Raw genomic sequence first — 119,707 nt, 5'->3', positions numbered from 1 at the left:
AAATCATCATGATTAACAAAATTGTCCAACATCATGTGAAAACAAGAAAAGAAAAAACAATAAATAAAGAAGGGCTTATACGTCTCAATTTGTATTAAGATAAGATATCCATTTTTCCCAATACATTTCACATTTCTTTTGGGCATGTCTTAGAGCAAAAGTCAAATGTTCCATAAGATACATTTCTCTAACTATTTCTATCCATTCAGCAATTGTTGGTGAATCTTTACTTAGCCATTTCTTAGTTATTGCTTTCTTGCTACCTGCTAAAAGTATTTGTAACAAATATCTATCTACTTTTCTCAGCTCTGTAGGTAGATTTCCTAAATATATAACACTGAAATTAAACTCGAGCTCTGAGCCGACTATTGACTTTATTGCCCTTACCACCTCTATCCAATACAAAGAAATAATAGGGCATTCCCAAAAGATATGAAAGTGACCAGCAGACGTATTACCACACATTCTCCAACACTGACCATGTTCAGAGTTGTTACTCTGTGACTTTTTTATATTTGGGGTTGTAAAGAATCTTAAAGTATTTTTCCAGGTGAATTCCCTCCACAGACCTGAGCTGGAAGTGGTAGATTGTGTCCAACATATATTCAACCAGTCATCTTCGCTTATCTTTATGTTAGCTTCTTTCTCCCACCTCCTTTTTACATACATTGTTGAAAGTCCCCTGTCTAACTGTAGGCATGAATATAACCTGGAAATCAGTTTTCTGTTAGTATTACCCTTATATGCATCAACGAATACTCTAATCAGGTCCTTTCCCTTCTCTCCAGTAGTTTTTATGTGTTTATCAAAGTGGTGTCTCAGTTGAAGGTATCTGAAAAAATCTTCCTTCCCTAAATTGTAAATATCTATGAGTTTTCAAACCGTCAGTGGAGGATATTATACAGTATGAAGTGATACCTGAATTGGTCCAATGTTTGAATCTACCGTCCAGTCCAGCTGGTGCAAATTCTGTATCATATTTAATCCAGCGTAATATTCGTGCATTTCTTTCAAATTCCTTATTTTTAAGTAGTTTGTGCCAGATTTTAAGAGGGACTGCTATCCAGTTATTTTAATTTTTCAGAAGTTTTTTCAGGAGAGTTTTTTCACCCAGTATAGACTGGAGAGGTATGCTTATTTGATTTTTCTCTAGGTCCTTCCATTTTGCATCACACAAGGGGTCACACCAACAGACCAGAGAACGTAACTGCGCTGCTCAATAATAATCTTCCAAGCATGGTAGAGCCATACCACCTTTGTCCTTGGGGAGTTGTAATGTTTGAAATTTAATTCTTGGTTTTTGTTTTCCCCAAATAAAAGATGAGATAGTTCTATTCCAATCATTGAATTGCTTGAGGGGCACTTCAACGGGCAATGATTGAAAAAGAAAAAGCAGCCTGGGTAGTATATTCAACTTTATAGCGTCTATTCTGTTGTACATATTCATTGGTAATAATGACCAACGGTTTAAATCTGCTCTAATATCAGCTGTTATAGGAATGTAATTGTGGTCATAAATGGCCGAGACCTCTTTCGGTATTTGTACCCCTAAATATTTAATTGAATTACTTTTCCATTTAAATTGACAGATTTTATAAATATTTTCTTGTGGTTCGTAATTGAAAGTAAGTGTTTGAGTTTTATATAGAACCAAATTCTATAAGAAGAGATAGTAATTTAGGCAAACTTCTTTAGACTGGTTGAGTATCTGAGCGAGGCAACTCCTTACGCTGGCCTTCTAGACAGAGTTTCAAAGAAAAATAAATACCTCAGACTGGCCAATAAAAAGAAAAGATAAAAATGGGCAAAAGAACACAGATACTGAACAGAGGAAGATTGGAAAAAAGTGTTATGGGCAGAAAAATCTAAGTTTAAGGTGTTCACAGGGCTGGAGTGTGCCAACACAGTTAGCGGCACTTGTGTGTTTGTGTGTGTAAGAGAGATGGAGCGATCATTTGAGGTATGAACGGGGCTCAGAGTGCAACACCGGCCTGCTGATTTGCAATACTGAGGCCCACTCTGTGGTGGGCCTCATTATTGACAACTAGAATGCCAAAGTTCTGCAAGGCTGTAACTGCTTCAAATGCAGGATTCTGTGATAAAATCAACGTTTGAAGGACACAATTATAATTTAAATTAAAAACATTATTTCTAAGCTTGTCAATGGATATTTTCAATTTGTTTTTGTTATATTTCCTATTCTAACTATTTCTAAGTAACCCAAAACTTTTGAACAGTAGTGTACATGCTCTTCCAGACAAGCCTATCTTTTATACTTGCACATAGATGAATCACAAATTTGCAATTTTAATGTTTGTCTTGGGAGCGTTTTGTATTGATTGAAGAGAGCAGAGCTAAAGTGGATGTTAACTATGCTTATATGAAACATTAAAATCATATAGACTACAAAGCATTATAGATAATATTTTGTTACAAGACTTGCCAACTTTCAAAATGATTACTATCTGTTTTACACATTAAACTATCAAACAAATGCACAGACTTCAATTATGAAAATGTCTTGCAAGGTGGAGGTGGGGGATTTCAGCTAATTATTTACATTGGTATATCTGGACTCTTAGATAGGGCCTTGACTGTGGCCTAAGTTGCGATTGGTGAAAGTGTCTTATTTTGTGCTTGTGAGAAGCATAGGCTTATGTCACCAAACGAATTGAACGTCATGGGAGAATGATGATCCACAAAAGAGAGCAAATCATTATCAGAACTAAAAACACAGCATGCAACGGTTATTTTCTAGATGTAATCTCATTTTATGCCATAACTGATCTACGTGGAATTTATATATCAAGGCTAATTGTGTAATTATTTAAACAAGATTTTCAATGAAGCCTATACCCTAGATTTGAATTGTCCTCAATTGTACTCAGCAATAATTAAATGATTGCTTTGTTGCATTGTTTTGTAAGCTGTTCTAGGTAATATAATTGAACTGTCCCTAAACAAGATCAATAAGGTAGCTTTTTGAACTACATTCTTATGAATTCATATTGGATGAAAACATTTATATTTGTATGTGTTGTATGATTGCTAGTAAACCTATTGCAGATCTAGCAACTGATTAACCAAACACCTACTGTGGGGAGAACAAGTATTTGATACACTGCCGGTTTTGCTGGTTTTCCTACTTACAAAGCATGTAGAACCTGTCATTTTTATCATAGGTACTTCAACTGTGAGTGACGGAATCTAAAACAAAAATCCAGAAAATCACATTGTATGATTTAAAAAAAAAAAATTAGCATTTTATTGCATGACATAAGTATTTGATCATCTACCAACCAGTAAGAATTCTGGCTCTCACAGACCTGTTAGTCTTTCTTTAAGAAGCCCTCCTGTTCTCCACTCATTACCTGTATAAAAGACACCTGTCCACACACTTAATCAAACAGACTCCAACCTCTCCACAATGGCCAAGACCAGAGAGCTGTGTAAGGACATCAGGGATAAAATTGTAGACAAGGCTGGGATGGGCTACAGGACAATAGGCAAGCAGCTTGGTGAGAATGCAACAACTGTTGGTGCAATAATTAGAAAATGGAAGAAGTTCAAGATGACGGTCAATCTCCCTCGGTCTGGGGCTCCATGCAAGATCTCACCTTGTGGGGCATCAATGATCATTAGGAAGGTGAGGGATCAGCCCAGAACTACACGGCAGGACCTGGTTAATGACCTGAAGAGAGCTGGGACCACAGTCTCAAAGTAAACCATTAGTAACAGACTACGCCGTCATGGATTAAAATCCTGCAGTGCACGCAAGGTCCCCCTGCTCAAGCCAGCACATGTCCAGGCCCGTCTGAAATTTGCCAATGACCATCTGGATGATCCAGAGGAGGAATGGGAGAAGGTCATGTGGTCTGATGAGACAAAAATAGAGCTTTTTGGTCTAAACTCCACTCGCCGTGTTTGGAGGAAGAAGAAGGATGAGTACAACCCCAAGAACACCATCCCAACTGTGAAGCATGGAGGTGGAAATATCATACTTTGGGGATGCTTTTCTGCAAAGGGGACAGGACGACTGTACTGTATTGAGGGGAGGATGGATGGGGCCTTGTATCGCGAGATCTTGGCCAACAAACTCCGTCCCTCAGTAAGAGCATTGAAGATGGGTCATGGCTGGGTCTTCCAGCATGACAACGACCCGAAACACACAGCCAGGGCAACAAAGCAGTGGCTCCGTAAGAAGCATCTCAAGGTCCTGGAGTGGCCTAGCCAGACCTGAACCCAATAGAAAACCTTTGGAGGGAGCTGAAAGTCTGTATTGCCCAGTGACAGCTCCGAATCCTGAAGGATCTGGAGAAGGTCTGTATGGAGGAGTGGGCCAAAATCCCTGCTGCAGTGTGTGCAAACCTGGTCAAGAACTACAGGAAACATGATCTCTGTAATTGCAAACAAATGTTTCTGTACCAAATGTTAAGTTCTGCTTTTCTGGTTTATCAAATACTTATGTCATGCAATAAAATGCTAATTCATAAAAATCATACAATGGGATTTTCTGGATTTTAGTTTTAGATTCCGTCACTCACAGTTGAAGAGTACCTATGAAAATAAATTACAGACTTCTACATGCTTTGTAAGTGGGAAAACCTGCAAAATCTGCAGTGTATCAAATACTTGTTCTCCCCACTGTATGTCACTACTTGTCCAGAGGCTGTAATAGGGAGTTGACTCGTAGACTATACTGACCTCTGGTATAGTAAGTGCTTAGATAAGCTGATAAGCGTGCATAGGGGAAGTACCAAAACAACTTGATAGAGGAATCACATTCAAGCGGATGGGGGCATTTTCCTTGTATGAAAGGAAGGGGAAAGTATTACCTGCAAAATTGAATATGTTAAACAGGAATAAATTGCGCCATGCTCCCATTTGCTAAAAGAAAAATTGCAACCCTCCTGTGCCTGGATATCAACAAGTTCCATTTACAAACATGTGTTTATTGGCTGTGCTTCTGTATTAGCACAACAACATGTGATAATTGATTCAGCTCTTTCTTTCTCTGTGGCTTGAGCAGTCTTTGTGCCCGTCTAATTGGGATGATGCAGTAAGAAGAAAGATGAATACATGGAAATATTCACAGTAGATAAACTTTTTAAAAAATATATAATTTAAGTGAATCAATGAAAAACGAGAACTCCTGTATAAAGGTCAATAATCTCGGTTTCTTTTGTAAAGGTGAACATTTGTGTATGTGAAATCTACCATGAAAATCATTACATTTACAAACAAATTCAGAGTCGTATTTGCTTTCAAAGTAAACACGAAATATTTACTACATTTTAGAATAATCTTATGTAATGCATTATAGGAGGAATTAAAATACTCCCAGAGCGCAGTAGTTTGGTTAAATTCATAGAATAAGTGAATAACTGACTCTGGTTATTTCACACAAAAGGTGCAATCCTTGATGAAATCCAAAAATGTGCATACATACACACACACACACATATATATATATATATATATATATATATATATATATATATATATATATAATATTGGGATATATGTTGTGTACTAGTTTTAATTGGACTTCATGTGTTTTATTTGAAACACAATTTCGATTAGCATTATTGTAATTTTTTTATTAACGTTTTTATTTAAAATACCTTAATGTTAGAATGACGTTACTGCGGTTGTAATTTTCTTCCGGGTTGGGCCGTCTAGAGGGTGGGTGCGATCAGTGGTGAGATGCTGCCTCTGGCTGCTTCGCCACCGACAGCCGCACGGTCGACTGCCGCACAGAGTGCTCTCTGAATCCGAGCCGACCGCTGCCTACTCAGAAAAGCTCTCATCATAACCTATTCTGCAAATTTTTCCGCTGTATCGAGTAGCTACTAACCAACATTAAACCACGATGTCTTCAATGAACGCAGTTTCTAGCGAGCTTTTGTAAGACCATTGCGTTATCCACTATCAGCTATCGACCGTGGAAATGTACCCCTCTGCTTGGATTAATTTTTTAGGTACAACTGTGATCTCTACTTGATCTCACATCGACTGGACTGGAGCCGAGGACCACTCCACTGGCTGCTAACCAGTTAGAACTAGCCCAAATGTAAAGGTTTCGATCTAGTTTGTAGATATGCGTTAGTAATTATGTTATTATAATACAGTACTTTATTTACTGTATTTGCTTTGGCATCGACTTAGTTTTAGATTGTGTATCATTTAAACAAGGCTGCGTGGAGGCTACAAGCCAGGGAGATTTTAGTCATCAAAGCACATCTGACTGGCACGGGAGCAGCGGGAGGGTTCGGTTCGTTTTAGTTGATACGGAATGCGATCCACTAAATAACCAAGCCTGCTACACAGGAGAAAACACACATTCATGAAATTTCATCCAAAAGGTACGCATTTAAATGCTATTGTAGTAACTACTATCCGACATGTATTTCTCTGAATGTTCCTATAAATGTGTTCTTTATGCTAACCTAGTTGGTAACGGTAGCAAGCTAAACCATTACCAGTTGGCTAACTAGCTAACGTCGTTAGTCCGCAAGCAAGGCGGTTGTCGATGATTGACGCGGCCAACGTTGTTAGCTAGCTAACTAGCTACTGCCCAGGTAACGGTAACTAACGGTCACATGGGCCACAGACGCCGTTGACAGATAACCAACTGCTGGAGACAGGCCACGGGTGCTGTTAGTGGTGCATTGGACACCTTCTACGACAGCAAATATAACGGTCAATGACAAGCTACTAAGGTGCAGTTTCAAAATGCATGTTTTACTGTTTCTATATTGTTGGTAAAATTGTTTACTGGATGTATGCATTTGGAACGGTCAAACTATTCATGAACCTCATTTAGGTCTTGGCCTAGACACTAACACGTCATTTTATAGTCGTACTGTCATTTCTTGACTATTACGTTACAGTAGTTGTTTTGGGTGTGTTTTACAGTTTTTCTTAGTCACAATAGCTACATCTTTGGGAGCTGTGGTTAGATGTACCAATAGCATCAACAACAGTGGTCAAATGCTTACATTTCTAGAATGTCTGGCAGTAATTACTATTGCATAACATAGTGAATGGCTTAATTAGTAGACGATCTGGTACAATATCTGGAAGGATCTTAGCAACTGTCTTGTTTTTATGATTATTCAAACATTGTTTACATCTGAGGTCCTTAAAATGAATTTGGTTTACTTTTGGTTTTCATGTTATTCTCTAGAACATGTTGACCTTTTGTTACATGGCTTTGCTTTTGTGTGAGGGTTTATGTCTTCTCTGTTGCATTCACCTTTCCATATTTCTTTTGGGGATTGTGTTTCTGCTTTGTGATGGAAAGACCAACCTATGAATTTAATAGCTTACATGGAAATTAAATTGTGGTGCTCAGGAATGAATTCGGTCCTGCACACTATTCTGCATACCTTCCATATTTTTTTGATCATGAACATTTTGAATTACATTCAAATTAAATGTATTTAACATTCTCAGTTGATATGATGAACTTGTGAATTTAATTGTTTTGTGAAATATATTCTGCCTCTTTAGAATACTGTAGAATGCTGTATTGGTAATCTGCAACATTATTCCAAGAAAGCACTCCAGTAAATAATACTGCCCTGTAATTAAGTTGTTACGTTATTGCAGTGGTTTGCATAGCAGAAATGCAATAAGAAGAATGTCCCATTCCAAACAAATCCAATGTAACACAATATAATCTATGTTTAACTTAGTTAAACATATTGTAATTACAACGTTACAACACTGGTGTAAGAGCACCTTAATTAAACTGTACTGTATTTGTTTACCACCAGCTGTATAGTCTGAGTCAATTAGTAGTCAGTTGGAGTGAATACCGGTCAGTCCAGAAGTAGGCCTGTTGCCATGCATTCCTCTCCCAGCTTCAGCTTTTTCTCTGCAACAGGCCTGATGATTATTACATTTCACGTAGCCTAATTCAACCTTTAATACAGCTATGTGGATGTGGAGCCAGGACCAGAGCATATGGGTATACTATATAACAAGATCAATGCCAGCTAACTCAATATTCTGAAATAACTTTTTTTAAGGATGAGCGTAAAGATGAGGTTTCTCAACGAACCAGACAATCAATACTTATTTCTGGTTCTAGATATTAGTTAGATGGCTAACTTATCATGCTTTGTAGTTTGTGTGAGTTTGTGATGGAGCGAGTGTGTAAGAGGAGCTAGCCAGTAAGCATGTACTCTTAGTGCTGTAATTATACATCTGAGACAGATGGAAATACCATTTCTGCATGTTACTCTCTCTGGCTGCAGATGAAGATGTAGGATTTTCATGAAGGGGAATTAAATAAGTCTGTCATGTTTCTCTAGGGGCAGGAGGAGATGGTCATCCATTATTTATCCTCTTTGCATGTGGATGAAACCAGGGCTCAATACTTTCTTTTCATCATTGTGCAATTTCAATTTCAATTTTATCTGTCTAAAATACTTTTACCTGGTAACTAACAGGGCGCTCTCCATCGAAGTGCTGTTGCTGGTCATTGTAGAATTGTTTCGTTGCCAACATGAGCTGTTTGGGGTTGCTTTATTTTCTCTTTGTGTAGCTGGAAGGACTTACGGACCCAGACGTCCCACGTCACTGCTCATTTAGGTCCAGTACACATTGAGCGAGACATCCCCTTTAGACCTAAATAGCTGCAAGGAATATCTGTGGGAAAAGTGTCCCGCGTTATCTCGGACGGTGACGTGTGACAAGTGATATTTTCGCCCATGTACACCATACCATTTTTTAAAACCTCGGACGCATATCTGGGAAGAAGTCTTGTTCTACTGTAAATAGAACTATCACAAGATAAACAACGCTGTTACAATCTAGTCTGTAACGTACATTTCACAAATAAGCCCGTCAGAATGTTGGATGAACTTAAACACTTACTGAAACTCTTCCTGTTCTCGTCTGATCTTTTTCCATAAGTATGAGAATAGTCGCCACTGCCTCCGCACCAGAAAATGGGGATCCTAATGACATACTAAATATGGTTCTGCTCTTTCCATTTCTAGTCTTTATTTTGTGAAAACAATGATGGTGAAAAGAAACTGTTTCCACAGATTGGAATGGAACTCTCTTTGTCAGTTGTGTTCATGTAATTGTAATTTTTCTTTGCTTTACATCAGAAGTTTGAAAATACAATCTAGAAATACAAGCTGAGGGAGCAATATACAGACCTACCGGTGAAATACTTAATTGTGTATGCTGGCTTTTAGAGCTGGGCTCTACAGGTCACAGATTTTAATATCATATCATACACTAAAAAGAAAAGGTTCTTAGAGGGTCGTTTAGGGGTTCTGCACATTCAAACTGAGTGGAAACCCTTGAAAGTTGAAGAGCTTTTAGTCAACAGTAGCGGATACACTTTTTATTTTAAAAGTGTAGGTACCTAAATATTATGCTGTGTTACCTGGAATTTTAAAATTAATATAGGGGCACCAGTGCTGCTAGAAACATTCAGGATTCTACATCTAGAGCAGAAAGAAATTGGCATTGTGCACATTTAACATAGGTGTGCGCATGCTCCATGTAAAAAAGCAGGGACCATTCTATATTTTCAGAATGATTATTGATGCAATGATAATCAATGCATTTTCCTACAAGAAAAGTTACAATCCGTGTCATATTTTCAGCAAGCCAGGTGACTCTAGTTGTTGAATCTTTATACCTCGCCTCCGTCAAGATATCGAAACAGATATTTTCATATGAAACCACTTTTGCAGTTTGTGAACAGTGTTTTTCCGCGAGTGTCACTTTTATTCGTAGGCTACTTCTCTGCTGTGCTATATATTTTGGTGTGGTTGTTTACTTGTTGAAATGATTCTGTTTGGGTAGATGTGCCAAATATATTTTCAGATTCAGCTTTATTATGTAAACAGGGAACCTTGGTAGGAGTTGTTTCCAAAAGCCATTCTTACTAAAGGTTTGGCCTACTTGAAAACAGCCAGACCACCCATAGAACAGCTAAGTATGTAGTTGGTTTTTGTCTTTCCATGTCACTTTATGCACTGAAGATCTATGCTCAACATTTAATCAGTAGGTGTCTATCTGTCTCACTTGGAACGCTGATAACGTCATGGTAATGTCTTTGCAAATGGTAGGCCACAAACAAGTGAAGTATGAACATTTTCATATGAACACCAAGATGACTGAATTGAAATAGACTGCAATTCAAATGTTAAAGGTAAGATTTGACTGGCGAAAGCTGTGTGCTTAACAAATGTTAATTTGTGAAATGAAATACCCAAGCTTCATATTCTTGCGAGCGGGCTTCAGGTGCACAATCTTCTGGGCAGAAGTTGCAAGGACTCACATGTAAGGTGAATTTCAATTCCGATTGAGAAACAGCGGCAGATCTGTTGCATCAGCCTCATAGCTTTTTAACATGTTGCGACATACTGCAGTTGTATTAATTTTTGATCTGTTGTCCCAGAACTCGGCCCTGGACGAGACCCACGCTTTGTGGTTCTGGGTTTCACAACAGGAGAATGCACATTTACTGCTGCTATCTGGAAAGAAGCTAGCTGGCTTTATCGTGTTTGCATGGGCCTCCTGCTACCCAGAAAAGGTGTGCCCAGAAGACATGGATGGCTAAAACAGAACCAGCAATACAGAAGACATGGATGGCTGAAACAGAACCAGCCATCCAGAAGACATGGATGAACAGTGAAACACAACATGTAATTGCCTACAGCAGCTGAGGCAGCTAGGCTTGGGCTGACTGAAGCTGAACCACAGAGAAGGAGAAGACTGTTGTCAACATATTGACAGTTAAACACACGCCCTGGCCCAAAACACGTGAGTGTTTAAATGTGTGACATCCAAAGCCCCCCCCCCCCCCCCCACCAGCCAAGCCCTGTTTTGAGGAATTACTGTCCAGCATTTACAGGAAATGAATCATGTTCCTCAGTTCAAGGCTGTGGAGTCGGCATGATGTGTTTCCTACCCGGGTGCATGTTCTGGCTCTGACCAGATGTGTTCCCCTATTTGGTATGTGTGCGTGTGTGATTCTGAGTCTGAGTGTAGAGTTTGGAGTTGCTCTGGTGGAACAATAGCTCTATTCTGTGGTGTGTCTCTGGAGGAAGGGAAGGCAGGCAGCATTGTGGCTGTCACTGAGCTGTGCCAGTGAGGCAGGCTCAGACTAAGACTGGGTGACTGGACTTGGTGTTGGGTAGGATTGGGTTTCCCCAGCCACCTGGAGCCCCCAACACAGGAATGCCATTGTTCCCTTTGGTTTGTAGCTGGAGCACTGAACCCTGCATAGTGGGGTTGGGGATGAGTCTTGGATGTCCCAGACCTTGATGAAACATTGGTATATTGCGTGGTCAGATGTTTATTCATAAAAAAATTTAAACGCAGATGCCTTTCAATAGGAAATGCTGGTGAAATGGTTTTTGATATCTTAAATCTTTCAACATTTCTAAATAGGCCTAATGCGAATGTTTTGTTTAAAAGTTAGGCTAATTTGAAAGCAAAAGTAGGACGCAATTTATCCCCATATGGCAACATACTTTAAAAGGTGGGACCTACTTTTGGTCAACATCTTGACAAAAGTTAATCTACTCAAACATGCCTGGGTGTGAGATCACTTTTTGCTAATTGTTTTCGGAGGAGCTTGGCAATTTTGAACAGGGTACTCATGATTGAAGAGTGGCTTCAATCATGTGGAGTAACGAGTAAGATTTTGCTGAAGTTACTGCTTTTATCTGCCATTTGAAAACTAGTTTGAAAATGTGAACGTGAATATATGGTGTATTTGTCTGAATGATGCCCTGTTGTTGACAACATGATGAACCGTGCAGGATGGTGTTGGTTCTTGAGAAGCCTGCTCCTCCCTCACCTCTTCGGTCCGTTGTCGTGATAAGCCGTAACTGGTGCAGTCTTTCTTTAGTTAATAGATCCATGGTCAGTTTTGGTAAGCTGATTCTAGATCTGTGACCACAGAAGATGGAATACTGTTGTATACTTAAGTATTGATGGATTCATGCAACTGACATGATGTGAGATTGTGTCACGTGATGACATCGTTACTGACTAGTAATATGATCTCACGACCTCTTTCACACAACCAGTAAGTGGTTATATCTCTGAAGAGAACTGCTGCCAGCCAAAAACAGTCTCTATCCTTCAATCTGTTCTGTTTCTTCTGCCTGTGGTGTCAGGAGATCAGGTGTCACATTAAACATGAATTATTAAAGATTATTAAGAGACCGATGTGGTGAACTCTTGGCTGATGCTCATCAGAACTCTGTTTGTGTGTAGACAATGAATACACACACGACCACTTGCCAACCCTATGCATGCATGTTGTTCACACACCTACAGCCCTAGAGCCTATTTTCATCTTCAAAGCACAGTTTTTAGGAGGGGTTATCCAAACTGCAAGTGTATTCGGGCTGAGATCAGCAAATTATGGTTTTCTTTTTGATCAGTCAGCTTTTAGTTTAAACACTTTTTCAAACCTTTTTGAATACTTCAAGGAATTCTGAAGTGATTTCAATTGATGAATTTATGAAACATGCTTGTATTTCTTTATTAATCTAGAAAAGGCACTATTTATTGGGAGTGAGTCTGAACAATCTACTGTAGGCTTCCATGGACTCACTCTTCTAATGTAATTTTGATTACATATGTTCCCTGAATGTGCTCCCTGAACAAGACTGCTTAGATATGAATTTATACCAGGTGTTTGAGGCACTGATAATATACTGAGTACAATAGAGAGGGGGAATGAGTTGGACAGAGGGATGGATATTAAAGGAAGAAGGACTGAGACTGAAGCGTGGATAATGAAAGAGAGGAGTGAGACAGAAAGATGGAAACAAAGTAGAGGAGTGAGACAGAAGGAAGCATAACGACGGAGAAGAGTGAGAGAAAGATTGAGTAAAACAGAGAAAGAGGAGTACACCACGATACCGTGCCTGCCTGTCTGTGTGTCCTATACGAAAGAGAGACTTGCATCGAAATGACTCAGATTTGCCTTCTCCACACACAAACACACAGGCAGGCACCAACTGTTGGACACTAGGGCAATGCTCAACAACCCATATGTTTTGGCTGGCTTGTGTGTCCCTTGTGTGTGGTTGAAAATTGGCTAAAGCTAGCTAACACCATGTGGGAGGGTGTGATGCAACCTGGGAAAGTCTCTGTGTGTGTGTGTGGGGTTGTTTGACCGTGTCAGTGTATTTATTGCAGAATGTCACCCACGCAGTGGTGTCACTGACAGCCGGCCCCGCCTTGACCCCACCCATGGGGATCCAAATTGTTTATTGAACCTAGAGCCTGCCCTGCCTATGCAATTATAGTCTTCTATAGTCAAGCTCAAATGATGTTGTTAGTTATATTTTCCATCAGTGAAGGCTCTCACATCCTAAAAACGGTAAAAACATGGGTACAAAGATATGTGTAAAATCTTGTGACATTTATGGTTCTTTCATGAATAGAATGGAACATTATGTTTATTGTAGTGACTGGGGACATGTAGACTAGTGGTTAATATTGACTGCCAGACATGTTGCTGGTGTCAGGCAGAGGTTGTCTTTACCAGTCAGGCAGAGGTTGTCTTTACCAGTCAGACAGAGGTTGTCTGTACCAGTCAGGCAGAAGTTGTCTGTACCAGTCAGACAGAGGTTGTCTGTACCAGTCAGAAAGAGGTTGTCTTTACCAGTCAGAAAGAGGTTGTCTTTACCAGTCAGACAGAGGTTGTATGTACCAGTCAGACAGAGGTTGTCTGTACCAGTCAGAAAGAGGTTGTCTTTACCAGTCAGACAGAGGTTGTCTGTACCAATCAGACAGAGGTTGTATGTACCAGTCAGACAGAGGTTGTATGTACCAGTCAGACAGAGGTTGTCTGTACCAGTCAGAAAGAGGTTGTCTTTACCAGTCAGACAGAGGTTGTATGTACCAGTCAGACAGAGGTTGTCTGTACCAATCAGACAGAGGTTGTATGTACCAGTCAGAGAGACCAGTCAGATGCACTGTATTTTGGTATGTTTCTCTCAGGTTTCCTAAACCCCCCCTTTCAAAATGACTCATTATATTCTTACAGTATTTCTGTAGTTTTGGTATTCTAGTGCAGAGCTCTACGCTGACATTTTCTACAAGGAGCTCATGTGCTTGTAATCTGAATATCTGGGCACACTGAAATACATTTAGGAGCACAATTCAGTGTTTGGGGTAGAGGTTTGTCTTTAGCGCTGACAATTAACCAAAAACAATTGCAGCATTAAGGTGACGTTTATGGTTTGCACAGAAGCACCTTAGTTCCTGTCAGCTGATAATCAATCCAGCGAATAACACAGTGTACGAAACATGCTAAAATGTATTGGCCTGAGATCTTGTTAAGTTTTAATTATGGCTAAACAGGTTTGGGCTAATTTGTTTTTGATATTTTGCAGTGGAACAGGTGAACTTTTGCAGTGATATTTTGCAGTGGAACAGATGAACACCGCACAATGAGAGCAGATACAATTTTAAGCATTTTTAGCTGCATATGTGTTTTAGTTTGACATTCAGATCACCTCAACCCAGAGGACCGTAACCCTACACTCTCCCTCCTAATAAACGGAGCAGATAGACCCTCGGTGTCCTCCACAGTGACAGAGTAAAACTGCCAAGCAACATGTCTGTAGAGGATGGACATACGTCCATGCCTAGCTTCAGCATTGCCACAGTATATGCTGCGGATGAGTGTCCTTCTCTCCTTCAGCATTGCCACAGTATATGCTGCGGATGAGTGTCCTTCTCTCCTTCAGCATTGCCACAGTATATGCTGCGGATGAGTGTCCTTCTCTCCTTCAGCATCAGTTTCAGAATGAGGTACGACCCCAACAGGAAAGGCCTTGTTTCCATGGTGACCCCACCCCCATAGAGGAAATGGAATGTGTCCAAATTCTGCTGACTCATGGAAAAATACACACACACACACACACACACACACACACACACACACACACACACAGATGGCTCTCCACTCTGGGTAGGATGGGTCTCTGGACCTCCAAGTAGTGCCATCTCTGCCTTGCAGTACAGCTGCAACATGTGTCTGTGGCCAGGTGTTCAAACCCTGGTCGTGACATGCTACTGGTAAAATGTTGACATCTCAATGTTGCTAGATTTAAACCCCAAGCCGGCACGGTAAAACATTCTGCCCCTGTGGAAGAGAGTCAAGCCTTTGTTTTAATTGCTGTCGTTCTTTTACCGAAAATGCCAATACTTACCATTCATACTTACCCAGTCATACTTACCTTGTGGAATATTAACATAAATGATTCATCTTGTGTCTGTGGGTGTCTGTGTGTCTGTGTGTGTGTATATGGGTGTGTGTGTGTGTGTGTGTGTGTGTGTGTGTGTGTGTGTGTGTGTGTGTGTGTGTGTGGTGGGTGGGCTGGGGGCTCCAGTCTGAGCAGTCTGCTGTTCAAGTGGTGAAAGCCTGGAGCAGACTGGATTTAGATAAATGAGAGCAGCGCAGTACACTCTCTCTACAGTTCACACTGAGACAGTAGCTTACTATTGGACTGACCTATTGTGGTCATTCTTGTTCACAATGACTAACATCTTTCCTCAAAAGTTGTTTCAGACCGCTGTTTTTTTTGAAGAATGGAGAGAAAGTGGGGGAGCAGAGATTGAGAGAGAGGGACCTTTCTTTCTCCGTCTTATCTGTGTTTCTTAATGCTTTCAGACGTTAGAATGTTTATATAATCCCCTTTCCAACAGGGTTTATTTTTACATCTCCCTTGTCAAACTTCACTTTTGATATATTCATCGATTTTGCTGGGAAAGAGTAAGGGACCCGGTTGTTATGTTAACGTGAAAATCTGCGTTTTCATAAATATTCTGTTTATTCCATTTAATTTAGGTCTTCCATCCACTGGTTTTATGTCTTCATATTTTAAAGGGAATGTTATCAGATTGCAATACTTGTAAATAATGACCTTGTAGCCTGTTAAGTTTCCTGTTATCGTGAATAAAATGTTGGTTAATTTTATTTTAATATATTTTATGCAGATTCTAAGAAACATCATAAAGCAAATCAAAAATGTTGTTAAAGTTATTGAGACCAGTGGTTCTCTACCTTTTACCTCCAAGGCCCCCCTGCATCCAAGAACACTCAGGACCCCCTTTACATGAGAGATGAAAACCTCTGTTTTGTTTTCATTAAAGTAGGCTATTACAAAATGTAATGTTTTCATTGTTTATAAAAAAAAAATTAAGTCACTATAAGCCTACATTTCTTAATTAACAAAAAACTAAATAAAATGAAAATGTTAAATGAATCCAGACAGTGCCAAAGCTGCTCAGTGTGAGGTCTGCTGCTGGCTTCTGGAAATAATGTGGTCAATGTGTGGAGATCTTTGACAAAGCAACATGTCAACCTCAAGGGTTAGTCTGGCCCTGCATTTAGTTTTCAGGGCTGTCTATTCAGTCAACGTATCTATTCTTTTCTTCGAGACCTTTTGAAAATGTTAGTAGTCAACCCTGTGCAGAGAAATTAAATGATCAGCCACTGCAGAGTACATATTACTGAATTGCAAATCACACATAAAAAAATGGCGTTCTGATTGGTATTTTGCTTTAAACTCAAGATAAATTATTAGTTGGTATTGGTTTATGCACAAAAATAAACTGAAATGCTTGCTTAAGTATTCAACCGATGAGCTGTGGAAGCTCTCATTTGACACATATTAAAGACATTTCTCTTTTTAGGCCACATTTTCATCACTATTGGCCTCCACCTGTGAACTATTGATGTTGCTGTCACGTTATCTGGCAAAAACAAGCCTCTCGAAGAGTCCTTGGTCAGGCTGTGAATTGGAAAAAAAGATGAAGACCAAAGAGGATTTTACAGAAGTTAGAGATAAAGCAATACAAACACTGCGTATGGAGGCGGCAGCATCACGCTGAGGGGTGCCAAAGGAAAGAATACCTGCTTCAGTCCACGTAAAAACGTCAGCAGGACAATGAATCCCAAACACAAGGCCCAAGCAAGTGGCTCAAGAGCAAAAAGGTGAATTTCCTACAAAGTCCTGAATTCAATCTCATGGTTTTATTTAAAGATTGCAGAGACACACATTTCATCCAAATAAACTTAACAACCTGGAGCAAATCTGACAAATCTTCTAGGCCCCCCTGTGGAGAACTAAAAATGTTTACAAACAAAGCAGTTTGGATATTTTTGGGTGGCGAGTGGCAAGTTGAAACACACAGGAAAGATGACTTAACATTTAGATAGCCCTGGCAAATTTGACCTGAAGATATGCGTTGATCTTTAGTTTGTTTTACCTTCATTATTATCTAGTTACTGAGAGATTCGGGAGGTGGGACCTGTAGACCGTCACTGACACACACAAGCGGTGTGGTTGAAGGTACTGAACAACAAGTACTTGTACAATATATCGCAAGGCACACTACGTGTCCAGTCTAGTCAAGAATGCAGACCACCCCTACCGGCCTTGTTTCAAAAATCAACCACCGGCCCCGTAAAGTGACCACAAACATCGGCAAAAATGGTTGCCAAGAGGTCCTAAATCACGGCCTTCATAGGCGGTTGACAATGATGTGTTGGAATTGTCATCATTTTCACTTTTCTGTATGGATTTTGACTCCATAATAAGGTGTGATTGAGCTTGATTTTACACTTAAATTACTGAGAGAAATCGAACCTTTAACACTATTCAGCTTTGGTCCAGGAGGGCTGAAACACTTCTGATTTTTACTTTTACCTATTTTTTATCTGCACTGACCTAATGTGACAGGTCTGAATCAGTCCCTAGACAGTAGGAAAATCAGAAGAAATGTGGCCCTCCAGGACAGGAAATGTACAAAAAAAATCCTAATGAGGAATATATAGTCTGAAAAAAATAAATCCAAATCATTTACGCCTGGATACCTTTCCAGAATAAAGAAACGTTTGCAGATAGTTTGTGGGATCATAATATTTGTGTTTTATATAAACGTTATCCCTCTCTCTGTTTCTCTTTGTTTCTCTCTTTCATCTGAGAGTGGGTCTACCCAAGGTCCTTTTGATAAGCGCACATACCCTCTCAGCCAGCCACTGACCTAGAGAACAGCAGACCCATTGTGTGTGTGTGTGTGTGTGTGTGTGTGTGTGTGAGCCGATCAGCAGCCGGCTCAGATGTGGGTCAGCAGCCAAAGAACATTATGACTTTTTTGGAAGTCTCTCAGCTCTCCTTCCCACACTACTAGTGTGAAAAGAAGTTTAGAACAGACCATCAAACGTACACAACCAAATACCAATACCACACCTCTGCAATTCCAATTACAGGTCTATGTGTGTGGTTGGAGCTTTGGCTGAATGTGGCTCTGTAAAGAGGCACTAAATGAAATACTGGCACAATTAGCTGAGGGTTTATAAGGCCTCTGTGTGTGTCTGTGTCTCGCAGATGATCGTCAGTACAGCAGCTGACCGACAGTTGGGTGGTTAATTCTTCAATATGACGTCATTGACGTTTGTGTGTGTGTATTTGTGTGTGTGTGTGTGTGTGTGTGTGTGTGTGTGTGTGTGTGTGTGTGTTGTAAGGCCGTTCTACAGGGCTGATCGTGTTGATATATCGACCTGCCCCATGGTCTTCTGGGTATTTACTGAAAGAGGACATGTGTGTGGTCGTGTGACTAAAACCACACTAAGCACCATATCTTTGGGAAAAGGAAGCCTGTGTGTATTCATCATTTCCCTTCCTGCTGGTCTGGCTGATGAGGAACAGGGATAGGGAATTGGTTACCCAGCTGGGATCTTTCAATGTTGGGAGACTTCATGCTCATGTTAGGAACTTGCAGAAAACCTTTCAACTTGATCCTTTTAACGTTAGTACCAAAAAGATGGGAAGAGAGTTGGAGCAGAGCAAAAGAGGCGGAGAAGTGGACAGGAGGTGGGGAAAAAGAATGGTGATGGGACAATGAATCAAAGGGAATAAATGAGAGGCGTAAAGCGGGAGACGTTTTTAAACCTAGGATGTGATTTTGCTTACAGGATATAGCCTAGCTAGAGGAGGACAGAAATGGCCTGAGAGTTGTTCTGTAGGTGAACTGGTGTAGATGAAGGCACTCTGTGTCATGGTGGTTTCCTATTCTGTGCTCACCACTCTCTGTAAACAGGAAACAGCTCTCTGTCTTTCCATCTCTCTCTCGCTCTCTGTCCCTCTCTCTTCCTCTCTGTCCCTCTCTCTTCCTCTCTGTCCTCGTCATCTCTCATGATGTCTCTCTCTCCCCAGGCTGTGTGGAAAACTGCCATTACTGTCGTGTTAAATTACTGTTCTAGAAGTTGGAAACCTCCTTTTACCCACTGCACATGGTTTATTCCTGTCGTTTATTCTGGGAATTGGTTGTCCTGTTGTCCCGATGTTCCTGTTTTCCCTATTTTTCTTCTCAGGGGACTCCCACTCCCAGGAATGTGTCAGTAGTGCAGTAATGATTGAACATCTCTCTGGAGTTAGGCCTATCTCTTGTTGTGGTTGTGTTCTGTGGCGTTACCTTAACATCTATGTTTGTGTTGGGAATTGCCATTCTTTTCTAGGCATACGGGTCAATGATGTGGCATTTCAATTCTGGTGCCCAAAGCACAGTAATAAGGGACAAAACATCACTGTGAAAAGACAACTGCACTGGCACATGAGCTCAAACTCCCACAACAGACTTCATAACACTCACAGACACAATAGATATAGTGGCATGGTCTAACTCGTTGGTGACTGTCAGACAGCTGTTGCTACAACAGTTACACAGCAAACTCTCTTCACATTACAAATCTCTTTTTTTCTCTACCATCCATTCGTCTGTCTTTCTCTGTCTCTCTTTCTCTCCCTCTGTTTCTCATTCTCTCTGTCTCAATTCAATTTCAATTTAAGGGCTTTATTGGAATCGGAAGTATTTGCCAGAAAATATTTATAATAATAAAAGCTATAATAAAATACAGACATTAAAAACAGGATGAAATAATGTATAACCAGGCCGATACCCATAGCCAGTATTCATATACCACATCCTCTTGGTACTGATGTTTTGTCATTTCTGTACATGTGTACCCTGGCATTTATTTAATAAAATGTTGCTTCTGACAATGCTTTTTATTTCAGCAAATGTGAATTCCATAATAAAGTCATCTTTCTATATATTTTAGCAATGAAAGTCTCCAAAATAAGTCTGATTTTGAATAGAAAATGTATAAATGATATGGTGAATGCACATTCCCTTTCTGTAATTCTACTTCATAAAATACCTTGATAGAAATGTAGTTAATAAGGTTGGTAAGGTATTTAACTCTCAAAGCTGCTTTTGCAAATGCCATTGTTGGTCTTTGTATCACGAGTAATTTGCTAAGGAGTAATTTGTTTAAATTATCTGTTTCTGAAGATTGAGTGCACTAACTTAGTTTGCAGAATTAAAAGCACTTAAATCTTCTAAGCATGGCATCCAGTTAGCCTAACAAGTAACGTGGTGTGTTTCTGCTTAACACGTGACTAAACTGGTTGACACCTGACTAACCTGGTTGACACCTGACTAACCTGGCTGACACCTGACTAACCAGGCTGACAACTGACTAACCTGGCTGACACCTGTCTAACCTGGCTGACACCTGTCTAACCTGGCTGACACCTGACTAACCTGGCTGACACCTGTCTAACCTGGCTGACACCTGACTAACCTGGATGACATCAGTCTAACCTGACTGACACCTGACTAACCTGGCTGACATCTGTCTAACCTGACTGACACCTGTCAAACCTGGCTGACACCTGACTAACCTGGCTGACATCTGTCTAACCTGGCTGACACCTGACTAACCTGGCTAACACCTGTCTAACCTGGCTGACATCTGTCTAACCTGGCTGACACCTGTCTAACCTGGCTGACATCTGTCTAACCTGACTGACACCTGACTAACCTGGCTGACATCTGTCTAACCTGACTGACACCTGACTCAAAATCCTCCTGATTTTCGAGTCTGGAAAGGGTGTTAAGTTGTCAGCAAGTGGCGGTGATAATGAAGGGGGTGTGGCTTCTTTGTCTTCCGCTGGTTGGATAGCTCCATTTTAAATAATAATGCTTGATTTTTTACTGTAGCATTGCCCCAAGATACCAAAACGTATGTGATAACTTCAACAACATGTTTGTTTGCTTACAGCAGACTGCTGGGATGATGCAGAGTGTACAGATAGCATAGCGATATTAGAAGACAACATGACTGACAATACCTCTCTTTGAATTTTAAGAATAGCAAGCAGTTCACAACATGTAGAAAGCCTCTTCATTGCTTAAGCAGGAGAGGAAGCTGTTGCATCTCGTGTGGGTGTAGCTTGTGGGGCGTGGTTTTCACCAAATAGCTTGTAAATTAGGACCAATCAGAATGCTCATACATTTCCTATTCTATTGTGTCACACTGAAACATTGAAAACCAGCACGCATGTGAACTGAAACAACGGAGGGAGAAAAGACACTGGCTTCAACTACATGCTCTCTATCCATTCCGGTCTGGCAGATGTTAGTGCTATGTGCTCTCTCCCCTCCATGCACACTCAGAACTCAGTACTGGAATGCCAAAACGCTGTCAAACAGGAGATTTAAAAGTAGCTTGAGGATTCTACAATGTTGATTCATAATTCAACATTTTATCATGTTGATTAAGCTTTTGTTGCTTGTTGGGGTTCAGCTCAAAAAATAGAAAAACATTTGTTACAATTCAGATTAGGACATGCACAAAGCTCTCTTAAAAAGTATAACCTTGTTCTTTTTCAGCTGAATCAGATTTATTTGAGGCGTTCAACACACCATAGCTAGCTATTTATTCTGAGTTATTTCTTTAAATGTGTTCATTCTGGTTCACATGAAAACATATAGCATCTGCGTCTGTATGATCTGAGGAGAATAAGTAGCTCTAAAGTGGTCATACATTTTGCAGGTGGTTAGGAAGTGCCGCTTTGTTTCCACCTCATTTTGTGGGTGCTGTGTGCATAGCCTGTTGCTAGCCAGGTCTGCCTATGGCAGCCTCTCGGTATGTTCACAGGTATGGTTCTTCTTCATTTTGTGTCTGATACAGTAGTCAGCTATTCTGCCACTGTGTACCTTTTGTTTAGAGTGTGGTAGCATTCTAATTTGCTTCGTTTTTCCGTAGATCTTTTCCATTGTGTAAAAACGTTTTCTTTTTGTTTTCTCGTAATTTGGTTTCATCTGACTGTGTTGCTCTCCTGGGGCACTGGGGTCTGTTTGGGTTTGTGAACAGAGGTCCAAAATCAGCGGGCTTAGGAGGCTCCTCTCCATGTTCATTTCTAGATTCTCGTCTCTCTCACCCTCTGTTTCTGTTTGTCTCTTACTCATTTTTGTGCCTCCAACCTCTTAGTGTGGTTGCCCCGGTGGTTCTATGGGAAATGTTCATGAGGTTTCTGGTCACTCTCTCTGGGTTGTGGCTGTGGAGAAAGTGTGTGAGAGGGAGGCCAGGAGGGTTCGACAGAACTTCCTAACTGATTCTGAAACTAGGGCCTATAGAAATTGAAATCAGGACTACTACCATATTTGGAGCTAATTATTTTCTGTGTTACGATGCCACAACAGGACTCATCTGTATGCTCCTACTCTCCTGAATTCCTAACACTTCTAATACTCCTACACTTCCAGCACGCCCCCATGTCTCTCGCCCTTGTCAGATTTACGACCGGAATTACGTTTATACAGTCATAATGGAAGAAGGGCAGCGTGGGAAAGGAGGAGTGAATGGAGGGGAGAGAAGAATGGTGGAGGACAAGGAGTGGAGGGTGTGAGCGTTGACTGGATTCTGTGGTGCTTCTAGGGCTGGGCGGAGAAAACGGGAGGGGAGGGAAAGAAGAGAGCAGAGGAATAGGGGAGGGGTTCTAGAGAGTAAAGTCATAGTGAATGTGGGTTTGTGGTTTTGAGAAGGACAGGAGGGGCCTGTTAATCACCATGACAACTATGAAGTGCAGATGGGAGTTGCACTGTGCACACTGGAAACAGAAAAGCAGGATACACCCACAAATACACAACAGCAATTGTTCAGATTTGCTCCACATTGTTCAGGTTGGTTGGACAACACTTGTGCAATGCAGTTTTCAAATAGTCCCACAGATTCTCAAATTCTCAAAACATGTTTTTAGTTGAGTGGTTTACATTTTTGCTTTTTCCTTGTGCTTGGGATTATTTCCTCCTAACCTTCAGTTCTAGAGGACTGAAGCAGGTTCTTTTGCAGTATTTCCATCACATTTTGACTAGATGCCTGCCAGTCCCTGCTGAGAAGCATCCCCACAGCATGATGCTGCCACCATCATACATAGCTGTAAGGATGTTTTTTCTGGGCAATGTTAGGTTTGCGCCACACACAACACTTAGTTTTGGCAGAAAAGCTCACATTTTTATTTCTTCTGACCGCAAAACCGCAGCTGGGTCACTCTTGTGCTTTCTGGCAAACTCAATACAAACTCTGTAACAGCTACTTCAACTCAGTATCAGCTCCTTCCATACCACTCTCCATTACGAGTCAGTGTACCTAGGTGGTGTGATAATTGATCCAACTGAACTGGAATTCCCAAAATGTTGTTATCTTGTAAAATATTATTTGGTCTTCAGTTTCAAAGCCTGACAAAGGATCCGTCTGCAGTGGGGTTTATATGCATAAAATGTGACACCAACTTTAAAAGTTCCCAGGTGGAAACCAATGATAAGGTCCTTTTTAGAAATAAAACATTGTAAAGATCTACAGTTCAGTGTACTATTTGTAATTCAGTAACATTAGTTAATTGGTTAAGGGTCTGATTTCGTTTGCCGTGCACTGTAAGTAATCTAAATAAAATGATATCGGATGACATTTATGAGTAAATTGCATACTATGTTTTTTTTGTTCATCCAAGACATATGTTGTTTTGAGCTCATGCATATGGTTCACATTTGATGCATTTGTGTGACATGAACATGTATGTTTTTCCGGTATGTTGATGCTGTATGCCTCTGCGCGTGCTTGTTATTGCACATATGAGACAGAACCTAGTACAGTATTTCTGAAAGCCATGAGTCTGTTTGTGAGGGAGAATGTGTACTATATTATGGAATGTGGAAGCTGACCAGTCTGTTGTTTATGAAATAGGTTTTTGGAAACCCTCCCAATATGTCTGCCAGTTTTGGAAAGTAGCCCAGTGACAGCTTCAGAGAAAACCCCCTGCTATCTGCTGCAATGTTATTAACACCTTTTCAATCTGAGACATACAAACACGCGCACACACACACACACACACACACACTGGATAAGAGAGTGCAAGCTGGCAGGCATTGCACAGCGAGCCACCAGCTTGAGAATGTGGGGAGACAGAAATGAGAGGATCAGAGAGATGTCAGCTTATCCTTGGTCTGATGTATGCAGGTTAGTGACAGATGATTACAATGCAGTGTAGTAGTATAGATGCTCTCCCTCGCTTGTCCTTCTCTAATCTTCACATGGATTACACACTAGACACACACACATTGAGCCCTTTTCCATCAGATTCTAAAGGAAAGCTGTACAATTTTACTGCAGTGCAAACCTAATACGTCACACATATGAACACACACACACACACACACAGGCAGGATAAAGCCCCTCTACCCCAGACTGACGTCTTGGCTGTTCTGTATGTAGGACAAGGACCATCTCGCTTTCTCTCTCTCTCTCTCTCTCTCTCTCTCTCTCTCTCTCTCTCTCTCTCTCTCTCTGTCTCTCTCTCTCTCTGGTGGGTTGATTTCTCTCAAAAATAGCAGAATAATCCCCTAAAATGAGCAGCTCCAAGAATCCGCCCCTCTCGTCCCTCCATCTCTACTGCCCATTTCCCTCTGTCTGACTTCTAATCTCTTAGTCTATCGGCATATTATTAGTCCACTTAAACTTGGCCGGATGAATGACAGGTCTGATGCTGACTGATATAATCCTACTCACCCTCCCACCTGCCGGTTATTCAGTGGGATATTATGGCCATGATGCGTCCATGGGAGGAACGGGTGAAGGAAGTATGTTTTAGCCTGTTGGGTGACACAGCTTCTCTCATGTCTTTCCGCCCCCCTTTGTGGCCTGCTCTCTCGCTCCAGATGACGTCACACCTGCGTGGGGGGGATGTGATCAGAACCCTGGGTTGGGTGGGTCGGGTCAGTTTTGGAGTGATAGGTTCGGGATCGTAAAACCGCTACGGGGAACTATTGAGACAGAGAATAGGACTAATGACAGCGCAGAGAGGACTGAGAGACAGATCAATGCACTGTGGCCTCTTAAGCCTTTCTGAACTCTTAAATAGCAGCACCTTTTGAAAATATTACAATTTTTAGTAAGTCGGAGCGCTCTCTGAATACCTGCCCTTGCATTTTATTTTGGCTGGTTGGATATTCAAAAATAATATGGGACATTTTAGAAAATGTAGTATGCTTTAAATGCCAGGCTGTCATGCTCATTTCAGTTTATAATGTAGTATAATTGGAAGCATGCTGTTTTCTCAGTGTCTTTGACAACATTATTGGCTGATAATCAGATAAGGGGATGTGCTGTACCAAAACAAAGTGGAACTGGAAGGAAACAACTTAGATGAGACCTTTTCTGTTAGGTTGAGCCTAGTATGTATATACATTTGTGTATATATTTTTACTAAACAGTAAGTTCTATAGTATAGATTTATTTGTGCATAGTATGCAGTTCTAGTAAGTAGTGGGAAAGTAACCTTTCGGACATGGCTAATGTCTTAGTTTTTTTCCCACTTTAAAGAACTATTCCCATGTTGTTGCCATGGTGTTACCACTCTGGGGATGGTTCTTAACCAGGGCTATGACCTTAACAAAACTGTTTGTGGGAATGCATTATTATTATTTATATTTTTCACTTAAATAGAGTGAAACGATGCATGCACATCTAGATTTTGATGACACAAAATAAACGATTGCAAAAACATTTGGCACTAAGTAGCTATATTTTCAGAGAAACTAGACTATTTGGCTAGCAGCCACCAAAAGTTAATTACCATACCATGTATTTCTTGCAAAGATCATTTGCATTGAAATAGAGTAAGTTTTGTAACTTACATGTGAGTATCCGAAGGATTTACCACGGTGTGTTTCTTTGTCTCTAGGGAGCATGTCTGAGTGACAAGGGAAGGAGAAATTGGGATCTCTGAAGGTCCTCCCTTGCTGGTGGAGCCACTGTACATCTGGACCGGAGACCCTCTAAAACAGCTGAACAGGTAGCTGTGTGACTGTGTGCTCGCATTTGTGTTTTACTTTTTTTACTATTGCCGACATCACAAGTCGGCAAACTCTTCGCCGTTTGCCGGTGACTCCACTATATGACAGAGAGAACAATAAATACCGATAGAGGACTGCTGGCGGAAACAGCTCCGAGGAATGGAGCAGTTATTCCACCAAAGTGTGTGTGTGCCTGTGTGTGTTTCATCGACGTGTTTCACTTATGTGCTTAAATTGGATTTGCCGCTTGATGGGGTTCATGAATGGTAACGTGTAACCTAAACCCTGTGTGTGTGTGTGTGTGTGTGTAACACACCTCAGAGACATCGTCACCACACCTGAATTAGAAGTTGTTAAAAAAAACAATTATCCAGGCGAGTTGTGGGTTATAAGGCTACCCCTCTCTCTGTGTGTGTTGTGTAAGCAGCCCTTCTCAGGTTGGAAGAAACACCCCGACAGCACAGCCATGCTAACAGTAATGCATATTGATTTCAGTCCCAAAATGCCTGAGTGACTAGAGATAGAAATGTTTCATTCCACTTTGTGTTGGTGCCAACACAACGTTGCTTTGCATTGGTAATCAATTTTACTTGGCTTTTTATTGCCACTGTGGGAAGTTCCAGTCTTCGTAGACATGGGGAGATAGTATAAATGAGAGAGAAAATTGCCTTATGGTACATAATCACTTACATAATGTTTCAATTACCATTGTCATGTAAAGGCAAGCCAAGAGGGGGTTGTGGGCCTGAAACAAGAGTTACGTGCTTGCAGCAACTTGACCAGCCCTTTATCAGTGTGCAGATGTCTTTTAATTCATAACGCAGCCAGTATCACTTATATTTAGTTACAGCAAGACAAATAATAACAGTAGGATACTTGCCATTGTTTTGCTCTTCCTCTGCCTCAGTCACCTTAGACTCTCATTCAGACATTGTGTTGTGTGCTGAGAAACTCCTAAACACAGGTGAATCTGAAACTACTGGACGAAAGCTTGAACCACCAGTTTAGAATACAAAATACTCTATTGTCTTCCCTTCATTTCAGAGATACAGTGTAGTCCACAAGTATTCAGACAGTACATTGGATTTGAAATAAACAATGAGGTTAAAGTGAAAAACATTCTATTTCTGGAGTCATTGTCCGACTGCAAGATGAAGTGCCATCCAAAGGGTTTTGAAGTTATTGGTTAGATCTGAGCAAACAAGATGTTTCTGTACACTTCAGAATTCCACTGCCAGCCAAACATACCCAAGCTTCACAGATGACATAGCCTCACTCTTACAACAGTCTGGTTCAGGTTAATCTGTCCATACATCACTCTTACCTCACTCTGGTTCAGGTTAATCTGTCCATATATCTCTCTTACCTCACTCTGGTTCAGGTTAATCTGTCCATATATCACTCTTACCTCACTCTGGTTCAGGTAAATCTGTCCATATATATCACTCTTACCTCACTCTGGTTCAGGTTAATCTGTCCATATATCACTCTTACCTCACTCTGGTTCAGGTTAATCTGTCCATATATCACTCTTACCTCACTCTGGTTCAGGTTAATCTGTCCATATTTCACTCTTACCTCACTCTGGTTCAGGTTAATCTGTCCATATGTCACTCTTACCTCACTCTGGTTCAGGTTAATCTGTCCATATTTCACTCTTACCTCACTCTGGTTCAGGTTAATCTGTCCATATGTCACTCTTACCTCACTCTGGTTCAGGTTAATCTGTCCATATATCACTTTTACCTCACTCTGGTTCAGGTTAATCTGTCCATATGTCACTCTTACCTCACTCTGGTTCAGGTTAATCTGTCCATAAGATATAAACAGACCATTTTGTTCCTGCGACATACCAGTGGGTTGTATTTTGTCATAAAATCTCAGAGGCTATGCCCTCAGAGGTGATGTGTTCTCTTTATTGTGCTCTTAGACACATCCATGCCTACATCCTGGAAAATGTTCTTGATCTGATCAACAGTTGAAAAGGGGTTTTTCATCACAGTTAAAAGTATTCTTTGGTTATCCCCTACAGTTGTCTTGCGTGGTGCATACTTGTTTCTTCACAATGTACCAAACAATTGTCTTTCACACATCTATTTTTTGCAGAGAAGAGAGAATTTCTCTTACTGAGTGACAGACTGACTACCCCTTGTTATAGTCACCTATATTGATAGTTATTGTATCAATGTCATTCACGAATGTAAGAAAACAAATTGTTTTTGTGCCATGAAATAAACTAGCTTTGTCAGTGTAAAGTTCTTATTCAGATTCACTAGAAATTGCTCAATTCTTATGACTATTCCAAGTAGTTAGTTAGATACTAGTAAGCCTATTACTGGCTAATTAGCTGTTAAAACGACCAGTGGCAAAAGCCATATATTTCATAAATGCTATTTGTGGTGGAGGTAAATTTAATAAGAAATGTTAGTCAGTTTAAAACAATGCTTAATGGTATCTAGCGAAATATTCAAATTTTGCGTGATGTTAATGTGTGACAAAATCTAATAACCGACACTTGGCAAACGTATAGCACTGTGGTGTAGTGGTTAAAGACACAGTCACTCATGTGGTAGACCTGGGCTCGAATCCAGTAAGGGCAATGACATTTATGCTTTTAATTGCAGGCCGGCTGAACTAGGCTTGCCTGGTTTATTTTCTGGTTTGGCTAGGTTTCTGATTGATTTATTCAGATTTTTCTGAATAAATCAATGATGGCCTCCTTTACTGGTTTGGCACTTCTTGTGCTGTGGAAAGACAAAGGCAATAGACTCCAAAAGCAAATGCCACACATGTAATCACCTCTAGACCTTTTGTTAGCTCTGTTTTGCCTGAACAAACAGTGCAACTCCACACCAATTCATTTTGGTACTTTTGGAAATGTATGTACCCATTACTGTAAGTCGCTCTGGATAAGTGCGTCTGCTAAAATTACAAAAATGTAAATCTTAAACATTTCCTTTAAAATGGGGGCACTGTGTGTAAACGGTTTACAGTTTATGAATGTAAATACCCTGACATTTAAGCTGACAGTCTGTATTTGAACCTGTTTGTCACTGTTTAATTTCAAATCCAGTGTGTTGATGTACAGAGCCAAAACGTAAAACATGTGTCACTGTCCAAATACTTCTGCTGTTTCTCTTTTCCATGACGTTCAGCAATGTTAAATCTAATGCTATTGGTCTTCAGTTAACAGTTTCATCATTTTCTTTTTTTTCAAAAGATTTCTTGATTCTCTGTAAGGTGGCTTTGATGCCCTAATGTTTCTGACAAACACAGCCTTAATTGTTTCAGACATGTTAATCAGCTACACTCAGTGATATGCTTGTTTGATTCCTGTAGCTGGATGTACAGTACTGTTTGTTTTTGTGAATTACGATTCTTTAGTACTGTTTCATGTGCGTTGTTGCTTTAATAAGTTGAATTCGATCCAGTCGCATTCGAATTTACTTTTCTCAATGCCCATTGGAAACACCCCATGCCCATATGGTCAGAGTTACAGCCCACCAAAGTGATATCTCTTTAGCGTTTAAATGTTAGCTGGTGGGGTCAGGCAGCTGTGCGGTCCTACCTCTCCCTCCCTGTGCCTGTCTGTTTCCCTCTCTCCTCTCCATGTATGAAGTCTCCCATGACGGACTGACCTGACACTGAACTGTAGTCACGTCCTAGAAAGAGCCTACAAGTGTGCGCATGTTCTCTCAACCTTGAGTCACACAAGCACACTATCTTATGGTTAAACGTGCATTGGTGATGAAGTATATAAATACATTTTACCGACATGAATAAGATTAGTTTTATTCTGTAACATACCATTATATTAAACAACTCAAATATCTTAACCTATTAGACTACATCTGATGATAAACACCTGGCTCTGTTGACATAGCAGTGCAGGTCTCATTCATTTGTTAATCAGATTATCATGTCTCACAATCTATATCTATTTCACCTCTGTTTTGTTTATAATGTCCTGAGGATTTGAGAAGAAAGATGGGGAAATTGAGCCTATCTATTTAGTAGGTAGCCTTTTAGATCGTGACACAATGCAATAGTGTTAGCCTACTTGATAGAGCTAATATGTCTTTGCCATTGGGAGATAAAATGTATTTCGTTTTTTGTTTTCATGACAGAAAAGTTCGAAGCAACTTGATAGAGACAGAGGAATCATTGCCAGGTGTCAAGTGGGGTTCGGTGTCGGGGGCTTAGATTCTGTTTAGGAGTCCGAACAATAATCATGTTTTGACAAATGGGTTCACTGACAACATAATGAAAAACAAAGGTCCAAACTTGATGTGTCACAATCTATTCAAAGATTATTTGAAGTACTTACCCTATAAATAGAATATTTCCAGTGTAGATGTAGTGTGGGGGTGACCTAACAACAGAATGGTGTGGGCGTATACCAGCCAAAAATAAGAATGTGTGTAGACAGCTGATTGGCCAGCTCATCCTCCTCAGGTTTTAAAAGTGTTTTTTTTCTCCAATTTATGCTTAGCCACATACTGTATAAAAGGATTGGATTAGTCAACAACATTATTTAACTATGATAATGCACAACCAGAACGGTATCTTTAGGGAGTTCTGATGTTATGACAACGCAAAGCACACTCATACTTTAGTAGACACACACACACACACACACACGCATACTGTAAAAACACACATACTGTACACACAAACATAAACACTGGCAGAGCATCCCATTGGGGACATTCCTCATAGCAACTCAATAAATGGTTGAACACTGAAAGTCTCCTCCAAGACTCAGAGGATCATTATTCTCTGGCTGTAACCGACGGATTGCCAAGTAGTTGTGCAATCCCCCTCGAAAGGAGGATTAAACCAGCAGAGAGGGGAGAGGGCTTTCTTCTGTGAAGGCAAGTAGTGATGGCAACGGCTGTTGAAAGGAGAAAACGTCATGGAGAGAGGGGGAAGGGATGGAAAGAGAAAAGAGACAAGAGATGGATGTTAATAGATGTGAGGAGGACATGAAGAGGGAAAGGAGAGATGAAGGGGCCAGAGAATTACAGTAGAGAAAGAGGGAGGGCTTTAAGAGAGAGAGGGAGGTGGGTTCAGCAGAGAGGAAGCGAGATAGGCTCATCTGTGTAGTGTCAGATGGAAAGTCTGTTTCTGACTGTTAAACAGAGACGGCAAGAACCACTAAACCTGTCATATTATATAGACATTGACTTGCGCGCGCACACACACATTACTGCTGGGCTTCCAAAATCACAAGTTTCATAGAACCTATACACACACTCAATTTCAATCATTTAATTTGATAAACAAATATCTCAATGTCCCAGTATGTTTTGATGTTTGGGGGCAAAAAGGCTGCGCAGAACATGTGAAACAGAGCAGTATTTGGACAACAGCCTTGCCTTTGGGAGGCCTGCAGTCTGGAGTGACAGGCCCGTGGCTGAGACCTACCTAGACCCAACCATATCCAAGCTTTCTACACAGGGCCTGTACTCAGTGTATGCAAGCCATTAACGGAGCAGATCAGTTCCTAAATTAGCAACTCCCTCTGGCCTGCCCAGTACGACAATATCTGGCTTATTAGGCATGCAAGAAAAAAACATAGAGTCAAACCTTGGCGCTTCTAAAAACATGCTGTATATGAATGTGTGCTGTTGTTTAGAACACAGCAGTAGATAAGTCCACAAGGCCGTCATGCCTGGTTGTATACCAGTCCTTCTATGACTGGCAGCCATTATAAATGTGCCAAAACATGGTTATTTCCTCTAAAACACACAAACAGACAGAGACACACATTGAGTGAGCCTAGAGCTTACGTTAGCAGAGAAGAGATCCTGGGGTGTCTCTGCCATGCCTGATTAGAAATGCATTCAGTGGAGCAGGCAAGCTAAAGGACAGTGTCCCTGCCACATGCCCCCGGAGTGTGTGTGTGTGTGTACATATATTTCTATCCCCCTCAGAGCGTTGCTGTCTCTTCCTCTTAATTCCAGTGACCATGCACGCCACACAGAAACCTAACAATCACGTGACTACCTCACCACAACTGTAGAACAACCATGTGTGGAGAAAGAGCTTGTAGATAAGAGTTTATGCATCCATCTGGATGAAGTGATTAGGTCATTGAAGGTCAGATGAGGTCAGTGTAAACTGATATTGTCCCAGTACCAACTTTGGATAGAGGGTGATCGGAAATAACAACATTTGAGAGAAGATGAACAAGAATGGAGAGTTTGTTTGGAAAATACCCAGTTCAATTGGCTACGAGTCAGAAATACACTGTCCTAAAAAGGAAACATGTAATCATCACAGTATATCACCAAGTCAAGTTAAACCTCAGGGATATCAATCTGTCCAATCTGTCAATTTCATCTGTTTTCGTAAAAATGAAAGTGAGAGGCACTGGAGAGGCAACAGCAAGACAACCCCCAAAAGTGATTAGTTTTGCACGTTGTGGCCACAGACAATTGCTCTCTCCTTATCCTTCCTGAACGATTATTCTGTAGTTTAGCATTTTGCTCGTGTCCTTGTCACTACTGGTAGCATGAGGCTGTACCTGCAGCCCATTCAGGTAGCACAGGTAGTCCATCTCCTCCAGGATGACACATCCATACGTGCCGTCGCAAGAAGGTTTGCTGTGTCTCGCAGTACAGTCTCAAGAGCATGGAGGAGATACCAGGAGACGGGCCGTTACACGAGGGGAGCTGGACAGGCCCGTAGAAGGGCATCAACCCAGCAGCAGGACCTGCCAGAGCCCTACAAACTGACCTCCAGCGGGCTACTGGTGTGCATGTAGTGTGGTGTGACCAAACTGTCAGAAACAGATTCCATGAGGGTGGTATGAGGGCCAGACGTCCTCTAGTGGGGCCTGTACTCACAGCCAAGTACCGTGCATGTCGATTGGCATTCACCAGAGAACACCAGAATTGGCAGGTTCACCATTGGCGCCCTGTTCTCAGAGATGAGAGCAGGTTCACACTGAGCATGTGACAGACGTGAAAGAGTCTGGAGACGCCGTGGTGAATGTTGTGCTGCTTGCAACATCATCCAGCATGATCGGTTTGGCGGTGAGTCAGTGATGGTCTGAGGAGGCATATCCTTGGAGGGGCACACAGAGCTCCACGTGCTAACCAACGGTACCCTGACTGCTGTTATGTACCGGGATGAAATCCTCAGACCCATCGTCAGATCTTAAGCTGGTGCAGTGGGCCCTGGGTTCCTCCTGGTGCAAGACAATGCCTGGCCTCATGTGGCCAGTGTGTGTAGGCAGTTCCTGGATGACGAAGGCATTGATGCCATTGACTGGCCCTCACCTTCCCCAGACCTGAATCCAATTGAGAACCTCTGGGACGTTATGTATCGGTGCATCCAATGCCACCAAGTAACGCCACAGAGCCAGACTTTCCAGGAGCTCACAGATGCCCAAGGACACCATCCGCCAATCGTTTGGTGATGTTGGTTTCCATTCACTGTTGTTACCTCATTTTGTTCTCAACAAATTACACAATGTACAGTAAAGATTTTGGTGTTTATTTCCTTAATCAAGACCCAATGTGTGATTTAAGTGTTCCCTTAATTTTCTGAGCAGTGTATATAGCAAGATAAGGCTGTATATTTCTAGAGAAAGAAAGAGGTGGGCCTGTTGAATGTTACCTCTCTCTCAGCCCACGCTTTGTCACCCGGCTGCGGAGAGTAACACGTGTGTGTCTGTACACGCTGCGCCATGTAACACACACCTGTGAACAACACTCACACTCTTTGTATTTTACACACATCCTCTTACAAACACACACACACACACACACACACACATGCTCCACGCTACCAGTCTTCCCACTGGAGATGGAAGGGGAGACAAGCGTATCAACCTTTAATGAAATAAAATATTTAAAGGTAAGCCCGGGAGCTCTTAGGAGGAAAATAACTTGGGTAACTTTAGACTCTGACACTGAGACACGCTGGCCTCATCTGTTTAGTCACTGTTAACTCTGTGGAGGGGAGGCCACATTGGCATGTCTGACCGAAGAATGTCTTTACATTCCTCCTGATGAAACCAGAGAGGGCGATAGGAAGAGAGAGAAAAGAGGGAGACAGAGGGAGAGGCAGTGAGTGACCAGAAACAGAGAAGATAGAAAGAAAGGCCCACTGACAGAGAGGGGCTGTGGGAGAGTAGAGAGATGGGGTGCAGATGAATTTTAATGTAGTTGTATCTGACTGATTCTGGCTGCCAATGAAAAGCAATTACTTTCTCAGACGCGGGCGTGCGTTTGCTTGTCTGATGCTTATTAAATGCACAAAGCAATGAGGTTGGTCGATCTGTGAGAGTCACTGTGCTCTTCTGTTTGCAGCAGGAAGAGGTGTTGTGTGTCTGCTACAAATTTAGACATCACTGTGCTATCCCTGACTCAAACACAAACGAGAGACGACTGCATATATCCTGGGCTGTTTCTCAAAGTGTCGAGGTGACCTTTAGAAAAAGAGCTGAGAATAAAAAGAGATACAAAAAAAAGAGGCAGTAATGGAGGGTATTAGGACAGAAAGAGTCATTGGTAGAGAGGCAGCGAAAGGCTGGGAATGAGGGCGGAACGGAGAGAGACGCCGAGAGACGAAGACTGAGAGATTAGTTTCTGGGTATGGTTTTGGCAGCGGAGGAAAGAACGACGAGACAGGGGACACAGAGTTGGTTCTGTTCATTCTACGGTGTGTGGTTGCTGTGTGTGCGTAAAAGGAACGACCAGATGGTGGTTATGGAAGGTGGTCTTCACTCCTTCCTGCCGTGTGTCTAATGACCCCCCTCCTCTCTGGGCCCTGTGTAGAATGCGGAGGTTTGCCTACTGTAAGGTGGTTCTGGCCACCTCCTTGGTGTGGGTGATGTTGGACATGTTCATCCTGCTCTACTTCAGTGAGTGTAACAAGTGTGACGACAAGCGGGAGAGGGGCCTGCCCGGTAGAGACGGTGAGCACCAGCACGCACGCACACACATTCCCACGTACACTAAACCACAGAGTAACACGCACGCACTTCCCACTCACGCGCACGTCTGTGTTGTCTGCCTGTGATGTGTAGATACGGTGGCCAGGCCCAGGGACGGCCCGGGAGAAGGAGGTAAACCTGTGGTGATTTCTAAGGAGAACCAGGAGAAGATGAAGGAGATGTTTAAGATCAACCAGTTCAACCTGATGGCCTCAGAGATGATCGCTCTCAACCGAACCCTGCCCGACGTTCGCCTGGAGGGGTGAGGATGGATTACATGTGGTCAGGAGATAATCACTGATCACCTATTAATATAACCATCAATAGGGACTTATCGCCTGATCGTTGCCATGTAAGTTGTAGAAGGATGTTGCTCCTGTTATGCAGCAGGCACCACGTTGGCTCACTCCATATGTTTCATTGGACATACATATACACACACACACACACAGAGCTTACAGACAGACCGTGCACATTGCTGTGTAAAATGTGTTTCTCTCTCTGAGCTTTATTTGATTGCTGAGTGTGTTTTCTCCCAGGCTGGTCTCCGTCTACCTGCTTTTCCAATTAGCAGAAAAGACTTAGTCAATATCTGCAGTGGCTGGGCTGGAGGGCAGGACACACCTAGTCACAGACAAAACATTCAATCACAGCCATAGCCTGATGCTTTTATTGAACTCAATTAGTATTGGAAGGTGGGTTGGGTGGGTTTAGCCTGCTGGCTGGGTCTGACTGACACCAGCCTTACTCAGGCTGTTTCCAGAACCACACCTTCTGGCTGGATCTGCTGTTAGTGTGTGTGTTTAAACCGAACCAGGCTGTATTCCATGCTGATATCCCCCACAAAGCATTACCTCGTACATAGGCTGTACCTCATTACACTGCAGTATTTATTTGTCTACACTGCCTTTATTTTATGTTTAGGTTTAGTTTTTTTCTTAATTCTTTGGTATTTCTTCTTGGTTTTCTAGCATAGATCATGTCTGGAAATTCATGGTAGCACACGGTCGGGGTTATGTAATTCTGTGTGTGTGTGTGTGTGTGTGTGTGTGTGTGTGTGTGTGTTGGGAGGGACGGGAACATTCTCCAAAGACAGGTCACTGTTTTTAATGTGAAACATCTGATTCACCCTCCTTCAGAGCCCAATGCAGACTAAGTTGACTAAAGTTAATAAAACAGGGACTTAAGTTGGGACATTTCTACTTCAGTCCATGTTCAGTTAACAGTATCACTTTATTTGGATGGTAAAGATTACCATCTGTAGATAATTTACAGTTACTAACTCATGAAGGCTTGCTAAAGTTAAGGTTAGGGTTCGGTTTAAGTGTTAGGGAAAGGGTTAGGGACAGGGTGAGGTTTATGGTTAGGGTTAGTGTTTGTATCTAGTTTATTAAAATGTTGTTGATAGTCTGTAGCACATTTACAGATTGAGTACCCAAATAAAGGGTTACCGAGTTGACTTTTCTCCAGACAGAACAGTGCCTTTAGAGCAACCTGTGTGTGAGGTAATAGGTTCCATAGTCCGAACAGCTGGAGGAGGGAAGGTGTTCTGGCTGTTCTCTCTTTCACTGTGAGGGGAGGGAGGAGGGAGGAGCAGGAGATTTTGAAAGAGGGAGATTGAAGAAGGGAGATCAGGACGTATTGATGGGCGGAAGAAATATGGAGTTTAAGGAGTTTCTGGTGAAATAAGGAGTTGAATGTTCTCGGGAATTGTGAAACCTAAGTCATGTGGAATCAAAAGTATGCAGAAATTCATGAAAAGGATATGAATGATAAAATGATTCTCTTTTGATCTGTCCGTACTTCTGGGTTGGTGCTCATTGTTCCTGGGCCACAGCATTTTGTACTGCACTTCATCATGAAAGGCTTCTCCATCTCTGCCTCTGCATGTCAATTCATTTCAATTTCAATTCAATTCAATCCTTTCATGCTTTATTGGCGTGAATGGATGGTGGCCACTGTTGCCTAAGCAAACCTGTGTAAGTAGCAATAGTGATACAGTACATAAATAAATAAAATGAACCTATAAAAGCACAAAAAAAAGAAATAAATAATACAGTATACCAAATAAAAGACAGTTTTACATAGAATAAACATAAATAAATACCAAAAAATATTCAAACATTCTGAAAAACAATCATCTACATTCTGGGTGCTAAGAGAATGCACCATTGTCTCTTCAGCAGATAGTTAAAACTATTAATAACTTTCAGGAAATATATATCTCGATTTGACCTTTACTTAGAGCAGTGAAGTAACAAGTGCTGTTCATTTTCAACTTCTCTTGAATCACACTGTTTACAAAATCTTCTCTAACCACCAATGTTTTTTATGCTGTTCTGTCTCTATAGCCAGGCTATGGTCACTGAGTCCTGTCTCTATAGCCAGGCTATGGTCACTGAGTCCTGTCTCTATAGCCAGGCTATGGTCACTGAGTCCTGTCTCTATAGCCAGGCTATGGTCACTGAGTCCTGTCTCTATAGCCAGGCTATGGTCACTGAGTCCTATCTCTATAGCCAGGCTATGGTCACTGAGTCCTGTCTCTATAGCCAGGCTATGGTCACTGAGTCCTGTCTCTATAGCCAGGCTATGGTCACTGAGTCCTGTCTCTATAGCCAGGCTATGGTCACTGAGTCATGTCTCTATAGCCAGGCTATGGTCACTGAGTCCTGTCTCTATAGCCAGGCTATGGTCACTGAGTCATGTCTCTATAGCCAGGCTATGGTCACTGAGTCCTGTCTCTATAGCCAGGCTATGGTCACTGAGTCCTGTCTCTATAGCCAGGCTATGGTCACTGAGTCATGTCTCTATAGCCAGGCTATGGTCACTGAGTCCTGTCTCTATAGCCAGGCTATGGTCACTGAGTCATGTCTCTATAGCCAGGCTATGGTCACTGAGTCCTGTCTCTATAGCCAGGCTATGGTCACTGAGTCCTGTCTCTATAGCCAGGCTATGGTCACTGAGTCCTGTCTCTATAGCCAGGCTATGGTCACTGAGTCCTGTCTCTATAGCCAGGCTATGGTCACTGAGTCATGTCTCTATAGCCAGGCTATGGTCACTGAGTCCTGTCTCTATAGCCAGGCTATGGTCACTGAGTCCTGTCTCTATAGCCAGGCTATGGTCACTGAGTCCTGTCTCTATAGCCAGGCTATGGTCACTGAGTCCTGTCTCTATAGCCAGGCTATGGTCACTGAGTCCTGTCTCTATAGCCAGGCTATGGTCACTGAGTCCTGTCTCTATAGCCAGGCTATGGTCACTGAGTCCTGTCTCTATAGCCAGGCTATGGTCACTGAGTCCTGTCTCTATAGCCAGGCTATGGTCACTGAGTCTATACATTATTTAGTTCTTTTTTATATTCTTTAATGTGTACAAGGTGTTGTGCTAACTTGATATCTCTATTTCGAATTTGGTAACATTGAAGTTTTTGATAACATTTAATTACATTTTGCCAGTATTTAGTGTAAGCATTTTGGATAGAGGTTTTAATGTGTTTAAGTTTAGCTGATGCTTCTGGGCTAACTGCTTTAAAGGGTCACTCTCGTGGTTATGTTTGTACATTAATGCCTTTTGATGATAATATTCTGGATCACTTTGTGTTAGGTAAATCCAAAATGTTTTGTCTCTTTTCACAATATGGAGTGCTAAAGAGAATCCCCAGAGTTCTACCCCACATGCTAAGTTAGAGGAATTTCTGTAAACACCAAGGATATTTCTACAAAATTCCAAGTGCGAAATTTCAGTCTGGCTTTTGTACCAATGCCTCTCTGTGTCTCTCTCCCTTTGTCTGTAGCTCTCTGTATCTATCTATGTACCTCTATCTGTCTCTATCTATCACTGTATCTCTGTGTCTGTCTCTATCTATCACTGTATCTCTGTGTCTCTGTATCTGTCTCTATCTATCACTGTATCTCTGTGTCTCTGTATCTGTCTCTATCCCAGTATCTCTCTGTATCTATCTCTGTCTCTCTCTCCATTTCTGTCTCTATCTCTGTATCTGTCTCTCCCTCTGTGTATCTCTCTCCCTGTATCTCTCTGTATCTATCTTTGTCTCTCTGTCTCTTTATCTCTCTCCCTATGTGTATCTCTCTCCCTGTATCTCTATCTATCTTTGTCTCTCTCCCTCTGTATTTATCTCCATTTTCATTCTTTTCAGTTTTCCAAAGCTTTATTGGCATGACAAGAAACAGGGTAAATATTTAAGTAAACAGGGTAAATATATATATTTATGACAAGAAAGAGGGTAAATATATAAGTAAAAATATATACACACACATACAGTACACACAAAAAAACATAAAAAGATGATTAGGTCTTATGGCAGGTTTTCACATATTTGGCTGCAATTAATTTGGTAGGCTCTAAAATTCTGTATATTTCTTATGCATTTTGGGGAATATATTGTCTCATTTCTTTTTATTGGTCACAATGTAATAAAAAGTGCAGCTCTGTCTCCACCTCTCTCTGAGGGCACAATGTGAATACCCTCTCATCCCTGGGCAGGCAGGTCTGTCTGTGTCTGCTTATCTCTATGGCTACAGTAGCTTGTGCTCACTGAGTCTGTACTTCGTCAGTGTCTCTCTCAGATTGTGATCAGACAGAGTGTTCAGGAAGTCTGCCACTGTGTACTGTCGATTTAGATCCAAATAGCATTCAAGTTTACTTTGTGTTTTTTTGTGTGTTTCTATCTCTCTCTGTGTATCTCTTTCCCTGAGTCTTTCTGTATCCATCTCTGTATCTCTCTCTGTATGTTGCGTGCTTAAGTGTGAGTGAGAGAGGGCTGAGTGGGACTGATTCTTCTCTCATAGAGTCAGTTATCATTCACTCACTAATTAACATCCCTAATAAGCCTTTCTCCCAGCACATATATGTTTCATTTGTAGTGTCCAATCTCCACTCTTTCCATCCCCCTCTATCAAATAAATGACATGTATTGGCTTGATTGTCATGGGAAACATTTGTTTACATTGCAAGTGGAAGATGACAAATATATATTTATTAAAAAATATATATATATATATTTCTCTGTCCGTAGCTGTAAGAATAAGCTGTATCCAGACGATCTACCGCGTACCAGTGTGGTGATTGTGTTTCACAACGAGGCCTGGTCCACTTTGTTGCGGACCGTACGCTCTGTCATCGACCGCTCGCCCAAGTCTCTGCTGGAGGAGATCGTTCTGGTGGACGACGCTAGTGAAAGAGGTGAACAAATACACACTCATGTGTACATTATCCTCCCGACGTGTCTGTTTGTGCTATATCCTCCCGACGTGTCTGTTTGTGCTATATCCTCCTGACATGTCTGTTTGTGCTATATCCTCCCGACGTGTCTGTTTGTGCTATGTCCTCCCGACGTGTCTGTTTGGGCTATATCCTCCTGACATGTCTGTTTGTGCCAAATCCTCCTGAAGTGTCTGTTTGGGCTATATCTTCCCAACGTGTCTGTTTGTGCTATATCCTCCCGACGTGTCTGTTTGTGCTAAATCCTCCCAACGTGTCTGTTTGGGCTATATCCTCCCGACATGTCTGTTTGGGCTATATCCTCCCGACATGTCTGTTTGGGCTATATCTTCCCGACGTGTCTGTTTGTGCTATATCCTCCCGACGTGTCTGTTTGTGCTATATCCTCCCGACATGTCTGTTTGTGCTATATCCTCCCTACATGTCTGTTTGGGCTGTATATGGGCTTTTCCCTAATTTGCTCTTTGTATGAATAGTATGTACAGTGGGGAGAACAAGTAGACTGACGATTTTGCAGGTTTTCCCACTTACAAAGCATGTGGAAGTCTTTTTTTTATCATAGGTACACTTCAACTGTGAGAGACAGAATCTAAAAAAAAAATCCAGAAAATCACATTGTATGACATAAGTATTTGATCACCTACCAACCAGTAAGAATTCCGGCTCTCACAGACCTGTTCGTTTTTCTTTAAGAAGCCCTCCTGTTCTCCACTCATGACCTGTATTAACTGCACCTGTTTGAACTTGTTACCTGTATAAAAGACACCTGTCCATACACTCAATCAAACAGACACCAACCTTTCCACAATGGCCAAGACCAGAGAGCTGTGTAAGGATATCAGGGATAAAATTGTAGACCTGCACCAGGCTGGGATGGGCTACAGGACAATAGGCAAGCAGCTTGGTGAGAAGGCAACAACTGTTGGTGCAATTATTAGAAAATGGAAGAAGTTCAAGATGACTGTCATTCTCCCTCGGTCTGGGGCTTTATGCAAGATCTCACCTTGTGGGACATCAATGATTATGAGGAAGGTGAGGGATCAGCCCAGACCTACACTACAGGACCTGGTTAATGACCTGAAGAGAGCTGGGACCACAGTCTCAAAGAAAACCATTAGTAACACATTACGCTGTCATGGATTAAAATCTTGCAGCGCACGCAAGGTCCCCCTGCTCAAGCCAGCGCATGTCCAGGCCCGTCTGAAGTTTGCCAATGACCATCTGGATGATCCAGAGGAGGAATGGGAGAAGGTCATGTGGTCTGATGAGACAAAAATAGAGCTTTTTGGTCTAAACTCCACTCGCCGTGTTTGGAGGAAGAAGAAGGATGAGTACAACCCCAAGAACACCATCCCAACTGTGAAGCATGGAGGTGGAAACATCATTCTTTGGGGATGCTTTTCTGTAAAGGGGACAGGACCGTATTGAGGGGAGGATGGATGGGGCCATGTATCACAAGATCTTGGCCAACAACCTCCTTCCCTCAGTAAGAGCATTGAAGATGGGTCGTGGCTGGGTCTTCCAGCATGACAACGACCCGAAACACACAGCCAGGGCAACTAAGGAGTGTCTCCGTAAGAAGCATCTCAAGGTCCTGGAGTGACCTAGCCAGTCTCCAGACCTGAACCCAATAGAAAATCTTTGGATGGAGCCTGGAAACCTGAAGGATCTGGAGAAGGTCTGTATGGAGGAGTGGGCCAAAATCCCTGCTGCAGTGTGTTCAAACCTGGTCAAGAACTACAGGAAACGTATGATCTCTGTAATTGCAAACAAAGGTTTCTGTACCAAATATTAAGTTCTGCTTTTCTGATGTATCAAATACTTAAAAAATAAAATAAATAAATAAAATGCTAATAAAATAAATAAAATGCTAATTAATTACTTAAAAATCATACAATGTGATTTTCTGGATTTTTGTTTTAGATTCTGTCACTCACAGTTGAAGAGTACCTATGATAAAAATTACAGACTTCTACATGCTTTGTAAGTAGGAAAACCTGCAAAATCAGTAGTGTATAAAATACCTGTTCTCCCCACTGTATGAGCAATGCCTGTCTGCTTGCGTGTGACTACATGCTTGATTTTTGTTGTCTGTGTGTTAAAGGGCTGTTTCTGCCGCTTAGCCCAGTGCTGTGTTGTTAATCCCTGTTTGGGGGAGATTAGGTCCCTAATGCCCCGAGAGCAGGGATTACTCTCTTATTACCCCAACCTCCTGCCAACCCCCCTCTGTTCCCCCATCGGACCTCCTGGGATAGAGGGATGAAAGCGAGGAGAGGGGGGTGAAAGGAGAGATGGATGACAGGGTGGACCAGAGGATGACAGGGGTAATGTTGGGAGATAGTGTGGGATGTTAGGGCGAGGAGAAGGAGATGGGGAAAAAGGAGAGATGAGAGGGGGAGGGAAAATGGATGATGGGGGAGGAGAGCGAGATGGGCGTAGTGACAAGAGTGATATCTTTAACCTCTGAGTGCATGCTCTCTGACAGGGGGAATATCACTTACAACTCCAACCGCACCAGACACTCAGACACACTCAGACACACTCAGACACGTGTGCGCACACACACAGGCAAACACTGGACGGATTCATCAGACTTCCTCTGTAAGTCTGCTGGTATAAGAGAAGTCGTGTACAGAAGTAGTGTGTCTGTTTCTGAGCCCGTCTGTGTGTTGACGTGTGTGTGCATGTGTTGACGTGTGTGTGTGTTGTAGACTTCCTGAAGCGTCCGCTGGAGCAGTATGTGAGGAGGATGGAGGTTCCAGTCAGAGTGGTGAGGATGGAGCAGAGGTCTGGACTGATCAGAGCTCGTCTGAAAGGAGCCTCACTCTCCACTGGACAGGTATTTGTGTGTGTGTGTGTGTGTGTGTGTTTGGGTGTAACAATGTTGATGTAAAGCTGAGATCCAGCTGATATACAGTGTTTATATTACAGTGACAACCGTTCCAGTTGTTAGACAGTGTTTATGGTATAGTGAAGACTGTTCCAGCTGTTAGACAGTGTTTATGGTATAGTGAAGACTGTTCCAGCTGTTAGACAGTGTTTATGGTATAGTGTAGACTGTTCCAGTTGTTAGACAGTGTTTATGGTATAGTGACAACTTTTCCAGTTGTTAGACAGTGTTTATGGTATAGTGAAGACTGTTCCAGTTGTTAGACAGTGTTTATGGTATAGTGTAGACTGTTCCAGTTGTTAGACAGTGTTTATGGTATAGTGTAGACTGTTCCAGTTGTTAGACAGTGTTTATGGTAAAGTGAAGACTGTTCCAGTTGTTAGACAGTGTTTATGGTATAGTGTAGACTGTTCCAGTTGTTAGACAGTGTTTATGGTATAGTGAAGACTGTTCCAGTTGTTAGACAGTGTTTATGGTATAGTGACAACTTTTCCAGTTGTTAGACAGTGTTTATGGTATAGTGAAGACTGTTCCAGTTGTTAGACAGTGTTTATCGTATAGTGTAGACTGTTCCAGTTGTTAGACAGTGTTTATGGTATAGTGACAACTTTTCCAGTTGTTAGACAGTGTTTATGGTATAGTGAAGACTGTTCCAGTTGTTAGACAGTGTTTATGGTATAGTGTAGACTGTTCCAGTTGTTAGACAGTGTTTATGGTATAGTGACAACTTTTTTCCAGTTGTAAGACAGTGTTTATGGTATAGTGAAGACTGTTCCAGTTGTTAGACAGTGTTTATGGTATAGTGATGACTGTTCCAGTTTTTAGACCGTGTTTATGGTATGGTGAAGACTGTTCCAGCTGTTAGACAGTGTTTATGGTATAGTGAAGACTGTTCCAGTTGTTAGACAGTGTTTATGGTATAGTGAAGACTGTTCCAGTTGTTAGACAGTGTTTATCGTATAGTGTAGACTGTTCCAGTTGTTAGACAGTGTTTATGGTATAGTGATGACTGTTCCAGTTGTTAGACAGTGTTTATGGTATAGTGATGACTGTTCCAGTTGTTAGACAGTGTTTATGGTATAGTGATGACTGTTCCAGTTGTTAGACAGTGTTTATGGTATAGTGATGAATTTTCCAGTTGTTAGACAGTGTTTATCGTATAGTGTAGACTGTTCCAGTTGTTAGACAGTGTTTATGGTATAGTGTAGACTGTTCCAGCTGTTAGACAGTGTTTATGGTATGGTGAAGACTGTTCCAGTTGTTAGACAGTGTTTATGGTATAGTGAAGACTGTTCCAGTTGTTAGACAGTGTTTATGGTATAGTGAAGACCGTTCCAGTTGTTAGACAGTGTTTATGGTAAAGTGAAGACTGTTCCAGTTGTTAGACAGTGTTTATGGTACAGTGAAGACTGTTCCAGTTGTTAGACAGTGTTTATTGTATAGTGAAGACTGTTCCAGTTGTTAGACAGTGTTTATGGTATAGTGACGACTTTTCCAGTTGTTAGACAGTGTTTATCGTATAGTGTAGACTGTTCCAGTTGTTAGACAGTGTTCATCGTATAGTGTAGACTGTTCCTGTTGTTAGACAGTGTTTATGGTATAGTGTAGACTGTTCCAGCTGTTAGACAGTGTTTATGGTACAGTGATGACGGTTCCAGTTTTTAGACAGTGTTTATGGTATAGTGATGAATTTTCCAGTTGTTAGACAGTGTTTACGGTATAGTGAAGACTGTTCCAGTTGTTAGACAGTGTTTATGGTATAGTGATGACTGTTCCAGTTGTTAGACAGTGTTTATGGTATAGTGATGACTGTTCCAGTTGTTAGACAGTGTTTATGGTATAGTGAAGACTGTTCCAGTTGTTAGACAGTGTTTATGGTATAGTGAAGACTGTTCCAGTTGCTAGACAGTGTTTATGGTATAGTGAAGACTGTTCCAGTTGTTAGACAGTGTTTATGGCGTAGTGTAGACTGTTCCAGTTGTTAGACAGTGTTTATGGTATAGTGTAGACTGTTCCAGTTGTTAGACAGTGTTTATGGTATAGTGAAGACTGTTCCAGTTGTTAGACAGTGTTTATGGTATAGTGCAGACTGTTCCAGTTGTTAAACAGTGTTTATGGTATAGTGAAGACTGTTCCAGTTGTTTGACAGTGTTTATGGTATAGTGATGACTGTTCCAGTTGTGACTGTTCCATAGTGATGTATTGTTTGGTTCTGATGAAGGTCATCACCTTTCTGGATGCTCACTGTGAGTGCACTGTTGGGTGGCTAGAACCTCTGCTGGCCCGCATCAAACTAGACAGGTAAGATACACACACATTCACATTCAGACCCACACACACACACACACACAAATACTCAATGCAATTGTTAAATCAATAGCGCTTTGTTGAATCTGCAGGGTGCTTGACTTTGTTTATGTGATGCTTAATTACGAATCCTCTGTTTACTCATGCCCTCAGGCCGAGATACACACACATATACAGTACACACACACATTGTACACACACACACATTCATACACTACACACACACAGACACAAACACAAACACACACATACAGTACACACACACACACTCACATCTGCAGTATAAACATATATAGCACTCATATGCATATAATGCTCACACATAAATAGATTTGCTGCATTCATTTCACCCTCCTCCAGACGACACACTCTCTGCCTGTCAGTGGCAGCATAGGGAGAGTGTGGGTGGCGTAGGTTCTGACAACAACACCTCACAAATTGACTGAATCCGACGATTATCCACGGGTAAAATAGGTCAAGTGCTGATAAACTAGTTATTAAACTGAGATATTGTTTTTCTACTCTGTAAATCCGGAATCAAACTTTCACTGCAGCATTGAGATTAGAACAACCAACTGATTTCTTTTGCCAAAGTGTTCCAAGTGCCACACTCTTCCCTGTGTCCAGTATTCCAGCTGAAAGACATTATTTGAAATCAGTCTATTCACAAAGAAGGAATCAGATGCGTGTCCAGGACAAATGGAGAGCAACAGGGTTGGAACAGATTTATGAACGCAGGGTCTCAGTTCTAGTAAGGCTGACTTTTGGAAAGCTAACTCAACCACATGGAGATGTGTGTTTGACAGCATGACAGTAGTGTAGGAGCAGACATCAACCCTGTATACCACCCCCAGCAAAAGACCACAAACCTGGTGGAGGTCTTCAGATGTTCTGGATGAGAAGAATGACTGAAATGAAAATAGTTAGAAGTCTCAGGTGTAGCCTGATCTCAGGTGGCTGGTTACTCCATAATGTTTGACCTTCCAGTCAGTGTGTTGAGAAGTGTTGAAATGTGTGTTACAGGAAGACGGTTGTGTGTCCAATCATTGACGTGATCAGTGATGACACGTTTGAGTACATGGCCGGTTCGGACATGACCTACGGAGGCTTCAACTGGAAGCTCAACTTTCGCTGGTACCCTGTTCCACAGAGAGAGATGGACCGTCGCAAGGGAGACCGCACCCTGCCTGTCAGGTGGGCACCACACACACACACACACACACACACACACACACACACACACACACACACACACAGACTGGCACGTAGGGTACACACTCATCGGCTCCAGTGAGGATTGACTTGTAATATTAGTCCTTCTCAAAGTATTCTACTGCTTCCGAATGTATTGGATGACGGCTAATAATCACGTAGTTATGTGGCTTGGACTGGAATATAAAAGGTTTCAGCCAAATATGTAACTCAGTATGGTGCAGCTGGGATTCTGTGTAGTTGAGGTTAAAGAAAACTGGGAAAATACAGACGTGAATGCCAGGGTTTGTTTTTGCTTGTCCTTCATCATCTGTTCATGTTTCTCACACATACAACTGGGAATATCCAAGGTCAATTTGCTCCACATTCCCGGTTTCCAGACTAGTTGAGTCTAGTCCAGTATTTGGAGGTGACCTGTGTGAAAAAGCGTCAGTATAACAACATCTTACTGAGTAGATTCTTATTCAGATTCTATCAGCTCCAGTGGATTTTGGTTTTGTTTTTTCCTCTGTGCTGTGGAAAGATGTTTTCCTTTGGCCTGTCCTGTTCCCAGCTGTTCAACAACAGAACCAGTCTTGACTCCCCCCACCAGGCAGAGCTCAGATCGTGTTCCAACACTAGGCTTCCCCAGATGGACCTGTTTTGTTCTATTTGCAGTCCATTGTGGCTGTGGCACTATGTGCCCTGTTGTAGCGGGTTGTTTTCCTGCTCAGCCGTCTGAAAACAAACGTAAAGCTCAGCGGGCTTGTTAAAAATATCCCTAGTTCTGACCAAGTGACAGGGAGATGGATGAAGATGAAATAAACAGGAAAGAAAATGATCTGAAGTTGACTTAATGCGTTCGGGCCTCAGAAGATATCCTCTGCTGACAAACGTGTGATCTATGTCACAAACACACCAGGATACGTGTGGGGGTGTGTTCTTGTTTTACTATGCTTGTGAGGACCAACGGTCCTGAGAACTATGCTAAGATAAAGACAATTTGACATAGCCGTGTGTGTTTATTCATGTAACTCATCCTAACCCTAAACATAACCCTAACCCGCCTGTCTCTCTCTCCATCCCTCCCCTCCCTCCCTCCCTCCCTCCCTCCCTCCAGGACTCCTACCATGGCCGGTGGGCTGTTCTCTATAGACAGAGATTATTTCCAGGAGATAGGGACGTATGATGCCGGCATGGATATCTGGGGAGGAGAAAACCTGGAGATCTCCTTCAGAGTGAGTATACATGCAAACACAAACACACACATGTAGGTTTTCATATCCACAAGGTGAGGACCGGCAATACCAAATAACTAATTTACCGAACCCTTAAGCATAACCTTAACCTAACCCTAACCTCAATAACCTAAACTTTATGCATACATTGAACCTGTCCCTAACTCTTAAACCTAACCCTTAATGCCTAAACTCAAACCTAATAAGTGTAATTCTAACCCTAAGCCAAACTCTAACCCTCAACTTAACCCCTAGTCAGATAAAGCTTCTTGTCAAAGTGAAGACCGCCCTAATGTCCTCACTTAACTAACACTAGGATATGTGCCTAAACCTAACCTTGATTCCAACCACCTTACCTGAACTCCTAATCTTAGATATATTCCAAATCTTTACCCAAACTTCAACTGTATATGTATGGTGTTTGTCCTCATTAGTACTGGAGAAATGTTCCCTGTGAGCTGTTCACACATCACGTTGCGGTCCATGACTCTGCTGTAACAGGAGTGTGTTTGATCCGCTCAGATCTGGCAGTGCGGAGGGACGCTGGAGATTGTAACGTGTTCTCACGTGGGTCACGTGTTCCGCAAGGCCACACCCTACACGTTCCCAGGGGGAACAGGACAGATCATTAACAAGAACAACAGACGCCTGGCCGAGGTCTGGATGGACGAGTTCAAGAACTTTTTCTACATCATCTCCCCTGGTGAGCCTATGGTGGGGGCATGGGCATGTGTGTCTTCTTTGTGGAGGGGAGTGTGTGTATGTCTTCTTTGTGGAGGGGTGTGTGTGTATGTCTTCTTTGTGGAGGGGTGTGTGTGTATGCCTTCTTTGTGGAGGGGTGTGTGTGTATGTCTTCTTTGTGGAGGGGTGTGTGTGTATGTCTTCTTTGTGGAGGGGTGTGTGTGTATGTCTTCTTTGTGGAGGGGTGTGTGTGTATGTCTTCTTTGTGGAGGGGTCTGTGTGTATGTCTTCTTTGTGGAGGGGTGTGTGTGTATGTCTTCTTTGTGGAGGGGTGTGTGTGTATGTCTTCTTTGTGGAGGGGTGTGTGTGTATGTCTTCTTTGTGGAGGGGTGTGTGTGTATGTCTTCTTTGTGGAGGGGTGTGTGTGTATGTCTTCTTTGTGGAGGGGTGTGTGTGTATGTCTTCTTTGTGGAGGGGTCTGTGTGTATGTCTTCTTTGTGGAGGGGTGTGTGTGTATGTCTTCTTTGTGGAGGGGTGTGTGTGTATGTCTTCTTTGTGGAGGGGTGTGTGTGTATGTCTTCTTTGTGGAGGGTTGTGTGTGTATGTCTTCTTTGTGGAGGTGTGTGTGTGTGTATATGTCATCCATTAACAGTGGGTTGTTGCCGCGGTGACCTAATGGAACGTGTGTGGGGGTGCAGAGTAATTTCACGCTACATAGCTTCCATTCACCTTGTCATCTCAGACACACACACACACACAAAGCTGCACAGATCCGGTTGCAGGTACAAGGACAAACTGTCACCGCTCCTCCACTAACACACTGCTGATTTTCACTGCTTTCCTTTACATTCATTCAAATCACTGACCCAAATTAGATTTGAAACACACCGTAACAAACAGAGATTTTCTCCTCGTCACCACGGCGACATGTGTTGTGTGTACCAGGCGTGACCAAGGTGGACTATGGTGACATCACGTCTCGCTCCTCCCTGAGACAGAAGCTGCAGTGTAAACCTTTCAGCTGGTACCTGGAGAATGTCTACCCTGACTCCCAGATACCACGACACTACTACTCACTGGGAGAGGTAAACACACACACACACATCCTCACACACATATACACACACACACACACACGTACGCAGACGCACAGAAACACAGCGAGCATGTGGTCAGTGTTGGTGGTGTTTGTGTTGTCCTACCAGATCCGCAACGTGGAGACTAACCAGTGTCTGGACAACATGGCCCGTAAGGAGAATGAGAAAGTTGGCATCTTCAACTGCCATGGCATGGGAGGAAACCAGGTAACTCCAAGTGATGAGCTGACGAGACCTGCTTCAGTGTTTGTCGTCATGAGGACATTAACCTGAGCAACCTGTCAGCTCCTCTAAGAGGAGAGTGTAGAGTTGAGTCTCCTCCTCTTTGACCCTTTGGCCTCCCCTGCAGGTGTTCTCGTACACGGCAAATAAGGAGATCAGGACAGATGATCTCTGCCTAGACGTGTCCAAACTCAACGGTCCTGTCATGATGTTGAAGTGTCACCACCTTAAAGGAAATCAGCTCTGGGAGTATGACACCATGGTTCGTTCAGTCTGTACTTCTGTCTGTTGTGTCTGTAGAAGTTGACCCAGGTCTGTTTTTCGGTCTGTTGTGTCTGTAGATGTTGACCCAGGTCTGTTTTTCGGTCTGTTGTGTTTGTAGAAGTTGACCCGGGTCTGTTTTTCGGTCTGTTGTGTTTGTAGAAGTTGACCCGGGTCTGTTTTTCGGTCTGTTGTGTCTGTAGAAGTTGCCCCGGGTCTGTTTTTCTGTCTGCTGTGTCTGTAGAAGTTGACCCAGGTCTGTTTTTCTGTCTGCTGTGTCTGTAGAAGTTGACCCTGGTACACGTCAACAGCAACCAGTGTCTGGACAAGGCCAGTGAGGAGGACAGCCAGGTGCCCAGCGTCAGAGACTGCACACACACTCGCTCTCAACAGTGGCTGCTGCGCAACGTCACACTGCCTGAGATCTTCTGACCACCGTCTAGCCCCCCCCCACCCACACACACACACACACACAGATGGAGAGAGAGAACGAGATGGAGAGGAAGGGACAGCGGACACCAGAGCGCACACAGAGGAGGAGAGCAATAGATGGATGAAACGGGCACCCATGTACCATTCAATGAGCACTCCTGCTGTGGACCGGGAGGCTGGGAGAGACCACGTGGCAGGACTCACGGGAAAGAGGGAGAAAGACAGCTGGGGTTTTAAAAGAGAGACCCGCTCCTGGAGAGAGACTTACTGTTAAAGAGAGAGGTTGACGGACTGACAGCAACTGTGTTGCTCACAACTTTCATGGACAAGGCGGTCTCCCCAATACTGCAAACTCATCACTTATGTTTACCTGACTGCCTGGTGTGTGTTGTGTGCATGCGTGCCTGTGTGGATGGGCGCTGTGAACGTACAAGTGTGTGTGTGAGTGTTCTGAAATGAAGAAGGCTATTTCTTCCTGATTTTTTTATTTAATTTTTTTATGGTGAACTTAGGATGGAAGGGTGTGTGTGTTAGTGAGCATTTGCGTATGTGTGTGTGCGCGCATGTTTTGTGACAGCCGCACCTCTGGCGGTTACTGTCTCCCTCTAGTGTTCGTCCCCTGAGTTGCAGCCTAAAGAGACTTGGAGAGAGATGGAGATGGAAACAGAAACAGACGGAGAGGCTTAGAACTCCCCAGCCAAGCACCAAGGAACTCAATGCGCTGAACCACAAACTGAACCCCTAATGGACGGACCTGCACTCCTAAAGACAAGATACTATGTTTGTGATATACTGAGATTTCTATGTAGACTTTTTTACATGGCTTTGTTTGTTACTGTGAGAGTTCCACTGAGCAGAGACTCTAGTTTATCTGTCTGTCTATGTCTTTAAGGTAAAGTGTTTAACATAGAGCTAATAAGGCCACTGGTTTAAGTTACCGTTGTACACAGATCCAGGATCAGTTTACCCCGATCAGTGTCTGAAGGCAACTTGAGACATGTATTGCGCTAATACACATGGCCCTGGGCCTGCATATCTGATCTGATGGATCTAAGCATCACAGACTTACAAACCCAGAAGTGAATACACACACACAAGCTGAACAAAATTGACATATTAATCTTCTTTATCATATCTTCCTAGTGACCTCCTCTTGATGATACATTAAGGGCTCCATCCTGTGTGTGTGTGTGTGTGTGCGTGCGTGTGTGCGTGTTTGCCTTTGTGTATCAAGCAGCCACTCTGTGCTAACCTCCAGCCTGCCAACTCCAATCTTATCAGCATCTACTGATTCCAGATCTACGAAATGCTGTTTCCATATCCCCAAACAGCACAGTGGTGCGACACAGACTGACTGGGGGTCAGTTAGGGCAGTGTTGCAGCTTCATACATTGTCTCCTGTGGTTAGTGTAGTTATTCAATTGTGGGAGAGGGACACAAGGTGGAATACACAATCTCAGTCCATGACCAGACTGTATCTGCTGAAATAGATTGGTTTCCACTGGTCCACACCCAGAGACTCATATCGCTCCTTTCTTTCAAACTCCTCTTATCATTATGCGTTACCTCTTCTTTTTCATTCTTTTTTTTTTAATCACTCTACTACCGATGCATCACTGCAGGAGAGATGCTGACGATCATTAACCATTTTGACCTCCTTCAATGGGGGGGAGGGGTTTACACGTGGTTTTACATTTCATTGGCTCGTCTTTGCAGTGGAGGTCGGGTGCGGGGGCTATACTTGGATGGATTCATGTTTGAATGACTGTATGATAAAGATGTATGATTTCTGATTGGTGGGTTTTGATTGGGAGACAGGCGAGGAACGTCTGTAAAGGCTTGAATCTGTCACAGGGTCTGTTCGATTGACAACTGATTGAATAGATGTCCAAGCTTCCACACTGAGCTGATCCAAACGTAGAAATAAAAGTGACAACGTTTACAGAACAACACAATAATCACATGGCTTCCTGTCTCTATCTGTACTCAGTGGTAAACTAATTGCACGCACAGACAGGCACAGACAAGCACAAGTATGTCTATGTGCCCTGGTACAATCGTGATATGTAATTCCTGTAATTCCGGAACCAAAGGTCAAGTGATTTCTAAGCATTTACAAGTTTGTCTCTGTGATTGGATAAAACAGTCAATGGAAATACCCAAGACAGACTTTGGCTCTGTTATAAAATGTCAGTTGGGACTGGTCTTTATACTTCTTTATACTTGTAAGTTAATGTGGGTCAACAGACTTCACAGAAACACTGGAGGAAGATTAGAGAGAAGCTTATCACGGTAGGAACTGAGTTATTTTATTATTCAATCAAAAGACTAAGAGATTGTTACAGGTGACCTTGAATTTAGTGTCTTGCCTTAAATCAGTTATTAGAAAACGAGTTTTGTATGCAGTTTCAGGAATTTGACAAAGCATGACTTTGAGAACGTTGTCTACTGAATGTCTGACTGAAAACCGGATTATCCGTCAACATTAGGAATAACGTGTGCAGATCTCTAGATATTTGAGATTTTTCTTTTTAAAATGGTATCTCTCTTTCTTCCCCAGTGAGAGAAACTGTCTCGAAAATGAGTCTTTCTGAAGAGACAGAGGAAGGCACTGCCTTTAAAAAGAGTCTCTCTAGAGAAACAGAGGAAGGAGGCACTGCCTCTAAAAATTGTGTTTTTGAGGAACATGACACTGACAATGAAGCTAAAGGGTAATACAACCTGACTGTGTTTAATTACCTTGTAATGTAAATTTAATATAGATAGCATATGGTATAAGTGCATTTTAGTTTGTGTTGTGAAAAGGGAGAAGCAGTGGTTCAGTGAGACTATTATGTATGTTATGTGTTGAAGGCCAATACAGAAGGAGGTACCAGTCTCATCTTTAGCCAGCTGTGTGTCCTTTAAGTGTGACAATTCAATGCGTGCTCCGATTGAGTTCAAAGAAGGAACTATTTCCAGTGATCAAAGGTAAGGATGTTATCTGCATTTTAGAAACTGTGAATAGCAGAATGCACTAAAATCGAAGTCAAAGACCAGAAATGACCTGGAACCCAAGAAATTCTAAGAAACATTCGATTTCAGATGGGCAAACCTTTTTCTCTCCAACACCTAGTCCACATTTGTACAGAAAGAATTTGTATAAAAAAAACAACAACTGAAAAACCCTGAAATAGCTCTTGTAAATAAGTATTCCAACAATTTTTTCAGTACTTTCTAGAAGGGCCTTTAGGAGCAATCAGTCTTTTTGGGTATGCCACTACCAGCTTTGTACTCCTGGATTTAGACAGTTTCTCCTATTCCTCATTGCGGATGCTATAAGAATGTATGGGAAATATCTGGTTAGCCAAGCTTTGGCTAAAACCACTTGAGAAAATTCACAGACTTGTCCCAAAGTCTCTTCAGCATTGCTTTGTCATTTTCATGATGAAAGATGTATCTTCACTTCAGTATAAGGACCTGTGGATCAGGTTTTCTTCAAGGCCCTCTCTGTATTTTGATCTGTTAAATCGTTTTCTCGATCCGGATCAGTCTTTCTGTCCCTGACGCTGAGAAGCATCTCCATGGCATGATGCTTTCATCACCATGCATCATCGTATGGATGGCATTAGCCAGATGATGAGTGTATTTTTTTGTTTCATCAGTCCAGAGAATTATTTCCTCATGCTCTTAGTCCTGCAGTCCATTTGGGCACCCAAATGCCTCCAACGTTTTTGGACGACACTTCATCATCCATTTTATTGAAGGGAAATATTGGGAAGCTAATGTTTATGATATGATCTAGGAGACAATCTGGGAAATTACAAATGCATTTTCATCAACTGAAATTATCCAATTTAGGACTCCAAACTCAGCTGTATCCAGCAGTGTGTTCAAGAGCAACGGTTCAATAGGTCTTCCAGTTGAGTTCAGCCAGGACAATGTTTCTACTGATGAAAGGTAATAGTTAATCATTCAGTGTTACATCTGGAACACATCCTTTCTCTTTAAGCATGAGATCTCCTACCATGTTTATTTTTCAGTGACCAGTCTCCCCAGAGTCATCAAATGGATCTGCCCACCATTTTCACAGTGAGCTGTTAAATGCAATTATTTAACCAATCAAAATATTTTACGCTTAAGATACCCAATCAGAATTTTATTAATTTCATCTTAACAAGGTCACATCTCGGAACTCAGCCACACTGTAAACCTTGAGGACTGGGTATAATTATAAAGTATATCAAAACATACAGCAAAACAGATAAGATACTCCAATATATCCCCTCTTTATAGAATGTAATTTTTTCAACAGTTGGTTGAAGCCCAAGTCCTAAGTTTTGTGAAGAATGAGTTGAAGAGGTTTGAGAGGATTCTGAAGCCACATTCTGAGTGTCCAAGAGAAGATGAAAAAGTGGTGGATGCTAAAGATGAGAAGAAAGACACCAGTGCCAGAGAGGCAGCTCTGAAGATCACACTACATGTCTTGTTGGACATGGGTCACAAAGAGCTTGCTGACATACTTGAGAAAAGTAAGAGTGCTTTTCCTGTAGTCTTCAAAGCCTTCACAGAGGAATATCACTTAGAAATAAGTGATAAATGTTATTAAATTAATTAATAACATAAATAAATAATAAATTAAGTAAATATTATTTTTATCATTTAGTCTATATTTCCATCACAAAATATTTTCTGATGAGGTGTTCTATAAACCTGATTGCTTGCAAGTTGTTATTCAAAGCTGGTGATGTACTGAGTAAAGATGCAGTAACATGTTATCTAAATTGTCAGGTATTTTGGGTGAGCTTACTGTGTGGCAACGTAAACTCAAGACTAACATGAAGACAAAATATGAGAATGTGTTTGAGGGAATAGCTAAACAGGGAAATCCAACACTTCTCAATAAGATCTACACAGAGCTCTACATCACAGAGGGTGGAAGTGGACAGGTCAATAAGGAACATGAGGTGAGACAGATTGAAACGACATGTAGAAGAGCAGCAACACAAGAGATACCAATCAAATACAATGACATCTATAAGCCATTACCCGGTCAAGAGAAACATATCAGAACTGTGCTGACAAAGGGAGTCGCTGGCATTGGAAAAACAGTCTCTGTGCAGAAGTTCATTCTAGACTGGGCTGAAGATAAAGCCAATCAGGACATCCACTTCATTTTTTCTCTACCTTTCCGGGAGCTTAATAGGATGAAGAAAAACCAGAGCTTGGTTGAACTTCTCAATCATGTATTTACAGACACAGAGGCATCAGCAATAGACTTTGAAAAGTACAAGGTTCTGTTCGTCTTTGATGGTCTGGATGAGTGTCGACTTCCGCTTGACTTCCAGAACAACGAGAGTTGGTCTGACGTAACAATGCCAACCTCAGTGGATGTGCTGCTAACAAACCTCATAAAGGGAAATTTGCTTCCCTCATCACTCGTCTGGATCACCTCTCGACCAGCAGCAGCCTTGCAGATCCCTGCGAGATGTGTTGACCGTGTGACAGAGGTACGTGGGTTTAACGACCCACAAAAAGATGAGTACTTTCGGAAGAGAATCAGCGATGTCACCTTGGCCAAAAGAATCATCAAGCATCTGAAGTCATCAAGAAGTATTTACATTATGTGCCACATACCAGTCTTCAGTTGGATTTCTGCAACAGTTCTCCAAAATATGTTGAGTCAAGCAGAGAGTGGAGATTTGCCCAAGACTCTGACTCAAATGTACACACAATTTATGGTGTTTCAGACCAAGCAGAGTGGCCTGAAGTATCTTGGAGATTATACTTTGGATCATCACTGGAACAAAACTACCATGCTGGCACTTGGAAAACTGGCTTTTCAGCAGCTTGAAAGAGGCAATCTGATTTTCTACGAGGAAGACCTAAGAGAGTGTGGCATCGATGCCAAAGAAGCTTCAGTATACTCAGGAGTATGCACAGAGATCTTTAGAGAGGAGTTTGGCCTGCAACAGGAGAAGGTCTACTGCTTTGTGCATCTAAGCATTCAAGAGTTTATGGCTGCTTTGTATGTGTTTCTCTCATTTAACAATGACACTGTTGATTTAATGACTAAACATGAAGTATCCAAGAAATGTAAGACATCAAAAGACACAGCTGCAACCATCCATTACAAAAGTGCAGTGGACAAGGCATTACAGAGTGAGAATGGACACCTTGACCTCTTCCTTCGTTTTCTTCTCGGCCTCTCACTTGAGTCCAATCAGACTCTCCTGCGAGGCCTACTGACACAGACGGGAAGCAGCTCAGACATCCATGAGAAAACAGTTGGATACATCAAGGAGAAGATCAGGGAGAATCCCTCCCCAGAGAGATGCATAAATCTATTCCATTGCCTCAATGAGCTGAATGACTATGCTTTAGTGGAGGAGATCCAAAGCTACATGAGCTCAGGACGTCTGTCCAAAGAACAACTCTCTCCTGGACAGTGGTCAGCTCTTCTCTTTGTGTTGCTTACCTCTGGAGAGGAGCTGGATGTTTTTGAACTGAAGAAATACATCAAATCTGATGAAGGCCTTGTTAGGCTGCTGCCAGTAATCAAAGCTTCTAGAACAGCTCTGTAAGTACTTTGAAATGAACAGTACTGTCATCTTAACACTAATGCTGCCTCCTTGAGCAGAAATGTATGGGTTGAATTTTTAACTGCATGGTGGTCTTTTTTTCTTCCTAAGGTTGAATGGTTGTAACCTCACAGAGAGATGCTGTCAGTCATTGACTTCCATTCTTAGCTCAGACTCCACGCAGCTGAGAGAGCTGGACCTGAGTAACAACTACCTGCAGGATTCAGGAATGGAGCTGCTCTCTGATGGACTGAAGAGTCCACTCTGCCAACTGGAGAAACTAAAGTAAACTACACATTCTGAAATTGGTTTAAATTGTTTGAAAGTGTCAAAAACTATTTGTAAAGGTAATTATGACACTCTTACTTTCACTTTAGGTTGAAGCAATGTTACATAAAAAACACGGAAGCACTGGCCTCAGTTCTCTGTTTAAATTCAAATCTGATAGAGCTAGACCTGAGTGACAATGACCTGCAGGATTCAGGAGTGATACAACTCTCTAGTGGACTGGGGAATCCAAATTGTAAACTAAAGAAACTAAGGTAAGTGTAAGAGGCAGTTGCAAATATACAGTACCAGTTCAAACATTTGGAGACAGGGGAGTTCTTTATTTTTACTAAGATAATACCGGAAACTGGAGTCCTTCATTTTAATTTGGATTCACTTTATGTTCTATCGGATGTGCATCTTAAATATGCAAAACAAAATAGCTTTTTGAAAGTTAGCATTAATCTTTCAAAGGGTGTTTACTATCTAACTGTAACTTTTACAGTTAATACTAAGTTTACCCCTTCCTCTACCATAACATAATATGTAATTAGGGGCACCAAAACCTGTACAAATGATCAAAAAACCTATTCAGTGCACTCAGAAGTATTTTTGATACCTGTGACTCAGGATTACAAAACAATTTCCAAGAAATTCGAAGCATTCCATTGGCTGATGGATCATCTATAAATGGAGAAAATTCCAGACCACTGGCAATGTACATAGGACATTTTGTCTCACCAAATTTAGTTGAAAAGATGACCCAAATGCTAATAGAAGTCACTAAGAACCCCAGGATGACATCATGGCCTCTTTTGTGAGTCGAAGCTCATGAGTCAACCGTCAGTAAGAGAATACACAAACTTGGTCTACATGGAAGGTCAAGAAGAAGCTCTCAAAATAAATCAACACACAAGGTATACCAGAGTACTCGACATGCTCTGGATAGATAAGTGGAAGATGGAGTTTTTTGGCCGCAATGCCAGACGCCATGTTTGGCGACAACAAAACACTGCCTTTTAACAGAAGAAGCTCATACCAACTGAAAAGAGCCAGTGACATTATGGTATGGGGCTGCTTTGATGCATCAGGGCCTGGCCAAATTGACATTGAGTCAAAAATGAATTCCATATTATTGTAACAGAGAATTATTGAGGAGAATGTGAGGCCATCTGTCAAAAATCTGAAACAAACAAGGATCTTGCAACAGGACAATAATCAAATGCACAAATTCAAAACTACAATACAAAAAGAAAATAATGGATATTTATGGAATTGCATAAAAGCCCAGATCATTATCCTATTGAAATGCTGTGGGGGGACTTAAAGCGGGCTGTGAATGCAAGAAATCCCTCCAGCATGATACAGATGAAGCAATAATGTAAATAAGTTTGGGCCAAAATGTAAAAGACTGGTACACATTCACAAGAAATGGCTAAATTATCAAAAAGTGGGCAACATCAGCTAATATCTGCACTGTGATATTGCATTCTGTTTGGTTTTTATTGGAGAAATTGTGTCAAAGTTAAATTGATTTGGTGTGATTTGTTTCCTGAATCTTTGATATCCATGATAAACATTCCAGGTGGTGTACTTACTTTCTCACAGGACTTCTCCTGTAGTACAAAAATATAACCTTGTACTCGTACTACTTCAGACATGACAATGGTGTATGAGAGTAAGATTCCTCTTTCCGCAGGCTATCCTTTTGTGGAGTCACAGAGGAAGGTTGTGCTTTTTTAGTTTCGGCTGTCAGCTCAAACCCCTCCCATCTGAGGGAGTTGGACCTTAGCTACAATAATCCAGGAGACTCTGGGAAGCTGCTCTCCAGTCTACTGGAGGATTCAGCCCTTAAACTGCAGACACTCAAGTAAACAGATAAACACGTCACCATGATTCACCAAAAAACGACTGCTAGCCCATAATTCGCATCATAACCCAGGCTTTAGAAGTGGCACATAATCAATTTGTTCTTCTGCTTTTTCCTCAGTCTGGAACATGATTCAGAGTGCTGGTTAAAATCAGCACTCAGACAATGTAAGGGTCACAATCATGTTTTTATACATCTGAATAAATTATTACATAAGTGGACTTGAAACAGCAAATGACAAATAATAAATGATTTTGATGTGTTCTGATTCATCATCAGATGCCTGTACGCTCACGCCTGACCTCAACACCATACACCCTCAACTATACCTGACGCAGGGGAACAGGAAGGTGGTGCATGATTCCAACGGACAACAGTACATTGAATATCCAGACCACCCAGAGAGGTTTAACCACTGGACACAGGTGCTGTGTAGAGAGCCTCTTTCTGGGCGCTGTTACTGGGAGGCAGAGTGGGAGGGTTATGGAGCTTATGTAGGGATGACATACAGGGGTCTCGTTAGGAAAGGAGGGAACAATGACTGTGTTATTGGCTACAATGACATGTCCTGGAGTTTGTACTGCAATGAAAAGTCCTGTGACGCCTTCCATAACATAAAGAGCTCCTCCGTCCCTCTGCCGTCCTCCCGCTCGCGCAGAGTGGGAGTGTTTCTGGACTGGGAGGGCGGCACCCTGTCCTTCTACAGCGTCTCCTCAGACACGCTGACTCACCTGCACACGTTCCGCACCACATTCACTGAGCCCGTATATGCCGTCCTGTGGCCCTGGAAGGCCTCTGCCATTACCCTGTGTCAGGTGAAGCCTGGGGAGGAGTAACTCCCCTCGCCTGGGACTGCGGCTGGGTGGTTCGCGTGTTAACCGTAGGCGTAGTAGTTTGTATATTAACATGTTGTCCAGAATGTATACCCATTGTGGCTTTGAGGGCTCACCAATCCTCAACAACACGCACGGATAAAACTGACTAAACACCAATAAAATGCTATTTGATCCATGCTCATTCTGTCTCTCAGGGTGTCACAGTGTTCTGCAGGGGGCGGTATTTAAACATCTCTGGGTATTGTGTAAATAAGTCTTCTTTTTAACCACGTTTCTTAGAAAATACGTTTACACAAAACCTTATTATACTAGTGTTATCAAGGTTTATGTTTTTCTGAAGCTAAGGGTCGTTCTTTTGGGCCCATTCCAACCTCTGTTTTCAGGAAACTATCCGTTTTCTTAGAAATAATAAAATGGTAGTCACTGGGTAGGAGCGGTTCTTTAAGCTATGAGGTGCTCTTTGATCTCAGAATGAAATACTATACAACAAAACGTTTGTTAAAGGATATTAAACAATGACAGATAAGCCTTTTGGCAACCAAACCTCTAGAACTGATCAAGGCCCTCTCATGTGGCAGATCATTTCAAAATCCTTTAAACACACCCAATAGGCCTCAAAACTGCAGCCATAACCCCAAATGCCTCCTAAAATCAAAATATCCTGGCTCTTCAAACGACGGGTCACTGTCACACTGGATCTTAATGTGGAAATTGATTAATCACACATCCTGTAAGAGATGTATTTTGTTCATTTACCTGGATTGTTTCTTACTGTGTGTTAGCATGAGCTCGTGAATGTGGTCCGCATTTTCTGTTTTAGCTGATACTGCATTCCTGCTGTTCCCTGCCGTGTAAACGCTTGGGATGACCAACGTCAATAAGGGAGTGAGTTATTGGAGGACCAGCCTTAGTTGAAAGTCTTTATTATCTCAGTGCACTTCCTGTGGAAAACCACTGCAGAGTGCAGTGTGACGGGGTACTTTCCATTCAGGTGAGTGGGGATGAAACAGTACTTCAACCCAACCAATCAGCTTTCTCGACTTCAGGCAGTAAACACAGGCGAGACAAGATGATCACGTACACATACTGCACAGAGGACAGATGGCTTTTCAGTGTCCATCTGGTGGAAACAGTGTGGAAAGTGCATCTTCCTACAACAATCGCTGAGTGGGTTTTAATTGTGTTTGTGTGTAACTGACAGTTATATGTATGTTGTAGACTTAGTACCGTTATTATTAAAATATGTCACAGCAACATGTAAGATACTGACCTTACAGCAGACATGACATCAACGTGTGTCTGAAATGTTAAGCGAGCAAAACGTAACATTGAGCTAAAAATAAATATTTTTAAAATCTCAAAACACAAACACAGGTAAGAGAGATATGAGTGATCAAACCCCTCCCACTACACCCACCTAAAACAGGACATCCTGTCTGCATTCAAGAAGTACATGGATACAGTGCTCATCGATGTGCCAACTGAACTTTCGAACACGACAGTAGGTCAAGACAAAGTGTAACCACAAAGACTACAAAAAAATAAAAGTACAATTAAAATGAAACAGTAAACATGATACAAATGAAAGCACTTAAGGCTCACTATATTTGAGTGACTCAGCTGCCCCAAAGCTCCATTTCAGCAGTTCCAAACTCCAGTCCACATGTACCCTCAACAGGACACATTTTTACTGTAACCCTGGACCAGTGAGCACACCTGACAAATTGGGTATGCTTGTTTGGGGCTACAAAAATAGCGTGCTTGTGGGCATACTGGAGAACCAGAGTTGGGAACCACCAGTCTATAGCACCTAGCAACATGCCAGCCAATCTGAATCCCCCACTAGAGCCATTAGGAAGGGCGGGAAGAGACTGGGTTTGTTGGGGTAAAAATACACCCCATTTTCGGTAAGTCTGCAGTTATGGTACTGGGGACGTAAACTCAATAGGTAGAATAGACCCTGTGCTAAAACGTTTTGCCATCCAATATGGTGGCACAGTGGACTTTTGCCATTGCTGCATGTGTGGAACACAGACAGAGGCACAGTGTTTGGCAAGACGATGTGATAACATTCAATGTGCAAACATTCCAATATTAAACATGGTAAGTCCAATATGGCCGCCTGCCCAGGTAAATCATTCTGTTGTTTAAAATTTACAATATGCATCTTTAAGGTCTTGTAATGTTGGGGACGAGGGAGGGTCTCTACTTGCTGGTTTGAAAAGTAGATTTTGTATAGCAGCTGGCATTGTGGGTAACCTTCATTCACACTTGTGCCACTCTGCCAGGGAGACCCCATAGAGCTGAGGGGAGAAGCACAGGGGAATCAGGCACGCTTTTCCCATGGAAACCGCCTATGGGAAGCCAAGGGACAGGCACCCAGCCAATGAAAAACCAGGAGACACAGGGTGACCCCTCCTCACTCACACGCCCTCTTCAGCAGTGAGGGAGTGCTGTCCATGAAGGTCCTGAGAGAGAGAGAGCGAGAGTGAAACAAAAAGAGAGACAGTCCTGCCATAAGCCCATATCATGGTCCACGGACACAGAGGGAGACAACACGGCTGACATGGCTTCGACACCACCGTCCGGGGGCGGAGACAAAACCTGCACCTCTCCCTAAATTCCAAACCACTGCGCTGCCTAAACAAGTGTTCTATTCATTTGAATGTACTGACAGACTCTGGTAGAGGGCGTTTTAGTTAACAGCGTGGACACAGAAACTAAATAGCATGACAGTGTGGCTGAGGATACAGCTTTTCCCTGAGAATAGGTAACTCTGGTGTCTCCGCTTCATATTTCTGAACATCACAAATCATATCAATGTGTGTAGCTGGCAGGGTTTAGAGGCCAGGCTGACTGTACGGTGGTGGGGGGGGGGGGTGTACCTGGCAGGGTTTAGAGGCCAGGCTGACTGTACGGTGGTTGGGGGGGTGTACCTGGCAGGGTTTAGAGGCCAGGCTGACTGTACGGTGGTTGGGGGGGTGTACCTGGCAGGGTTTAGAGGCCAGGCTGACTGTATGGTGGTGGGGGGGGGGGGGTGTACCTGGCAGGGTTTAGAGGCCAGGCTGACTGTACGGTGGTGGGGGGGGTTGTACCTGGCAGGGTTTAGAGGCCAGGCTGACTGTACGGTGGTGGGGGGGGGGGGGGGTGTACCTGGCAGGGTTTAGAGGCCAGGCTGACTGTACGGTGGTGGGGGGGGGGGTGTACCTGGCAGGGTTTAGAGGCCAGGCTGACTGTACGGTGGTGGGGGGGGTGTACCTGGCAGGGTTTAGAGGCCAGGCTGACTGTACGGTGGTGGGGGGGGGGGGTGTACCTGGCAGGGTTTAGAGGCCAGGCTGACTGTACGGTGGTGGGGGGGGGGTGTACCTGGCAGGGTTTAGAGGCCAGGCTGACTGTACGGTGGTGGGGGGGGGGGGGGTGTACCTGGCAGGGTTTAGAGGCCAGGCTGACTGTACGGTGGTGGGGGGGGTTGTACCTGGCAGGGTTTAGAGGCCAGGCTGACTGTACGGTGGTTGGGGGGGTGTACCTGGCAGGGTTTAGAGGCCAGGCTGACTGTACGGTGGTGGGGGGGGTTGTACCTGGCAGGGTTTAGAGGCCAGGCTGACTGTACGGGGGTTGGCTGGGCAGAGCTGGGACTCATCAACATGGCACTGTAGATGTTGGAGGCCACCACCAGGATACAGAGCAGGATTGGACCGATGATTGCCCCCTCCAGACCCAGGTAGTATGCTCCGCCTGCCACCGCTAGACCAGTCAGATATGGGTGGCCACCACTGTAAAGGGGGGGGGGGGTCACAAATATCAACACACACTCACTGTTGATCAGATAACAGAAACACACGCAGGCACACGATCTGTACCCTGAGATATCGGAGTAGATGGCCGTGTCCACAAAGTAGGTGGGCAGCATGTGGAACACCAGTAGTAGCAGGGCCTTGACACCCTCCCCCTGCGCCAGCCAGAGGTCACACACAGCGGGCAGAGCTGCCCAGTAGGTCCCCAGGAACGGCACGGCTCCCAGAATAGCTGCCAGGGCTACAGGAGGGAGGGCGCAGGAGAAACAGAACGATGGACAGCATCCTGTGTATTATGGTTCTAGAGAACAGAATAACCTACACACACAGCAACACTTTTGAAGGACAGAAATCCATTCAAAAATATTCTTTCCCTAACCCTAAAATGAAGCTTAACCTTAACCTAATTCAAACAGCAACTCTGTAATATTTCGAACCTGTATCCTGTAATATTTGACTCAACCTAATATGATTCAAACCTGTAACCTGTAATATTTGACTCAACCTAATATGACTCGAACCTGTAATATTCCCACGCCTCACTTTCCATGGATTCTTTTTCTTGGGGTACTTCTAATCCTCATCAGTTCAGTGACAAATTCCCACAAACTCAACCGGTTTTACAATTCATCTTTCAACCCGAGGGCTGCAAACCACTCATCATCAAATAACCCTCCTCTATTTGATCAGCCAACCGTCACTCACCAGAGGGTATGAAGACGATGTGGATGCCAAATATGGTGTGAGTGAGCCAGGTGTACAAGCCGTAGAATCCCGCCATCTTCAGCGAGGCGTCAAACACTCCCCTAGCACACACAAACCCCACACCTCGTTGTGTTCACAGCCCAGTGCCTCAAACCTTAAATGACTGTGTGAGTCGTTTGGCAGCAGCTGAGCATATTAAACACACTGATCAATGAATCAAGCATATCAATCTAAAACGTGTGTGTGTATCTACCTGATGGCCTCCTCTACAGACTGTCCTATGATATTAGAGGACGGTCCGGGTTGGGAGAGCGGGGTGAGGCTGATCACCCATTTGACAGGCTCGTAGTACTCTCCGCTGGAGCTCAGCAAGTAGAACAAAGTGGTCAGGAATATCACCTACAGACACACACACACACACACACACACACACACAGTGTCAACATTAGGGTGTTTAAGGGGGAGCAGCGTGGCTGACTGTTCGTCTGGGTGCGTTACCAGGCTGAGGGCGAAGTTGAGTACGGCCGTGCCGCTGTGGAAGAGGATGGTGAGGAGTGTGGTCGTCGTGGAGATCAGGAGCCCAACGTTCCGACTCATCACTACCCACAGAGACTCCACGATCTACAGCAGAAGAACCACACCTGACATTTGAGCACTAACACACTCTTGCCCGGAGTGACTTACAGTATTATGTGCCTACATTTTTGTTCTGACGTCCTACTGGCACCCAATGGGATTTGAACCCAAAACCCTGGAGCTGCGGGGTGCCGTGCTCTACTCACAGACAGCAGTGTTTCTATGTTCTCCTGTACGAAGGAGGCAATGTCCTGCCAGTCTAAGATCTCTCCCAGCCAGCTGTTCTGTCTCTGAGGCGCCAGCTTATGACCCCCGCCGCGGCTACGCCCACCTGCATGGGTCACGTTCTGCAACACACGGACACGCGCGCGCCTCCATAAAGTGTGTGAATGTATTAGTCATGTGACGCTGTACCTGCATGCGGGCTATGTATGTGTTAGTAATGGGTAATGACTACATTCATATTCTCAAGCCAAAGGTACACATACTAACACACCCCAATACTATGATCGCACCAACCAGGCCTTACCCCCCATTATTACCTTGACGAGCCAGGCCGTACCCCCCATTATTACCTTGACGAACCAGGAGTGGTACAGACGGTCCCACAGTTCCAGAACCTGCTTCTCGATGACAGCCGTGTGGTTCCCCTTTTCACCTAGCATCTTGTGGAGCTTCACACAAACACACACACACACACAATCAGTGACCATACCAGTGTCCATCGAGGCTTTGAGCATCCATCTTAAGGTAACCTGTTTTAGTCAACAGTCAACACTGAGGCTGTCAATGGCCAGCGGGGAGTAAAACGTCTCCCCCTTGTTCCCTACCTCACCTTGAATGTTATCCATTCTCGGCCATGCTGGTAAACGTTAGTAGCTGCTGAGTTCATGGCTTTCTGGATGACCTGGGCCTCTGGGAGCCAACTGTAGGAGAGAAGAGGGGAGGGGGGGTGTCAGGGACTGGCTGACCAATAAAACACCCCGTTTAGTGGCAGAGTGTGTAGGAGTGGCCAGTGGGTTATCAACGCAGGATGGATCGCACCTCCACTACCAGGCCAAGTCAACTAACCAAGCCTCTGTAAGATGAAAAACTCTGTTTCAAACTACCGGCCTCCAAGTCACAACCAAGGCCACCAAAACAGACAGGAATGTTTTATTTAAAATGATCTCCCCATCAACTAACATACATTTAAGAAACTTCAGAAGGACTTTGAAACCATTTCCTTAGTACTAGAATCCCGAAAGAAATCAGTTACAAGGTTTTCATCAAACTCCGACAACATGCGGATGACTCACTCCTCGTCCACTCAGCAACATCCATTCGCTAAACGTCACAGCCTCCTCTCAGCATTAGTCCACATTCAAAAGACACAAATCAGTCTGCATCAACTCAACCCCACCTATCACATCAACCCCATTTCAGACAGCCCAGCAGTCGGCAGAACCAGTGACCCTACCTGCCAATTCCCCCGGGGCCCACACCTCCACAACATTACCACACACAGGAGACCTCACCACAACACCTGCGTGAAACGAGCACCACCTTACTCCGCTGGAGCAAACGGGGAGCAAATCATGCACCCCCAACAATAACACGATCGGTAAATAAGATAAAGGACATCCAGACTGACTTTGTGTGGGTGTGTGTGGGCGTGTGTGGGTGTGTGGGCGTGTGCGGTGTCTTACTTGGCCCACTCTGGATGGTTGGACACCGTCTCATTGATTAGGTTACTGGTCACCTCAATAATATGAACACTTTCATGATGAACCTACAGAGAGAGGAGAGAGAGATTGAGCTGAAAATAGCTCATCTGTTTTCATGTTCAATGTGGTGAGAGATAAAAGAGGGGGAATTTGCTGAAAGATTCAAACACGTGCTACAGCAGTAAATGTACACACCACAGCAGTAAAAGTACACGTTACAGCAGTAAATGCTGGCCACCGCTATGTCACTTGTTAAATGTTTCTATTGGAGTTTTTGACAGCCTTTCAGCCGTCGCTCAATTCATTGCACAAGAAGAGGTCAAACTACGGTGCGCCCTGAAGGACACACAGTACAGTACCATTGCAGTAAGGAGCAGACCCATGATCAGGGTTCCCGTCACCAGAAGGAAGATGATGAAGATGCTGATGAGTTTATCCAGGGAACGCTCCAGCCAGACGACCGTCTAGACAGGAGGAGACAGAGGAGGTGACACAGGAGAGGAGGTGACACAGTGACACGCCCTCAGTCAGTCTGTTGTAACGCATGGGTGGTGCTCCAGACGTGGACGGACACACGGAGAAACCTGCGTCCTTCGATCCCCGGAAAACCACACGCCCAATAAAAACGGCAAACACTGATACACACTAGCGCACAGCGTGCACGTTAAACCCATGCGTGTTCACCCCCAGGGCTGTGCACGTGCCTTTTTGCTACGTCACCCCCAGGTTCATACGTTCACCCGTTTGCTTTACGTAACCTTCCGTTACACCTCACAGAAGAACGGTCATATCCCAGACCCCAGGTTTCTCTATGTGGCCTGTGTTATAACAGACACATGGTGTATTAAGGCCCCTGTGACAACCTTATGACACCTTCCTAAGTGACCCCAGAGTGTGTGAGGTCAGCGAGGGAGTGTTGAAGGTTATGATTGCGAGGCTCGAGCTACTGAGATATTAGTAAATATGATTTCCACGGTGCTACACAGCGTGATCACTGACCTAACAGCACAAGGGGCAGCCTCAAGATGTCGTGACGCATCCTGAGTCATCACCTAACAGAAGGTTCTGTAGTCAGACATGAATATTACAGCACAGCCCAGTCGGAATCAGAAGCCCTTGAAGGTCTGTGAAAACCCCTGTTGTTAGAACGCTAATCTACAGCCTTAAACACAGGATCTTTAATACGGATGCCCCTCTATGCCCAGGGATAAGAATCCAAACCTGTTCCAGCTCAGTACCTCCTCTCCACAGGGACCCAGGCCATGAGACCAACGGCTAGCGTTTCCCCCAGATCTTTCTTTAGGACTCCCTACAGCCCCTCCTAAGGTACAGCTATTTTCCCAGAGGTACACCAGGTTATGATAGGGGAAACACTAGCCCCCCAACCCATCCCTCAGCACCCTCTCCAACTCAGTCTCCACAGAGAAGGAAAAGAAAGCAGGGCATCTAACTCTGAGCCATCTCCCTATATTTGTTTGTTGTCCAGACAGGGGGAACTCCTCTCTACTTACTGCCCCCCAGCTCTCAGACGGGTGCCCCAGAGCGAGACCGTCTCCCACTAGCACATATTGTTCTGGCCTGGACCAAAAAAAGATGGTAGCATGGCATGGAGTTAGGTGTCTCCTTTCTTTACTGTCTCTGGTCTCCTCTCTCCATGCAGCTCACACACTCAGAAGCCAACCAGCCAAATAGATCACAGAGGAGAAGCTACGGAAGGTTACGGAGCCAATAAATGAGCTCACCGACCGTAGCTTCATCACTACAGAAGCAGGAAGCAGGGAGGAAGTGATGTCAGCAAAGGGCGGAGACAAAAAGACAAGATGAAGGGGGGAGGGTAGGCGGGTACAGCGTCAGTCCAAGCTACATAAGGGACGCTGCTTCACACTCTCTCTTCCTTTTGTCACTCTCTTTAACTTCTCATTCTCATGTTCACATTATGCCAGTCACACATTCATGCTCCCTATCCATCACTTTCTCTCAACAGAGACACTCCTCCAGAATATTACCTGCTTGTTAAGCCAATGCCAGAGCTTCAGGAGGAGACAGAGAGACATTGGGTAGATTATTATTGGACAAACCTGTCACATGGTTTCCAAGCACAAACAACAGAGACTGACTGTTTACAGGGAGGGAGGGGGGCTTTGAGTGGCTATAGAAAACAGGAAGTGTTGCAGGCAATTTCTGACTGGATGCAGGGAGTGAACGCAGTTCTGACTGGATACAGAAAGGGTTGCAAACAGTTTGTGATTGGATACGACAGGTGTCGACAACAAAACGGTGCAGAGAAAAGAGAGAAAGAACCGATTTCTTCTTTCCTCACTGAGGAACAGAAATACAGAAAGAGGAGAGAGACGGGAGTACACCAAATTAGTGTCATCCTCATTCAGCATTAACCTGTAAGAGAACTCCTCCCATAACTGATAAACCCAGCTATTCATTCAAACCTCACTGTCCCCTTGAAGCAATGTAACCCCAGACACCACACTACTGTTAGCTCATCAAAACACACAACCACTGTAGGTGCTGTTGGATCTGATCTACAATAATCTCTCCAGGACCAACTATAGTGGGGAGAACAAGTATTTGATAACCTGCAAAATCGGCAGTGTTTCCTACTTACAAAGCATGTAGAGGTCTGTAATTTATCATAGGTACACTTCAACTGTGAGAGACGGAATCTAAAACAAAAATTCAGAAAATCACATTGTATGGTTTTTTATAATTAATTAGCATTTTATTGCATGACATAAGTATTTGATCACTTACCAACCAGTTAGAATTCCAGCTCTCACAGACATGTTTGTTTTTCTTTGAGAAGCCCTCCTGTTCTCCACTCATTACCTGCATTAACTGCACCTGTTTGAACTCGTTACCTGTATAAAAGACACCTGTCCACACACTCAATCAAACAGACTCCAACCTCTCCACAATGGCCAAGACCAGAGAGCTGTGTAAGGACAGCAGGGATAAAATTGTAGACCTGCACAAGGCTGGGATGGGCTACAGGACAATAGGCAAGCAGCTTGGTGAGAAAGCAACAACTGTTGGTGCAATTATTAGAAAATGGAAGAAGTTAAAGATGACGGTCAATCTCCCTCGGTCTGGGGCTCCATGCAAGATCTCACCTTGTGGGGCATCAATGATCATGAGGAAGGTGAGGGATCAGCCCAGAACTACACGGCAGGACCTGGTCAATGACCTGAAGAGAGCTGGGACCACAGTCTCAAAAAAAAACATTAGTAACACACTACGCCGTCATGGATTAAAATCCTGCAGTGCACGCAATGTCCCCCTGCTCAAGTCAGCGCATGTCCAGGCCCGTCTGAAGTTTGCCAATGACCATCTGGATGATCCAGAGGAGGAATGGGAGAAGGTCATGTGGTCTGACGAGACAAAAATATAGCTTTTTTGTCTAAACTCCACTCGCTGTGTTTTGAGGAAGAAGAAGGATGAGTACAACCCCAAGAACACCATCCCAACTGTGAAGCATGGAGGTGGAAACATCATTCTTTGTGGATGCTTTTCTGCAAAGGGGACAGGACGACTGCACCGTATTGAGGAGAGGATGGATGGGGCCATGTATCGCGAGATCTTGGTCAACAACCTCCTTCCCTCAGTAAGAGCATTGAAGATGGGTCGTGGCTGGGTCTTCCAGCATGACAACGACCCGAAACACACAGCCAGGGCAACTAAGGAGTGTCTCCGTAAGAAGCATCTCAAGGTCCTGGAGTGACCTAGCCAGTCTCTAGACCTGAACCCAATAGAAAATCTTTGGAGGGAGCTGAAAGTCTGTATTGCCCAGCGACAGCCCTGAAACCTGAAGGATCTGGAGAAGGTCTGTATGGAGGAGTGGGCCAAAATTCCTGCTGCAGTGTGTGCAAACCTGTTCAAGAACTGCAGGAAACGTATGATCTCTGTAATTGCAAACAAAGGTTTCTGTGACAAATATTAAGTTCTGCTTTTCTGATGTATCAAATACTTATGTCATGCAATAAAATGCAAATGAATTACTTAATCATACAATGTGATTTTCTGGATTTTTGGTTTAAATTCCATCACTCACAGTTCAAGAATACCTATGATAAAAATTACAGACTTCTTCATGCTTTGTAAGTGGGAAAACCTGCAAAATCGTCAGTGTATCAAATACTTGTTCTCCCCATTGTACATCAGCATACATGTTACCATATATATATCTGTCATATAGCAACGTGTGTGTGAGGTAACAAGGAGTATTGGTGCCGGTACCTTGGACAAATGCAGAATTTTCAGGTTTAAGTATCTTGAAATTCATAAGGGGTTGGAAGCATTGGATGCATTCTTTTAATTTAGAAAGAGAGAGGCTTGAGTTCATCTCATTCTGATCCCAACTCTTTTTACATAGGAACTAAGAACTTTATCGAACAGTTAAATAATTACACAAGACTAGCTGTGGTTTAACCATGATTGTGTACAGTGCTACAGCATAGCTTGAAACAACGCCCTCCAGTGGTTAACACACATGAGGAAGGGGTGCATTTAAACACAGCGTGTCTGTCTTAGGGAGGTAGGCTAGGGGTACAGGCCGTTACCTTGGTGTCAATGCGGAGCAGGAAATGAACAAGTCCTTTGATTGGTCCAGGTAGGATGGCTTCCTGTCGCTCACGGCCAAACTTCTCTAGCCCAACCCACCATGATGACAGGGTCTTCTCAGCAAATCCCTTCAGGCCAAAATGTACTACCAGCTTCTTCAGCACCCACACTACCGCAAACACACAGACACATGTACGCACATGCTGTTATGCACAGTATACGCACAGTACTGTGAAAAGGTAAGCACACTCTCCTGGAAAGTTATTTTTTTATTTTTTACATATTTAGAAATATGTATATGTAATCTTCTCTTCAACACTATTGACAGATAAATGTAAACAAGTTTAACAAATAACACTAGAAGATTATACTTTGAAATCATGTATTCATCAAAAATCTAAAGAAATTCATTTTCATAGTGCAGAAAGAATAGGTACACCCCTAGCTTCAACAGCAGGTGTTGCCCTCCTTGGCTGAAATAACTTAATGTAGCTGTTTCTTTTAACTGTTCATTAGTCTCTTAAATTGATTGGGAGGTATTTTTGCCCACTCTTCTTTGCGGTACTGCTTCAGTTGTCCTGTTCGAAGGATTTTCGGCATGCAGGGCCCACCTCATATTCCCACTCAGCATTTCAATCATATTGCATAGACCTTTGACTCTACAAAAACCTTCCAAGGGGGTACTAGCTTCTTCCTGATGACAGCATGTTTATAAATGTAGATGAGTGTTTGAGCAACTGTGTGCACGAGTGGTTGTGTAACACCGACTAGACCAGTAAGGTTGTGCATTTGAGCGTTGCAAAATATATTTACACAGAAGTTGTTATTCAAAACAGCTTGCACACGTCTAGCAGTGTGGGTTGCCAGGGTCTAACTTACCTTGGAGGCTGCAGTTTTCTACAGATTTAGAGGGAAGTGTCCCTCAATGGCTGATGGCTGTAGTGGAGCATGGTGTGACAGTGAGTGTGTGTGTGTGTGTGTGTGTGTGTGTGTGTCTGCGTAACTGTAATTAAATGCAAGTGTGTGTGTGTCTATATGTGTGTGTTTTTGTTAGCACAAATATTACCAGCCACAGGGATAGGAAGTAGTTGTAGCATCCAGAGATTGAGCCAGACTTGGACCAAAACAAATGCCCAGACCAGCAGGATGAAATAGATATCACTGGCTTTTTGGGACCCCTTCTCCTTTTGGAACAGGCCCCTTAACTCAGGACGGGCCCGGCGGGGAGACTGGAGGACAGAGGGCATGCGGGAAGGGCCAGGGTCCATCCCATCTACAAGGGGAAAGAAGAGGGAGGATGAGGGGCGAGGAGTGTGACGTAGCTGTCCCCAGCTGATGGTTAGTCACTGTGGTGTAGTGCCTAATGCCTGTTCTCTAACCTGTGGAGCCGTCGCTGGCGTCGGTCTGCCTCTCGGGCCCGAGACGGAGGTTGCTGCAGGAGATGGCCATGTAGATGGTGTTAGCAGCGAACGACAACACCTGCCCAGACAACTCACCCGAGTTGCCAGGGACGGCTGGCTTCTCCTGAGACCCCACGATGAGGAGCGTGACCACAACAACAAACACAGGAACTCTCCACGAGCCAGTCAGAGAAACTAGGGATAGGGGGGTGAGGGGGGGGGGGGGGGGACTGTGGTTTATTTACCATGCTGCCCAGAAATGCTCCTGGCCTTCCCCTGATAGTGTTTCAGCTCTCAGTAACTTTTAACATTTGAGTCTGAAGGTTAACACATACACCCCCCTCCCCCCAATCTCTACACACCCCCTCCCTACCAGCTGTCTTTTAATACTGAAGACTTATACCTTCAGTCATATCTGACTAGGACTTGAGACAAGGACCGATATGCTTATACATCACATACTCACACAAAATCATATAGTATCGTACCCAGGCAAACAGGAAAAGGGCTTGGCCTTCACTCAGATAACTTCTCCCTCTACACATCCCCAGTCATTTTTCTCACCCATATAGAAGAGTAGTATGGTCCAAACAGGTACAGACATGGTTCTCAGATATCCCTGGGTGTTAGGACTCCACCTGCATGCCACAACCACTACATACCCCAATACAACTGCTGAAACCTTGAGAGAAGTGGGAGCCGAGCAGAAAGTGAGAGAAATAATTATAAATGAGGTATTATAAATTAGGTATTTCCACTTTCAGTTTACAACTTCATCTCAAGCTCTTTGTCCGCGCTAGATTTTTTTTATGCCTAAGAACAGCTCTTAGCTGAAGTATATTGGCCATATACCACACCCCGTTGTGCCTCATATCTAACACAGTTGCTGTATCAGCACACCTCTAGTCTGAAGGCTATAGTCTAGTTAAGCTATACAATACAGTAACGTTATCTCACAGTGAGACTGCAGTGTACTTAGTTCAAATATTACAGAAGAATTTGAAGTAACTTGAAAGATGTTTGTGTCAAAACGGAATGTACTTCTATTAGATATTTTCAAGTCTAGGCTGTGGAAGGTTTCAGGATATTCTGTTAGCAGTGGTGTAAGTGCTGATTCTTGTAATGGCTTAAAAGCAATCTAATTCCTTGCCATTCCTGATGGAGGCTGGAATAATGACAACATGTCATTTTATTAATGTGGGTGGGTGCCACCCATTTGCCAGCTGTGTCACTCTCACTCACCCAAATGGCGTGGAAACAGTCTAGGGCGCTCCCGATTACATCACACACGAATCCAATGATAACCTGCATGCCAATTACGCTCCAGAATAGGTAAAAGAAGTAGATGAGGGGCGCACCCGCCCCGATCACTAGCAGTACGGTGAGCCTCTCCAGTACCAGCGCACCCAGGAACTCCACCCCGTGGTTTACACACCACACCGGCACCAGTAGAGTTCCGAGGAGTATCGGCGTACCGGTGTCCTGCAGCCCTGTGAGCCAGGAACGTCCCAGTCGGGCTAGGGAGTGCTTGAACGGGTGAAGGAAGGTCCCGCAGAGAACGGCCCATAGCAGGGGTCTCAGAAATGCCTCTAGGATAAAGTAGACTAATACAGCTGCCCCGCAACAGATCGCCACGAATATCATCGCTCCTGTGTTGTAGAAGGCCTGCTTGATATTCTTGTCGAATTTGAGCGAGGAAGGTTGACTGAGTAGCTGGCTCATCATGCCCACCGCAGGCTGAACACTCTCGGAGAACGAGACGAAGTGAGGCCGAGCGGATTCTGGACTCCCAGCTGGAGAAGCACAGGTCGGCTCTGCCTCTGGCCCAGAGTCCTCCTCGTCTGCCATCTTCAACGAACCCGTCAAAAACTGCTTCCCGTGTGCAAGGTCTACCAACAATTTAGCAGTGACCACTTAAAACCCGCCCACAAGGCCAGAAAAGTTGACCAACACTTTCTTTGCAGCAAAATAGGACTTGACAACATCAGTTCACAAGACGTGTACGCGTACAGGTCACTGCGGCTTTCTGCGGAAATCTGCTGAAATACTCTACACGCATTCAGTTACATGTTTGCGATGCCTGTTGCCTTCCTCAGCCTCAAGTGTTCCTTAAACACACACACCCAAGATTTAAAATAAAATGCAGCGAATAGCGATAGCAACTCTGCCGTGGGTTTCTTCTTATTTGATACAGTATTTTCATCCCACGGAATTATCTTTCATCCTCACCAAAAGAGAAAAAACACTAGACATAACGGTGATAAAGCAGTTGCAATGGTTATTGTAGTTTGCGGGATCTGCCCGGATGTTTCAGAACGGTTTCGACTTCTTCGTCAATATATATTGGCGGACTACAACTAAATAAAAGTTGTATCGTCGCCACCTACTGTTGAGGTTGTACAATCATCCCAACTGTACGTATCGCACTCGCTGTTGCAAGCTGCAGTATCTATAGAATGCTCCTTGGTACTGTAGTTACGGCTGTCAGTACGGACTTTCAGTTTGCTGGTAGTCTACTCTTTGAACAGTTATCGCCACACAACTGAGTCAGAACACACCTCAGTCAAAGGTAGGATCACCACAAGTTTGGATATTATGCAAAAACAACCACATATTTGCAGCAGCGCCTGTCGTTGCAATGAGCTCTTTCTAGGACTAGGCCTAAATCTATTATCTCTTGTGGCAATTATTTGCTTATCCAGAAATGTGCTATACACAATATTTGTTCCCAGCCCTAGAGACCCGCACATTTATTAGGTTTCCTCCATCATGCCATGATGGATTTTCCGCCATCTTTTGAATACTTAACCTTAAAAAAAACTTTAAAAATGAACTCCTCCTAAGCCATAAGGCTGATTGACTTGAGATTTTTCTATGTGGGTCTATGATATACAACTAATTATAGTTTGATCAAAGTGTTCTGAAATGGCAGAAAAAATGGCAGTTAATTGCAAAAAATACATCAGCTTTTAACTTTGTACTCTTTGTAAGCAGTATGACCTTGTACTCTGTATGCTATGTTAACACCCCAATATGAGTATGTAACATTTTACAGTGATATTTCATTCATTTTAAATTCATTATTAATATGCACTGTAAAAAATCAATTGTATTCTACAGTCATTTACTTAAAATTGTACATGTAATTCTCTGTATTTCAGAATTACAGTAAAATTCTGTTTTCAATTACACATTCAAACCTTCATTTAACATATGTCCTGTAAAATAACTGGAAAAGTCTGTTATCAGGAAACATAAGAATTAACTGTTTTTCCACATACATTGATTCGCAGTTTACAAAAGAAAAAACTGTATAAATACGGAGTATTTCTGCTTTATCATTGATATCCCAGCATGCTTTGTGGCAGTTCATTTTGTTAAAGTTTATGTTTGTTGTAATTGATATGAAGGTGAAAGAGCTTAGTTTTTTTTTGCCATCTTGTTCTTTATGTACAGTGTTACCCTTTAGAATGTTTTTTGGGGGATTATGGTTGTGTTTGTGTGCCAACCATAGAAAAGATGACAATTCTATTTTGTGTGATTTGCTGCTTTGTTAAAAAGTCTTAGGGGCTCTGACACTTCCATATTTCTGCCAACATTGTGTCTGGTCGAAGTTGGTAAGGCACGGGTCATGAAAATACAAATAGTTGATGTATAAGTGCATAAAACTTGAAGACCAGAAATTTTTATTAGCCATTGAATATCTGTGAACAATTTGTGAGCAACTGTGAAGAATTGTGAGTAAGGTTGTTGATTTGTGTATAAGACAAATAAATTTGGATGCTGTGTAAAATGTCAAGATAAACAGAATGCAATGTGCAAATCATTTAAACCCTATGTTCACTAGAAAATAGTACAAAGACAACATATCAAATGTTGATACCAAGAAATGTTTTTGTTTCTTGAAAAATATATGCCCACTTTGAATTTGATGTCAGAAACACATTTTAAAAAATCTGGGACAGGGACAATAAAAGACTGGAAAAGTTGTGTAATACTAGAAAATAAACCTGGTGGAACATCTCACAACTAATTAAGTAAATTGGCAACAGGTCAGGAGCATGATTGGGTATAAAAAGAGCATCCCAGAGAGGATGGGTCTTTCAGAATTAAAGATGTGGAGGGGTTCACCAGGGAAATAGTGCAACATTTTAAGAATAACGTTTTTTCTACATAAAATTGCAAAGAGTTTGGGGATCTCATCATCTATGGTACATTATATCAATAAAAGATTCAGAGAATCTGTGGAAACCTCTGTACACAAGGGACAAGGCCAAAAACCAATATTAGATGGTTTTGATCTTCAGGCCCTCAGACGACACTACATTAAAAACAGATACGATTCTGTAGTGGACACCACTGCATGGGCTCAGGAACACTTCCAAAAACCACTGTCTATGAACACTGTCTATGAAGTCGCTGCATCCACAAATGCAAGTTAAAACTCTACCATGCAAAGAAGAAACCATATGTGAACAAGATCCAGAAACGCCACTGCCTTCTCAGGGCCTGAACTAATTTAAGATGGACTGAGGCGAAATGGTAAACTGTCCTGTGGTCTGACAAATAAAAATTGAAAATGATTTTGGGGAATCATGGATTCCGTGTCCTCCGGGCTAAATAGGAGAGGGACCATCCAGCTTGTTATCAGTGCACAGTTCAAAACCCAGCACCCGTGATGGTATGGGGGCGCATTAGTGCACATTACATTTGTGACTTGCACATCTGTGAAGGCGCCGTTAATGCTGAACAATATATGCAGGTTTTGGTGCAACATATGCTGCCACTCAGACAAGGTCTTTTTCAGGGAAGGCCTTGCTTATTTCAGCAGGACAATGCCAAACCACATTCTGCATGTATTATCACAGCATGGCTCTGTAGTTAAAGAGTCTGGATGCTAAACTGGCCTGCCTGCAGTCCAGACTTGTCACCCACTGAAAATATTTGGCACATTATGAAATGTAAAATATGACAAAGGAGACCCTGACCTGTTGAGCAGCTGAAATCCTATATCATGCAAGAATGTGAAAACATTTCACTTTCAAAACTAAAGCCATTGATCTCCTCAGTCCCCTTACCCAGAGTATTGTTAAAAGAGATTGTGCAACACAGTGGTAAACACGCCCTTGTCACAACCTTTTTAAACGTATTGCTGGCATCAAATTCAAAATGGGCATATATTTTGTATTTAAATATATAGGAAAATGATTTGCACATCATTGTATTCTGTTTTTATTAGCATTTTATGCAGCGCCCCAACTTTTTTGGAAACAGGGTTGTACATACATTATTGACAGCATACATTTACTACTTCACAATTATTATTTTATACATTTTCATTATGGGAGAAGAATGGAAAGTTGTGCCAAATTGCTAAATTAATTGTAAATTAAATTATTGCAGGCGAAATATATGTTTCTAAGGAAGGACATTACTGACCAGGCAACCACATGGCCAACTTGATGAAAACAGGTGGTTGGAGAATATATATATATTTTTTCTTTATTGATAACAAACACTGGCATGGTAGACATTGTTTCAGTAGGGAAGCATTTCCCAGTAACACAATGATTTAGGGAACGTAAAGAATAGAACCGTGCCAGTACAACTCAGTCCTGTTTTTATCATCTGTATGTCAAATGGCATTGAGGAATATACAGTTCAGTTTACCCCAGTGACAATTCTTTTAAACAAATCTGAAATGTTAACATTAAAACATCTTTGTCTTAGTTTCTGTATAGTAATACTATAAACAATAACAATGTAATAATACTATATTGCCCAGTATTGTACATAAAAAGCACAACGGGAACCATTTAGAAACAGTATGTATCAGCAGAATAGAAGACAATGAGCTATCTGCTTCCCATTGGCCCAGGACATGATCTCAATGTTTCTCTCTTTAAGTGAAGTCTCTCCAGTCACAGTGTAAAATAGAGTATGTTACATTATTCCAATGTTCAGGGACCAGTGGTGAGTCATTGAGTGTAATTCCACACATGCTTTGGGGTGATACTCGCTGCCAGGTGTGTAATACCATGCCGTGTTGTTCTTAAAAATAAGTAAGCCAAATTAAATGCCATAAGTTTATGCTACTGTACTCTAGAAACACCTACAGTTTTTTAGATGTACTGACTAATGGGTTAGTGTAGTTTTTTTTTTTGCAAAACAATATAATTTGCAAGCTTTCTGACCTGTTCTCAATGTAAAGTTTATATAGTATCCTATTGTGTATTTAAGCAACATGGCACAAGGGTGTGTGGTATATGGTCAATACAGCACAACCTCCCAAAGTGCCTTTGATATTATAAACTGTATACTGAAGAAATTAGAACAGTAAAACCTTTTCTGTTTGTCATGCCAGTGGTATGCAACATATTTTCCCACGGTTTTCAGACAATCAGCAGTTCATGTTCGACCCACCTGGTTTTATGATTGTGAATATACAGAGGCATATAAAGTATAATTCTGTGTAAAGAGCACCCGGCATTCAGGGTGTTGCGGATGGAAAGGCGGTGTAACCTCTAATTGCTGGCTCCTCTCCTCTCTCAAGGTGAGCCCATCAGCAGATAGAAGGTCAGTGCTACTATGAGGAGCAGACAGAAGGGGGAGGAGAATGTCTGGTAGGCTGTAGACGGCATGAAGATGTCCTCATACTTATAGATGCTGATCATGTGATCTGAGACTGGTGGAGCATCATTGTCATGGCGCGTGATGGAACCTGGGTGAAGAGGTGGAGCCAGTGAGTGAGAAGAGGAGGCGGAGGTAGAGAGCGAGAGAAGGAGGTAGAGAGTGAGGAAAAGGCCCACCAACCCACCTTGTATAGCAGGCCCCCAGGCGAACAGGTAGTACCAGGACAGGTGCAGGTCCACCAGGGTCTCCTCCCTGGGGACGTAGAGCGGCCGTTTGAAACGGCAGGTCACCCGGTTGTTCTCGAACACCCCCTCTTCGTCCCTGGCGGGGTTCCTCTTGATCTCCTTGGCCCACTGTCCCACGTTGTAGAAGTGATGAATACGTACACGCCCGTTGTCGTCGTGGACACAGCCCATCACGTCATCTCCGCCCTGAAACGGGCGAGAAGGACGAATCAGCGTGATGGCTTGTTTTACAGTCCACCAATCAGACACTCACACACGGACAAACACACGGACACATATGCTGGCACACGTTCCTCCCACAGGTGGTCACTGACCATCTTCTTGTCAGAAGAGAAGCCCACAGCCACCCAGCCATCAGTATCAGCACTCATCTCAAACTCCACGTCCGTCCCGATCCGCCGGTAACTCATGAAATAGTCACATGTCTCTGCATCACACCCTGGTTTCCCATACCTACAACAGACATTAAAGACACGGTCCTGCTTCAGTGACACACTCCCACAACAGGACAGAAAACTGAGAGAGAAGGAACACAGACACACACACACTCACACAGCAATACGACGATCACACATTCTCACAAACATAGACACGTACGCTCATACACACACATACAACAATCACACATTCACTCAGAGACACACACACTCATAGAACAATCACACATTCACACACAGACACGGACACTCATACACACACACACAACAATCACACATTCACAACAGACACACACACTCATACACAAACATACGCACACATACAACAATCACACATTCACACACGTACAACAATCACACATTCACACACAAACACACATATACAACAATCACACATTCACACACATACAACAATCACACATTCACACACAGACACACATATACAACAATCACCCACATACAACAATCACACAATCACAACAGACACGCACACACTCATACACACAACAATCACACACTCATACACACCAACACACACACCATGCGCTGACCTAATGCATCCCTTGGTGACCCCGCAGTCGGTGACTTTGATCCTGGCAAAAGGATCCACAGGAGGGGCAGTAGGGAAGGGATAGCCTGGAACACACACACCATGTTATATATTATATATTATTACACAGGAGGGGCAGTAGGGAAGGGATAGCCTGGAACAGACACACCATGTTATATATTATATATTATTACACAGGAGGGGCAGTAGGGAAGGGATAGCCTGGAACACACACACCCTGTTATATATTATATATTATTACACAGGAGGGGCAGTAGGGAAGGGATAGCCTAGAACAGACACACCATGTTATATATTATATATTATTACACAGGAGTGGCAGTAGGGAAGGGATAGCCTGGAACAGACACACCATGTTATATATTATATATTATTACACACACCATGTTATATATTATATATTATTACACAGGAGGGGCAGTAGGGAAGGGATAGCCTGGAACACACACACCATGTTATATATTATATATTATTACACACACAATGTTATATATTATTACACAGGAGGGGCAGTAGGGAAGGGATAGCCTGGAACAGACACACCATGTTATATATTATATATTATTACACACACCATGTTATATATTATATATTATTACACACACAATGTTATATATTATTACACACACAATGTTATATATTATTACACAGGAGGGGCAGTAGGGAAGGGATAGCCTGGAACAGACACACCATGTTATATATTATATATTATTACACACACATTGTTATATATTATTACACAGGAGGGGCAGTAGGGAAGGGATAGCCTGGAACAGACACACCATGTTATATATTATATATTATTACACACACAATGTTATATATTATTACACACACACACCATGTTATATATTATTACACACACACCATGTTATATATTATTACACATAGGTAACCTACAATGTGTTTGAAATTAATTTAAATGATTTAGAATTGTTTGAAAATATATGGCATAACAGTAAATGTTGCTGGATCAAATCCCAGAGCATTGAAGTTGAATCTGCTAAATGCTGAAACATTTTAATGGGAAATTTGTTTAAAAAATACAGATTTTACATACAGTGGCTTTAGAAAGTATTCATAGCCTTCCAAAAGTTAAAAACATTTTAAAATTGATTAAATTCATTTTTACCATCAATCTACACATAATAACAATAGAAATGTGTGTTAACCTATTTCAAATAAATAACTGAAATATCAAATGTAAATCAATTCAGACCTTTTAACATGACAATCCAAATGATGCTCCAATACATTATGTCCTTTGATCATGTTTGAGATGTCTTTAAATCTTGTTTGGAGTCCACCAGTGGCAAGTTCTATTGACATCTGTCTAGATAAAGTCAAACACTTCACAATGCATATCAGAGCAAAACCAAGTCTCTTGTTCTTATTGGTGTCCTTCAGTTATGGTTTCTTTTCAGCAATTTGACACCAAAGGCCGAATTCATGCAGTCTCCTCCTGACTCTGACACTGCTTTGCAAAGTCTGATAAGGACGTCTTCAGTTGCTACATGTACACATCTACACATCATGTACATCTACCTCAGGAACCTCATTGCTGCTGTTCCTGCATTTTAGTTGCACATTCACCTTCAATTTGCCTTCATGTACATTTAGAATTGTCATTTGCACTTGAATTTGATTGCACATCTGTACATCCCACGTGTAACATACATTATATATAATACATAGTACATTTCTGCCCTCTTCTATTTGCACTTCTGTTTAGCTGCCAAATGCATTTTGTATGTACTGTACTTGTACTGTTCAATAACAATAATGTTGAATCTAATCTAAAACTGTTGAGATTTGTCTGTTACTTGAACTCTGAGAAGCATTTATTTGGGGAGCAATATTAGGTCCAGTTAATAGCTGATTTCTAAGGCTGGTGACTCAAATGAACGAATCCTCTGCAGCAGAGGTAACTCTGGTTCTTCCTTTCCAGTGGTGGTCCTCATGAGAGCCAGTTTCATTATAGCACTTGATGGTTTTTGCGACTGCACCTGAACAAGCTGGAAATTTTCCAGATTGCCAAATCTTCATGTCTTAAAGTAATGATGGACTGTCGTTTCTCTTTTCTTATTTGAGCTGTTCTTGGCATAGTATGGACTGTTACAGTAATGACATAGTAATGGTGGTCTGTATACCAACCATACCTTGTCACAACACAACTGGTTCAAACAGATTAAGGAAAATAATTTCACCAATAACCTTTAACAAGGCACCCTTGTTAAAGTGTATACTCTTGAATGAGTAGATAAGAACAGATCTTTGACTGGTACTGTAGGTACTGAGAATTGGTGATCAACTTAATGTGTCCTCTGCAGCTCCATTTGTAATTGTGATCTATTTACTTCAAAGGAACAGTCCTTGTTCAATGTGGTCTTCCCATTATTTTGTCCACTCCCTGTATGTACATGAAATATTTCACGTTCTTGTTTTCAGTAAATTGCTTTAAAAAGCACCTAAAAATTTGCTTTCCCTTTATAATTATGGGGTATTGTGTATAGTAAATAACACATAGAAAAATAAATACATGCAGTCAGTTACATATTCAGTCTATAACACAACAAAATGTGAAGAGAGTGGAGGTGTCTGAATACTTTCAAAAGGCACTGTGGCCACACACAACATGTGCACATGTTCTATTCAAACTTTCACTGCCTTTAAATCTAGTGACCTTATGATTACTGTTCTGACTGTTACAGTAGGCCTTCTGCCACTTTACACTTTAAAGAAGTCTGAACTATATTTAACGATATATTATTATCGCAGCCCATGGCAACTTTCAGGGAGAGGAATCATCTCAATTTAAAATAGGTACAATTATTTAATTGTACTTAATTGTACTTAAAAAAAACAGAAACAAAAACATCAACAACAACAAATGTGTGCTCACCCGTCACCAGACGTGCCAGTGAGACAAAGAGTGGAGAGCTACGAGGAGCTGGCCAGGGTCCTGATATGTTTGAATAGCTCGGCTGTAAGTGTTGGATATACCTACTTAGTTTTCTCGGTCTATTACCCGAGCATCGTCATATAAATACATAGATCACCAAGTCTATCACGATTTTCTAACAATAAAGATCTACATGCTACCTGTTATAACCTATCCATAAAGAAAAGGCCTAGGCCTATACGTAAACATAGCGACCATGAATGCCACCACAAGAAAAACCCATCGTACAGAAATGACCTATTCTGTAACCCTTCCTCACCGTCATCCGACAGGTATCTAGACTCCAGGAACTCCGAGGCGAAAGTACTATACGAGTCTTTATGGGGCTCCTTATGACCCGGTTCTCCATGATCTCCGTGGCTGGCCCGCAGTGCGCCTTCATCGGTGGGGCTTGGCTCGACCCCCCGCCAACTGCCCTGGACCAGGAGTACTGACAACTGCAGCAGAATGCGCATGAAGATCATGGCCAAAACGGGGGATGAAGGCGGTCTAAACGAGACAGAACTGAGACGGAATCCTCATTGTTAATTGCGTTTGAGCATGTCTTCACCGAGCTTCATCACTGGATATCAATCGCACCACTAAATCGTCTTTTAGTCACTGTTCTATGCTACGTTGTGTCCTAGTAGGCTTTTTACTCCGGATGCAAGCAAAAGAGGGGAGGGGAATACAATGCTGTCAAGCGAATTGGTTAAACCAATCTGGAATTAGCGGGATTTGTAAATGAACCGATCTGTTTTGCCAATACGGTTATTCTTGTGCGAAACGGAAACGTACATAATAATCAAAGTAGCCTAATCGGATGTAATCTTAATAATATCCCAGTTTAAGCAGGAATTAATCCGTTGTTGGTTTCGTCGATTTCCTCTCTTTTTCTATGCCCCCTGCATCCATTGATAAAGCCAATCACTGCAGTGTCCAATAGGAAACAGATACGTGTTCTCATCGGTACAAGTTCCCATTCAGCACTGTTTATAAAATCACATATGGTGTTGTAAAACAATGGGGGATAATTGCGAATGTATTTGCTATTCAATTGATTACTTCTGTAAAAAAAATTTATATTTACGGTTTAAACGAAGTGCTTGAAATGTTTTGAAACACTCCATGAAGTGTTGTAACGCTAGAATTACCCCCCCCCCCCCCCCCCATTTTTTTTAATGTTGTACAGGATAGAAAAAGCGAGAAAAGGATAAAAAGAGAGGTAGGCTAGATTCAAATCCATGCATTTGCCCTGGAGACAACCTGCCCACACAACTGGATCCATTTAGCTCATTTTGGCTTAGTTGATTTCCTTTGCGCTTACGTCTTGTTAAAGCTTTCAAGTATCGTCAAATCCTGTCTAGTGCAGAAATACATTACTGATTTTTTTTTCTCTGATAGTTTGCCATTTTGTGTCTCCTAATGTGGTGTCGCCAAAGGACCACCAAAGGACAAGAAAGTCTTTACCGAAACTTGCTCTTCGCCCCGAAACGTTACATATATCACCATGATCTCTCCTTTGTTCGTCAGTAAATCCGTGCCACACTTGCAGAGGAATAAAAGATGATTACCCACAATCTAAAAACAAAGCTACTGTATGTGCTTAAAGTATAAGACCAATTAATCACAAAATGTTATATTTCTGGTGTTGAAATCCATTCTATGTCCTATATCAATATAAAAACCTTTGCATATTTAAACTACATAACCAACCAATTTTTATGATCACCTGCAATGGAACAGTTGTTATGTCAACAGTTGTTGACATGGCAAATTCATGAACTACACATATTTCTACACTGCGTGCACAATTATTAGGCAAGTGAGTATTCTGATCATTTTATTATTTCTATGCACATTTTCCAACTCATCATCATCATCATTTTCTTCCGCTTATCCGGGGCCGGGTCGCGGGGGCAGCAGTCTAAGCAGAGATGCCCAGACTTCCCTCTCCCTAGACACTTCCTCCAGCTCTTCCGGGGGGATAGCGAGGTGTTCCCAGGCCAGCCGGGAGACATAGTCCCTCCAGCGTGTCCTAGGTCTTCCCGGGGTCTCCTCCCGGTGGGACGGGCCCGGAACACCTTCCAAGGAAGGCGTTCCGGAGGCATCCGAAACAGATGCCCAAGCCACCTCAGCTGACCCCTCTCGATGTGGAGGAGCAGCGGCTCTACTCTGAGCTCCTCCCGGGTGACCGAGCTTCTCACCCTAAGGGATCGCCCAGCCACCCTGTGGAGAAAGCTCATTTCGGCTGCCTGTATCCAGGATCTTGTCCTTTCGGTCATGACCCAAAGCTCATGACCATAGGTGAGAGTAGGAACGTAGATTGACCGATAAATCGAGAGCTTTGCCTTGCGGCTCAGCTTCTTCACCACGACAGACCAATACATCGACCGCATAACTGCAGAAGCTGCACCAATCCGTCTGTCAATCTCCCGATCCATCCTTCCCTCACTTGTGAACAAGACCCCTAGATACTTAAACTCCTCCACTTGAGGCAGGCACTCTCCACCAACCTGAAGTGGGCAAGCCACCCTTTTCCGACTGAGGACCATGGCCTCGGATTTGGAGGCACTGATTCTCATCCCCACCGCTTCACACTCGGCTGCAAACCGTCCCAGTGCATGCTGAAGGTCCTGGTTTGAAGGGGCCAACACGACAACATCATCCACAAAGAGCAGAGACGAAATTGTGTGGTCCCCAAACCTGACACCCTCCGGCCCCTGGCTGCGCCTAGAAATTCTGTCCATAAAAATTACTAACAGAACCAGCGACAAATGCAGCCCTGCCGGAGTCCAACATGCACCGGGAACAAGTCTGACTTACTGCCGGCAATGCGGACCAAGCTCCTGCTTCAGTCGTACAGGGACCTGACAGCCCTTAGTAAAGGACCCAGGACCCCAGCGAGGGACACAGTCGAATGCCTTCTCCAAATCCACAAAACACATGTGGATTGGTTGGGCAAACTCCCATGAACCCTCCAGCACCCCATAGAGGGTAAAGAGCTGGTCCAGCGTTCCACGGTCCGGACGAAAACCACACTGTTCCTCCTGAATCCGAGCTTCTACTATCGGCCGTATTCTCCTCTCCAGTACCCTGGCATAGACTTTCCAACTCCAAACCATATAAACCTGAATGCTAATTGGATTGAATCATTTTCAGGTGATATGTATTTGTTTAATGAGGGAGGGTGTGGCAACAGTGAATAACACCTTATATCAAGGTGTGCATAATTATTAGGCAGCTTCATGACCTCAGGTAAAATGGGCCAAAAATAGGCCTTTCAGACACTCTTGAAACGTTTTGTTGTGAATAGTGACCTGGGGTGCAAAAAATGTATGGATAAGAAAAGATGCACATTAACTGCAAAAGACTTGAGAAGAATTAAACGTGAAGCTACCAGGAAGCCATTATCCTCCAGTGCCACCATACTCCAGAACTGCAACCTACCTGGAGTGTCCAGAAGTACAAGGTGTCAAGTGCTCAGAGACATAGCCAAGGTCAAGAAGGCTGAAAAAAGACCACCACTGAATAAGATTCACATGCTGAAGCGTATAGATTGGGCAAAGAAATACCTGAAGACAGATGTTTCAAAGGTTTTATGGACAGATTAAATGAAAGTGACTCTTCAGGACCAGATGGATGGGCCTGTGACCATCATTAATAGACACAGGGCACCAAAAGATGCCCGAATAATGACCTGGCCCCCTTCCTTATGTGACTTAAATCCTATTGAGAACTTGTGGACCCTTCTCCAACGTGAGATTTACAGTTAGGGAAGACAATACACCTCTTTGAACAGCATTTGGGAGGTTGTGGTTGTTGCTTCAGCGAAAGTTGATCATGAACAGATCAAGAAACTAACAGACTGCATGGATGGAAGGCTCATGGCAGTTATAGAACATTTTCATCTTGTGTTACATATTTGTTTCACTAACTTTAAAAATTGAGAATAAACAAGTGAGAAATTATTTTTTGTAATTTAGTTGCCTAATAATTGTGCACGTTTATGCACTTACCAAAAGGATTATTAGAAACACCTGTTCAATTTCTCATTAATGCAATTATCTAATCAATCAATCACATGGCAGTTGCTTCAATGCATCTAGGGGTGTGGTCCTGGTCAAGACAATCTCCTGAACTCCAAACTGAATGTCAGAATGGGAAAGAAAGGTGATTTAAGCAATTTTGAGCGTGGCATGGTTGTTGGTTTCAGACGGGCCGGTCTGAGTATTTCACAATCTGCTCAGTTACTGGGACAACCATTTCTAGGGTTTACAAAGAATGGTGTGAAAAGGGAAAAACATCCAGTATGCGGCAGCCCTGTGGGCGAAAATGCCTTGTTGATGCTAGAGGTCAGAGGAGAATGGGCCGACTGATTCAAGCTGATAGAAGAGCAACTTTGACTGAAATAACCACTCGTTACAACCGAGGTATGCAGCAAAGCATTTGTGAAGCCACAACACGCACAACCTTGAGGTGGATGGGCTACAACAGCAGAGGACCCCACCGGGTACCACTCATCTCCACTACAAATAGGAAAAAGAGGCTACAATTTGCACGAGCTCACCAAAATTGGACAGTTGAAGACTGGAAGAATGTTGCCTGGTCTGATGAGTCTCGATTTCTGTTGAGACATTCAGATGGTAGAGTCAGAATTTGGCGTAAACAGAATGAGAACATGGATCCATCATGCCTTGTTACCACTGTGCAGGCTGGTGGTGGTGGTGTAATGGTGTGGGGGATGTTTTCTTGGCACACTAGGCCCCTTAGTGCCAATTGGCCATCGTTTAAATGCCACGGCCTACCTGAGCATTGTTTCTGACCATGTCCATCCCTTTATGACTACCATGTACCCATCCTCTGATGGCTACTTCCAGCAGGATAATGCACCATGTCACAAAGCTCGAATCATTTCAAATTGGTTTCTTGAACATGACAATGAGTTCACTGTACTGAAATGGCCCCCACAGTCACCAGATCTCAACCCAATAGAGCATCTTTGGGATGTGGTGGAACGGGAGCTTTGTGCCCTGGATGTGAATCCCACAAATCTCCATCAACTGCAAGATGCTATCCTATAAATATGGGCCAACATTTCTAAAGAATGCTTTCAGCACCTTGTTGAATCAATGCCATGTAGAATTAAGGCAGTTCTGAAGGCGAAAGGGGGTCAAACACAGTATTAGCATGATGTTCCTAATAATCCTTTAGGTGAGTGTATATTCCCCTGAGATAGATCAAAACTCAAAACCTTTTCCTTTGTTAAACATTCAGGTTTGAGGTTCAATGATATTTTGGATTGACTGAGAGCATTGTGTTTGTTCAACAATAAAATAAATCTTGAGGAATACGATTTGCCTAATAATTGTGCACGCAGTGTACATACATATTTCTACTCTTATAACGAAATTGAGAACCTAACCTTGAATTGTAAATATAATTAATTCTTACTCCCTGATGGGGTTTGCAAAGATTAATGGTCACCTTTACTTTTCATGCAATTAAAATCTCACAACAAAACCTTTCTGAGGGTTTGCCATGTGACCATAAACCACTCCACTCATTACAGGTATGGACAAATACATGTTATGAAATGTTAAATGTTCATGTATTATTTTCAATACAGGGGTAATTTGTGTAATGTTCCCCACACAGAATGTCCCTATTGTCCTTAGTCAGACACAGCGTCCAATATTGATTGCAGTTCCAGCTTTGGCAATAATATGATACAGATCCTCTCCCTTGGCCTTGACTGACTGGAAGACACAGAGGAGCTTGTTGTTTTCGTTTAGAGACTGAAGAGACCAATTGCTGTAGTTATGAAAGTGAAATATATTCCCATTCTTGCTTGATATAGGATTTCAGCTGCAGTTCGGCATCTCCTTTGTAGTATTTTGCGTTTCATAATGAGTCAAATGTTTTCAATGGGTGACAGGTCAGTACTGCAGGCAGGTTAGTTTAGCACCCAGATTCTTTTAAGATGGAGCCATGCTGTTATAATACGTGCAGAATGTGGTTTGGCTTTGCCTGCCTGAAATAAGCAAAACCAATATATATTGTTCAGCATTAATGGTGCTTTCCCAGATGTGCAAGTTTACCCATGCCATGTGCACTAATGCACCCCCATAGCATCACGGATGGCGGCCTTTTAACTATGTGCTGATAGCATGCTGGATGGTCCCTCTCCTCTTAAGTCCGGAGGACATGGCGTCCATGATTCCGGAAAATCATCTCAAATTTTGATTTGTCAGACCACAGGACAGTTTTCCATTTCGCCTCAGTACATCTAAAATGAGCTTGGGCCCAGAGAAGGCGGTGGTGGTTCTGTTCATGTCTGGTTTCTTCTTTGCATGGTCGAGTTTTAACTTACATTTGTGGATGCAGCGACTTACTGTGTTCACAGACAATGGTTTTTGGAAGTGATCCTGAGCCCATGCAGGGATGTCAATTACAGAATTGTATCTGTGTGCAGTGCTTTCTGAGCGACCGAAGATCACGGCCATCCAATATTGGTTTTCGACCTTATCCCTAGAATACAGAGATTTCTCTGGATTCTCTGAATCTTTTAATCATATTATGTACCGTGAATGATCAGATCTCCACACTCCTTGCAATTTTTCTTTGACAAATGTTATTCTTAAATTGTTGCACTATTTGTGTTTCACAGAGTGATTTTTCCCAACCATTCTTATTTCTGACAGACCCATAATCTCTGAAATTATTTTTTTATAATAATCATGTTACTGACTTGTTGCCAAATGACCTAATTATTTGTGTGATATTCCACCAGGTTCAGTTTTTTACATTACACAACTTCCCCAGTCTTTTGTTGCCCCTGTCCCAACATTTTTGAATCGTGTTGCCGGCATCAAATTCAAATTGGGGATATATTTTTCAAGAAAGAATGACATTTCATTGATATGTTGTCTTTGAACTATTTTCTATGGAATATAGGGTTTAAATTAGTTGCACATCATAGCATTCTGTTTTTATTTACATTTTACAAAGCGTCTTAACTTTTTTGGAAAATAAGTTGTATATTAAATGTGTAGAGCCAATCAACTTATACCCAAAACTTCTTCATGAAGCTGGCTGAGAGAATGCAACAATCTAAAATGTGATTTGATTTGTCTAACACCTAATTGCTTACTAAGTGATTCCATATGTGTTATGTCTTCATTATTATTCTACAATGTGGATTATTTTAAAAAGAAAGAAATTCCCTTGAAGGAGAATGTGTGTCCAATTGGGTATTGTAGGGTTCTTAAAGTAATTTAATAAAAATATAATCAAATAAAGAATCATCTTTAACAATTACTATTTACCAACCGTGTGGTTTGAATCTTGAATGCTGATAATCAAATAGCTGTGGTATTTAAGACTCTATACTAGGGGTATCACATCACTTTTTACTGCTTTAATTGTGTTGATAACTGGTTTATAAAAGCAGTAATGTATCTCAGGGTTTTGTGATATATTTCAACTATATACCATGGCTAAGTGTTGTGTCCACACACTCAGCGATGTGTCTTGCCTAGGCTCATAGCAACGGTATATTGGTCATATACCCCACCACCTGGTGCCTTTTTGCTTAAATACAAAGGCCATTAAACATTATGGGATAAGAGCAGGGAGTATATTATTTACATCTGTGGTTCCCAACCAGGGGTACTAGGACCACTCCGGGTACCTGGCCTATCCACAGGGGGTACTTGAGAAAACTCATGAGACAATTAGGGCTTACTAATAAAAGGAACATTAGGGGGTACTTCAGGGGAATTCAGTGAATGGTATAGTTTATGAAAAAGGATGGGATTTACTGATTCACTTTGACGTTCATGAGCAAAAGATTGGTTACACGACACCATTTAAATGTGATACTGTGAGGCAGTGGGAGAACTGAACCAGTTATTAGAATAAGGTCTTTCTTTCTCTCCACGGTCTGTACATGCTCTATATCCACTGAGGTTAAAGGAATTGCACCAGTCCTTCCACTTAAAAAGTGTTCTTGGAAGTTTGAGGTCTGAATATGTATTTGAGTTTTGCTAAGCATGTGTTACCTGATTGTATGATAACAGCTCATCACACTAGGGCACACACATTCACAAACTAACACACACATCCACTTACACGCACACAAACACACACACACACACACACACACACACACACTCACACACACAGGTCATTGTCTCTTCATTGGATGTGCTTTTTCCTGTCTCTAGATGGCAGCATAAGCTCTCTTATGAATAGCTAACTGAATACGTTTACTGCTGAAGAGGTGTTTTGCATCCTCTGGTCATTTGCATCCTCTGGTCAATCTTGAACAACAATTTGGCCTCAAAAAGAGAAATATACTTTTCTAATCTCCACCCAGCATGGCCAGAAGAGGACTGGACATGACCTGGATCGTGGGTCCTCTTCAGGCTTCTTACTAGGTTCCTGCATTTTCTAGGGATTTTTCACTGTGCCTTGGGGCAGTGGTTGATATAAAATATGTTTTATGAAATACATTTTATTGATTGATAGGATAGGTACAATGTTTTAAAATCTTACTTACATTTTTTGTTGTTGTTGACATTAAAATGATTCTCACGCCATGTTAATTGTATTTTTTTTTTTATCACTTCCTGCTCTTTCTGTAAGTTAGTTGCTGGGGCCAAATGCCAGGCATCCTGAACTACCAGTTGGTGGTGCTGGTGCACCACAGACAGAAGAACAGCTTCAAACTGTCTCATTCTCTCCTGCTGCAAACACCACCATGTGTGTGTGTGTGTGTCTGTGTGTGTGTGTTTGTTCTTCCTGCACTGTTGACCTTTCACCCCTCTTCTCTCTGTCTGCTCTCTGTAATCACCCTGATCAATTGCTCTGCTCGCTCCCGATCCTCCCAATTATTCTCAGTTTATCCACCTATTATTCCCTCTTGTGCCAGGGTCCTTTTTCTCTCCCTCTCTCCTTCCGTTTCTCTCCGTCTCTCCCTCTTTCACCCTTCTTTCTCGCTTTCTCCTAATTACCACTCAACATGGGGAGCAGTGCATGGTGGGTAATGAGGGACTCTGGGCATACCTGTCTTATCTTAATAACCTCAAATGCCCATTCATTATCGCATTACCACCCTATACACACAAGCACGCACGCGCACAGACACACACACACGCACACGCACACACACACACACACACACACGCACACACACGCACACACACGCACACACAGGGAGAGAGGTAGAAAGAGGAGAAAGGGAGAGATGGAAAAGAGAGAGAGCGAGGATAGAGGGAATCTGTTAAATGTCAGCAGTGTGTCTCTTGGGTCTGAAAGACGAGTGAGTGACAGGAGAACAACGGCCGCCGGCCCCATTCAGAAACACTGCCACTGTGTGTGTGTCTGCAACCCCCCCCCCCCCCCCCCCACACACACACACACACACACAGTAAACCGTAGATGTTGTGAGGGATCAGCAGTGATGTAGATGGCTTAGTCAGAGCTGTCAGTCAATACTGGTCTGCAGGGAATACTGGCCTATTGAACACAGACAGACTACTCAAATCTGCTCCCTCTCTCTCGCTCTCCCCATCCTCCTCTTCTTTACTCTCCTCCTTCACTTTTCCTCACCCTCTCCGATTCTCTCTTCCCCGTTTCTCTTTCGTTCTTCTTCTCACCCTCACCGTCTCCTCTGCGCATCTCTCCTCTCTCATCTCCTCTTACCCTTTTGTCTCTCCTGCTTGTTTCTTATTCCAGTGGCTCAGCAAGTCAGAGCATGATTCCGCTGACAACGCCACTTGTAGGTTTGATCTCTGTTTTGGCCTGGAAGTCGACTTATATTAAATTAAAGTTCCTGCCAAATGATCCCTGGATTAGAATTTATCTGTCAGAAGTCTCTTGACGACTTCCCATTGCCATTTAAGTCGTTACTGTGATTCATTTATGACAATTTCTAGATGATTTCTAAACATGTTTTTGTTAGCTCGTATGGACGGTTAGAGACATTAGATCTGGATCCAACTGTGAGATAGTAATCCTTAGTGGACTGTGATTTAACTACAATGACCACAACTCCATTACAGCAGAAACAGACTTTTGAGACAGACTGAGACAGGAGGATGGATTTTGAACATCTGGCAACCAAGGTAACAGAGTGAGGTAGCTCTATTGATGTTATGGTATTGAATATGTCTACAAAGTATGCCTCATCTACATTGAATAAATAACTGCTAAAAGGATTTTCTCAGATGGCTCTGCGGTAGAAATAAGCAGACAGGTACGACTGGCAACAAGCTAGCCTAGCTAGGAATATCATCACCTGGTTCTGTGGATGCTAGCAGCTTGGATACTGAGCAAAGAATGAGTTAACGGAGAATAACTTCAATGAAATAATACATCTTACACAAAAAAAAGTAACGCCTCGCGCACTGATGCCACTTTATTGTCGCAGAAACACTGACACACTGTTTCACACAAAGCCCGGCCATTAGCTGTGGTCCATATTCTTCGCTGTAGGGCTCTTCAATAACCAGACTTCATTTAGCAGCCGTCAGGAATCACTTCACTCACAGAGGAGGGTAAACACAGCTTGCATGGCCAACACACACACACACACACACACCCTCACACACACACATACACACCCTCACACAAAGCGGATCGAGATCAATAGGCTGCAGCTGTTAGCAGTCTTAGTCTCTTTCTCTCGTGTATTGATGTGAGGTGGCGCGGCTGCGATGTGGTTACCGCACCCCCAGAACCACTTGACCCCAAATCCTATTTTTCCCCGGGGACCCATTACACAGACGCATGCAGTGGCAGAAGTACATCGGACCGACCAGAGACACAAACCCAACCGCACAGTAAAATCTGATATCACAGAACGAGGTGAAGCGGATTCACCAATTTTGGTTGATTGAATCAACTGGGGAGTTCCAGATTGTTTCAGGGAAGAACTCCGGGCGTTCTGCCGGGGAATGTTGGGTGGCACCAGTGCCGGTGACGGCCGTGTTGCTAACCACCTAACAATCACGTGGGGTGGGTGTTGTTGTACGTGGATGTGGCTGAGAGGGGCCGTGCGCCAACCTTGATGAAATGTTTGCTGAGGTGATTAGCTTGTCAGCGGCAGAGCAACCGAGACATCAATGAACCTTCCCCCTGCACACGCACTCCCACACACACGCCCTGAAGCAGTGATTATGGGGCAGGGCAGCACTGGGAGCCGGGGGCTGCTCTGTCATTAGTGTGGTTAATCAGTGCTCTGCTCCGGGTGAAGTTACACACCCTCCAGAGACAGGCTGATGAGCTGTGAGCTGTGCCCAGCCTATGGTGCCCTGGCCTGGGCTAAAGCGGCTCCCCCGGCCCCTTGCCTGCTCCAGACGCTAATCTGTAACTCCACTCTGGAGCACTGAGCTAAACCTAAGCCTGCCGGACAGAAAAGGAAACAGAGAGACACTTTGCATGCTAATGAGACGCACCTGCATACGCACACACACATAGATCCGTACACACATAGATACACACACACATAGATCCTCACACACATAGATCCTCAAACACATAGATCGACACACACATAGATCCTCACACACAGATCCTCACACACATAGATACACACACACACATAGATGCACAGACACATAGATACACACACATAGATACACACACATCAATCCTCGCACAGATAGATCCACATACACATAGATCCTCGCACACAGAGCCACACACACATAGAGCCACACACACATTACAAATACATTATTTGAGCCCACAAATGACAGATTCATTCGGGTAGGACTTTGAATAAATGCAAGATTTGAGATCAGCATTGTCCTCTTAGTGTGACCGCTGACTGGAAGCAGTTCCTGTTCAGGTGCCTGGCCTTCAGGTACACACTGTTGGCACACCAAAAAAATACCGGAGGCACGTACACACGTACACACGTACACACGTACAGAGTCTAACTGACACACACTGAAATGGACACACATGAACACAAAATGTCAGGCTCACGCGTGAAACAAATGATCTAACATAAGTTAGCACCGCCAGGCTGTGCAGACCAGCACTCCACATTACAACCAGCAACAACCGCTGTCCCACTGCGGTTACACCAATAACCACTGACCTTAAAATGTAATGGCCAGGCCATAGTGGTTTAACCACTCACCTATGACCGTGTCTAATGACCACCGCCAGAGTGGAGCGTGTAATGACCCCGGGGAACTGAAAGACCGTGGAGGATTGTGAGAAACCCTCCCTCCCTCCCTCCCATAGGGCCTTCAGCCTATCTCACCCATACCCATACCTTACTTCTCTCGCCATGTCCAGGACACACTCACACACACTCACACACACTCACACACACTCACACACAGTCATACACACTCACACACACTCACACACACTCACGCACGCCTGGGAACGGGTTGCTGCCCCCCGAGGACGGGGTGTGTGTGTCTCCCTTAGTGAGCGATTGGCTGGTCGTTCTCTTACCCACAGTCCCCTGTGAGCTCATTAGCCCCAATCCGCCACCCCAACCCCACCATGCAACACACACATGTAGATTGCACTTTCCATCACCGGTAGGGTTGTGTGTGTGTGTGTGAGTGTGTGTGTACGTATGTGTGTGTAACATGTGTGTTTTAAAGGACGACGAAGGTCAGAGAGAGCCATGGGCACCTCCAGTCTCCCCACAACCCACTACTTTAGAGTGGGAGACAATAGAGTTGAAGAGGAGGGGGAATGTGGGTGGAGAAGAAATGATTCTCTGATTAATAAGTAATAAATAATGTGCTAGATGAGTATGGGTATTATTGCAGTGTATCTAATATATAATGTCCAAGAGAAACCTGAAACCGGGGAGTAAAACCAACAGACACCAGAAAATAGACATGTAAAGACCTGGGACCAAGATGCAGACCAGCAGAGACCAGTTACAAGGTGAGAGACCTGTAAAGACCTGGGACCAGGATGGAGACCAGCAGAGACCAGTTACTAGGTGAGAGACCTGTAAAGACCTGGGACCAGGATGGAGACCATCAGAGACCAGTTACTAGGTGAGAGACCTGTAAAGACCTGGGACCAGGATGGAGACCATCAGAGACCAGTAACTAGGAGAATAACCTGTCAATACCTGGGACCAGGATGGAGACCAGCAGAGACCAGGGACTAGGAGAAAGACCTGTAAAGACCTGGGACCAGGTGAGAGACCAGAACAGAGAGGAGTTAAGAGCAAGGGAATAGGAGAGAGACCAGTATGGACCTGGGACCATGAAAGAGACCAGGAGAGACCAGGAGAGAAACCAGTAGAGACCAGGTGGTAAAGTATGCTAAAAATATCCATGAGAAGAAGAGTAAACTACTGTATAGCCATTAAGGGATGAACTTTGTTAACAACAATGTTCAATGTTGTTCAGTTGGTTTCACTGGTCTGTGTGAAGAAAAAATCCCCAGTTACCTGCATGTTTTTCCTACATGTTCTAGTTTGCTTGTTGGGGTATTCAGCTGGGTATCTGTATAAGCACTTTGTGACAGCTGCTTGTGTGAAAATGTCTTTAGGAAATACATTTTATTGATGGAATGTAGCACATAGTAGCCATTGTAGCCTTAATCAAAGCTTTGGCAATATATCTCCTTCACCACCGCAATCATCTTCACCGCCGCAACACACACACACACACACACACACACTCACACACCTGCGCAGACGCACATGCGAGCAAACACACAAGCACACACACACACACACATTGAACAAACACACTTCCCTAATGTGACACCAATCATCTCGTACTCAGTGAGTGACTCCCCCTATGATAACACATGACCCCCCCCCCCCGTGCCTCTCTGTCAGCCTCAACCAGATAACTGATATGATGACTTTGTGTCTGTGTGTAGATTTTATTTATTTTTTTGGCGGGGGGGGGGGTATTCATTTCCCTATTTATCTTTGTGACCTGAATTAAAGCGTAACCTCTGTGGGCCCCCCCCCCCCCAGTTATCTTTACACCCCCCATCAGTGCACAGTGTATTGATAATGACCATTAGCATATTTATGATCATTGTCAGCCTCTTATTGTTTGTGTGGAACATTAATCTTCATCGGCTGCCTGCCGACTGACAGCTCAATCTAACAGGCCATCACTGGGCACACGCACGCACACACACATGCACTCTCACACAGACAGACACACACACACGCACACACACATGCACTCTCACACAGACAGACATGAACACATGCAGTTTAGTCAAGGGTTATTGTCTTTCCACAGCAAACACACATCCATGCACGTACGTAAGTGTGCAAATAAACAAACACACACACACACACACACACACACACAGTGATTGACATCCAGTCGGGTGTGTGTAATCAGGTGAGGTTGTTCTCTCCAGCTGTGACATGGGCTCGTTGGTACCCCCTGTGCCAGGCTGGGCCCACCGCTCCCCTGGATCAGCCTCAAACCAATTGCCTCTTCACCACTCCCCCCTGACGCCAGCATGCAACACATCCCTCCGCTGCCAATCCCGGCCCAACCGCCGTGCCCAAGGCAAGAGTCCACAAATGAACACTACCACCAGTGGTGTTTAACACTTCAGTTCCTGGGTGAGTTGCACAGAGATGTGTTATGTGGAATAAAGTGCCATCTGCAGGTGTGTGTGTCCTAGTGGACGACTGACAGGACGACTGACAGGATGACTGACAGGGGGACTGACAGGGACAATTAGAGGTAGATGGTGATTGAGGGATAGTAGCATGCCAGGTTCAGCAGGAGGTCCTTTCGCCTTCGCCCTCCTGCCCTTATGTCTCCTCATCGTTCCCCTCATCTCTCCTCCTCATCCCTCTACTCATCCCTCCCTTCATCTCTCCCCTCATTTCTCCTCCTCCTCTCCTTATGTTTCCTTCTCATCCCTCTCCTCATCCCTAGTTTCATCTCTCCCCTCATTTCTCCTCCTCCTCTCATTTTCCTTCTCATCCCTCTCCTCATCCCTAGTTTCCTCTCTCCCCTCATTTCTCCTCCTCCTCTCCTTATGTTTCCTTCTCATCCCTCTCCTCATCCCTAGTTTCATCTCTCCCCTCATTTCTCCTTCACCTCATCCTTCCCCTCATCTGTCCTTCTCATCCTTCCCCTCATCCCTCCCTTAATTTCTTCCCTCATCTCTCCTTCTCCTCATCCTCCCCTCATGTTTCATTCACCGGATTCCCTCATCTCACCCCTCACCCCTTCCTCTCCTCATCCCTCTTCCTCATCTCTCCCCTCACCCCTTCCTCTCCTCATCCCTCTTCCTCATCTCTCCCCTCACCCCTTCCTCTCCTCATCCCTCTTCCTCATCTCTCCACTCACCCCTTCCTCTCCTCATCCCTCTTCCTCATCTCTCCCCTCACCTCTTCCTCTCCTCATCCCTCTTCCTCATCTCTCCCCTCACCCCTTCCTCTCCTCATCCCTCTTCCTCATCTCTCCACTCACCCCTTCCTCTCCTCATCCCTCTTCCTCATCTCTCCCCTCACCTCTTCCTCTCCTCATCCCTCTTCCTCATCTCTCCCCTCAACCCTTCCTCTCCTCATCCCTCTTCCTCATCTCTCCCCCTGGTTGTTTCCACTAGAGACAACAATTATATTCAGTTGTAAGTACGCCCCCCTTCATCTACAGTAGTAACTTTGCCATTTCTGGAAAGAAATGAATGCAGATACACTGTTATCTTTTAAAGTAACTGGTATATTGCAATGCTGTATCCCAGCAGGAATCCCTGTCTCTTACTGTAGATCAGGTACAATTGTTCCTATATAATGTCTCTCCTTGCAGAGCCATAAACATGAAGTTTTACTGAGGCTATCTATATCACACCACTATCAGACATTATTGATAGTTATTAAAACCTCCCAGACATGGTAGTTTTATGTCACTGGACTAAATCACTCCTCCAACACACACTCTAACACAAAGTTTATGTGTGTGTGTGTGTGTGTGTGGTGGTTTGCTCACCCCAGCGTGTGCCTGTGTATCACTCCTGGGATGCCTCTGCGGTACTAACAGTTACGAGGTGCATGCGCATATATTTTAATACTTTATTGAAGCTGTAAAATCCAAAATCCATCATTTGTTAACGTGTTCCATGTAAAACAGGACTAAAAGACGGCACAGGAATAACAATGAAGATTTGCCTTGTGTAAATAATAATCTATCATCGACTGCTGTCTCTTCTGCACTAACCCTTTAACAGAAGAACCCTTTGAACAGAAGAACCCTTTAACAGTAGAACCCTTTAACAGAAGAACCCTTTAACAGTAGAACCCTTTAACAGAAGAACCATTTGAACAGAAGGGACATTTAAAGGAAAGAATTAACAAAATTACATTTCATCTGAAACCTCAGTTGACCAATTCAGTTGGTTTTGATGAACACGTGCAGATACAAGCCATATACAACCCTGTTTCCGAAAATGTTGGGACACTGCGTAAAATGCAAATAAACACAGATACTTGCATTTTACGCAGCGTGCATGTATCATGTATCCCTGTATTTAATTAAAAATAGTACAAAGACAACATTTCAAATGTTGAAACTGAGAAATTATATTGTTTCTGGAAAAATACATGCCCATTTTGAATGCCAGAAACACGTTTCAAGAAGGTTGGGACAGAGGCACCTTTACCACTATGTTGCAGCACCTCTTCTTTTAAAAACACTGTAAGCGTTTGGGAACTGAGGAGACCATATGCTATAGTTTTGTGAAATGAATTCTCATTCTTGCTAAAAATGGGAGTTTGGGGTCTCCTTTGTCATAGTTTTCATTTCATAATGCGCTAAATGTTTTCAATGGGTGACAGGTCTGGACTGCAGGCAGGCCTGTTTAGCACCCGGACTCTTTTACTATAGAGCCATGCTGTAATAATACGTGCACGATTGTGGTTTGGCATTGTCTTGCTGAAATATGCAAAGCCTTCCCTGAAAAATACCGTGTCTGGGTGGCAGCATATGTTGCACCAAAACCTGCATATATTGTTCAGCATTAACGGCGCCTTCACAGATGTGCAAGTCACATATGTAATGTGCACTAATGCGCCCCCATACCATCACGGGTGCTGGGTTTTGAACTGTGCACTGATAACAAGCTGGATGGTCCCTCTCCTATTTAGCCCGGAGGACACGGCATCCATGATTCCCCAAAATCATTTCACATTTTTATTTGTCAGACCACAGGACAGTTATCCACTTCGCCTCAGTCCATCTTAAATTAGTTCAGGCCCAGAGAAGGCAGTGGCGTTTCTGGATCTTGTTCATAAATGGTTTCTTCTTTGCATGGTAGAGTTTAAACTTGCATTTGTGGATGCAGCAACGTACTGTGTTCACAGAGAGTGGTTTTCAGAAGTGTTTCTGAGCCCATGCAGTGATGTCCACTATAGAATCGTGTCTGTTTTTAATGCTGTGTGAGGGCTCAAAGATCACGGCCATCCAGTCTTTCACGCAGTGGTGAACCCCTCCCCATCCTCACTTCTGACTGACCCATCCTCTTTGGAATGATCTTTTAATACCCAATCATGTTACTGACCTGTTGCCAATTGACCTAATTATTTGTGTGATATTCCACCAGGCTTAGTTTTTTATCATTACACAACTATACCAGTCTTTTGGTGCCTCTGTCCCAACCTTTTTGAAATGTGTTGCTGGCATCAAATTCAAAGTGGGCATTTATTTTTCAAAAAACAATAAAATGTCTCAGTTTCAACATTAGATATGTTGTCTTGTCCTATTTTCCATTGGATATTGGGTTTTAATGATTTGCACATCATAGCATTCTGTTTTTATTTACATTTTACACAGCGTCCCAACATTTTTGGAAACAGGCTTGTAACATAGCTCTTCTCTTCGGTTCATTGGGTTGGAGGAGAGTTAAGTGTGTGTGTCTGTGTGTTCTCTTCGGGATCTAGCCAGCGGTCCATGACCTGGTTAGGGCTAGTAATGATTAACTTGTTTGTGATTTGCTCATCATCTCCATTTAGCCAATGATTAACACCCAATCAGAACGCATGATTAACATCCAATCATAGAGCGGGGTTAAAAATACAGAGTTCATCTTTAATGTTTTAATAACATGAGTACACGCTCCCAAACTGCCAACACACACAGACCAATTTATCTCACCTGTGCTTCCCCTACCCTCTCCCACCCACTACAAGTTTAAGACATATGTATCTCTAAAAGCCCATCAGCACACGTTTCCACGTTCACACACACACACACACACACACACACACACTTCTCCCCCTCCATCCTCCATTTGGCCCCGGTACAGAACACCTATCTCCGCTGTCTGTGTGTGTGGAATTAGAGCCTATTTAAAACCAACCCCGAAGTCTCATTAATTAATTAAGCCTGGACGCCTGTGGCTCAGGGTAGTGGTTATCACTGCAGCTCAGGACACACCTTGTCTTAATAACATAACCAGCCTTCCCACCACAGGGCTGGGGGGCCAGGCGAGGGAAGGAGGGCTGACTGGACTGCTTTGAGGGACACAGATAGGAAACACAGAATGTCAGAAAAAGGTGAGATGGAGAGACAGAAGACCAGAGTCCTCCTGATATCTGCAGCTTGACATCACGGTTGTGGTGGTGAGACACAGGGAGGCGCATTGCAATCCACCCACCCTCTCCTCCCCGCTCCTCCTCGCCACAGCTCCAGAAGGCCTCTTTCTCTTTTCCCACCTGGCAGGGTCTCCAAATCACCGTGGTAACAGTCCTCCTCATCACTGTTGGCTAATTCCTCTGCACGCTAAAGCACTAACTGAACAATCACACACACACTTTTCAGCACAACATTTCAGCTCCTGTCCATAGTCTGTGGCATTACAAATGCAATTGGTAGATCTGTGTTTGGAGTGTGTGTTTGTGTTTTAAATAACTGGCCTGAGATACATCAGTCTGTTACAAAAGGCCAACAAAAAAAGAACAAAACAAGCCGAGTTGATAAACTATGTGCCTTCTTTATTGAAACTTGAGAAATGTCAATAAGAGCTCTTTAACAGGCCAGTGACAACACAGTTAGAGCAGAAGGCAGGCTAACCTTCTAGAGGGCATACAAGCACACACACATGGACGGACACACTCTTAATGAACACACAGCATCATCTCCTAATAACCTCCAGACAGATAGCAACAGCAGTGTACAGGACAAACATTCCCTCATTGTGAGAGTAACAAAGCTCTGAGAGGACAGAGGAAGTGGAAAAATCCTGCTGATCGATCAGTGGCTGCAACTGGCTAATGGTGCTCAGTGGCATGTGTGCGCACACACACACACACACACACACACTGCAGCGCGTCTATGACTTTACAGATCAATCCTAGTGGTGGCGCTTGTTCATTAGGCCCTTGGTCACCCACCCACCATACACACACTTCTGGAACTGAGGCCTGGTGCTGGTATTGTTCAGGGGGGCCCAGGGGCAGTATGGGTAAACTCGTTACTCTTTGGTTAATTGGAGCTGAGATTCCGTCCCTCCTTCTCTCAGCAACCCCTCCTAAGGGAACAATGACTAATTGTCTACAGAGTCCTCTTCAGTCAGGGCACTTCTTACCCTCCCACCCATCTGTCCTCTAGTCCTCAGTAACCCTGCTGTAAACCTCACCACCCTAGCCCAGCCACCTGTCTCACCACATCTATCCCACCCACCTGTCTCACCACATCTATCCCACCCAGCTGTCTCACCACCCTAGCCCAGCCACCTGTCTCACCACCCAAGCCAACCACTTGTCACACCACCCTAGCCCACCCACCTGTCTCACCACATTATCCCAATTACCTGTCTCACCACATCTAGCCCGCCCACCTGTCTCACCACCCAACCCCAGCCACCTGTCTCACCACACCTAGCCCAACCACCTGTCTAAGCCCATCCACATCTGTCCAAAGTCCGCTACATTAGAGGAAGTTACTCCAGTATAGGGAGACTCAGGAAATCTGACGCTAAATGTTACCATGGGCAACATCTACCAAAAGCTGCAATGCTTGTTGCACAGCACCTCTATCCAAATAAATGCAACCCAAGCCCAGTGTTTCTCTCCACCCCAGCCAAGGTATCATAGGGAAAGCCTTAAGATGTATCCATGCAGCTGGTCGGAGAAGGCCTCCAGAGAGAACTTCTCCTGAACTCGCCTCTTGCCAGCCTGGCCCATGTCCCTTCCGAGCTGGGGGTCTCTGAATAACTTCTCCATGGCCAGGGAAAAGGCTTCAGCTGTCGGCTCACACAAGAAGCCCGTCTCCCCATGTACCACGCTTTCCAGAGGGCCTCCAGAACTCACAGCGATAACAGGACAACCACAATGCATGGCCTCCAATGGAACTATCCCAAAATGCTCTCTGCTAGGCGTGTAGAGAACAGCTGCACTGCCCCGCAATAGCGCCACCTTCTGGCTGTCCGAGGGAGAGCGCAGGAAAGTGACAGAGTTGTCTACACCCAGCTGTGCCGCTAGCTCCTTCAGCTCAGTGTAATGTTGGACGTTCTCAATAACACGGCCATCATACCCACCGGCAACCACCAGGTGAAGTCCTACCCAGTCCTCCGGGGAGACGTGGGCCCTGAGGACAGAGAGGCCCTCCAGGGCCAAACCCAGGCTCTTCTTTCTCTCGTAGCGGTTCAGGGACAGAAAGAGACATGATACGCCCTCTGGAATCAAGCCCTCCAAGCCCTGCTCCTCCTCAGGAGGTCGGTCGAAGGTGTGTGTGTTCAGGGAGGGGTAGAGGACGTCAATCTGGACCCTGTCCAGGCTACGGAAGGTTTCCCTGAAGACCCCCGCGGTGAAACAACTGTTAACCAGCACCTGAGAAGGAAACAAGAAGGATTGGTCAATGATGTCTCATTAAATGTGATAAAGAGGGGAACTGATTAAGCAAATCAAAACCCACTGAATTCAACTGAAGAAAACTACTCCTGTTTAAGATCTAACAGCATGTATCCTTCTTCTTCCTCACCATATCAGCCATGCCAGTCGTGAGTTCTTCCAGCCTGTCTATGGGAGCACGGTACATTTTCTTAAAGGCTGAGCCTCTCTGGGTAAGAAGTTGATCTGGGAAATGACAGTAGAACAGCACCTTCTTTCTTCGACGGGACAACCTCAGGACAGGGATACACACTGATACCTGCAGGGAGACTAGCGTTATCGCCACGGAACCCACGATACAGAACCAGAGTAAAGGTAAACAGAGTAAAGTGAATCGGAAACTAAGGTCTAGAGTCGGAATGAAAGGTAACGGACAGAGTTAACGTTAAAGACGAGATGAAAACCGACCAGGTGAAGTGTGCAACCAACCTGATCACAGAAGACCACATCGTACTCTACTCCGCTGAGGAAGACCAGGTAGAGGGCTACGTAGATCATCCGTAGGTAGGCACACAGGGCGTGCAGATACCCAGCCACACTGGTGGGCAACCAGTCACCCACACACACCTGGAGATGACAGGGTCAGACAGGAAACCAGTGTTCGTTTTTTGTGTGTGTGGGTATTAGTGTGTTTTAACACTGTAATAGGCACCCACCACATTCAGGTCTGGGTCCAGTGTCTCTGGGAAGCAGTGTCTGGGGTCGTGGTGGGCCGTCCAGATCTGAACACTGCAGCCTCGAGAGCGGAGGGACACAGCGGCATCCACCACCAGCCTCTCTGCCCCGCCTATACCCAGGTCAGGATGGAGAAACACCACCCGCACCATCCTGCAGGAGAAAAGCTTAAATAAGGCTGCAGACACCCACGTGCTGACGTGTACATCAACAGGGGGCTTGATTTAAGGGGCATGAAAGAAAAAACGCATTTCAAACAAAGTTAAATAATGAAGGACAATACTGACACTGCATATCGGAAGGATTGTTCATTAGATTTCAATGCCTAAACATGTCCTGTTTGAATAGGTTAAGCTCCATGACATCAGCTGACTGTCATGTTGTATAAAACCAGACAATAATCATAGTCGTCAGCGGCACTACAAACATCTGATATCAAAACTTTATATCAATCTGAGAGTAGCATTAGTTACTAATTCTGCATTAGTTGCTAATATTGTGTGGACGTTCTATACTGTACCTTTTGCCCCTTGAAACTGCTATATATCCAACGTAATCTATTCACTGGGAAACAGCGGTAAACTACCGAAAATTCATGTGGCACTGTTCCTCTAAATCGCCATGATGGCTCAAATGTTCAACAAAACATAAACCGCAAATCGCACAGCATTGAACCACAATGGTGTCAAATTTCAATCTCGTCAACGGCTTACTTCCTGTGAGACACGTCATCTTTCTTAGTACACATACTATTCACTTGCCTGTCACTCAAAGCCAAACATTTGACTTCAAAACTAGTAATAGGACCTTGCTTCAGAAAATAAATGAAAACATCTCTGAAAATATTGATTGGGCTATAATTTACATTACATTGAATACGTTATATTTCGATAATGAGCTGTCTTGGTTCAGGCTTTACAAAGGTCATCTATCATGGTCCTTTGTTTTGTAGTCGTGTCCTTTTCAGACAAGCGTCATCTTTCTGGGTTTCCTTCTGGAGTTGTGGCGATTTTAATAGCAGCGTTTTTCATTTGTCGTAGACATCATTTAGAAGAACACTTCTGAGTCTTGATTTTCTGCTGAAATCCCAAGAGTAACTTGAAATGGTAAGGGTTGATTGTTCTAAATTGTCTTTAACCGAATGATTTGCTAGTTGTTTTTCAATGTTTCTAACACAGTGGTGTTTCAGCTAGCCTTACATGCTAGCTTTACCTAGCAGAATTGCATGCATGATTATCATACATTTCTGTAAGCTTTCTATAAAATTGCAAGGGTTTGCTAACCGCTTTTGATATCTCATCTTTAAATTGTACCAGCCAGGGACTGTCAGAGTTAGCAATTTAGCCAACCATTTAGCTTGCTGCTGTGCTGTACATGCTAGCTATCTCACTACTAGTACAGTACAGCATGATCCATCGTCTATTTGTAGACGTGGCTTTCAAATTGTCTTTATTTCCTTCGGTTTACGACAGTCATGTCATTTCAAACCGCTACTACATGGCACGATCGGCTATTTTTTACTCTGTTAAGATTCTTTAATTGGGACTTCACATAACTGTGTACAGAGTTTTATTGTAATGATCTATGACCTTTCAGTCAGATTTGAAACTTGGATGGAAGTTATTTGATTCCGTTTCTTATCATTTAGGAAGATCCATTCTGTCTCTATGTTAAAGGCCACTGTCCGCCTTAATTATAACAATGTTCTCTCTTTCAGCCTGGACCAGCAGCGAGTGCCACTAATGTCGGTGCAGGGAGCCGATCCCCAAGCAAGACAGTGGCCCCCCGTGCAGCAGGATCCACAGTCCGACAGAGGTATACACACACACTGGCCCCTTGCAGCAAAATCTGTTCTTTTAGTTTGTAACGCCATGTTTAATTACCCATAATCCCATTTAAAAAAAGTATGACTGTGTGTACTCTAAGCTCTGGTTAAGTTCTGGATCGTCTGCTGGGTGACAAATATAATTTCCAACAGATAGGAACCACACACACCCTAAACCCAACCAATTTAGCAGGATCGATAAACGCAATCATATGTCAAATTCAAATCATTACACCATTTTTAAAGGGAGGATTTCTTAAGCATGTCATTATCACTACTTTATTAAAACACATCTGGTGTATTACTAAAATAAGGCAGATATTAGGTAGAGCAGGGGGTAAAATATGATTTTGCAGCATCCCTTTCTCTCCCTGTCTCTCTGAGATAATACAGTAGTGAGTGATGGTGTTTAGATATGCCTCAGTGAGTAGATTTCAGTTAGATAGATGTAGGTGCTCAGGGCTTAATCAGTGTGTAATCAGGGCCTTGCTATCATTAACCCCATTACATCATAATTTCCCATTACTACCTTCTCCCTCATATACTGTCATTACTGCATTTAGCCTTCCTTTAACATCAGCTGACAAGTACAGCAGCTGTGAATCACGCTCACATCAGTAAATACGCAAACTGCTTTAGAAGAGTGAGTTATGGACAGTAGTGCGTTCTAGTGCTGACACTGTCTGCGGCATTTATATGATTTGACGACAGTATTATTTGTTCATATATGGTCCTCTGAGGCTCCAGAATTGTCGTATCACCTGTGCAATTAAACAGACCAAAAAAACCTGACTGGGTAAAGGACGTGTTATTTAGTGTGGAGGGACTTTCTTTCAGGTTACCGGGGGGCTACAGGTCCTCGGGTGTCTGTTGTCTAGGACGCCACGGCTGACATTTTGTCTGTTTTTTTTTTTGTGATGTCACAGGAAAGCGACGAGCAGCGGCACACGCAGTGCGGGCAGGACCACGGCATCCGCGGGTGGCACTGGTGGCATGTGGCGCTTCTACACAGAGGACTCACCTGGACTCAAAGTGTGAGCGCGTACAGACATGCATACAGGGGTTGTCCTGATTTGCGCTTCAGCCGCGTTCTGTCACTCCCTGGACGCCTCAGAACAAAAGTCACGGAGGACGCCTTCACGATCACCGTTTGAAGTCTCTTATCCGGACTGACGTACAGTAGTTAAAGCCTTCGTTCACAGCCGTGTCCATTACCTGAGCGCGCTTTACGGGACCCACTAGTGAATAGTATACTTTAGTTCTCCTTTATTAATTAGAAATTCACAGAATTAAATGAAGTGACCATCTAAAGTTATCCATTCTGGGTGCACGTCCAAATGAGTTGCCCCGCGATTCGTAAGGATCTCAAATATCCTTTAGACTGAAATGTCCGGCTCCACATTTTCCTAATGAATACTGGGACACAGATGCGCGCCCTTGTACAAAGGCATTAGCATTCCTTTAAATGCGTTACACTCCGACACACAGCGTACCTTGTCCTACCAGACAGCTAGTTAACGCGGAGCCATACTGTTCCCAAATGAACGCGCTGCCGTGCGTTACTGATTAACAAGCCATCATGTCCCACCTTGTGTGACCTCCCATGTTCTGTGCACTGAGAACATGGAGGAGAGAGACAGCAGAGAACCACTCCCAGAGAGTTAAGCACTTGTCAATCACTGGGAGCCCAAGACTGTGGTAGATGTAACTTCATTTGCCGAGCTGGCAAAGTGAGCCTTCTGTCCCTGAGCAAGGCAATTTATATCCAAATTGCTCCCAGGACTGAAAATAAATGTTTAGTCATGCTAACCTGGTAAAATAACAGTACATTTTGTGTATGTATTTATACATTAGATTTTTACATAAAATAGGAACACTTTTTGACAGAATCCAAAATGAGCAGTTTATTGAAATGGCTTTTCGGTCTGTTTATCCAGACTGGTCACTTCTGGGTAGCTAAGACATTTTCTGAGTATTGCTCCTGTATTGGAGCGCAGACAGTCTTACGGTAGGCTGGTGTATATCAAGCTTGTATATTCCTGTGTTAAACGCCAGTCTCAGAGCTTAATTAAGATCTGCTCAGAAAGGTCAAGTCAATTACAGCCTTCACAGAGGAGGTGTAGGGAGGAGGAGGGGTTGGTATGGCAACCCCCTCCACTTCAGGGACACAAGCCTCTCCTCTCATCAAGTCCTTGTCAGTGATCTTAGAACCATGGTCCTACTGTATCTCAGCCAGTGTTTTTACTGGCAGTGATCTTATGCGGGGTGCAAAGGCATCTAAATAGGGTATGGAACCATATAGATCTTTTTGCCAGTTAAGCCACCGGCAGCTGGTAGCTGTTCTGGTCAGTAAGTGGCCACCTGGAGAAATGGTACTCCCAGCTCCGCGGCCATGAGGCTGGTCAGAACCCTGCTCCGCGGCCATGAGGCGGGTCAGAACCCTGCTCCGCGGCCATGAGGCGGGTCAGAACCCTGCTCCGCGGCCATGAGGCGGGTCAGAACCCTGCTCCGCGGCCATGAGGCGGGTCAGAACCCTGCTCCGCGGCCATGAGGCGGGTCAGAACCCTGCTCCGCGGCCATGAGGCGGGTCAGAACCCTGCTCCGCGGCCATGAGGCGGGTCAGAACCCTGCTCCGCGGCCATGAGGCGGGTCAGAACCCTGCTCCGCGGCCATGAGGCGGGTCAGAACCCTGCTCGGCGGCCATGAGGTGGGTCAGAACCCTGCTCGGCGGCCATGAGGTGGGTCAGAACCCTGCTCGGCGGCCATGAGGCGGGTCAGAACCCTGCTCGGCGGCCATGAGGCGGGTCAGAACCCTGGGCCAACTGATGGACCTCCGTAAATACAGTACCAGCAGAAACGTGTAGCCCTGGGTGAATACAAACACAAGCTCCCTCTCTCCGATGTCCTCGAGTGCATAGTGTGTTGGGCTTTGTGCCAACTTGGCATTGTGGCCCTGTCTGCGCCGCTGTGTTTCTATGGTAACCTGTGTGCTTTGTCCTTCCTCAGTGGGCCGGTGCCGGTGCTGGTGATGAGTCTGCTGTTCATTGCGTCTGTCTTCATGCTGCACATCTGGGGGAAGTACACCCGTTCCTAAACCCTGCCCCCTGACCTTTAACAACTGACCCTGTGCTGTGGCTTTTCATCACGTCGGACCTGGACCAAACAAACAAGCAACATTAAACCCCCAAAAAAACTCTGCCCCATTTCCCTCCCCTCAGCCCTGAATGGGGTGAAACAGCCCCCATCTATCTGGTAACCAGAGCAGAGCTGCAGTCCAGTGTCCAACTGAACTCCAGATCACCAGTGTGTTGACCCTGAGCACAGAGCATATTGGGCTGAATGCTAACATGAGACACTCATGCTTAAGTCAAGCTTGCTGGTGTCAGTCCTATTGATGTCAATGGGTGATATCTCCGGTTAGGATTGGGCCCTAGTCCATTCACCAGGATTTATTTTTTTCTCCAGTCAAAATTAGAACCTGTAGATTTTTTTTGTTAACATAATTTGTACAAAAATGTAATTGTAATATTGTACAATAAAAGGATTCAAACTGAATTTGGTGTGGTTGTGGGGGGTGGGGGTGTGTGGGTTAGATCTTACTGAACGAATGGGGACCAAATGTCCCAATGAGTATAGTAAAACCAGAAAAAATTGACCTCATTGGGCCCTTTTGCCGGTCCCCGTGAGGCAAAAGTCAATGTCCGGTTTAGGGTCAAACTTACAATTGATTTTATAGTTAGAATTGGGGTTTCTTTAAGGTCCAGGCGTTGTTGGTTAAGTTTAGGGTTAAGGTTAGGCATTACATCTAGGTAAAGTTTAGGCATGTTACTTTATTGAGGTTAAGGTTAGGGTTAGGTTAGGGTTAAGTTTAGGGCAAGGGAGCATGCAATTTCTATTTTCTGGTCCCCCTGAGGGTAGATGTACAAACTTGTGTGTGTGTGTGATGGAGTTCATTTTGGAATTTACATGGATTCCTATGACCTCCTTCATGCCAGTTCATAATAATACATTAATATTAAGGTGATGGCAATACCTTTTTGTGCATACAAAAACCAAGAAGGGGTTGAATAGAATGTATATACTTAAAGGGGCTGTCAACTTTATGCTTGCTAGGTGTTTTGTGCCTGGAGCAGACTATCTGATGGGAGATGTACCCACATAGTTGTACAAGTGCATCTACAAAATGTCAATATCCTGGAGAAGTATTATTTATTTTTCATAATTCAAATAAAGTGACACTTTTTTATATTCTAGGTTACACAAAGTGAAACATTTCAAGCCTTTTTTGTTTCAATCTTGATGATTACAGCTTGTAGCTCATGGAAATCAATAATCCAGAATCTCAAAATATTAAATTAATCCACAGTCTTTGGTAAGAGCTGTTTGTAAGCACAGCACACCATGAAACACTTAGCCCGTGTAAACTGGCAATATACCACGGACCCCAAATTGCATTGATGCCATTATTAACCAGTTATCGGTTACTGGTGCAATTATACAGTAAAAGGTTTTGGGGGTGAAGAAGAATCCAAGCGCCACAGTTGAGTTTCAGAACTCTGCTGCATCTCGGGGCCACCAAGTCTCCAAATGTGCAATTAGATGCCAGCTTCATTCCAAATGCCTGTTTGGAAGGGTTGCCAGGAAAAACATAATTGGGAGCAACCAACAAAGAGCCAGGAGTTTGCTAAATAGCATTGGCTTTTGATCCGGATGCAATGATTAGAATCAACAATAAAAGAGCTTGGCCATGCAAACCAGTGGTATCCTTCGTGTCAAAGGAAAGATGCATATTCAGGAAACAAAGTAATGGTTAATTAAACCCAAAATCTAAATTTTGCAATGACTATTTTAGTCTCCGGACTTATGAAAATCCCACTGAAAATCTGTGATTTGAATTGAAGACGTAATCCAGAAGCACTGACCCAAGGATCTCAAGGATCTGGAAAGATTCTGTACAGAGTAATGGTATAATATTCCTTCCAATGTGTTCTGTATCTCATAAAAGTGGTTATGGGAAAAGGCTCAGTGCTGTAATCCCTGCAAGAGGAGAGTACACAAAGACACACTTCATTTATGAAGTATTTAAAATTACAATATAGCTTATTACCTGTGTGGTTAATATTATCCTGCCTTTTTGCTCATCTTTCTCAAAGCTGCCAATCCTTTGGAGGTGAATGTTAGACAGGATTTAGCAACAGTCCCTTCTGTTCCTTTACTCTCTCTCATCTCGTCCTTCTCTCTTCTACTCCTATGCCTCTTCTTTTTCTTTGTCTTTGATTTGCACCTCTAAAACCTACTACCAATGTTATAGAGAATGACATAAACACGTACTCATACTGAATCGGATGTTTTGAACTAGTCAGTTCCCCTTCTCCACTAAGTTCTCCTTCTCCACTATAAATCCTTGTTGATATGAGGAATGCATTTCCTGAATTTTCCCCGTTTTGAACTTAGGAGGGCTTGAGGTCCTGGGCCACATCTGTGGAATACCTGGTTTGGAGGACCCGTTGCTGTCCCTGTCCAGAGTCCTCCTGGTTGGGTTGCAGATCAAGATGATACCTGACGATTTCAACTGCCACTGTGCTGACACCTCCCCCTCCCCCGTGTTGTCCTTGTCCTAGAACATCTGGTCATGCTTCTGACCTGGACTAAGTTTAAATAGACTCTAGACTCAGCCCACATGCATTTATTAATTATTACAATTATAATCTCAATATGTTCACCTGACACAGCCAGAAGAGGACTGGTCACCCCTCTGAGCCTGGGTCCTCTCTAGGTTTCTTTCTAAATCTTGGCATTCTTAGGGAGTTTTTCCTAGCCACTGAAATTCCACACTACTGTTGTTTGCTCCTTGGGGTTTAAGGCCGGGTGTTTTGTAAAAGCACTTTGTGACATCTGCTGATGTAAAAAGGGCTTTATAAATAAATGTGATTGATTGAAATTTGATTGAAAAAGCTGTCAGATTATGTCACCCTTTTCTCATCACTCAACCTACTAACACTGAACATAAAGACTGTGAGGACCATGTTCTAGAATAAAGAACCCTGAACACACCAAGACTACTCACATTTAACACCAGTGGAATGGTCTTATAGTAGCATTTGTGTGTGTTTGAGACAGCACAGCCATCCTATGTGAGTGTTGATGAATACAGTCCTACATACAGTTAGATCCAGATATAATTGGACACTCACAAGTTTTGTTATTTTGTCTGTTTGACAAAATACATTAAAGTCACAGTAAAATAACAAATATGGGCTTAAAGTGCAGTCTCTCAGCTTTAATTTGAGGGTATTCACATCCAAATTGGAGGACGGGTTTAGGAATTACAGCTCTTTAATATGTAGCCCCCCTCTTTTTCATGGAACCAAAAGTAATTGGACAATTGACTCAAAAGCTGTTTCATGGACAGGTGTGGGCTATTCCTTCATTATTTCTTCATCAATTAAGCAGGTAAAAGTTGTGGAGTTCCTTCCAAGAGTGGCATTCACATTTGGAAGCTGTTGCTGTGAACTCATAACATTCGGACAAAGGAGCTCTCAATGCAAGGGAAACAGGCCAATGCAAGGGAAACAGGAAAAAGAGAATCCATTAGAACGATAGCAGGTACATTAGGAGTGACCAGATCAACAGTCTGGTACATTCTGAGAAAACAAGAACACACTGCTGAGCTCTGCAACCCAAAAAGGCCTGGACGTCCACAGAAGACAACAGTGGTGGATGATCATAGGATCCTTTTCATGGTAAAGAAAAACACTTTCACAATATCCAGCCAAGAGAAGAACAATCTGCAGGAGTTAGCATCACAAAGGAGGAAACCCAGTGTTTTGTGATGTCCATGCGTTCCAGACTTAAAGCAGTCATTGCCTGCAAAGGATTCTTGACAAAGTATTAAAAATGAACCTTTTATTTATGATTGTGTTGATTTGTCCAATTACATTTGAGACCCTGAAATAAGGGGACTGTGTATGAAAATGTTTACAATTCTTAAACGTTTCATAACATATTTGTATTCAACCCCTTGAATTGAAGCTGAACGTCTACATATCAATTGCATCTGGGTTGTTTCATTTCAAGTCCATTGTGATGGCATACAGAGCCAAAATTATGAAAATGGTGTCTGTGTCCAAAGATTTCCGGACCTATCTGTAGGTTATACCTACATTTAGTGGCACGTTTATTAGGTACACCCATTCTTGCCTCCAGCACAAACTGAGAATGATTTTGGGCCTGGATTCTGCAACATCGCACAGTTGCTACTGAGTGGTCAGTGACAAGATCATGCTGCTGACAGCTCGTTCCATTCCTTCCTAAGGATGCTCTATTAGGTTGAGGTCTGGGGACTGCTCAGGCCAATGGCAATAGATTTCCACTCCACATCTGTCCAGTGTTGGGGTCTGCTGGTCCAGTGGAGTTAGGTTTTTGTTTAGCTGAGTGGATTCCAGTGTGGTCATCTGCTGCAATAACACACAGTGACATCCATTCCTTGATGCTGTTCCCCACATCTGTGACATCCATTCCCTAATGCTGTTCTGCACACCTATGACATCCATTCCCTAATGCTGTTCTGCACATCCGTGACATCCATTCCTTGATGCTGTTCTGCACATCCGTGACATCCATTCGCTGATGCTGTTCTGCACATCTGTGACATCCATTCACTGATGCTGTTCTGCACATCCGTGACATCCATTCCCTGATGCTGTTCTGCACATCTGTGACATCCAATCGCTGATGCTGTTCTGAACATCCGTGACATCCATTTGTTGATGCCATTCTGCACATCCGTGACATCCATTCCCTGATGCTGTTCTGCACATCCGTGACATCCATTTACTGATGCCGTTCTGCACATCCGTGACATCCATTCCCTGTTGCTATTCTGCACATCTGTGACATCCATTCGCTGATGCCGTTCTGCACATCCGTGACATCCATTCGCTGATGCCGTTCTGCACATCCGTGACATCCATTCCCTGATGCCGTTCTGCACATCCGTGACATCCATTCCCTGATGCTGTTCTGCACCCTGTTGTACTGCACTGTCTGTCTGTTCGTGGTGAACCTGTTTGCTAGATTACTTCAAATAATAATTTACTTCAAGTGTCTTTTCCCACGAGACTTACACTTACTACATGTTGTTTTGCTTGTCACAACATTCTTCGTAAACCCTAGACCCTTAAGTGTGTGAAAAGCCCAGGAGATCCGGTGTTCCTAAATGACTGGAACTAGCCGCCTGGCAGTGATGATCCCATTATGCTGAAAGTCGTCAAGTCACCACCTTTTGCCCATACTAACATTCAATCTAACAGAAACTGAATGCTTCAATGCCTGCTTTATATAGCAAGCCACAGCCATGTGACTGTCTGTACAATTACATCTTCCTGAATGGGGTCGCTTATCACCCGATCATTATGTGTGTCTGACATGTCCTTGGCTCTGGTGTATGCCTTCTCTGGGTGGAGAGGTAAATATTTGTTTGCCAGATGGCAAGTCATCTTCCGTAGCCGATAACTTGATTATTGCCATCATCAGCCTGGCTAGGTCTGGCTCTGTCTGCTGCAGTGGCATTATCAGCCTGAGGGTGGCGCTCCAGACTGCTGTCTCTGTCAACCTCAGAAACTGATGGAGACTGAGATGTCCGCTCCTCACAGCTCCACCCAAGTGGAACACCAGAGTCTGTTCAGGGTGTGTTTTCATGTTGTTATTAACCGCTCATAAACATGATTCTTACTAGTCTGACATGCTTTTAGTTCTCACTGGTCTGACAGACAGTTTATTCAATGCTGTCTCTCTCTGCTTCCTCCCTGGTAAATCAATTGAAAGTAATTGGCCGCATTTGAACAGAGTTCTTGATACATTTGGTCCATACTGTATGGGAAATAAAACCGTTGTGGTTTGTCTGTTGGGCTGAATGGGATGATTTACATCATTGGTTGTCGTTGGTTTTGAATTAGTTCTGGAGTTCTTAGGGCAGCAGACACTATAAAATCTTTCACTCTAGGCCTAGCACAGAATAGGTTGCATTACTGGCGGATATAGATATGGTTCAGATGTTTTGTGTTGTTGTTTGTTTTTAACTTTCGTCTTGTCAGGTCAGGATAACTGAGAGATTGTCAGGTCAGTACAACTGGGAGATATCATGGCTACTGTCTTTCTCAGGGAAAGAATGACTTATTTATCATTAAACTGTCGCCCTCCAAAATGACTGTATATTTGATCTTTCCTATACCAAGTTGTCCTTTAGACCTACTTCTGACTTTGTTCCATTGTTGAATTACAGTTGTGGCACTGGCAGAAGCCTCAGCGACTGATAGTAACCTCGGTCTAGTTTGCCAACCCAGCCCTGTTGTCAACTTGCCTGGTTAAATAACGTAAAAATAAAAAAAAGAACATGTTTTTTAAAAACCCAGCCCTGTTGTAGTTGTCTCTGAGCTGAGGATGACAATGGAGAGTGTGTCTCTGTGTTTGCTTGCCTGATCACTGGTTCGTTGTGTTTAACGTAGCGTTTGGATCCTGTTCATTAATTCACTCGAGTTTCCCATGAGCTCCCAGTGTTCGTGGTAAAGCCAGTCACTGGTCTTATACAAACACACACACACACACACACACATACACGCACACACAGACATACACACAGACACACCATACAATGGCCAACACGCTGTGGCACAACATAGCACCGTGCCAGAATTATTCAAAGGTGTGATTAAATATGGAACACACACTGACGCTCCCACAGCGTTACAACACCCAAACACAGCCAACAGCTTTGGAGCTCATTGCTCTGTGTCTAAAAATATTAGTCATATTTTAAAAAATTTATTCAGATACCGTTTTTGAGTAAGTGGTGAAAATGATGGTTCCACTGAAACTCCACAGTCAAATGTGTATTTTATAATGCGCTACAGTATACTGTATACACACCACAAATTAATTTTTTCTGTATTCCACTCCGCTCATCACACACACCGCAAAACACACACACACACACATGCAGTTGGGTATTTAACTAAACGTGTGAGGACTATTGGGCGACAAACAAAAGATTCTCTACCAATTAATTACTTACCCTAACCTTAACTAACCATAACCTTAATGTGAAAAACCTAACGCCTACACTTATAATAACCCAGTTCTAACACCCCAACTGTTCATTTTACATTCAACTTAACCCCTAACCTGTAAGTTGCCTTTTTCTACTGGGGTTAACAATCCTTGCGGTGAATGATTTGTTACTATTTTATTACCTTTGTGGGGACGTGTTGTTTTAACTGGATCACACACACACACTAAACCAACTTTCATCATCTCAGTGAATAAACACAGACATACACACACGCAAACACACAAAGACACACTTACACCCAAAGACGCAGACACAGAAACACCTCCACACTGTACAAACATTGATCTCTAACTGCTATCATCTCCTATTCATCTCAATGAGCGCTCCACCCTAAGATAACAGGACAGCCTCCTGTCCAATCAATCAGCCAGCAGAAGACAAATAGGATGAGTGTGAGCCTCTGGTTGTGTTTGTGTGTGCTTTGTGTCCGTGTGCAGTGAAGGGAAAAAGTTCCCAATTGTCATACTTCAGTAAAAGTTTGATACCTTAATATTAAATGACTCATGGGGCATTCCAAGTTACAGAGATGTCTATGGCAGTCTTTTTGTAGGACCAAGCTGACCGGCAGGTTCCGTGGCTGACTGTGCTGCTGGGTGGCGAGGGCCAGGTAGCCCCACGGGCAATGTCATTTGGCCAGTACACCCAGGGAGGTGGGTGCCATCATGTGCAGGGACTTCCTGATCTTACCACTATAGCACCAAAGGTTATGTGCCCTTGGTGCCTGCAAAGGTTACTGAGGTGGTCAGATGAGGGAACTGGCCCTCAATCCTGTTCAGTAGCAAAATGGCTTGGAAGACTCAGACAGCTTGGGAGGCTTGCCGCGATCTTCAACACTGCAATGGGACAGGGACAAAGATAAGATATAGCATGACAAAGTACTGCAAAATGTAATAAAAGGCAAAGTAAAAGTAAAGGTTTGTAGATCCAAACCAACTGCAGTGTTATTCTTCTAGATTATAATAAACCACATTTTAAAAAAAGATTTATTTACATTTTAGATTATTTATTTAGCTTGGATAATTATATGATCTAAAGGTAAATATGTTCAGAACCTTTTGAGAGTGAGAGACTGAAAAAGTCTTGCTCTTTGTCTCCCTTCCTGAGGAGAAACCACAGTGTCATAGGGGACAGTCCCTAAGAAGTGAACACACACAGGATGGAAGCCAGTTGTATATAGGTCAGATGTATTTACTCTCCTGTGACACTCTGTAGTCTTCACATGGGGAATACATTCTCTGGAAGATGTGCCGTTTCTGCCATAACACACATACACACACATGCACACACATGCACACACACGCACACACACACAGACACGCACACGTACACACGCATCCCAGCCCAGTGCTGTTGCACAAGGCAGACATGCAGATCCCTCACTCCACTGGAGGGGAGATCTAAACCTGTCATTCCATCAGACAGAAGCAAGACATCCTGGGATATTATTTCCCCACTTGTGTTTGTCACAAACCCCAGATATGCCTGCTTGCCTGTTGGTGTGTTGTGTGTATTAAGGGATCATGTGGTTGGTAAAGCGTGGAATGGAAAGGCGGCTGCTATTGATTCAGCTCTCTGACCAACAGACTCCTCGGGGACATGAGAGAGAGAGAAGTAGAGAGAGGGAGAGAGAGAGGGGTGAAGAGAGAGAGAGGGAGAGGGTGGCAGAGAGAGACAGTGAGGGAGAGAGAGTGGCAGAGAGAGGGAGAGGCAGAGAGAGGGAGGGAGAGAGGCAGAGAGAGGGAGAGAGAGACACAGAGGGGGAGGGGGTGGAGAGAGGGCTTTAGAGACTGGATGTTAAAGAGTTGTAGAGAAGCTTTTGGTTTGGTGGGGTGGTTGACCAGTGAGACAGACAGACTGGTGAGGTATTCTGTTCAGTGACCCCCTGCAATCAAAGCTTTTCAACCTCCTGCAAAAGCCTCATATCTTACATTGTGTCTATTTGTAACAGCTGGTCATGGCCTGTTGCAATTCTATGTTCAGTGTCTTCGTGTTCCAGTTGTTCTGTTTCTATGTTGTTTTATTGGTTTCATCTGTGTCTAGTTAAGTTTCACCTGTACCTCGTCTATCTATAATCATGTCCTAGTGTTTGTTTTGAGTCATTGTCTTATATTACGTTCTTGCGTCAGAGCGTTATGTCAAGTTTTGGAATAAAAGAACCTTGTGTTTGTGTACCACTGCACCTGGGTTCTGCTAACCTGCTTTTGGAGAACCATTACACTAATGTTTGGCCTATGAGACTTTGATGTAGAATAGGCATGTACTGTAGGTCTGGCCCTGGGTTCACTGTCAGGTAGATATAGGCTGGCTGGGGGCAGTGCGTGTGTCTGTGAGTTTTGTGTGTGTTTGTGAGTGTTGTCTGTGCGTTTGTGTGAGTGTTTGTG

At 43.3% G+C, this 119,707-nt stretch overlaps 6 protein-coding genes across 7 annotated transcripts; 3 read left to right on the top strand and 3 right to left on the bottom strand.

Moving 5' to 3' along the window:
- The first annotated feature begins 5,688 nt into the window (after positions 1 to 5,688).
- On the top strand, positions 5,689 to 52,676 carry galnt1 (UDP-N-acetyl-alpha-D-galactosamine:polypeptide N-acetylgalactosaminyltransferase 1). The gene is made up of 14 exons (XM_029115675.2): positions 5,689 to 6,365; positions 26,100 to 26,210; positions 35,001 to 35,140; positions 35,252 to 35,420; positions 40,191 to 40,357; positions 43,108 to 43,235; positions 45,508 to 45,587; positions 46,617 to 46,787; positions 47,905 to 48,022; positions 48,545 to 48,725; positions 49,649 to 49,788; positions 49,909 to 50,007; positions 50,150 to 50,284; positions 50,569 to 52,676. The coding sequence occupies exons 3-14, from the start codon at positions 35,002 to 35,004 to the stop codon at positions 50,713 to 50,715; spliced, it is 1,674 nt and encodes a 557-aa protein (XP_028971508.1). The 5' UTR covers positions 5,689 to 6,365; positions 26,100 to 26,210; position 35,001; the 3' UTR covers positions 50,716 to 52,676.
- Positions 52,677 to 52,767: 91 nt separating this feature from the next.
- LOC105018901 (NLR family CARD domain-containing protein 3) lies at positions 52,768 to 60,429 on the top strand. The gene is made up of 12 exons (XM_010884699.4): positions 52,768 to 53,007; positions 53,276 to 53,426; positions 53,569 to 53,685; positions 54,556 to 54,654; positions 54,738 to 54,786; positions 55,010 to 55,226; positions 55,486 to 57,274; positions 57,387 to 57,560; positions 57,653 to 57,817; positions 59,242 to 59,412; positions 59,533 to 59,579; positions 59,692 to 60,429. Exons 2-12 carry the CDS (start codon positions 53,296 to 53,298, stop codon positions 60,246 to 60,248), a joined length of 3,516 nt encoding a protein of 1,171 aa, XP_010883001.2. The 5' UTR covers positions 52,768 to 53,007; positions 53,276 to 53,295; the 3' UTR covers positions 60,249 to 60,429.
- Positions 60,430 to 61,154: 725 nt separating this feature from the next.
- On the bottom strand, positions 61,155 to 75,336 carry tmem245 (transmembrane protein 245). 2 transcript variants are annotated; one of them, XM_029115671.2, is made up of 17 exons: positions 74,244 to 75,336; positions 73,566 to 73,683; positions 72,981 to 73,196; positions 72,668 to 72,874; positions 71,601 to 71,770; positions 69,036 to 69,059; positions 67,389 to 67,493; positions 67,012 to 67,094; positions 66,159 to 66,249; positions 65,899 to 65,997; positions 65,530 to 65,670; positions 65,246 to 65,368; positions 65,001 to 65,146; positions 64,748 to 64,848; positions 64,109 to 64,283; positions 63,827 to 64,021; positions 61,155 to 62,716 (listed from the first exon to the last, which is right to left on the bottom strand). In XM_029115671.2, the coding sequence occupies exons 1-17, from the start codon at positions 74,847 to 74,849 to the stop codon at positions 62,668 to 62,670; spliced, it is 2,649 nt and encodes an 882-aa protein (XP_028971504.2). In that variant the 5' UTR covers positions 74,850 to 75,336; the 3' UTR covers positions 61,155 to 62,667. The 2 variants fall into 2 exon arrangements, with proteins under 2 accessions (XP_028971504.2, XP_028971505.2); XM_029115672.2 differs by lacking the exon at positions 69,036 to 69,059 and having other exon boundaries at positions 74,244 to 75,335.
- A 3,151-nt stretch (positions 75,337 to 78,487) lies between these two features.
- Positions 78,488 to 84,740, bottom strand: LOC105018903 (DOMON domain-containing protein FRRS1L). Its single transcript, XM_010884703.3, has 5 exons — positions 84,109 to 84,740; positions 80,868 to 80,952; positions 80,194 to 80,332; positions 79,819 to 80,065; positions 78,488 to 79,722 (listed from the first exon to the last, which is right to left on the bottom strand). The coding sequence occupies exons 1-5, from the start codon at positions 84,311 to 84,313 to the stop codon at positions 79,550 to 79,552; spliced, it is 849 nt and encodes a 282-aa protein (XP_010883005.1). The 5' UTR covers positions 84,314 to 84,740; the 3' UTR covers positions 78,488 to 79,549.
- Positions 84,741 to 102,780: 18,040 nt separating this feature from the next.
- On the bottom strand, positions 102,781 to 106,075 carry alg2 (ALG2 alpha-1,3/1,6-mannosyltransferase). Its single transcript, XM_010884704.3, has 5 exons — positions 105,893 to 106,075; positions 105,354 to 105,525; positions 105,127 to 105,264; positions 104,789 to 104,956; positions 102,781 to 104,637 (listed from the first exon to the last, which is right to left on the bottom strand). Exons 2-5 carry the CDS (start codon positions 105,522 to 105,524, stop codon positions 103,897 to 103,899), a joined length of 1,218 nt encoding a protein of 405 aa, XP_010883006.1. The 5' UTR covers position 105,525; positions 105,893 to 106,075; the 3' UTR covers positions 102,781 to 103,896.
- A 269-nt stretch (positions 106,076 to 106,344) lies between these two features.
- On the top strand, positions 106,345 to 110,682 carry sec61b (SEC61 translocon subunit beta). Its single transcript, XM_010884705.4, has 4 exons — positions 106,345 to 106,478; positions 107,090 to 107,187; positions 108,124 to 108,231; positions 110,204 to 110,682. The coding sequence occupies exons 1-4, from the start codon at positions 106,476 to 106,478 to the stop codon at positions 110,289 to 110,291; spliced, it is 297 nt and encodes a 98-aa protein (XP_010883007.1). The 5' UTR covers positions 106,345 to 106,475; the 3' UTR covers positions 110,292 to 110,682.
- Positions 110,683 to 119,707: the final 9,025 nt, after the last annotated feature.

Source organism: Esox lucius, chromosome 20 (assembly GCF_011004845.1).
Source record: "Esox lucius isolate fEsoLuc1 chromosome 20, fEsoLuc1.pri, whole genome shotgun sequence".
In the NCBI taxonomy this organism is placed as follows: Eukaryota; Metazoa; Chordata; class Actinopteri; order Esociformes; family Esocidae; genus Esox; species Esox lucius.
The sequence above is the reverse complement of the archived record's forward strand: the minus strand, read 5'-3'. Positions and strand labels throughout refer to the sequence as shown.

Coding starts and splice junctions, on each gene's coding strand:
- galnt1 (XM_029115675.2), top strand. CDS start 35,002: ATGCGGAGGTTTGCCTACTGTAAGGTGGTTCTGGCCACCTCCTTGGTG. Junction 46,788..47,904: donor GACCGCACCCTGCCTGTCAG/GTGGGCACCACA, acceptor CCCTCCCTCCAG/GACTCCTACCATGGCCGGTG. Junction 50,008..50,149: donor ATGGCATGGGAGGAAACCAG/GTAACTCCAAGT, acceptor CCTCCCCTGCAG/GTGTTCTCGTACACGGCAAA.
- LOC105018901 (XM_010884699.4), top strand. CDS start 53,296: ATGAGTCTTTCTGAAGAGACAGAGGAAGGCACTGCCTTTAAAAAGAGT. Junction 53,427..53,568: donor ACTGACAATGAAGCTAAAGG/GTAATACAACCT, acceptor TATGTGTTGAAG/GCCAATACAGAAGGAGGTAC. Junction 57,818..59,241: donor TGTAAACTAAAGAAACTAAG/GTAAGTGTAAGA, acceptor CTCTTTCCGCAG/GCTATCCTTTTGTGGAGTCA.
- tmem245 (XM_029115671.2), bottom strand. CDS start 74,849: ATGGCAGACGAGGAGGACTCTGGGCCAGAGGCAGAGCCGACCTGTGCT. Junction 65,998..66,158: donor GAGAATGGATAACATTCAAG/GTGAGGTAGGGA, acceptor GTTTGTGTGAAG/CTCCACAAGATGCTAGGTGA. Junction 64,022..64,108: donor ATCTACTCCGATATCTCAGG/GTACAGATCGTG, acceptor CCCCCTTTACAG/TGGTGGCCACCCATATCTGA.
- LOC105018903 (XM_010884703.3), bottom strand. CDS start 84,313: ATGATCTTCATGCGCATTCTGCTGCAGTTGTCAGTACTCCTGGTCCAG. Junction 80,953..84,108: donor TAGATACCTGTCGGATGACG/GTGAGGAAGGGT, acceptor TGTGTGTTCCAG/GCTATCCCTTCCCTACTGCC. Junction 80,066..80,193: donor TCTCTTCTGACAAGAAGATG/GTCAGTGACCAC, acceptor CGCCCGTTTCAG/GGCGGAGATGACGTGATGGG.
- alg2 (XM_010884704.3), bottom strand. CDS start 105,524: ATGGTGCGGGTGGTGTTTCTCCATCCTGACCTGGGTATAGGCGGGGCA. Junction 105,265..105,353: donor TGGACCCAGACCTGAATGTG/GTGGGTGCCTAT, acceptor TGTCATCTCCAG/GTGTGTGTGGGTGACTGGTT. Junction 104,638..104,788: donor CGACTGGCATGGCTGATATG/GTGAGGAAGAAG, acceptor TTTCCTTCTCAG/GTGCTGGTTAACAGTTGTTT.
- sec61b (XM_010884705.4), top strand. Junction 107,188..108,123: donor GGATCCACAGTCCGACAGAG/GTATACACACAC, acceptor GTGATGTCACAG/GAAAGCGACGAGCAGCGGCA. Junction 108,232..110,203: donor GACTCACCTGGACTCAAAGT/GTGAGCGCGTAC, acceptor GTCCTTCCTCAG/TGGGCCGGTGCCGGTGCTGG.